Consider the following 128,217-nt stretch of genomic DNA (forward strand, 5'->3'; position numbering starts at 1 on the left):
GGACTGGATATGCATCTATATTTTCTGTCCCTTGAACATGTTAACCCTGACTGGAGAATGTGTAATTTAATTTCTTCAAACTTATGTTATTTCTGTTTAACCTGACTGGAATCTGCTTTTGGTAGGTTATTGCCTGTGTCTGTAACGATCCTTATGTTCATTGATTGCCCTGTCTATCCGATGAACTGTTTATGACAGAACAAGCATTCTAGAAGGTAGACAACATTTGAAGATGTGCAATTAAAGCTTGATTTTATGAGAAAAATGAAATCACTCGCAACATTTTTAACCGAGGTGTCTTTTTGCATATGATTTCACGCCTCACACCTGGGTCGAGAGCAAGGATGTGGTTATGCCGGATGCGTGTTGTCGAATTTTTTTTTTGTTACGTTTGTATGTTACCCTTGGTGCATTCCGGAATATTTTCTTCGGGTGCTCATACACGTAAGTATGGACTGGTATATGCGCAGAATATTGCATATGCTTGGATGGTCATTGTAGTGTTTCATTACAAAAAAAAAACGTTGGCGTTCAGTGTTGGCCTTTGGTCGTTTCATGAGCACATCATTGCGGTTTAAAGTACTTGCTTTTCCGAGAGCCACATTGAGGAACTAACCGAGATATTCTTTAAACTAGTGTTGCTTTCAATGATTGTAGTTCGTTTGAGTAGTCATTATCATCTCTACATATTTTTCTAAGCCATGTCGCCTGTCCTACAAATATCTCTTGCTTACAGTGTCTTTCTTCTTCAGAAACAAAATATTTAAACCCCGGCTAGTGATTACTGCGCTGCCAAGGCGGAGACAAGTCCACTTGTCGAAACATTGGCTCGACTGTGGCTCCCCCCTCTACCCTTGTTCAGTGCTATTTCATGTACTGCTTTAGAAACGTCAAAAGGTGGCTTGTCCTATAAGATTTCCTCAACTATATCCGGAACGCGAAATGTCTTCAAAATGTGAGTCTTCATATTGGAGATCTCAAATACCAAGAAAGCAAGGAAGGTAATTTGGCAATACACATATTCGTTGCTGCTTGTCACGAATGGTAATTATTGACTTGACGTTAAGAACAGGGTGTGTGCATGTGAACAAGGTGTATAGTTACCAGTTACCTTTGGGTTCTTGGAAAGGGCATGGCATTTTAAAAGCACTCAGTAATTCAAAACTCAGAGCAGGTGATCAAAGGAGATTTCTTTATTTCTCTGTATTCAAACAAGCTGGTACCTTAGGGACAATCTTCCAATGGCGTCTTCCAACCGTTTGCGCACTTCTGGATCCAGTTTTGTAAATCCTTTACAAGCATTAGGGCCCATAATGTAATCTCCGTAATATTTGTGGTAACCAGTGGCTTTTATAGCTTCGGCAACCATTTTCTGCATGTCATCTGACACCGTCTTTGGCTTCGAATATAACAGTATAAACTGGTTATGCCATCCTGAAAGAAGAAATACAGAGCACTCATTCGTCATTAGCTTCGAGCTGCAGTGACATTCTTGTTGAACGCTTTCAAATGCAGGCAACCTTACATGCGTGCAACTAAGTAGGCAGGAACAACAGAAAAGGACAAAGGCGACAGCCCTTCTCTTCTTATTCGGGAAACTACATGCGTGCATTCGTATGCGTGTCTAACCGTCTAAAAAAATTACAGGCCTGCGCTTAAGCCTGCTAGAGAGCTGAAACGTGAAAAGGCAACTACAGAACTGTTTTCACTAACTCTACTGTCATTGTCATTCCTACTACCACATCACTATCGCTACTATAATCATTAGAGACTTTTAGTTTAGCACTGCCGCTTACCGCGGCCGTCTACCGCTACCGCGCACCTTCAGCACAGCACGCGCTAATTGGTTCCCGCGTGCGGCGTCCGCCAAAATTTGACAGGAACGTGGCGCCATCTGTCGCCATTGAGGTGATCTGCGCATGCGTACTGACGCTCGCGCGGTAGCGTTAGACGGTAGCGGTAAGCGGTAGCGCTGAACTGAATGTCTCTATTATCATATCAATACACCGTAATTGTCACCGATAGATGCTTACCTGTCATTATCACTAACTGCCTCAACTTTCTCTGCTATCAGCCTCGTGCTAACCTAGGACAATTACGATCGGTTTCTTACGAGCTCGGCGTGCAGTAGCGGTTTATGAGCTCAGATGGGGGTCAGAAAAATAGTGGTACGATTCCCGGTGGAGACGTTCTTGTATTGGTTTCATGGTAAACATGCGCGAAAAGACGAACACAGCAGAGAAGACAACACGACACATGCACTCACTCGCAATCGAATGGCCTATTTGGAAACACAACTATAAGAACACAAAAGAGGGGAAGGTACAAACAAAACAAGATGCCTCAAAACGGGATCATAATCAGGATGTGGAAACATGTCTGCATTGCTGCACGTTTTCTCATGCGTGTGTTTGTGTCGGGAAAGAAGGATGTGAAAAGGTATCCTCTCTGGACTGTTGCAGGTATCGCTGCCACATCCACTACGCTAGGAAAACGCCCAGCGAGCAATGTGATTGCGGCTATGGAGCCCTCGTTCTAAAGGTCTGTAGTCACAGTATTCAGATATGTGGCGCAACAAACACAAACACAAGAGAAGGGACACAGCCACAGCGCCGGGTCGATATGTGAGACATTTCCAAGAAACGTGGTCGCTCTTAGAGTGTCGCGACTCTGTAGGCAACACGATAGCAGTAGCTGAAGTCCTGTTCGAAGCATCTCTCGGTACGTATGCGTGCAAAAGCCCCGGAAGGGGCGGCAGTTTCAGCGCGCTAGGGTGGAATGAGAAAAGGCCCCCGTTAACTTTGCGGTTGTGTTCGTGCTTCCGCATTACCACATCTAGCAGTCTTCAATGTCTCTATCAAACGGTTTTCTGCAAACGAATAAGTTATAATCTTAGCTCTGGCACAGACCATAGTTTGTATTTAACTGATGCAAGCGCACTGAACATACTGTAGAATTAACGGCTTAACGCAATCGTCTCTACGTTGTTTCTTCTACAAGCACCTTCCGTCCAGCAGATTCAAACTAAACGCACGTAAAATGAGCTCACCTAAACTTTTCCCATTTTCATGCGTCCTAGAACCTTCTAGAACCCTGCCTGTAACGATCCCGCCCGGGATTGACAGTATTCCTAAATAAAATAAATAAATAAATTTCGAACTACATTTATGTATATATATATATTGTGTGTGTGTGTCCCCGCTAATTTGGATCAAGATTTAAAAATTTACAGTTAGCCCTAGCAGAGTTAACCTAATCTAATTCAGAACTGTTAGAGTCGCCTATGCTAACCTCCAATATTTTTTCGTTCTCTAAAGTAATTAAATCATCATCAGCCTGACTATACCCTCTGCAGGGTGAAGGCCTCTCCCATATTTCTCCAGTTAACCCGGTTCTGTGCTAGCTGCATCCACTTGACCCCTGCGAACTTCTTAACCTTACCCGCCCACCTAATTTTCTGCCGCCCCCTGCTACGCTTTCCTTCCCTTGGAATCCAGTTTGTTACCCTCAGCGGCCATCGGTTATCTTCTCTTCGCACTACATGTCCTGTCCATGCCCATTTCTTCTTCTTAATTTCCACTAGAATGTCGGTAACTTGAGTTATTTCTCTGACCCACTGTGCACGCTTCCTATCTCTTAATGTTACCCCTACCATTTTTCGTTCCATAGCCCTCTGGGTTGTCCTCAACTTAAGTAGAACTCTCTTGGTTAGCCTCCACGTTTCAGCTCCATAGGTGAGTACAGGTAAGATGCCACTGTTGTATACTTTCCTCTTGAGCGATAGCGGTAAGCTGCTAGTCATAATCTGCGAGTGCTTGCCAAATGCGCTCCATCCCAATCTTATTCTTCTGGTTATTTCCTTTTCATGGTCAGGATCTGCGGTTACTACCTGTCCTAAGTAGACAGATTCGCCTACTACTTCCAGGGCTTCGCTACCAATCGTCAACTACTGGTCCTTCCCGAGGCTGTTGAAAATTACCTTATTCTTCTGCATATTGATTTTCAGGCCTACCTTTCTACTTTTCCTGTCTACGTCACCAATCATTCTTTGCAGTTCATCTCCTGAGTTAGTTAGCAAGGCAATGTCATCAGCAAATCGCAGATTACTGAGGTTTTCTAAATCTACCCTTTTCCCTAACTGCTCTCATTCCAAGTTTATGAATACATCTTCTACGCAAGCCGTAAATAGTACCGGGGAAATCGTGTCTTCTTGCCTAACACCTTTCTTTATGGGAATTTTGTTACTTCCTTTATGCAGAACTATGGTTGCTGTGCAGCCAATCTATAATAATTTCCAGCACATTCACAAACGGCTCGTCTACCCTCTGATTTCGCAATGCCTGCATCACCGCCGAGGTTTCTACTGAGTCAAATGCTTTTTCGTAATACTGAATGATATGTATAAGGGCTGGTTATATTCCGAGCATTTTTCTATCACCTGGTTGACGGTATGGATATGATCGATAGTATAGAGTACCTTTTCCGAAACCCTGCTTGATCCTTTGCTTAATTGTAGTCTAAGGTTGTCCTGATTCTATTAGCGATTACCTTAATAAATACCTTACACGTAACAGAAAGTAAGCTGATTGGTCTGTAATTGTTAAGGTCCTTAGCGTCCCCTTTTTTATGAATGAGGATAATGTTTGCATTCTTCCATGGTTCCGGTACCGTCGATGACACCGGGCACTGCGTATACAGGGTGGCCAGTTTTTTCTAGCACGATATCCCCCCGTCCTTTAACAAATCTATAGTTATCTGATCCTTTACAGCTGCTTTCCCCATTTTCATAGTTTGTATTGCTTTCTTAATCTCGTGCTTCGTCACTGATGGAACATCTGACTGTTCTTCCCTACCGCCAATTTCATTACGGTCCTGACTACTTTGGCTACTGTAGAGATCAGTATAGACCTCCTCAGCTACTTTGACTATCTTGTCCATATTCGTGATGACGTTGCCCGCCTTGTCCCTTACCGCATACATCTGATTTTTGCCTGTGCCCAATTTCTTCATCACCGCTGTAAGGCTTCCCCCGCTCTTTACAATGTTGCGTTTCGCAACCGACAAGTGTGACAGCTGATGCGGTCAACGCGTAGCAACAGGCAAAGCAGCGAGCGTTTCGGCCATTTCGGCGCCGTCCGGTCGACCGCCCAACGCTGTCTCCCACGAACGTGTATCTTCGTGTCCGTGCCACGCGCCGAGTGTGTGTGCAAACGCTGGCCAAGCCCGGCGCTCGAGAAGAATGCGTCGCCCTCGCCCGTCTGCAAGAGGTGGAGGAGATTCGGTTTTAATCGGCGAGAAGTCCGAAGTGACGCTGTTAAGCGAGGTGAACTGCATGCCGACCCAAGTAGCTGTAGGAGATACAGTTCCATCATATGAGTGTGGGGAACTATCAGTAACTGAACCGCCTCTCGAGTCGAAAGCAGAAGCTTGTGTAGAGCGCGACGGAGATGGAAACCAGCTAGGAAATGACAGAATCGCTGATTCCGAAATCAGCTGTGTGGTAGAGCAGGGCACGTCGAAAAACAAAGTGTCTATCAAGAAAACTGCGCAGCCCAAGAGTTGTGATCGGCCAGGGCAAACACACGATGAGTGCGCGTACGCTGCGAAGGCGACAGCGAGTGACCAAAGCAGAGTCAGCATCGTTCATGCCCCGATACCACGCTAGGTTTTATTCACGAAAGCAGCAACCCCAGCGCGAACGCGGATGCGGCACACATGCCCCTCATGCTATCCGAAGCGCCACAGCTGTCGAAGGGGCCTGATCGTGCGCCGGTTAGCGCTGAGCGAGACGACAGACTGAGTGGCTAGCCGCCAGATCAAATTCCTAGCAGGGGGACTGACGTGAGCTGTTGTTTGGATTTGACTGAAAGTATGTCATGCGCTGCTGGTCGCGATGCAGACGCGGCGCCGCACTTTGACCACTTCTACGACACCGGTGCCCTACTAGCTCCGGTTACCGCTAGCTTGTCAGAGATGGCATCAAAAGAAAGCAGAAAGCCGGTATTCAAGTGCTGCCACCGGAAAAAGCGGAAAGGTAGGCGCGAGAAAGATGGCTGCCATCGTAAGGAGAGCAAACTCAAACGATTGCGAAAAGAAAACAGAAAGCCTGTGTTCCATTGCTGCCGTAGAAAAAGCGAAAAGCCAGGCGCGCGAAAGAATGGAGGAAGTTGAAGCTATCGCGAAAGAGAAAGCGACTATCCGAAAGGCACAAATGCGCCCGTGCCGAGAAAATGCATGACTGGTGCGCAAAGCGTAAGGAGAGGGATAGGTTGTTAAGAAAAGCAGATGATTCATGCTCATGTGTTTCTTAGCACAGAAACCGGAAGGTAACGTTGTTCCGTGAAACGGACAGTCGAAGCTTTAGTGAAAAAGGTGATCTCAACGGTAACGCCGATGGCTTAAGTCGGAGCCCCTAACGTGAGAAGAATCCTGTTTTCACTTCTTGATGTTTTTCTTCCTGACATAGGATTTTGAACATATTGTCTTGAATATCTTTGTTGGAAGCGATGTTTTTTTTTTTTTTTGAAAATGCATTTTTCAAATTTGTGGACTCGTTCCAAGTGCTGCTGAGCTACCCCTTAAGGTAAATGGGTCTATAAGAGGGAAATAGCCTGGCATGGCTTAGTGATGTGCCGTGCTTGCTGGCTGAACGGTTGAGCTTTTAGCGTGAATGTGACGTTGTGGGTTGTAAAAAAAAACTCTCCCGAAGACGATTTGCAGAGTTCCTTGGGAACCAGAACATGCCAAGGAAGTCTTCTGGCTGTTTGGGCTCAAGAGAAGCAGAGTCGGACGACCCCGGCTAGCAGCAACATCCCAATCCCTCCGGACAGCGGATGCAGTCCCCTGCCCTTCGGGATCGCCCTTCCCCAGCGGGGCACTCTGCTACGTTTCGCCACCGACAAATGTGACAGCTGATGCGGCCACCGAGTAGCAACAGGCAAAGCAGCAAGCGTTTCGGCGCCGTCCGGTCGACCGCCCAACGCTTCCTCCCGCCGCGAACGTCTCTCTTCGTGTCCGTGTCACGCGCCGAGTGTGTGTGCGTGCGTGTGTGTGCAAACGCTGGCCAAGCCCGGCGCTCGAGGGAGAGTGCGTCACCCTCGCCTGTTCGCAGGAGGTGGAGGAGACTCGGTCGCGCCACCGGCGATTGAGTCATCTCGCCTGATTCAAACTTGCGGGCTCTCCTTTTACCTCTGAACTGAGAAGCCAATAAAAAGCAGCGGCAGACTCCGCTGCAACAGGGACTACTCAAGGCGTCGCAGAGACGATGCTAGACGCCAGCTGTGTGAGAGCGTCAGTATTCTCTCCGGGTCAGCTTCTCTGCCCGTTCCTTCATGATGTTGTATTAAACGTTGTTTTTTTAGAAGATGCCTCGCCTTCGCTGCGACCGTTGATGTCCGCTGAGCCGCGGAGCTGCCATGCCAACGCTACCGATGGGGCCGCGAGCCGTATCTAACTGGCGTCAGCGGTTGGATGAACCAGGCGAGGCCCCGAAATCTAATAACAGCATGCTCAATTTTCTCCATGTCATACGTCCTTATATCGGCCACTTTGCGCTTATTATTTAGCTTTGATATCTCTGTCAATTCTGTCTGGTCTGTTGGATTGGAAGCTTTCATACTCTGGCGTTTCTTAATAAAATATTTCGTCTCCTTAGAGAAATTACCGGTATCCTCTCTAACTATCCTACCGCCTACTTCTACCGCGCACTCAGTAATGATACCTTTGAAATTATTGTTTATTTCTTCTACAGTAATGTCACCAACCTCAGTTTGAGCTGAATATCTATTCTTTAGCGAGATCCTGAACTCTTCGGCCCTTCCCCTCATCGCTAATTCGTTGATGGACTTCTTTCTTACTAATCTGTTGCGTTCCTTCGTCAGATTTAGACTAATTCGGAACCTCACCGTCCTGTGGTCACTGCATTCTACTTTGCCGATTACCTCTACATCTTGCATAATGGTGGGGGTGGAACACAGTATGAAGTCAATTTCATTTTTAGCCTTCCCGTTAGAACTTTTCCTTTTCCATTTCCGGTTCTTCCGTTTGCTGAAGAAGGTATTCATGATTCTTAAGTTGTTGCGCTCTGCAAACTCAACTGGTAACTCCCCCCTGCTATTCATAGAGCCAATGCCATAGTCACTTACTGCCCGGTCTCCTGCCTGCTTTTTCGCTACCTTGGCATTGAAGTCGCCCATTAATACAGCATACTGCTTCTTTATTTTCGCATTCCGGATTCTACATCTTCGTAGAAGCTTTCAACTGCTTGGTCATCATAAGTACATGTAGGTGCATTGGCCTGTACAACCTTCCGTTTATACCGCTTATTAAGCCTTATTACGATGCCTGCCACACTCTCATTAATACTATAGAATTAATCTATATTACCCGCTATAAACTTATTGACAAGGAAACCTATTCCTATAGTTCTCGCCTCTCCGGTAAACCTCGATAACACAGTACATGCCCATCCTTCAGTACAGTATATGCCTCATTCGGCCTCCTAACCTCACTAAGCCCTATGACATCCCATTTCATGCCCTCTAGTTCCTCTAACAGCACTGCTAAACTAGCTTCACTAGCTAGGGTTCTAGCGTTAAACGTTGCCAGGGTCAATTTCCAATGGCGGCCTGTCCAGCGGAGCCAGGAATTCTTAGCACCACCTGCCCAATATCTTCATGGGGTGCTTTGAAACAGTGCTGCTTGATATTTGTCCGTTAAAATTGTTATCGTACAGACGTTTTATTGATGAGATTTTTATAATTTTGCAGCACGGCGAGGAACAACTCCTTCTCTTTATTGCAGATTTCAATAATTTTCATCCATCAATCACTTTTACGCGCTCGTACTCTGCTTTAACTATTAGTTTTCTTGATGTGACTCTTTGCCTTTATAGGCAACATACTGATTGCCAACAGTATATTTACTTTAACAGAAGCCATGTGAAGCATTGCAAAACCAGTATTCCATACAGTCAAGCCGTTCGGTTTAAAAAGATATGTTCCAAACCATCTGGCTTCTATGTTAATTGTGAACCACTTCGACGCGTTCTAACTAAACAAAATTATCCTGCAATGTTAATCGACGATGCGTTAAACGCGCAGACGGACTTGACCGCGAGTCGTTAATTTATTCAACAAACGATCCTGTCTCGAAACAGCAAACTAACTTGGTTTTAACCTACTCGGCCTCTCTTCCTAACGTAATAGGTATTCTAAAGAGAAATCACAACATCCCGATGCAAAGTGACCGCCTAAAAGACACTTTCCGGGAACCGCGCCGTGCTGTATTCAGACGAGATAAAAATTTGCGTGATATTTTGACTTCTTCGATAACCAGTCGTCCCGGTTTATTGACTGTGCACCATGCAATAAATCTCGCTGTAAAATATGTTCCCAAATGAAAGCTTCATCAGTAGCTGCACAGCTTCCAACTACCTTATAATAATTAAAGCCAACTTCACCTGTGACACTGCTAATGTAATTTGCCTGCTTGAATGTTCCGCCTGCCAGCTCCAGTGTATAGGGCAGGCTGCAACGTCTTTTTGATTGCGCGTTAACAATCACAAGGTGCACAGTGCAAGCCTACGCAACCTACCACTGTCCAAGCATGTAAGCATTCAGGGTCCTTCATTTGATCAAATATAGATCACCGCCTTGGAATCTAGGTTTCGATCACACTACGCCCGTGAAGTCAGAGAATCATTTTTAATTAACAAGTTTAAGGCTGTATCCATCATCATCATCATCATCATCATCAGCCTGATTATACCCACTGCAGGGCGAAGGCCTCTCCCATATTTCTCCACTTAACCCGGTTCTGTGCTAGCTGCGTCCACTTGACCCCTGCGAACTTCTTAATCTCATCCGCCCACCTAACTTTCTGCCGCCCCCTGCTACGCTTTCCTTCCCTTGGAATCCAGTTTGTTACCCTCAGCGACCATCGGTTATCCTCTCTTCGCACTACATGTCCTGCCCATGTCCATTTCTTCTTCTTAATTTTAACTTGAGTTATTTCTCTGACCCACTCTGCGCGCTTTCTATCTCTTAATGTTACCCCTACCATTTTTCGTTCCATAGCCCTGTATTGTGAGGTATTAACGAGAGCCTAGGAAAGCTTTGTCCTAGTAACACTATTTCTGATTTCTGCAACTTCAGTAGATCAGCAGGAAAATTACTGATATTTTATTATTCCCTTCTCTCTCTCTCTCTGTCTCTCTTTTTTTTTTGTAAGTGTACGTTTTGTGACCACCTCAGTGTCTGCAGTTTAGCCACGTGCCTTGGTATGCTTACTAATTCGATGAATGGTGATGCACTGTTGCGCACGCGTGGGCTCCGTAGAATTCTCGATAATGTCGCACCCCACGTGTTATTATTTTCTTGTTACTTTACACCAGTTGCAATCTGCATCATGACGCATGCGTGACTGCACTACTGTTCCCGATATTAGTTTTGGGTTCTCATTAAATAGTCACCGTCATCAGAACTGATACTGATAGACCTCGCGTATAAATTTAGGACACTTCCTGCAACATAGTTTCTTCCGACGAAGGCCGGTCCCGCGGCCGAAATGTCAATACATTCTTTTCTTCACCACGTCTGACTTTTTGAACGTATATATAAATATGGATAGCAGTATTTGTAGCTATTGTGTATCAAATCTGAGCTTCGTACTCACCAGGATCAACACGCCAACACTTGTGGAAAAGGGCCCATTCAGAATAGTCTGTTCCCATGAACTTGTAGTAGGCGGGGGGGTACTTCAGAATCTTGTCAGCTAAAAATAGATACGTCACACCAATTAAAAAAAATCAGGCAAACAAGCCGCCAAAAATTACAAGCCTGTACTTACGTTTGCTTAAGACCAGAAATGGCGAAATGGCTAAAGTCACTTTACATGACTGTTTTCATTAAGTGACTGAAGTGTCCTGCCAACCTGAGGTTGACGAGAACTGGTACTTTGGCCAGGCAGTTGCACTATATGTGCTCCTCTTTTATATACAAAAAATTTTGAAGTGCATATTTACACAAGTTTCCAAAAGCCATGGCAAACACTGAATATGGCTGGACAGTCTTCCTGGGAGAGAGACCTACCGATTCCGCAGGGCGCCAAATGAATACCAGGATCCGAGCTAGAACAACCAATTCTTCTTCAGCACCTTCCGTTCATGCCTCGGTTTCCCACCCCTTGGTTTGAAGGCTCCAATCCGTGGGCATGAGCTGCTTGATTGAGACAGGAAACTTTTACCCTCAGCTGTGGCTGGCCGCAGTGGCCAGAAGTGTTTCCACGCTGGTAACAACACAAATAATCAAAGGTTCCAAAACAGGCCGGGGCTATGCCTAGCTTTCCCTAGGACGGCTACCACTTGTGTCTCTGTACCCCACAGCCACCCTGCGCAGTTTCTTGGCGCACCCTTTCCCTATTTTATGGCCACCCATCTCGTGGGGTTCCCGAAGATGCACGTTCTCAGCGCCTTCTCGGCCCTAACCAGACTGGTGATCGTTGAAGATTCCTCACGGCTATTCGACTAGGGCACCTGCCAGAGCCGCTACGTCTCACGGTAGTTTCTCCTTTGCTATACTCCGTTTCATGCATCAGTGCAACACTGCCAAAGCTACAGCTCTTGTTTGCGTTCTCTGCATCCGCGATGAAAAATAGTGCCTGCTCTTGACGAGAGGAAATAATAGTTATTTTGTCTGAAGCTTAATACATCTTACATTTGACATCAACTTCATAAAGATCACCTTTTTTACAGAGAAAGGATCGGATGCGGTGAATTTGTATGCTTTTTATGTCGTTATCGTTCATGTCGCGTTTTCGCTGCCCCACAACTTTGCCAGCTGTGGCACTAGATGGCGCTGGCTGTGCCCTCCACGCTGCGCATCTCTTTTTGAGAAAATGGTTCTTCGGTGCGCATTTTTTCTATAAGATCCGCACTGCGAAGATGTGTAGGCATGCGAAGCAAGTTATTGCAAACGCGTATGCTCGGAATAGAGCCCGTTTCCGCAGGAACCACTCGGCTACAAAACGAGCGCGTAGTGATGCGCCTCCTTTTTTTTTTCTTGCGGACTACTTGCGTAGCTTTCGCTGCGTTGCACCTGATGTATGAAACGGAGTATAGACCTTTTCAATAGGACACCCGGTACGCGACTCCACTGCGGTGGCGATCCGCGGACTATACCGTCGCTCCACGGCGTATTATCGCGTGCTACACCGCTCGCGCCTTTCTTCGAACGCGATAATCCGGAGCGGACAGGCCACTTTAGGTCTATTCAAAGCTTGCTCCCTCATCCCATTCAAGGATTCAGGACGCCCGACCTCCCAACATTGCGTCTGGGATGGCGGGATTTGTCCGTGTCTTTCAGCTGCAGATTTCGCGTTCTTTCGCACGGCTAGTTGAAGCTAGCCTTTACAAACAACATCGGCATTCTCATCCCTACCATCATCATCATCATCATCATCACTAGCGCTACTATCATCAATATCAACTAAATGTATTGTCACTGTCATCGCAATACCATCATTATCACTAGCAGCGTCATTATCATCGCTACTATAGTCAATGCCATTATAACTTCATCGTCTTTGTAATCGCTATACTAGAATCCTCATACTAGAAAAGGAGAATTACTCAGCTGGTATTTGGAAGCATAGTGGATCAATTCATGGCGGAGGCAGCTTTTTTTTATTATTATTCATGCAACCCTCGGACTCACCAACCCGGGGTGGTACACCCAGCGGACGGACACGAACGCCACCATGAGTTTAGAAAAGCTTTCGAATTAAAATTCCTAGCATAGCGAAACCAGCATGGCGAGAGAGCGCGAGATCAGCTGAGCGCTGCAGTTTAACTGCTTTCCACTAGGTTCTGAACTCTCGCCTAAAGAGCATAGACAAAGAGGACTATCATCATCATCATCAGCCTGATTATACCCACTGCAGGGTGAAGGCCTTTCCCATATTTCTCCACTTAACCCGGTTCTGTGCTAGCTGCATCCACTTGACCCCTGCGAACGTCTTAATCTCATCCGCCCACCTAACTTTCTGCCGCCCCCTGCTACGCTTTCCTTCCCTTGGAATCCAGTTTGTTACCCTCAGCGACCATCGGTTATCCTCTCTTCGCACTACATGTCCTGCCCATGTCCATTTCTTCATCTTAATTTCCACTAGAATGTCGTTAACTTGAGTTATTTCTCTGACCCACTCTGCACACTTTCTATCTCTTAATGTTACCCCTACCATTTTTCGTTCCATAGCCATCCGCGTTGTCCTCAACTTAAGTAGAACTCTCTTGGTTAGCCTCCACGTTTCAGCCCCATAGGTGAGTACAGGCAAGATGCAACTGTTGTATACTTTCCTCTTGAGCGATACCGGTAAGCTGCTAGTCATAATCTGCGACTGCTTGCCAAATGCGCTCCCTCCCAATCTTATTCTTCTTGTTATTACTATACTATTACTATACATCTTACTCAAAACATAGGAAGAAATTGTCGCTTTCCGGGAAGAAAATTTCTGGGGATGAGGGTGGGAGTGCGGAGGAAGGAGTAAAATCATGCACCGATCTATAGAGAAAATTTCATTCGCAAAACATCTGGCGAAATATTTTGACTTTCGTTTACCACTCGCTGCCTCACACCGATGATAAAATTTACCGCTGGAAGCGGGGATGTTTGAAAAATATCACCGAGTTCCTGTGGTTTCATACATCAGGCCTGGAAATCTTCGCAGTGCGCATCTTATAGAAAAAATATGCTCCTAAGAGGCAGTCGAGGTCGCTGCATTGCTCCGCGCAGAGGGCACCGCTGGCAGGGTTGCGGAGCAGCGAAAACGCGACACGGACGAAAACGACAAACAAAACATACAAATTCCCCGAATCCGATCTTTTCTCCCTAAAAACAAAGGTGCTTTTTATGGAGTTGATGGTAAATGTAAGATATATATTAAGCTTTCAGACAAACAAACTATTATTTCCTCTCGTCAAGAGCAGGCACTGTTTTTTATCGCAGACGCGGGGAGCGCAAACAAGAGCTCTAGCTTTGCCAGTGTTGCACTTGATGCGTAAAACGGAGTATAGCAGCGCTAAGTCTCAATTTAGGACCCAGTTAATGAATATGATTGTGCAGTGCCTTCCAGTTAATCAGCTGTTCTTGCACCAACTGGTAAAATTGTTTCTCCTATCTAAAAACCAACATATTCTCGGTTAGTTTGACTATGTTAATATCTGGTAGGCAATAGATAATAATCTTTGGTAATGTGCACGAAGGCTAGACATTAGGACAGGAGTAGCAGCCAGCAACTCATTTAAACCTACCTCCAGTTCAGTTAATTTCTTCTCTTATTTCTCTGTTTGTAGCGAACCATTCAGAATTGTGTGCACACAAAGCTAGAATCGATACAAAAAAGCGCTGCAGGTATATGTCCATCAACTATGGTTACCGATCCAGTGTATCTGGTTTAAAATAAGAACATTTCCTCCCTCCTTTAGCTATGTTTGAAACGGAAAAAATGGCGCTAATGAAACAAGAACAAGAAGGAACGTAAGCTAGCAGGACTGGCGCCGTCTGAGGCAACAAACAACCCTGCATTCGTTGCACCACAGCCTGCCACTATTTCCTGCTCTACCCTTTCTGTGCTAGATTTTAGAAACATCTCCAATTTCAGACGGTAACTTTTGCAGGTTTTCCAGTGTTCTCAAAAGAAACTTCTAGGAGGAGGGGAGGAGGAAACAACTTTATTTAACGCATTACATTAAGCGTTAAGAATGTCCTAGGCCAGGGTCACCAAGGCCAACTGATCTTGCAGCTGGTCAGAGGCTAACCAAGCCCGCCACGTTGGGGGAGGAGGATGTGGAAAGTGAGGAGATTGGATGGCGACAGGGCATGAAAAGATGCAATGCTCCAAGTTTGCATAGTGTTCTGGGCAATTTGGGCATGCAGGGGAATGTATGATCCTGTATAGAAAAGATCGGGCAGGAGTAAGCAGTGTATTTAGTTGTATGCGTCTAAAACGTCTACGTTGCGCACATTACGAAAGCCTTCAATGGCGCGTTCTTTGAAACAACCACTAGTTTGCCCTATGTAAACGAGTCAAAGAAATCTGGTACACCGCTCGGGATCAAAATATAGTGAACTTCGTGTGGTATTTAATACCGCAAACTTCTCATTCATTTGGCTTATCTAGGGAGCTAATTTTCGAACGTTTTGAAGGTGCGGGAAGGACAACTTACACCTCGTATTTACTTGTAACTTTTGGGATGCCATGGGAAACGTTATGATTTAAAAGAATAATCTGCAGCGGTTTCTTTCTTGTTACCGGATTTTTTTTCCAAGTTGCTTGACCACTGCAGGAGCATTTCACAAACAGCCACAATCTAGGGGGTTGGGTACCCTGCTTCCTTCAACCTCTGAAGCTGGGCGACAAAAATCGAAGACATCATGTGATGGCAGGATTTACTAAAGCATTCAGCAGAGAATTGGTAAATATCTTTCATTTAACGATCTTTGAATCATCATCATTATCAGCTGGACTATACCCACTATAGGGCGAAGGCCTCTCCCATACTCCTCCAATTAACCCGGTCCTGTGCTAGCTGCATCCACTTGACCCCTGCGAACTTTTTAACCTCGTTCGCCAACCTAAATATCTGCCTCCCCCTGCTACGCTCTGCGTCCCTTGGAATCAAATTTGTTACTCTAAGTGACTAATCGGTTGTCCTATCTACGCACTGCATTGCCAATTGCCCATTGATTTCCACAAGAATGTTATATTTACTCGAGTTATTTCTCTTACCCACCTGCACGCTTCCTATCTCTTAACGTTACACCTGCCATTTTTATTTCCATAGCCCTCTGCGTTGTCCTCAGCTTAACTATAACCCGTTCCCTTGGCCTCCACGTCTCAGCCCCACAGGTGAATACAAGTAAGATGCAACTGTTGTATACTTTCATCTTGTGCGATACCGGTAGGCTGCTAATCATAATCCGCGAATACTTGCCAAATGCGCTCCATTCCAATCTTGCTCTCCTAGTTATTTTCCTTTTATGGTCCATATGGACGGTTACTACCTGTCCTAACTAGCCATATTCGCCTACCCATACCAGTGCTTCGCTACCTATTGTGACTGCTGTTCTTTCCTGAGGCTCTTGAAATTTGCCTTATTCTTGTGCATATTGATTTTTCATATTGGCCTGTAATTTCTGAAGTCCTTAGCATCCCATTGCTTATAAATGAAGACAATGTTAGTGTTCTTCTATGACTCCGGTGCCTTCGACGACATCATACATTGTATATACAGGGTGGCCAATTTTTCTAGCATGATATCCCCCGTCCTTTAACAAATCTTTTGTTACCTGTTCCTCCCCAGCTGCTTTTCCCCTTTTTATAGTTTCTAAAGCTTCCTTAACCTCGTTCTTTGTCAATGGCGGAACATCTGCTACTATGTAGATCAGTATAAAACTCCTCGACTGCACTGACCATCCTGTCCATATTCGTGATGACACTGCCCGCCTTGTCCCTTAGCGAATGCATCTAATTTTTGCTTATGCCCAATATTCTCTTCACTGGTTTAAGTCAGCCTCCTTTCTTTAGCGCATGCTCAATTTTCCCCATGTTATACTTGCTTGTGTCGGCCACTTTACGATTATTGATTGGCTTTGATATCTCTGCCAGTTCTATCCTGTCTGTTTGTTTTGAAGCTTTCAGACTTTGGGATTTCTAAATCAAACATTTCGTTTCCTCAGATAGTTTACCGGTATCCTCTCCATCTACCCTACCCCTTCTTTTACCGCGCACTCAGGAAGATCTCTGAAATTATTTTTCATTGCTTCTAGGCTAATGTAGCCATCCTCGGTTAGAGCTGAATCTCTATTATGTAGTGAGATCCTAACCTCTTCTGCCCTTCCCCTCAACGCTAAACCTTTGATGGAGTTCTTTCTTACTAATCTGTTTCATTCTGTCTTCAGATTTAGAATAATTCAAGACCTTACCATCCTATGTTCACTGCATCGCACATTTCCCATTACCACCACATCCTGCATAATGCCGGGGTTAAAACATAGTATAAGGTCTATTTCATTTTTAGTCTCCCCGTGCAGGGCTTTTCCGTGTCTACTGCCGTTTCTTCCATTTGCTGAAGGAGGTATTCATGATTCTTACGTTACTGCGTCTGCAAACTCCGCTGCTATCCCCGCTGCTATTCCTAGAACAAATTCCATAGTCACCCACTGCCTTATCTCCAGCCTGCTTTTTAGAGCGCAGCTGTTTGGCGTCCGTTCCTGGGTTTCGCGTCGGCGTCGGCCTCGTAACCAGCTCCGCCCCCCTTTCATCCCCCCAGCGCTAGGATCGACCGACTGATACCGCTGGATGCCGCTGACGCCGCTAGAGAGTCAAGATAACGTGACTGCATAGAACACCGTCGCCGCAATGCAGAAAGAGGAGGAGAGGGTCCCCCCCCCCCAGTTGCCGACGCGCCGGTTATTTCACCTAGGCCCCGGCACGTCGACTAATACGTGACCACCTTCCCACGGCTAGACCTGGTTCTTGGCGCTGCGGAAGCGAGGGTATCATATTGTTTGCGTCGGCATCGGCGGCGTTGTCCCTGAAACCAACTCCGCAGCTGGGGTTGACTCACTATCGGCGTCAGCAGCATCAGTCAGTCGCTGCTATCTCTTCCCTCCTCCCTTTATCGCGTTGTTCGCTTGCTGCGCGCGCTTCTGCCCCCATCGTTTGCCGCTGGGTGTACACGCCGCCCCCCTCCCCCCTCTTCCTGCGAGTCTCCGGTTGTCAAAGCGCCGGCTCGAACTTAATTCCTTTCTTCGCTCCTCCTCCAATGCAACCCCTGTGCGGTGGCAATCAGAGAGCCAGATCGGTGGCGGCGGACGGATCTGTATATGTGCACCGCCCGAGCCGAAATTGCCGCTGCCGTTCGCCACTGCAAAATTATCTGCCAGTTCTTTCTGAGCCATGAGCGAGACGACCGGTGGAAGTCCTCCGTCTGCTGCTGCTGCTGCTGCTGCTGCTGCTGCTGCTGCTGCTGCTGCTGCTGCTGCTGCTGCTGCTGCTGCTGCTGCTGCTGCTGCTGCTGCTGCTGCTGCCGCTGCCGCTGCCGCTGCCGCTGCCGCTGCCGCTGCCGCTGCCGCTGCCGCTGCCGCTGCCGCTGCCGCTGCCGCTGCCGCTGCCGCTGCCGCTGCTGCTGCTGCTGCTGCTGCTGCTGCTGCTGCTGCTGCTGCTGCTGCTGCTGCTGCTGCTGCTGCTGCTGCTGCTGCTGCTGCTGCTGCTGCTGCTGCTGCTGCTGCTGCTGCTGCTGCTGCTGCTGCTGCTGCTGCTGCTGCTGCTGCTGCTGCTGCTGCTGCTGCTGCTGCTGCTGCTGCTGCTGCTGCTGCTGCTGCTGCTGCTGCTGCTGCTGCTGCTGCTGCTGCTGCTGCTGCTGCTGCTGCTGCTGCTGCTGCTGCTGCTGCTGCTGCTGCTGCTGCTAAACGAGCTGCCAGAGCAGAGGCCCAGCGCCGTCGCCGCCAGAATCCAGAGCAGTAAGCGAGGCTGAAGCAGAAGCTCATCGCCGCCGTCGAGAAGACCCTGCCGTTCGCACCGCCGAAGCGGAGGCTCATCGCCACCGTCGAGAGCAACCAGGTGTAAGCGAGGCTGAAGCAGAAGCTCATCGCCGCCGCCGAGAAGGGAGTCTTTGTTAAAGGAATACGTGTGAAAAATAAAATAAAATTCTGTGATAGCGCATACATGTGTTGCTCGATTTCTTTGCCTCAATCTATCGAAAAGGCGAAACAGCTTATTTGCTGCGCTCAAATTTCGCATTAGGAAGTAACGTAATCGTCGGTAATTTTTTTGCTACCTTGGCATTGAAGTCACCCATTAGTAAAGTTTATAATGGGCACTATCTAAAGATAAGAAGCTTCTCTAAGACATTTAACTATACACCCAGCATACGTAAATGCATGAGCCAGCACCACGTAAGGAGGACGCAGGAAGATGACGAAGATAAGGGAAGGGTGACTTGATAATTTAAGCTTGCATGGTCTTGCGTAAGATTTTACTCGCGCTGGGACGCGTCGGTGTCACGTAGCGTTTAAACTTACGTATCTGGCGGTCCTCTATCCTGCGTCTTCAGTGAAGCCTTTCGGGGAAGCGTAGTATAGGGTACCAGGTCACCAGGGCATCCCAGGGAACGAGAGCGCACACACCTCAGCCCGAGTATTTCGCCCCGGGCACCCAATACGGATCTCGTGGAACCTCCTACCCGATTGCTAATCTACACTGAAATACTTCAGCACTTAAGATGATCTCGCCGGGTCTACCCTCCACCGGCAATGACACTAGACAAAGGGGAGGAGGTATACCTTCGCAAGCTACAGACCAATTTGCTTATCTACACTGAAATACTTCAGCACTTAAGATAATCTCGCCGGGTCTACCCTCCACCGGCAATGACACTAGACAAAGGGGAGGAGGTACACCTTCGCAAGCTACAGACCAATTTGCTTATCTACACTGAAATACATCAGCACTTAAGATAATCTCGCCGGGTCTACCCTCCACCGGCAATGACACTAGACAAAGGGGAGGAGGTACACCTTCGCAACCTACTGACCAACACTTTTAACAACCCACGAAGACTACTCGCAATAGATCCAAAGTCATTTGACTCACAATGCAAATTCTGAGGGGAGAAGGCAACACTTTTAACAACCCACGAAGACTACATGCATTAGATCCAGAGTCATTTGACTCACAATGCAAATTCTGAGGGGAGAAGGCGGACCTGTACCATATGGTGTGGGCCTGCCAGCGAAATCAGATTGTCCCTATTAACAACCAGCCAACGCAGGAGGAGTGGGAGGCAGCTCTGACCAGCTCGGACGCAAGGGGTCAAAAAGAACTCATCGAAAGAGCGCGGACAGCAGCCTACGCCAATGAGGTTCCGGACTGAGGACTCCAACCGCCGCTACAACCTCCTAAATATTTTCATTAAAATATTTTACCACCACCGTTCCAATAACTAACACCTTTTAATTTTTTAATTGCTCACAGGAAGGAAAAGGCGTGGTGCCGTAAGAGAAGGAAGGAAGGTGGGAGTAAAAGTGTAAAGAGAGAAAAGGGAGCCGTAGTGGAGGGCTACGGAGTAATTTCGACCACCTGGGGATCTTTAACGTGCGCTGATATCGCACAGCACACGGACGCCACGTCGTTTCGCCTCCATCGAAACGCAGCCACCGCGGTGGGGTTCGAACCCTGGAACTTCGGCACACTAGCCGGGTATCTCACCACTGCACCACCCCGGCGGGGCTAACACCTGCATTTTCTGTTTTGCGCACCAACCGTCGATGTGGCAGGGCAAACTCGCCCAGCGAGCACGCACCCGGGCTGGTGGGCCAGTGGACGAGCGCACCTGCGCGTCTGCTAAACCCAGCGTCTGTTCGCGGCTGTAGGCCTACCAAGTCCTAGTACGCGTGTCGGATTTACAGGCCCACCTCGAAGCTGGGTATCCGCATATTTCTCGTTACTTCACGGAGATGATGGTGGAAGAATCTCGGCGCAATTCAATTGAAATCGTTGCGGAATAATGTGTCGAACACGGAGCCGATCTGAGCACATCCGTGCACCTCGGCTATCACAGCGCCTTCCCTCGCCATGCTTAAACCCCAAAACGTTTATTGTGAAAGCAATACTGCTAGCACTTCGAGCCTTTGGCGTGTCGTGGCGCCTCCATACATGACCCCTTTCACGTGACCGTGTGACGTCACACCAGACCGAGAGACAGGGCCCCGGCTCGCGCCATCGGATGGTGGAGGCGAGTCCATACACGGCGCTATGTCGCAGCCGAGAGAGGGCGCTCGCTGTTTGTGACGTCACGCTAGGAGGATAAATTTGGCTGTGACTCGGCTTCTCGCAGTAGTCGGGTCGCCGCCGCCGAACAAGGCGCAGCCAAGGGTATTTCTTTCGCTGTCTTGCAGGCTTAACCAAGCGAAGCCTTCAGCCAACTTTTTTCCCATCCTTTTGTTTCTGCGTTTTGTTGTTTTGCTTTTTCAGTGTTAAATTAGAGTGTGTTTTTTATAAGTGTTGCCGCCTTGTTACTTTCTTGCCTCCAGTCCCTCTCACATCACAGTAGTCATTCTTAAGCAATAGTCGTAAGTCTAGGAACTTCAGTTCGCCATTACCTGGTACATTCCACCAAACGTGAGATCCTGGCTGTGATTGCTGAAAACGAATAGCATTCATTTGACAGCTGGGGATAAATTAGCCTACGGAACGTATTTAAGAATAATCAAGAAATCATGAGCATAACGACAGACATGGGTACTACAGACGAATCGATAAACACACCTCTCTTCTGTACAAAGAAACTTCCTCCAAACGATAAGGCGATGGAGCTCAAGTAAAAATACACGCAAGGCCGCGAAACTATTGTTGCTGATTGCAGCTGTATTTTGGAACTGAACTTCGCTTGTCGTCCTAATTTTTCCTCTAACCGCACTCAGGAATCCTTAATTATGGTCATAAGGATACAATTCTTCAATGCCAATCGAAACTCCAACGTATTCCAGGGAGCGATGTTGACGATTGTTTTATTATTCTGACAGACGTTTCGAAGGCTAATATTTAGCCCCAGCTATCAAACGGACGCTATCCATTTTCACCGATTACAGCCAGGGTCCCACGTTTACTTGAGAGGTGCCAATTAATGGCGAAATGCAAACTGCAGTTCCTAGACTTATGGTTATTGTTTAATAAGAATTACCGAGGACGGGCGTACAGTTCCAGATCTCAGAGAGGCTTGTTACCTTTTGATAGTGCACCTTCAAAGCTCTCTAAGAGAGCAACAATTACCTATTCCCTACAGAATGCTCTAGGAAAGTTCTGACATCACAGGATGTATTTGAGTTTTGGCACTCAGGTTCAGAGGCTGAAGGAAGCAGGGTACCCAGCCCCTTTGATTATGGCTATTTGGGAAATGTCGCTGCGCAAGAACAAGTGACTAAAGAAATATTCAGAAACAAGAAAGATGCCGGTGCAGGTTACTCCTTGCATTCATAAGGTATCTCATGGAATCAAAAAAGTTGCAAGTAAATATAGTTTCAAGTCGTCTTTTGTGCACTTTAAAAACTTTCGGAAACTTGTTCCGTGGTTAGGTCAAGCGAATGAGCAGTATCTGAAATTACACTTATAAAGAAGTTCACTACCAAATTCTTTTGAGCTTCGGACTCGTCTTCATAGGTGGCCATTTCAACGAACGCCCCATTGAACAGTCGCAGAATGTACGCAACAAACATAAAAAGCTTTCTTGCAGACCACTGCAAGACATGCAAAAGTTACCGTTTGAAATTAAACAAGATGATGTTCTTGAAATCTGGCATAGATAAAGTAGAGCGGGATGTAACTGATGCCTATTGTATCAAAAAAGCACGAAGCTCGTGCGTAAGCAAGCCGTCATTTCGATCAGCGACATTGACGTGGCTTTCCTCGAAAGGCTCCTTCAGGTGATGCAACTGCGATTCACACCTGCTCTCATCGCCGTCGTGAATTTTTTAGTCCATACGAGCGTTTCTTTCACTTTGACACCGAAAGTATTTCTCGGAGCTTTTAAAGTTCATTTGCTCCTTTGTTTTTAGTTCCTGTTGGTCATTTTGATTTCCAGTGGGGCTTATTTTGTTGTGCAAAGAGTGTAGTTACATGTGCGCCTTTTTCCTACTTTTTTGTTGGCTATTTCAATTTTCCATTGTCAATTGGTGTGTTTTTGCAGGGAAGCTCAGAAGAGCTAAAGAACATTGTTTCTCGTCTCTTCTTTTGACACGCGTGCTTCTGCTTTGGCGTTAGTACTTTTTGGTTTTTAAAAGTGACGTGTTTGTTGTACAGAGGTATAATTCTGCCAGTCATCTGGTTCGCCTGCAATCTGTATGCTGATTGCGATAGACAATTTTTGTCGTTGAGTGCTCTCCTTTTGTTTGATTTCGGTGATATGGCTGGTTGTGACGTATAAATGCAGGCTGTGGTGCAAAAATTCCGAGAGCACTGTGGAATCTACACTGCAGAAATGCAAGACGCTGAACGTTTCTGGTGCGCACGGTGCATGACGGTTCATTTCATTATTACCAAGTAAACGCACCGTCATTATCACTGCTAATGACATCATTGTAATTGTAACTAATTGCAGCGCCACCCAGTCGGAAAAAACTACAGAAAATTTTCTGATGTTACGACAGAATTTCTGTGCGGTTTTTGACGGGAAACCTGTTGTGACAACAGAGCATTCTGTCGTACCATCAGAAATTTCTGAGGTTACAACAGAAAAGTGCTACAGAACATCAGACAACAAAAATATACTACAGAAACACTACAGAACTGCAGAAGAGTCTGATGGTTGCAACAGAACTACAGGATATTTTGTCGTATTTTTGACAGAGTTCTGTAGTTTTTTCGACTGGGATGCATTGTCACTGTGACTGTCATCATCACAGTAGACAAGAGTTATGATCTGCACATGTCATGAACCCGGGCGTGGCGCAATTGTTTAATACGCTCGGCTGCGGATCCGAGGGATGGAGGTTCGAGTCTCGGTGCAGATGAGATGCTAATTATCAATTATAATCATTATTGAACCATTAAAGATTTGTAAAACTATACTAAAGTACGGAGTTAGGTCGATGACGTCATCAGTTTGATTGACCACTCTTTTTGACTAAATTTTTGAAATTGCCGCCTAAGCGGATGTGACGTCACATTAGCTATACTGTGACGGAAGGGTATGACTGAATCGTTGCCGACAGTAAGTAGCCCTGTTTACATGAACCCGACAGCAGAGGATCGAGTTAGGGGAGATGAGTATAAGGGACTCGACCCTACCGGATTTGGATAAACCTGACCCAATGAGCAAAGAACCGGCTCTGGACGAGCGGCGATTACGGCGTCGCCTCGCGGCGAGGGAAAGAACTAGCAGACGGCGCCAGGTTCCATTTTTTCCCCCGAATCTCAAGCGTTTTTCGTACTGTTCTACTCTCTCACTGCGCCCCGACTCACCCCGACAGCGTTTACATGCTTCCTGCAGCGGGGTCGAGTCCAGTCAACCGAGTCCCTGCGCGGGAGTTGACTGGACTCGACCCGTCATCTTCTCGACCTGACCCGACGGTGTTTACATGAACCCGATAATCGGTTTTTGACCCGATAACTCAACTCAACCCGCTCCGGTCGGGTCCATGTAAACACCGTTAGTATCAGCCATTAAAGGCTTTCGCCTTAATAAACCCAACGTTACTAGATTGCCTGGTAACATTTAGTAATGTGGAATAAACCTTAGTTGATGGTGGTGGTGGTGAAAACTTTTATTGTCCGGAAGAGGCGACACCGGAGCTCCGGCACCGCTCGCAGGCGTCCAGGGAGCCCGATGTCACCCCAAGAGGCAGGGGCTAGTAGACAAAGCGGTTCGCCGCTTCGGTTGCCAGTCGGACAATGTTGGCCTGTGTCGCCGGGTCTTCGCTATGAAGCACGGTCTCCCATGCTTCTGCGTCCTTGAATAAATTGTAGCCCGGGGAGTGGCTGCACTCCCAGAGGATATGTTTTAACGTTCCTATATCACTACAGAATCTGCAGAACTGGTCCTCCGGATTTCCAGTTTGCGTTAGGTATCTCCATCTGGGAGACATGTGGTTCTTGGCTTGCAGGCGGCGCCAGGTGACTGCCTCTGTGGATGTGAGGGACCTATCTGGGGGTGGATATTTCCGCCGTCCTAACTTGTAGTGCTCAATGACTTCTTTGTAGGTCGCGAGCATCTCGACTTTAAAGTTAGGTTGAGGCCGGCGTCCCCCCAGGATAATGAGCGCTCGGGCAAGGGCGTTGGCCGCTTCGTTTCCTGGTATGTTGGTGTGAGCGGGGGCCCAGGTTAGGGTGATCCCTCTGTCTATGCTGTTTTTTGATAATATGTCCAACGCGTATTGCGATATTTTGCATTTGCAGAAATTCCTTATTGCTGATTTGATGTCACTGATGATCACCTTCGCGTTCGTACTAACGCACGCTAGGGCGATCGCCGCTTCCTCCGCTGCCGTGGCGTCTACTCCGCTTGTATATATCTTGCCTTGCTCTATTCCGGACCCGTCGACTACCACCGAGACAGAGTTCCCGTCATCGTCAAAAGCGGCGTCTGTGTAGGCAACCGTCTCGGGTGGCATTCTGCTTAGTTTTGTTACCAAGTGTTTGGCTCTGTGCTGGCGTCTTTCCTGATCGTGTTGTGGGTGCATGTTCTTTGGTATCGGTGAGATCGTGAGGACTTTCCTAATTTTGGACTCAATGTGGAACGTCTGGTGTTTAGTGCCTCTGTTCCCTTGTAGTCCTACCCAGCTTAGAATTTGTTGCCCTGTCTCAGTTAGACTTAGGCGTTCGAGTTGCGCCGTTCTCGTTGCTTCCGCTAACTCTTCCCATGTGTTATGCACCCCCATTCCCTCTAGTGCCAGGGTTGAGGTCGAGATTGGGAGTCCCAGTGTTCGTTTCGTGCATTTCCTTATTATGGCGTCTAACTTGTTTTTGTCTGCTTTTTTGATGTTAAGGAATGGGGTTGAGTAGCAGATCCGACTCAAGATAAAGGCCTGGACCAGCCTCAACTTGTTCTTCTCCTTTAGCCCTCTACCTCTGGCCGAGATTCTTCTAATGATGCCTACTACTTGGTTTGCATGCGCGTCTAGCTTAGCTATAGTCGTGGAATTGTTTCCTGTTTTGCTTATGAGCATGCCCAGAATTCGGATCTCATCTACTTGCACAATTTCTTTCCCGTTCAATTCTATCGAGATTCTGGGAGGAGATGCATTGGCTGTCCTCGTCCGAGGCCTGATGATTAGTAGTTCCGACTTCGTCGGGGAGCAGCTCAGACCCTTATTTTTGGCATGGAGGTCTATGATGTCGGCTGCCCGCTGGAGCCTTTCCTCGATAGACGCATCACTGCCCTCATTTAGCCAAACATTGACGTCGTCTGCGTAGACGCTCGTTTTTAGCCCTTCGATGCTTCCTAATTTGCGCGGGAGGTCTTTCATAACTAGATTAAATAGGAAGGGGGATAAGATGGCCCCTTGTGGGGTGCCCCTGTTTCCTAATTTAATCTCTACCGAGCTGAGGCTCTGCATATGCAGAGTTGCTGTTCTGTCTTTGAGAAATGATTTGACGTAATCAAAGGTCCTCTTCCCTACGCTAATATCTGACAGGCCGTCAAATTTGAGCGCAGCTCATCATTTGTTTCACGTTTTCAATATATTGAGGCAACGATTTCTGGGAAGACTTGTATTTACAATTACATACAACGTTTTTTTTTTATTTTTCACACGTATCCCTTCAAGAAACACTCCACTAACAGTTCTTGGCTGTCATGAAAGAAGCTTTGTGGTCGGAGAAATGAAGAGAGCAATTGAGTTATCGGGAGGTTGCGGGAGGCAGCTCGTGAGTCCATAGGAACGTTGCGCGACGCACAGATAGCAGCAACTTACTGATGTCGCTACCGCTAGCAAGTGAAGCGAGTGAGAGCGGGATGCACGTACCGTGATCCGCTGATAGCGAGCTGCGGCGTTTCGGCAACCGCAGAACACCCTCGCCGCCATGCATGAAGAAGGGGGAGGGCCCTCCTCCTCTTTCTGCATGACGGTGACGGTGTTCTAGGCAGCACCTCTTTCTCTCTATCCACTTTCACTCCCACCTTCCTCCCTTCCCTCACGGCGCGGTTCAGGCGTCCACAGAAACAAGTGTGACAGATACTGCGCCTTTATGTTCCTGTGAACCAATTAATTATTATCTACGCAGCGCCTGCCTCCAGCGACCCTTCCCCCCCCCCTCCTTTCCTCGTGTTCTCCGGTTCGCGCTCATCCCCCCATCCTTCGCCGCTGAGTGTACCCCCCTCCCCCCCCCTCATCCTGCGAGGCTCCGGTAGCCGAAGCGCCGGCTCGAACTGGGGAGCTGAAAGGGGGGCGGAACTGGTTACGAGGCCGACGCCGCCGCGAAACCCAGGAACGGGCGCCAAAGGGCTGCGCTCTAAAAGCCGATCGGCCCCTCCCGAAACACGCCTGAGAGATGGGGGCCGTCATGTGAAAGGCGGCTGGCAAGCCAACTTGTCTTTTAGCAGCCTCATCCGTCAGGTGGACGATGAGAGCCCGCTGCGAAGGCATAAGGTTCTCCAATAGTGCCATGCGCTCCAGTAGGGTCATGATTTTATGTTGTTGTTTTTTCAATAAAACGAATGTCGTGAATAAATTTCGGTGCCACTTTACCATTGTTTCAAAATGAAGCGCAGTGACGAGCAAACATGCGTCCATCGTGTCACGATGCTATTTACGTCTGCCAAGAAATTGATTTGGTTTGGTTTGTGGGGTTTAACGTCCCAAAGCAACTCAAGCTATGAGAGACGCTGTAGTGGAGGACTCCAGAAATGTTCCAGTGATTCTGATGGGCAGGGAAACGATACCCCGCCGGGGTGGCGCAGTGGTTACGACGCTCGACTGCTGTTCCCAAGGACGCGGGATCGAATCCCGGCCTCGGCGGCAGCTTTTCGATGGAGGCGAAAAGCAAGGCGTCCGTGTGCTGTACGGTGTCAGTGCACGTTAAAGAACCCCAGGTGGTCGAAATTTCCGGAGTCCTCCACTACGGCGTCTCTCATAGCCTGAGTTGCTTTGGAACGTTAAACCCCACAAACCAACCAATGCGAAGACGTAGTGTGCTTTTCAGTATCCCTATGGCAATAAACGTAATTATTTACATGGAGGCGAAAAGCAAGGTGCTCTGTCCTGTGCGATTTTGTTGCCCGTTAACAACACCAGGCGGTGGAAATTTCCGGAGCCCTCTACTATAGGCGCCTATTATAGCCTTAGTCGCCTTGGGGCGGTCAGCCCCATTAGCAAGACAAACCATATATGTAATTAGTCATTAAAGAGCCACGCCACGCGTAGACGCTTCGTGAGGATGCACGAACAATGGCGCTGAACTTTTAACGTTCTTGTTAAAGTGTTTGATCCACTCCTGATATATAAGAGAAGTACCTAGACGCGTAAGGGCGTCGTCAGGCACAGATACGAAGGGAAAGATCTGTATCTGCCACTCGTGGTGAGATAAATGCCGTACAACTAAATTAAACAAAACGAAAAAAATTACAGCACTGCAGAATCTACTTTGGAGTAATGCGAAAGCACGAATGCTGGTGTTGGTTGCTTCTGGTTGTTTCTAGTAGCTTAATTCACTTCTTGTTTGCCCATTTAAATGTGCCTTATACGCCTTATACGCATCATCCGACATACCGTAAGGCTGCGCCCCGACTGCTGCGAGGAGTCGAGCCACAGCCCCATTTATCCTCCTAGCGTGACGTCACAAACAGCGGGCGCCCATTCTCGGCTGCGACACAGCTCCGTGTATGGACTCGCCGCCACCGTCCGATGTCGCGAGCTGGGGCCCCGTCTCTCGGTCTGGCGTGACGTCACATGGTCACGTGAAAATGGTGTGACGTCACTGCTGCGGCTCCTGTAAGGACTCACCGCCACCATCCGATGGCGCGAGCTGGGGCCCCGTCTGTCTGTCTGGCGTGACGTCACACGGTCACGTGAAAGGCCAGGTATGGAGGCGCCACGACACGCCAAAGGCTCGAAGTGCTAGCAGTATTGCTTTCGCAATAAAATACGCAAGACCGTGAAAAGATACCATGAAAATTTTCCAACGACTAACACGATCTAGAGCCGAAAGCGAGGAAACAAAACAAATACAAATATCGTAGAGCTAAGAAACAATCAACATAACAAAATTTCTAAAGTTTTTAAAATAAATAAAACCATTACACATTTGAGGCAGCAGTTAAAACAATCCTGGCCACTTGTCTCCATGCATATCATCGATGCGCAAAGGATACATTGATACTGCTAAGCGTTTTTAACGCAGAAGAACGTTAGCTCTTTTTTACAAGGCTTTTGTGCGGATGGATATTAAATTTCTAATTCTACACGTGGATACCTTTCCAGTTATATATAAAGGAGTTGTGGCCAAGTGCTAAATTTTTATTTACAATTACCTGGTTAAAGGTAAATAATTATGGCCAGCAGATATACGATATATTTGTGCTCGCTATAAGCTGTCCTAATATATGTCACGATGCCGCATAAGGAACCATTTTAATTCATAAAAAGCTAATTAGCGGTAAATAGTATCTACATATAATACAGTGCAATTATTGCTAAACATAAGCTCATCAAACGATATCTGATGAAGTTGTCGCGTAAAATTCAAATTTCTATTAAAATAAATAATAACTATAATTAATTAATGCCTACCGTTAGCTCAGTGCACTTATACTGGACATTAGCTACCCATCGATATAGTACACATAAGTTGTGCTAGGCATTAAGATGGGCAAGAAAAAGAATGGTGTACGTATGTGTGTGTGTGTGTGTGCGCGGGTGTGTGTGCGTGCGTGTGTACTTATGTGAGTGCGTGTGTGTGCTGCGTGCGTGTGTGTGTGCGTGTTTGTGTTTGTGTGTGTGTACTTATGTGAGTGCGTGTGTGTGTGTGTGCGCGGGTGTGTGTGCGTGCGTGTGTACTTATGTGAGTGCGTGTGTGTGCTGCGTGCGTGTGTGTGTGCGTGTTTGTGTTTGTGTGTGTGTACTTATGTGAGTGCGTGTGTGTGTGTGTGCGTGCGTGGGTGTGCGTATGTACTCGTGTGAGTGTATGTGTGTGCGTGTGTGTGTGCGAGCGCTCGCGCGCGATTTGTGGGTTCGCATGCATGTATGCATGTCTGAGTGACCATTTTCAAGTATTTTGGCTCCTTTATTCAACAGCGCAAAAAGCGAGGAGGAAACCAAAAGACGACATGACCGGCGCGAAAAAACAGCTCTTCTTTTTCCTTTCTTAGCTTCGTCTTTTCTTCATTTCGTCCCCGTTTTTTTTTTTTCGCTATTGTGTTATGGATCTTAACTAACTTACCGAGCTTTCTGTCCTCGTAAGAATGTTTGGGTACTCACAGATATTGTATCGGACCCGGTCTCGTTCGTATATGGCATTGGAGATCATTGTAGACTGGATACCCGCATCACTGCGCAAATGCAAAGTACATTACGGCCACTCTTGCTAATACAGACCAGTACGTGATAAATTAGAACATTGGTATTATCAGCGAGAGGTAATACATAGGGCCAAAGGCTGGAAAGCAAACTTGAGGACGTCTTAAAAGAGACATTTATAGTGAAGCCAACATTATTATCACGCCACAATTATCATAACCACCAGTTAAAGAATATATATCTCTTCGACTTCCCTGCTATTCAGCCATGCCCAGCGACGGGGCCGCACAATCGCCGCTCTCCACACCGGTTATCATCATCCACCCGCGTAATCCCAGAACCTTCAATGGAGTGGACGGTGCTGATGTGGAGAACTGGCTCGCTATGTACGAGCGCGTGAGCGCACACAACAGTTGGGACCCGACCATGAAGTTGGCTAACGTCATTGCCTGCCTAACGGGCACTGCAAGGGCACGAGGATGAACTAACCAGTTGGGACCTCTGCAAGCGGAAGCTTTCTGACTTGTTTAGTAAGCCAATCGGGCGTCACCTAGCCGCGGAAGAGGAGCTTGCATGCCGAAAAGAATCGTCCACAGAGTCGTATACGTCATACATTCAGGACATTTTGGCCCTCTGCATGAACGTTGACACCGCAATGTCAGAGAGTGATAAAGTTGGTCACGTATTAAAGGGAATAGCAGACGACGCCTTTAATTTACTCATGTACAAGGACTGCGGAACGGTTGACACGATTATAAAAGAATGCCGCCGGTTTGGGCAGGTGAAAAGCCGCCGTATTTCCTCTCAGTTTACGCGGCTGCCGTTCGCGGTTGCGACGTCGTCCTGCGTGGACGCGACCCACCTTGCCCTCCGCCAACATCCTACAGCCTGAGATGACTTGTGCGCCGGGAACTAGAAGCAGCATCTCCCACAGTTTCACAACTCTCGGTACCAGACAGTGACCCTACGGTATCCCTTATACAAGCTGTTGTCCAGCAAGAATTCGCCAGTCTCGGGATCTCACCTATATGCTCCATTAACACCCCAGATGCTCGCCGTGCGTCCCCGGTACTTGGTTCTGGACATGCGTGCTACCATCGCCGTCGCTACGCAGATAAGTGGAAAACACCTGACAGCAGGCCTATATTCTTTAACTGCTCCCGAGTCGGTCACATCTCTCGACACTGCCGAACTCGTCCGCCATCGACTACCGCCGCTACCCGGATTCTGTCCTATCCCGCCGCTCTTCATCGCCCTCTGAACAGCAACTCTCAAGCTCCGACGCCCAGACTCTGCCCATCAACCATTCGTCGTCGCCTACCGCCATCGTTCTCCGTCGCCCCATTCTCGCCGCCCGTCATCTCTTGACCCGTATGCTCGATGTTATCGGAAAACTGACGGCTGCAGCGTCTGGACGTGACAATGCTCTGACGACTCGACCCGAAAACCCTCCAACTGCCCTACTGAAAAAACTGTAAGGGGCAATAACCTCACATTTTCTCACACAATCTCACTCAATTCACATAAGAAATCATGTACAAGTCGCATATAATTGCATAAGTTCTCATAGTTTCTTGTACATTATCATAAATTATGTACGATATTTTATGATAATGATGTGCACCGTATGAGACTCTATGCGATTAAATGAGATTTTATGAGGTTATTGCCCCTTAGAACTTTTGGTTTTTCAGTAGGGTGTCCAGGCCCGACGGAACATGCTTAGCTTCGACATGGACGGGATCCCTGTTACAGCTGTGATCTACATGGGAGCGAACGTCTCCGTTATCAATGCCCGTCTCTACCATCGCCTAAGGAAAGTGCTCACTTCTGCCCCTTAGCTGTTGTCCGTGTCGCCGATGGTGGTACTTCTGTTGTCGTTGGAATATGTACAGCTTGTATGACAATCGCCGGGCTGTCAAGGACTTCCAACTTCCTTAGTCGTCTACGAATGTTCGAAGTTTTGTCGGCTTGTGCTCCGATTTCCAACGTTTCACCAAAATTTTTGCGGTCGTCGCCCGTTCCCTCACCGACATCCTTAAGAGACCCCTTGCTCAAGGAGATGCATTTTCTTCACTGATTCACTTGCTCACCTCACCACCAGTATTGACCCATTTCTACACACCGGCTTCAACTGAAGTTCGCACAGGTGCGAGCGGATACACTATCGGCGCCGTGCTTGCCCAACGTCACCAAGGTCAAGGCCATGTCATTCGCATATGCTATCCGCCTTCTTATCGCCGCCGAGAGCAATTACTTTATTAGACAGCGCGAGTGCCTAGCCCTTGGTTGGGCCGTGTCTAAATTTCGACCCTGCCTGTTTGGCCGACCTTTCTCGGTTGTAACTGACCACCACGCTCTTGGTTGGCTTCTTCACTGAGTACTCCCCAGGCCGACTTGATCGTTGGGCACTGCGCCTCTAAGAGTATTCTTAAACCGTTGTCTACAAATAACGGCGTCTACATCAAGATGCTGACTGTCTGTCTCGTCACCCTGTGGAACCGCCAGGTTCTGCAAACAATGATCTCGACCCTTGCTTGTTCGCTATATCTCATCTGCTTAACATCGCGGACGAGCAGCGGCAAGACTCCTTCTTGCGTCCACTAATCAATTGTCTCACCAGTGACACCTCAGACCCTTCACTTGAACTCTTGGGTCTTCGCGATGACATCCTATACCGCCGCAACCTTCGCCCTGACAGACCTCCGATCCTGCTTGTCCTCCCCCAAAGTCTCTGCTCATCTGTCCTCAGAGAACTACATCACCTGCCCACCGCGGGTCACCTCAGTGCCTCAGAAAAGTACGATCGGGTCCGAAGCCGCTTCTTCTGGCACGGTCGATATAGTAGTCTTCGGCGTTACGTTGCCAGCTGTGACATCTGTCAGTGCAGGAAGCGTCCATCCACTTTGCCTGCCGGCCTTCTGCAGCCTATCGACGTACCCCACGAACCCTTCCACTGTGTAGGACTACACCTCCTCATGCCTTTTCCGACGTCCAGTTCCGGCAACCGCTGGATCGCTGTTGCGACTGACTACGCCAATCGGTACGCTATCATGCATGCACTATCAACCAGTTGCACCACCGCTGTTGCCGATGTCCTGTTACAAAATGTCATCCTTCACCAGGGTGCTCCACGCCTATTGCTGACGGACCACGGCCGCTACTTGTTGTCCCGAGTAGTTGACGACATACTCCAGTCCTGTTCTACGCAGCATAAGCTCACCACAGCGTATGAACTGTAAACAACCTTCCGCCATTTTCGGAGTGCACGAAGGCGATGCCGCACGTACAACTGACGCAGACGGAACACGAAGTGGGAGCAAATATGGCGCGTGCCCTCGCGAAGCTATAGCGAAGCTGGCACCGACTCTTCAAAGGTTGGTTGGTTCACAGGAAGGAAAAGGCGCAGTATCTGTCACACTTGCTCTGTGGACACCTGAACCGCGCGGTAAGGGAAGGGAGGAAGGTGGGAGTGAAAGTAGAAAGAGAGAAAGGGGAGCCGTAGTGGAGGGCTACGGAGTAATTTAGACCACCTGGGGATCTTTAACGTGCGCTGACATTGCACAGCACACGGACGCCACTTCGTTTCGCCTCCATCGAAACGCAGCCGCCGAGGTCGGGTTCGAACCCGGGAACTCCGGCACAGTATTCGGGCGTCTTACCACTGCGCCACCTCGGCGGGTCTTCAAAGGATGTCCTCACCTTCTACGAAATGGCGGAGCGGGAGGGGGGGGAGGGGGAGGTGCGCATTGAGGCACAGAAACCAGGAAGGAGCGCCACGAGCATGGAGTAAGCTACGTCATAAAATGTATAATGGACAGCATCATGAGAAATACCTGTCCCGTGACGCGGCAAGCGGTAGGCGGTAGCTGGTTTCGGTTGCGGTTTCGCACGCTCCGCTCGGGAGGAATTCCATCGTTACGCGACGCCTGCGCTAGAAACCTGAGGCGCGCGCTGAGCACTGACGATGGATGGAACTTCGGACCTTCAGGCGGGCCGATGCCCTCGGAGGTGCCACCGCCACAGTGCACACGTGTATTGCGCAACGTGTGGTTAGGTCCCCTCGACTGTTGCCATATGAAACGCTTGCGGGGCTCGGCGTCCAAAGTCAAGCACAAAAAGGATCCGCTTTGTCCTATCATCTTTCGTGTTCTTGTGCTTCGCGCTACGTCCTATTTGTTCTTGTGCTTCGTCTTTGTGCGCCGAGTCCTGCAAGCATGGAATCAAAAAACTAGCCCAACAACAAAGTGCATGCCATATTAAATGCTTCATTCCGGGATGCTGGAGCTACACAGACACATGGCTCGGTGCTGTTGCTCCAAAGGTTAATATCCTCGAGAAACGAAATATTTGCTTGTCAGGATATTTGCATGTATTCCTCGAGAGGAAAATCGTCTGCTTCATTTATGAAATGCAGACCTGAAATACATGTACTGCATGCAGCGCTCTTTGGAATCCGTAGTCTTCCTGGTGAACTGTGGATGAAAGACCTACCTGCAGTTCTCACCAGTGTGCCTTTAAACACGGAGTACAATGCTAAATTTGTAAATAAAGTAACATGTGTTACGACGAGGCGCGCGACGTTCGGTAGTCCACTCCGGTAGGATTTCCGCTGGGGCATCCACGGTCACTACAGAATACCATGTACTCTGCTACTTTTGAGTCTGCCAAATGTATTGGCTGAATTTGCGACAATCATTGAGAGCAAGAAAGAGATGGTAGTGGCGTCGAAGGAGGTTGGGTTGTGGAGGCTGCGCGCGCTCACTCAGTTTTTATGCGAAGCATATTAACGTAGGTTTCGGGCCTTCGCGCGACGCCCGGCGGTGGACACCATTGACCCTGAAGTGGGGTCACGTGACATGACGTCACGTGATGACGTCACACCGGCTGCAGATGGGGCCTCATATCGCGCCGTCGGTCGCCTCCCGGCGGTGGCCACCATTGACCTTTAAGTGAGATCACATGATGTGACTTCACGTGATGACGTCACACCTGCTGCAGATGGGGCCTCATATCGCGCCGTCGGATGTCGCCCGGCGGAGGCCTCCATGCTTCGGTTCGCGCCGTCGCGCATGACGCGGCGGCGGTGCCACCATCGCTGCATCACGTGATAAGTGACGTCACGCCAGGGATGAAGCGGCGCGCGCCCGCCGTCGCGTCAGTCTCTGTGCCCGCAACCGCGCCAGCGTCTTTGCGCCGGGCGTGTATGCGTAAGTGACGTGCCAACCAAGAGTCATGCATTTACGGACCATAAGAGTGTGTTTGTCGGGCTGCAAAGAATAAAGTACGACGATTAACCTAAAACCACGTCTCCGTTACTTAGCCCCATCCACATTGAGGCAGCTGCTTAACATGCTTCGCATCCACTGGGCTTAACCTTGATAAGCCTCCAATTTTTTTCTTCCTCCATGCCTAGAAGCCACTCTCGCTAAGACAGAGACCACATATGTGCTAGACAGGCTGCCGAGACGTTCGAAAAGCGAGAGCCGCAGAACGCAGCTCGAAGCGGCAGCTGCGCCGACTGCCAACGCTCGCGAAACTTGGTTCAGGGATAGTGAACTACAATTTGTTAATGCGTAAGCATCGTATGGCAATGTAAGCGGGTTTCGCCTGGGCATGACCTTGTCTGTAAAAGAGGAACGATTTGGTGTACCGGAAAAACATTGATACCTTCGGATAGAGTGTCAAGAAAAAGTGTGCAAGTGACAAAATGGTTGATGTGGATTAATTAGTTCAATAATCACAGCCAATTGAGTCGATAAAATGTTGACACAGCCGGGAGGGGTAATATGGACGTCCATTTGCCTGCACAAGTGGGTGGGATTAATGGTTAGAAAGTGTGTAAAAAGGTCATCAACTAACTGCAGTCTGCAAATTCCGAGAGCACTGCAGAATGTTCAGTGCAGAAATGAGAAAGCCCGAGCGTTGCTCCTGCACCCGGTAACATCGCGCGTCCCTTTGTCGAACACTACCAGCGTTCAGTTGAACGAGTCGAAATTCACCGGCGTTATATATATTTGGTTAACAAGAAAGGAAAGCCGCTGTATCTGTCACTCGCGGAACCCCGCTGAAACATCTCACCGACAACAAAGCAACGCTCATGCATACGTATTTCTGTAGTGCAGACTCTGCAGTGATCTCGAAAAATTTCTTTTACAAATACTTTAGCTGTCTAAAGTAGCGCTGCGCAATTCCCAGCCTTACAGATATTAGGCGATTAACAATTGATAAAGTAACACTTGATTGAAAATTGTACTTACGAATATGCGTTCCCAGTGGCAATTTTTCCTTGGTCAGGGTAAAATATTGTAAACGGGCAGTCATAATGGCGGTAGAACTCCCCGACCCAAACTTCATACCATACTCTCGGCAGCTGAAAATAAAAGTCACAGAAATATATCACACCAAACAGGTACGACCGCCTCCCACTTATTCACTTAACTACGCTTTTAGAGTGAAGCTCCCCTTCTCGAATGCGGCGCTAAATGTCAAATAACGGTTGGAAATGACCTCTACGACATGATTCTGGTGTACATCGAGTGTGCGAAGATAGTGCGCCTATCCTTCCAATATAATATTCATTAGAGGTCATCTTTACGTCTGATTTACCCTTTAGCTCCGTGCTCGGAAAAGACATTTAAAGGGGTGGTTTGTTGGAAGGAGTGTCGCAGCATCTATTACACTTTCTCCATAGGAACCTGAGTCGAGCCGTAATGTAAAGGATAAAGGTAGGACTAAAACAAAAAGGAAAGATGTGCCTCATTGGAGGGCTGCGGTGTAATTTTGAACAGCTGAGGATATTTAACATGCATTGACATCGCACAGCCCATGGACGCTTCTCCCTTTCGCCTCCATCGAAACACAGCTGCCGCCAGTCATATTCCAACCCATTCAATAGTCGCGCGTGTTACCACTGAGCCACTGCTGCGGGGCATGTGGTTTTCTCCGTAATTTTGGAATGATTGGTTTGGTTTGGTTTGTGGGGTTTAACGTCCCAAAGCGACTAAGGCTATGAGAGACGCCGTAGTGGAGGACTCCGGAAATTTTGATCACCTGGGGTTCTTTAACGTGCACTGACATCGCACAGCACACGGACGCCACTCCGTTTCGCCTCCATCGAAACGCAACCGCCGAGGTCGGGTTCGAACCCGGGTACTCCGGTACGGTAGTCGGGCGTCTTACCACTGCACCACCAGTTGCACTGTAAGCATTCAGAGCTGATGGTCAAATCATGTTTGGAAATCACCTCAAGCTGGAGGCGTGGACGCCGCCACAGCTGTCTGCTTCGCAGATGATGATGATGAAAACATTTATTCATATTGACTTAGATTAAGCGAAGGCTGGTCGGGTTCCTAGTCCGGGACACCGTTGGTAAAAGCCGCTGCCCGTGCTCTTTCGACAAGGGCTTGTTGTTCCTCGAGGTCCGAGCTAGACAGAGCCGCCTCCCAGCCTTCCCACGTTGGCTGATTTATTATGTCAATACTGGTATTTTGTTGACAAGCCCATACCATATAGTACAAGCTTGCCTTCTGGTCACAAAATTTGCACTGCGCCGAAAAGGATTCGGGCTCATGGCGTGAAGTGTTGCTGGATTATTAAATGACATAGTTTTGAACCTTCGAAGGTGACACTCTTCTGATTTACTAAGACCCTTAGCGTGCTTCCAGAATGTCTGCCTTTCAAAGCGCAAATGCTGTAATATCTCTGAATATGTTGTTAACGGACACGTCCGCCGCAGCGCCGGCAGTCGCTGCAACTAGCGATGGGTCGCTTCGGAGCGAGCCGGATCTTCGGAGCCGCTCCTTTCAAAGAGCCGGTGAGCCATTTGGCTCTGCAAAGTCGGAGCCGGATCCGCCGGAGCCGTCGGATCCGGAGCGGCCGGAGCGGTCGGAGCCGTCGGATCTTTTGGAGAGCTGGTTGCTGGTTCTCCCGTTCAGTGAACCTTTCCGTCACAAGCGGGTGCGACTTCCGCGCCATCTATTAGCGATGCGAGAAAGCAACCTTCTGCCCTTTCTCGCAAGATTCGCAATAATGTCCTGGCCCTCAGCTGTCTTTTGAGCGGAGTGCGCCGCTCTTTTGGAGAGCGAGTTATGTGGTTCTTTTGCTTTTGTTCTATGAATGGAGATCTGCTATATGGCTGGAACGGCGGTTCTTTTGAAAAGTCGGTTCTCTTTCGTTCAGTGAGCCTTGTCTGTCGGAGCCGGTGAGATTTTTCAAAACACAAAGCGAGAAAGCAACTATACCGCCCTTCCTTGTCAGTGTCACAACAAACCCACTGCCTTCGGATCTTCCCGCGGGTACCGCGGGCGCACTGCTGCTGGTACCTGCACCTTTTTTTGTCTTGCAGTTTTGTGGTTTCGTTCCATGCCGACGAGTGGGGACCGGTACTCGTACTCGTCCGCTGTGTAAAGTGATCCGCGGCAATCCCTTTGGCTCTGTCATCATGAGCAGCAGAAGACCCGGCGACCTGGATTTGACGGGATGGCTCGGGGCCATCCTCCCTTGACGCCTTCGAGGCCGGGCGTCAGGGGATCAAGGCCAATTTTGTCGTGCTCCAAGCGTGCTTGGTACGCGGTATTTTTTAGTGTCCGGAGCGGACCCACGCTCCGGAGAGGCGAAAAGCAGAGCGAAGTGGTCCGAATGTTTCGCGTTCTTTCGTAGCACCTTCCTCAGTCGGCTCAACAGGCAGAAACCGCAGCTGCAATCACAACCGCAGGCAGAAACTGATACTAAATGCCACCGCTTGCTATATCACGTGAGGGCCAAGATTTTACTTTTTATTACTATATATATATATATATATATATATATATATTCAAACAGGATGTCACACAACTTTCCCGATTATCTATTTTATTCCAACAGTTTCGGACGGTGGACCGTCCTTCTTCAAGGTAGAATTGAGAATGGAGAATAAGTCCGCACATCACGCCACTGTTTGGAGAGGGAGAAGGAATTCTCGCTCTCCATATTTGGAGAAGCAAACATTACTGAATAGATAGAAAGGGCGTTACCAGCCAATAATCAACTGGAGCTTTTCGCCCTTTCTATCTATTCAGTAATGTTTGCTTCTCCAAAGATGGAGAGCGAGAATTCCTTCTCCCTCTCCAAACAGTGGCGTAATGTGCGGACTTATTCTCCATTCTCAATTCTACCTTGAAGAAGGACGGTCCACCGTCCGAAACTGTTGGAATAAAATAGATAATCGGGAAAGTTGTGCGACATCCTGTTTGAATTTAACTCTGGCCCATTAGTAACAAGCAATCCATATATATATATAAATTGTAGTGAACTACACGAGGATATACGAAGACAAGGATGAAGTAGGCGAGAATACCACGAAGACGAGGATAAGGACGACAAAGTGCCGCTGCGCTGCTCGAGCTCGCTTGTGGAAGGCCTAGACTGGCTGTGCTCTTGTGTGGTTCTTTGTGCAACTTGGAGAGGGCTATTATCCCTGTTAAAGGACAGAAACACCCCCTTTCACTTGGTGGAGGTCAGGATTTCCTGCCGTCCTGGAGCTTCGAAGCCGCACACTCCCGACACAAGCAATGACCGACGCTACCACCCCCAGTCCAACCGGCCCCTCATCCGCTGTGTTTTGCGCTGGAGCTTTGAGCCAGCGTGATCCTCCTATCTTCAGCGGAACCGGCGACCACGACGTGGAAGATTGGCTGTCATCATATGAGCGGGTCAGTACGCACAACAAATGGGACGACGGTCTCAAATTAAATAACGTGATATTTTACCTGACGGACGTTGCCAACCTGTGGTTCCGCAACCACGAGGCCGATATCTCCTCGTGGTCTGCTTTCAAGACTACTTTTTCCGATATCTTCGGTAGGCCTGCAGTGCGCAAGCTGCGCGCTGAGCAACGCTTGCGCCGCCGTGCACAGCTACCCGGCGAAAATTTTACGAGTTATATTGAAGATGTTGTAGATCTGTGCAAGCGCGTGGACGCTTCAATGACAGAACAGGCCAAGATTAGTCATATTTTACAAGGAATCGACGATGACGCGTGCCAGATGCTTCTGGCCAGAAACCCAGCAACCGTGGTCGACGTCATCAATGCATGCCAAAATTTTGAGGAACTACGCAAGCGCCGTCAAATCACTCGTTCTTCGCTCTCACACCAGGAGCCTCTTGCAGCTTTAACAGCTGACGCAGAACAGTCCCCCTTGCTGCAACAAATCAAGCAGTTCATTCGAGAAGAAGTTGCCCGTCAACTGTCCCTCGTTACCCATCGTCCTGACGCTTCCTCTTCTTTGGCGCCAAAGTTGCAGCAAGTCATCCGCGAACAAGTCGCAGAAGCACTTCCTACGCTTCCTGAAGCTCCTGCCGTCGCCCCTTTGACATACGTCGGAGCACCACTACAATATAGCCAACCGTCTGTCCCAGCCCCTTTGACCTACGCGGCAGTGGCTGCGCGGCCTCCGCCTGAGCCGTTACCACCCGTGCAGCCTGTCCTACGCCATGCACCGCTTCCTCAAACGGCTCCACTTCATCCTGCGACTCCGCGCTATTACAACTCGTGGCGTACTTCTGACAATCGCCCAATTTGTTACTACTGTGGTTGCCCTGGACACGTGGCCCGTCGGTGCCGTCGCCGCATGGCTGCGCGTCCCGAGCCTGCGTCTTCGGAGTACTCCCCACCGCTGCTTCGTTCTGCTCCGTCTTCTCCTGCATACGCCGCCGAACAGCGTTCGTACACGACCAATCGTTCTCCTTCTCCACGTCGCAGGTCACTGTCACCAATGCGCCGGCGACCACCCCCTGCTGATGAGGGAAACTAAGCTCCGCGGTTCCTGAGGCAAGAACTGCGTACTCTGCGAAAAGCTCAAGGCCTCATATTTCTCCCACGAACGGTATAATGATTTCTATCGATGGTCTGTCCGTATATGCGCTGGTCGATACGGGTGCTGCAGTGTCAGTGATTCATGAGCAACTCTGCCGACGATTACGAAAAGTTACGACGTCATTTAACGGTTTGTCACTCCGCACTGCCAGTGAAGAGAGAATTGCACCTTTAGCAGCATGTACAGCGCGTGTCGTCATTGAAGGCATTTTGTACAGTGTCGAGTTCATCGTTTTGTCATCTTGTTCCCACGACGTGATCCTCGGATGGGACTTCTTGTTAAACATAACGCCGTGATCGATTGCGCCCGAGCTGAAGTAGAATTTTCTGCACTGTGCGACGCACTGCCCGACGACAACCGTTCAGTGTGTCCTCAAAAGCTCACCATCGCTGAAGATGTCGACGTAGCACCAGAGGCTTGTGCCCTTGTGCCTCTTTTGTGTCCTGCCGTGTCAGACGTTAGTGTTTTATTTACGCCGTCTGCATCCTTCATCCACCGCAAGCACCTGCCGCTGCCATCTGCTGTTCTCGATGTTCACGGTGGCTTCACGAAGCTACTCATCTACAATCCGTCTCCGCACCCGATTACTCTGCTACATGGGGAATCTCCGGGTTCTATTCAACCAGCCCACCTTCTCTCTGACCTGGACGCCTCCGAGACCTACCGCAGCAACTACATTGATGCTCTGCAGCCCGATCCGACGCCTGATTCGTTGCCAGACGACTTCTTCCGAACCGCCATCGATGACGCTCTTCCTTCCACCTACCGGACTCAGCTTGTGGCCCTTCTACAGACATTTCGCTTCGCCTTCGACGCCGCCCACAGACCTCTCGGCCGTACTTCCACAGTCGCGCATCACATTCAGACCGGCTCTAACTCGCCTTTTCGACAGCGCCCCTATCGTGTGTCAGCGGCAGAGCGTCGTGTGATCAATGAGCAAGTTGAGGACATGCTACAACGTGGTGTAATCCGTCCATCACAAAGCCCCTGGTCTTCACCAGTGGTGCTAGTGAAAAAGAAAGATGGCTCGTTTCGCTTTTGTATCGACTACCGGCGCCTCAACAAAATTACCCACAAGGACAATTACCCCCTTCCGCGTATAGACGACGCTCTTGATTGCCTCCAAGGTGCCGAGTACTTTTCATCTCTTGATTTACGTTCAGGTTACTGGCAAGTACCAATGGCCGCCTGTGACAGAGAGAAGACCGCATTTGTGACGCCGGATGGCCTCTATGAATTTAATGTGATGCCCTTCGGTCTGTGCAATGCGCCCGCCACATTCGAAAGGATGATGGATAACATCTTGCGGAAGTTCAAGTGGCACATCTGCCTCTGCTACTTGGACGACATTGTTGTCTTTTCCACCGACTTCGCTACGCACCTAGAGCGCTTGCGGCAAGTTTTGGTTTGCCTTACTGACGCCGGCCTGCAACTGAATCTCAAGAAGTGTCACTTCGGTGCCAGGGAGTTGACTATTTTGGGGCACATCGTCTCTAAGGAAGGTGTTCGCCCTGATCCGGCCAAGCTGCGCGCAGTGGCGGAGTTTCCTAAGCCGGTTTCGCTCAAGCAACTTCGAAGCTTCATAGGTCTATGCTCCTATTTTCGGCGCTTCGTGCAGAATTTTGCTTCAATAATTGCACCCCTGACGAAACTACTCGGAGGAAACAATGACTTAACTGCGTGGTCGGCCGAGTGCGACGAAGCGTTCAACGCATTGCGCCGTCTTTTGACTTCGCCACCAATCCTTCGCCACTACGACCTGACAGCACCTACCGAGGTCCATACTGATGCGAGTGGCGTTGGCCTCGGAGCTGTCTTGGCACAACGGAAAAATGGCTTTCAAGAATACATCGTCGCGTACGCGAGTCGCGTCCTCTCCAAAGCCGAATGCAACTACTCAGTTACGGAAAAGGAGTGTTTGGCAATTGTGTGGGCATTGACGAAATTCCGACCCTACCTTTACGGTCGCCAGTTTGACGTCGTCACGGACCACCACGCGTTATGTTGGCTGTCCTCTCTTAAAGACCCGTCCGGCCGCCTCGCACGATGGGCTCTCCGCCTACAGGAATTTGACATCCGCGTTATATATCGCTCTGGCCGTAAACACATGGACGCCGACGCACTGTCTCGTTCTCCCCTCTCCAACGAACCTGCTTGCTCTACGGCGGCTGATCCCGTCCTCTCCTCTCTAACCATCGCTGACATGCCTGCGGAGCAGCGCAAAGACCCGTGGCTCGCCTCTCTTATCGACGTCGTGTCCACTTCTAACGCTGCTGCACCCTCTCGGGCTTTACGCCGTCAAGCACCACACTTTGCCCTACGAGATGGTCTTCTCTACCGCCGCAATTATATGACTGATGGTCGACGATGGCTTCTCGTCATTCCTCGCCATTTACGACATGAAGTTTGCGCCTCTTTCCATGCCGACCCTCAGTGTGCCCATCCTGGTGTCGTCAAGACGTTTCAAAGAATCTCTCAACGCTACTATTGGCGCGGCATGTACGGTTATATTCGCAAATACGTCCGCTCCTGCATCGCCTGTCAGCGCCGGAAGTCTTCCACACCTCGTGCTTCTGGCCCCTTACAACCACTTCCATGCCCGGCCCGCCCTTTTGACCGCATTGGCGTTGACCTTTACGGGCCACTTCCCTGCACGGTTTCTGGGAACCGGTGGATTATCGTCGGCATCGACCACCTCACCCGGTATGCCGAGACCGCCGCTTTACCCGCCGCTACTGCCCGTGAAGTTGCCCTGTTCTTACTCCATCATTTTGTTCTTCGCCACGGCGCACCGCGAGAGCTGCTAAGTGACCGAGGACGCGTCTTCCTATCCAACGTCGCTGAAGCTCTACTGGCCGAATGTCGCGTCATACATCGGACCACAACGGCCTACCACCCTCAAACTAACGGGCTGACTGAGCGCTTCAATCGTACTCTCGGAAATATGCTGACGATGTACGTTGCCGCCGATCAGACGAACTGGGACGCTGTTCTTCCTTTCGTGACATACGCTTACAACACCGCCACGCAGTCAACTACTGGATTTAGCCCTTTTTTCCTCCTTTATGGGCGTGAGGCGTCGTCCACGATGGACACTATTTTACCATATCGTCCTGACTCCTCCGAGTGTACTCTCCTTTCAGACGTTGCCAAACATGCGGAGGAATGTCGCCAGTTGGCCCGGCGTTTTACATCGGCATCTCAAGGCCGCCAAAAGCATCACCACGACAAAGATGAGACGCCACACGTTTTTCCTGCAGGATCTCTTGTTTGGCTTTGGGTTCCCGGCACCCCACCGGGACTGTCATCAAAATTTCGAACCGAGTATCACGGCCCCTACCGCATTATCCGTCAAACCTCCTCTGTGAATTACATCGTGGAGCCACTCACTACCTCTTCGGACATGCGTCATCGCGGCCGCGAAACTGTGCACGTGAGCCGCCTTAAAACGTACTACGATCCGCTCCTCTTGCCCTCACCATAGGTCGCCAGGATGGCTCCACCTCGCCCCGGGGGAAATTGTAGTGAACTACACGAGGATATACGAAGACAAGGATGAAGTAGGCGAGAATACCACGAAGACGAGGATAAGGACGACAAAGTGCCGCTGCGCTGCTCGAGCTCGCTTGTGGAAGGCCTAGACTGGCTGTGCTCTTGTGTGGTTCTTTGTGCAACTTGGAGAGGGCTATTATCCCTGTTAAAGGACAGAAACACCCCCTTTCAATATATATATATATTGTAGTGTGGTAATCGTCATCGTTTTAGCCACTAACATGCGTCGCGTGCTGGCGTTCTCAAGAACGAAGAAGTTGGTCGTTGTCTTCGTGATCCCCCTGTGTGGGTATGTGCCATCAAATTAGAGGAGAACAACAACAACAACTACGCCTGACGCCCCGCTGCGAGTTCTTCGCGAGCAGCTGGATCCGTCTGCATCGACTGAATAAACACACCCCAACAATTGGTGCAGGTGCTGCTGGGTACGTTCCCGTCCACCCTGGAACTAAAAAGCCCCACATTGCCCTCTGCTTCCAGCATGCGGATGATACTGCCTCGACATCGCCGCCCCTCCCAACCACCGTGCTGTGTTCTGGAGCTCTACGGCAGCGTGATCCGTGCCTCTTAAGTGGCACAGCCGACCAAGATGTCGACGATTGGTTGTCGGCGTATGAGCGCGTCAGTAGTTACAACTGATGGGACGACACTATCAAGCTAAGTAACATAATTTTCTATCTGACTAACGTGGCCAACCTCTGGTTTCGCAACCATGAGGCAGACCTGTCATCTTGGTCTGCATTTAAAAATAATTTTGCGGAAGTGTTCGGCCGCCCTGCGGTTCACAAGCTCCGAGCAGAATAACGCTTGCGTGAGCGCACTCAGCATGTCGAAGAGTCGTTCACCAGTTATATAGAAGACATCATTGATCTGTGCAAGTGTGTCGATCCACTAATGTCCGAAGCGGATAAGATCGAAAACATCACGAAAGGCATCTCTGACGACGCGTGCCAGATGTTATGGGTGAAAAATCCTGCCACGGTCAGTGACCTGATCAAACTTTGCCAGAGCTACGACGTGCTTCTTAAGATGCGCGCTTCTACCCGGAGGTCCGGTGTTAGTGACGACACCATCTCTGCACTATCTCTAGGCGGTTCTACTCCATCAGAGGACAGCCCTTTGATTCAACAAATCAAAACCTTCGTTCGAGAAGAGGTCGCCCGCCAGCTATCACTGGTCCCTCAGTTACAAGATACTGGCCGCCTTGTTCCTGACATGACTCCGTCTTTGGCCCCTACCATGCGGTGTGCCGTGGAAGACTACATCGCTGATGTCCTTCCGCCCTGTTCCGTGCTCCCGCCCAGCCCAGTGCGGCCGACCAGCCCCGTGCCAGCGCAAGTAACGGCACCATTAACGTACGCCCAAGTTGCGGCCAGGCCGCTAATGCCATCAGGACCTCTTTCCTACCAGGCCGCTCCCCCTAACCTTCCTTCGCCTTTGGCTGGGTCTGCATTCAATGTCCCTATTCCAAGGGTACGCCAACGCCCTGCGAACCCTTGGCGCACCGCGGGCAACCGACCAATCCGCTACTCTTGTGGGCTGCCGGGTCATGTCGCACGCCTTTGCCGCCAACACCTTCCACCTTCTCGCCCTAACCTTTGGAACTACTCTTACGATACCGACCAGCCCTCGCCGAGAATTCCGCCCGGTTCTGACTTTGTATCTCGCGACAATCAAACACATACCATTCGCCGATCATCTTCCCCTCGTCGCCGTTCGCCATCTCCGCTACGACGTTCTACCGGCACTGTTGAAGGAAACTAGAACGGGGCAAGAACTGCGCTTGGTTCGAACTCTTCAAGTCATCCGTGTTCTCCCGTTAACGTAATACGAGTGTTTGTCGATGGCGTCGCAATACTCGCTCTTGTCTACACAGGCGCTGCCGTATCCGACATCAGTGAAACTCTTTGCCGTCGTCTTCGCAAGGTTACCATCGCGCTTTCCGACTTTTCGCTTCGCACCGCCTCATCACAGCGCATTCACCCTCAGCGGCGTGCACGACCCGTGTTCTCATCGAAGACGTCTTCTACACCATCGAGTTTATTGTCCTGTCTCACTGCTCACACGACATCATCCTGGGCACGATTTCCTTTCCACTCATCGTGCCGTTATTGACTGCGCCTGCGCGGAAGTTTCCTTTTTACCTCTTTGTGATACCGTCTTGTGTGATGTCCCTACCCGGTCTGCGAAACTCCTTGTCGTCAATGACACAGTCCTCCATTTTCTGCTGCCCTCGTTCCACTCTCCTGTGAGGGCGTTACTACTTCGACTGTCTTCTTCACACCTTCCCACGCCGCTTCACGCCATCCCTGCCTCCTGCTCCCATTTGCTGTTCTCAAGCTCGAAGATGGCCTTAGTGCATCATCATCATCATCACCAGCCTGACTATACCCACTGCAGGGCGAAGGCCTCTCCCATGTGGAGCTTATCATGAGAGGTTGCGGCCAATTACTGCACCAGGGTGGCCAACTCCTGTTCTGGTGAGGGAGTGCGTTGCCGGAGGTGTTCACCGGCATCAGGTGGCACCCCAAACCTGTCTATGCAGTTCCATCAACACGCGGATTTTTTTTTTTTTCATCCGGTGGAGAATCGCGCGGCACCGGGATTTGAACCCCGGTCCTCTTGCATGCGAGGCGTATGTTCTACCGCTACGCAACCGCTGCACCTACTACCCTTAGTGCAATGTACGCCTCAAATCCATTTTCTTGCCCGTCCGTCCTGCTACGTGGCGAGTGTCTCGGTCGTATTGAAGAACTTGATCCTGCGCTTGTAAATACTCTTCCCGTCACGCCTACTTCATTAGACGTTAATAGTCTCAGCTCTTGCGATATAGCGATCACTTCGACACACCATCCGATGTTCTTCAACAAGCTATAGACGCAGATCTTCCTCCCACACAACGCGATCAACTCGCCGCTCTTCTACAGAACTTCACTTCTGCCTTCGACCATCCTCAAACTGCGCTGGGTCGCACATCTGTCGTTAAGCACACAATCGATATTGGTACAAACGCACCTTTACCACCGCGTCCTTATCGCGTGTCGGCCTCTGAGCGCCAAGTCATTGCTGATAACGTAGACGACATGCTTCGCTGGGGCGTCATACAGCCATCTAACAGTCCATGGGCTTCTCCGGTTGTTTTGGTCACCAAGAAAGATGGTTCCATCCGGTTTTGCGTCAATTACCGTAGGCTAAACAAAATCACGCACAAATATGTCTATCCTCTGCCGCGAATCGACGATGCCTTGGACTGTTTACAGGGAGCCGAGTATTTCTCTTTGGATTTGCGCTCCGTCTACTGGCAGGTACCGATGGCTGATCATGACCACTTGAAAACTACCTTTATAACACCGGACGGCGTATACGAGTTCAACGTTATGCCCTTTGGCCTTTGCAATGCCCCAGCTACTTTCGAGCGCCTGATGGACACTGTTTTTCGTGGACTCAAGTGGCAGACCTGTCTTTGTTATCTAGATGACATCGTAGTTTTCTCTACCGACTTTTCTTCTCACCTTCTCCGCCTAAAGCAAGTCCTCACGTGTCTCGCCGACGCTGGGATTCAGTTGAATTTGAAGAAGTGCTACTTTGCCGCTCTAAAACTCACAATTTTAGGCCACGTAGTCTCTAAGGACGGCATTCTTCCCGACCCCACCAAACTTCGCGCAGTTGCAGAGTTCCCGAAGCCAACCTCCCTGTTGCAGCTTCGGAGCTTTATCGGCCTCTGCTCCTACTTTCGACGCTTCATCTTGAACTTCGCCTTTATCATTGCTCCTCTGACCCGGCTCCTTGCCGGCAGCTCGGACCTTTCCGCCTGGACTCCAGCCTGCGATAAAGCCTTCGACACTACGCCGCCTTTTGGTTTCGCCTCCCATTCTACGCCACTTTGATCCAACTGCGCCTACGGAGATCCACACTGATGCCATCGGTATTGGGCTTGGTGCCGTCCTTACACAACGTAAGCCTGGTTACAGCGAGCATGTTGTGGCATACGCCAGCCCAATATTGACGAAAGCAGAGTCCAATTATTCAGTCACAGGAAGGGAATGTTTAGCCATTAATTGGGCCATCGGAAAATTTCGTCCCTATGTGTATGGCCGACCGTTTTATGTTATGACCGATCACCACGCGTTGTGCTGGCTGGCCTCTCTGAAAGACCCATCCGGTCGCCTTGCTCGCTGGGCTCTCGGTCTCCCGGAGTATGACATCCATGTCATTTATCGGTCAGGTCTGAAGCATACGGACGCGGATGCTCTTTCCCGCTCGCCATTGTCTAGCGATACCTCGTCTGAGCACGCCTGTGCTTACGATTTGTCGACTCTTGCCACTATCGACATGGCTACCGAGCAGCGGAATGACCCCTGGATCAATGCACTGTTGGATTTTCTCTCAAGTCCTGCTCCCGGTGATTCATCCAAAGCACTCGTCCGGCAAGCCCACCACTTCTCAATTCGTGAAGGTCTTCTCTATCGTCACAATTATTTGCTTGATGGACGGAAGTGGCTTCCAGTCATCCCGCATCATCTCCGTGCCGACATTTGTGCTGCGTACCATGGTGACCCACAATGTGCTCACGGTGGCGTATTGAAAACCTACACGCGCCTGCGTCTGGGATTTTACTGGCATGGAATGTACCGCTTTGTACGACATTTCGTGCGCGCTTGCGAATCTTGTCAACGCCGACAAACTCCTCAGAAGCCCCCGTTTCATTGCAGCCGTTACCCTGTCCTGCTCGTCCGTTTGACCGCGTTGGCATAGATCTCTATGGCCATCTTCCTACTACTCCCGCTGGAAGCCGGTGGATTATCGTGGCAGTAGACCATCTTACCCGCTACACTGAAACATCACCGTTACCCTCTGCCTCTGCAAGAGACGTTGCTTTGTTCCTTCTCAACAACTTGATTCTACGCCACGGGATTCCGAAGGAAAAGCTCAGTGACCACGGACGCGTTTTCTTGCCCGACGCTCTTGAGGCACTACTGAAAGAATGCTGCATCATTCATCGCACCGCTACTTCTTACCACCCTCAGACGAATGGCCTGACAGAACGTTTCAACCGTACTCTGAGTGACATGCTGGCCATGTACGTCAACGACGCTCACTCCAACTGGGACAAGGTTCTTCCCTTCGTAACCCACTCGTACAACACTGCAACACAGACCACCACTGGATTCTCTCCCTTCTTCCTTCTTTATGGGCGCGAGCCAACCTGCACAATGGACGCGCTTTTTCCCTACCGCCCTGATGTTTCTGAATCGACGCCACTCTCGGACGCCGCCCAGTACGCAGAAGAATGCCGTCAGCTTCCTCGTTCGCTTACAAATGAAAACCAGTGGCAACAAAAACACCACCGTGACACTGGCGACGCGCCTTCATATGCGCCAGTACGCAAAAACTCTAGGTCTACAATGCGCCCCAGAAACGTCGGAACTGATCATACTCAAGAACCCGAGCCAATCTCTAGCTCAAAACATCTCAGTCAGCATCGATAGACACGAAATCCCCAAGCCATCCGAAATTAAAATGCTTTGCCAGTACATACCACAAGGCCGCCGAAACACCATGACTGTCAAAAACCTCGCAACAACGCAGCAGATAACCAGGATGCTCAGCCGCATTTGCAAAAAGCACCACGGCATAAAAGAAAGGGACAAAATTCGCCTTGTATAAGCTTTTGTTGTCTCACGAATAATGTACAGGAATGTTTACATCCACCTCATCTCATCAGAAATCGAAAAGCGGGAGTCGCTAATACGGGCGGCCTATAAAATGGTACTGGGCCTCCGAAGACCACATCAACATCACGCCTCATGTCTCTCGGCAGCTATATTACACTTCAAGAAATCTGGGAGGCGCAAAGACTGTCACAGCTCAAGCGCCTGGCCATCACTTGAAGAGGCCAGACCCTTCTGAGCAAGATACATCTGAAGGTACCCTACACATTGAACCAAAGAACGGAACTTCCTCTATCTATCCGCAAGAACATCTATAGTCCATCAAATATCCAAAAACTTTCGTCCGGCATTCAACGCGGAGCGAAGAAACGCCAGAGCAGAGAGCCTCCGCAAGAAATGGGATGGCCAACCGGACACGCTCTATGTGGATGCAGCCGGTCCAATCCAAAGGCGGATGACCATCGCCATAATGAACCCCGAGGGCAAATTAATCAGCTGCGCATCAGGCCGCATGTCCAACCCCACTCACGCAGAGGAGGCAGCCTTTGCACTAGCGCTAGCTACCAACCCAAACGCGAATGTACTCACAGGCTCCCAGAATTCGTGCAGGAATATTACCAGCGGACTAATCCATCAATCATGTCTGAAACTATTAGCAAAACACCCTCCTAATCAGGCCTCAATCCTATGGTTTCTGGGACACACGGAACACACGGGAGAGTGACGCCGCCCATCAGCACGCTCGAGCTCTCTTACGTCGGGATTCCCCTTTAGCCGACGAGGAAACAGAGCATATTACACAGCCCATAATCACCTTTGCTGAATGCCTGCAGGCCTACAGGCAGGCTAGACAGACATACCCCACACCTCACAAAACTCTAGACAAGGCGGAATAGCACACCCTTCGCAGGATACAAACAGACATTCTCGTTACACCATTTATACTCCACCATTGGTACCTCTCACTTTACACACCAGAGTGCCCACACTGTGGAGAAATAGGTATGACTTTTCACATGGTGTGGGCATACCAATTAAATCGCTTTATCGATGAACTTCCTAATCGCGATTTGGAGCAGTGGGAGGCACAGCGAGGACCTCGACCAACAACGAGTACTGGTTCGCAGGGCCCACGCTGCGGCGCAGGATGCTGGGCTGGCGGAAAAGATGGACCACCCACAAATCCGAGAATTCCCATGCACTCAATAAAGTTTTTAATCAATCATTCAACAGAAGGAGCGGCGCCGCCACAGCTGTGCCCTTCACACTCACCGGGGGGGGGGGGGGGAGAGAGGGTGCGTTGCGAGCTGCCAAGTGCGGACGTGCGTCACGTCGGCTCTGAGAAACTTCATGGTTTCAATCGGCCACGTTTTCTGCAGCGTCTGGAAGTTAGCTGGACAAAATTTCTAAAATCATCCGGCACCCGTGGATACTATCCCTAACCAGGTGGGCCAATTTTTGGCACTTTGCGGGGCTTTTCTTGTGCATCACATGCGACGGCCGAGCTAGGCCCTTTAGGCCTAGCCAACAGTCCGGCCGGGTGTAAGCCAACTCATCGACGCAAATAGCGACTGCAAGGGGCTACGACCCGGAATTCATGCAAATTTTCTAAAATTATCTTGTACCCGTGGATACTATCCTTGGAGGCGGGAGGGTGCGCTGCGAGCTGCCAAGTGCGGACGTGCGTCACGTCGGCGCTGAGAAAATTCATGGTGCAGCGTCTGGAAGTTAGCTGGGCAAGATTTCTAAAATCCTCTGGCACCCGTGGATACTATTCCTAACCAGGTGGGCCAATTTTTGGCACTTTGCGGGGCTTTTCTTGTGCATCACATGCGAGGGCCGAGCTAGGCCCTTTAGGCCTAGCCAAGAGTCCGGCCGGGTGTAAGCCAACTCATCGACGCAAATAGCGACTGCACGGGGCTACGACCCGGAATTCATGCAAGTTTTCTAAAATCATCTGGTACCCGTGGATACTATCCTTAAATAGGTGGGCCAATTTTTGGCAATTTGCGGGGCTTTTCTTGTGCATCACATGCGACGGCCGAGCAAGGCCCTTTAGGCCTAGCCAAAAGTCCGGCCGGGTGTAAGCCAACTCATCGACGCAAATAGCGACTGCAAGGGGCTACGACCCGGAATTCATGCAAGTTTTCTAAAATCATCTTGTACCCGTGGATACTATCCTTGGAGGGGGGAGGGTGCGCTGCGAGCTGCCAAGTGCGGACGTGCGTCATGTCGGCGCTGAGAAAATTCATGGTGCAGCGTCTGGAAGTTAGCTGGGCAAGATTTCTAAAATCCTCTGGCACCCGTGGATACTATTCCTAACCAGGTGGGCCAATTTTTGGCACTTTGCGGGACTTTTCTTGTGCATCACATGCGACGGCCGAGCTAGGCCCTTTAGGCCTAGCCAAGAGTCCGGCCGGGTGTAAGCCAACTCATCGACGCAAATAGCGACTGCAAGGGGCTACGACCCGGAATTCATGCAAGATTTCTAAAATCATCTGGTACCCGTGGATACTATCCTTAACCAGGTGGGCCAATTTTTGGCACTTTGCGGGGCTTTTCTTGTGCATCACATGCGACGGCCGAGCTAGGCCTTTTAGGCCTAGCCAAGAGTCCCGCCGGGTGTAAGCCAACTCATCGAGGCAAATGGCGACGGCAAGGGGCGACGACCCGGAATCCATGCAAGTCGTGAAAATCCAGTCTGCGAAGAAAAAAAGGCCGTTTTTGAAGATTTCACCGAATACAACATCAAGAAGTTGGAGAAAAAGATAGAAGCCACGAACCGTGAGTTGCTGAGCCGTGTCGGCGGGAACGCTGGCAGCTGTCCTGCCGCGTCCGTGCAGCGGCAACCGGCGTCGCCACCTCGTTAGCAATGGAAGCCAGCGGTCGTTCCAAAGTTTGGGAGAGAAGACTCCGCGATTATACTCAAGCCTAGAGACACGCTCAAATTAGAAGACTACAAAGGAAGCAACAAAATCGGAGAAGCCGTCTACGCAGCAACAGGGATTCCTCAAGCTGCGAAGGAGCTATCCATCTGGCCTGCCTGGGATCAAATCATTGTAATAATAGGCGTCCAGAATCCTCTTTACATAAGGCAAGTTCTCGCTATAGAAAGCTTGATCATTGACAGCAAGAAATGTGCGGTTAAACCTCATCTCAAACCATCCTGAAGACTGTTGCCGTGGAGTTATCCTGGTGAATCCCCGTGTTACAAAGATACTTCCGAAGCCATTCACTCGCCCGAGGTCAAAGTTGTCGGCGTGCGCAAACTAGGCAAGTCCAACGCAGCAGTGCTTACGTTCGAGGGACGCACAGTGCCTTTCCACATGTTCTACTGTGGCGAAGCCATTCCGGTGCGTCTCTACCGGAAATATACCCCGGCCTGCTCCCGATGCGGCGTCGTTGGACACAGGGCAGACGTTTGCCCGAATCCAGAAACAAACCACTGCCATGCTGCGGTAATACCAACCCAGAAGATGGACATGAATGCAACCCTCAGTGCCTAATCTGCGGAGAGTGCCACCTCACGGGCTCCAAGGAGGGTGTCAGAAAATACGGTCTGGCGCCCTCAACCTCACGTAACCCACCCCCTTCCCCTCTAGGCCTCAGGTCATCCTCATGAATAAAGGTTTATGAATGAATGAATGAATCTTAACCGCAACGCTACCGGCGGTGCTGCTAGAGGAGGGCGCAAGTTCAATCGGGACAACAGCGGCAACCAACTCAAGAATACTCCCCCACCTACAGGAGCGAAAGGAGGAGAAGGCAAGCATCCAGCAGCCATGAACAGAAACAGCCAGGGGACGCCGGCTCTTCTGCCGCCGTAGCCAATGCCACCGCAAATGACAAGGTGAGCTGGGCTAGAGTCGCTATTTTCTCCCCTCCCTCGTTGGCTGATCAAATACTTAGGGCCGAACATTTGAGATTAAAACCGGAATTGCAAAAGTTAAATGAAGCGCTGAACGCCATGAGCAGCCAGTGTAGCAAACCCATAGCGACTGTCACCCCTCCTTTGGAAGAGGACATGGAAGAGGAATGTCCGAACCTTTCCTCCTCGCCAGCGCTAAATAAGGCGAACGACAACACATTTGGTTTTCTAACTGAGCAGGAGGTTAGAGAAATCGTTAGAGAGGAAAATGAACTAGAGCGAGACTGGAGCAGAAATTCGAAGAGAGGTTGGCTCAAATTGAGCAAGGCTTAGAACAGAAGATCGAAGCGCGGACAGTTCAGATCGGACAAAATCTGGAACAAAAGATCAAGCGTAAATTGGAAGAGAAATTTGGGGAAATGAAATTAAATATAGACTATACATTCAGGAGGCAATCACAAAGAGTATTCAAGCCTCGGTTGAACCAATTCTCTGCAAGCTCCAGTCGTACGAAATCAAAACTGGCAGGAGGTTGCAGGAAATGGCGGAAGGCCCTCGAGCAAAAATGATTAAAATATCCGGGGAAAAAGAGCAGCAAAAGCATAATAGAGGGAGAACCTCAAGAGGGGGACGGCCACAAAGCCCCGTCCACATATAGTACTCATTCAACATGGCTAAACGCGACAAACAAAAATTGAAAATCATGCAATGGAATTGCAGGGGATTTAAGAGAAAAAGGGAAACGCTACAACAATACATAGAAGCATTAGACATAGGTAACGCCAGAAACAATTGCTTTGAAAGATGTAGGTACAGAAGCCAAACTCAGGTCATATAGTACCCACCAAACGAATCCGTCCACCTGCATTCTCGTGCACAAAGAGTGCACCGCTGTGACAATATATTTGGAGCTAAGAGAAGAAATTGATCATACATTTATTTAAATCCTAGAAAACAAACGGTCCAGCAAAAGTGCGTTTATTGTAAACATTTATAGCAGGCTGCAACAACGCCAAGCCACTTTTGACGAAATCTTCCTCAAGGCGATGCGTATAGCCAGCGGATCGCCTTTAGTCGTGGTTGGGGACCTTAACGCGCACAGATACCAATGGGGATACCATAAGGAGGACGCAAAAAGCAGGAAATTAGCCGCGGCCATAGCCGACGCGACACTAACCACTCTTCCGGACCCGCTGTAGCATACTAGAATAAGAAATAGCGTCTCCCGAGACACGTGCCCGGACCTTTCGCTAGTCCAGAACGCTAAAAATTACGAATGGCACAATACAGAAGAAACTCTCGGGAGCGATCACTGCATCCTAAAAATCGAATTAGATTCAAACAAAATTCGCAAAAAGAGGGGAGCAGCTTGCGTCATCGATTGGACAAAGCTCAGGGAAGTGGCAACCCCAGCACTCGGTGCGGACGCATCAAAAAATGAGGATTGGGCCAAAGCGCTAATTCAGACCAAGAACCGTTTCACGCGCAAACTCCACACCACTGAAAACACCCCGGAAGTAGACAGCCACCTCCTACACTTGTGGGAAGCCGGGAGAGAGAGAGAGAGAGCAGAACTTTTTATTTATTCCAGCGGATGAAGAGGCTCCGGCCCTCCGTCGCTTGGGATGGATGGCGGGTGCCCCGCCTCAGACGCAGGCCGGCAGACGTTGTTGGCCGGCGGCGTCCCAGGCCAGCTGGATGGCGGCCAGCTGGAGCCCAGGGTCCGAGCAGCGCAGCATGGTCTCCCAGAGTTGCGGCGTCAGATTTAGACCCCTCCCGGGAGAAAAGGGGCAGTCCCAGAGGATGTGTTCGAGGGTCCCTCTCGAGTCACAGTTTGCACAGAATTCAGATCTTTCTCCTGGAAGTATACGGCTCACCAGGAGCGGGTGCGGAAATGTCCCAGTCTGAAGGCGACGCCAGGCGACGGCCTGCCTGAAATTTAGGGTAGGGGCTGGCGCAGCAGCCACCCGTCTACTGAGTCTATAATGCTGCAGAATTTCTGTGTAAGATTTGGCACACTCTATGCTCCCCGCTCCAAGCCCCCCCTCTCTGCCGTCGGCTCGGTGGTAGAGCCCTCGAGCCATGGCATGGGCGGATTCGTTGCCGGGAACGCCAGTGTGCGATGGAGTCCAAATCAGCTGTATAGTTAGCGAGATTGGTGATTGCTGTAATATTCGAATTGCCTGGGGAGCAATCAACCCACGACTGTAATTTCGTATGGCAGTTTTGCTGTCGCAGATCACGAAACGCGCCTTTGTCTGGGCGCAGGCTAGAGCTACAGCCACTTCCTCAGCTGCCTCAGGAGATCTAGTTTTCAGGCTGACCGCGGTGATCGGTCTACCCGACCCATTCGATACCGCTGCAGCCTTAAAGGGGCTTGCCCCTCCGGCAGCATCTACAAAGGCTACTTACTCCGGTGGCAAGCGGCTAAATTTCTTACTGAGCATTTGAGCTCTTTTTTCCCGACGCTCCGTATGGTGTTCGGGATGCATATTTTTTGGCAGCGGAGGTATCCATAGCCTGTCCCGTACAGCCATATCTATTTCAGATTTTGTCTGAGCGCCTCCTCAAGATTCGATGCCCAGTTTTTCTAGAATGGATCTGCCTGCGGCGGTTAGGCGGAGCCGTTCTACCTGTGAAGTGCGCACCGCTTCCGCGATTTCATCCCATGTGTTATGGATGCCCAGTTGCAGGAGGCTAGCGGTGGAAGTACAGCGCGGGAGTCCAAGGGCTCTTTTAATACTTGCGCGGATGAGGCTTTCTAATTTCTGTCGTTCTGCTGCCTTAAGGGGTAAGTATGGCGTAGAATAGCTGATTCGACTAATGATAAATGCCTGGATTACGCGCAGAAGATTTTTTTCCTTTAGTCCTCTGCCTTTACTCGAAACTCGGCGGATGAGGCTAACTGTTTGAGATACATGCCGCTCAAGCGTCTTAATAGTTTCTCCGTTGTAGCCGTTATCTTGGAGAAGGAGACCTAATATACGGATCTGCGTTACCTGGGGAACTTGATGTCCTTGTACCGAAATCTGTATATCCACTTTACGCTCTTTCCGCAGGCACCGTGGATTGTAAATTAAGAATTCTGATTTTTCCGGCGAGCATGTAAGTCCACGTTCTGCTACAAACCGCACGATCGTGTCCACCGCCTCTTGTAGCGTGTGTTCAATTACGGCATCGCTACCCCGGCTGATCCATAGTGTAATGTCGTCAGCATAAATACTAAAATTTAAATGAGGGTAACATCGTAGTTGTTCTGGTAATTTTTCCATTGCTACGTTGAAGAGGAGAGGCGAGAGTACCGCGCCCTGAGGAGTACCCTTACTGACCAGAGGGAAAAGTGACGATGTGCTATCGCGGAATTTAAAGCGGGCACTATGCCCACTCAAAACGTTTTTGATATAGTTATACGTTTTTGTCCCTACATTCAATGCTGACAGGCCGTCCATGACTCCCTGGTGTGAGATATTATCAAATGCCTTCTTTAGATCGAGGCCAAGGATGGCCTTAGCATCTTTACTCTTGGACCGGATAATGTCATGTTCCAACTGGACCATGAGGTCCTGAGTCGAGAGATGAGAGCGGAAGCCTATCATTTCCCGCGGGAAAAGGTCGTGTCTATCAATATATTTGATGAGCCTGGTTAGGATAACATGCTCTAGTAGCTTTCCCAAGCATGATGTTAGGGATATTGGCCGTAGAGATTATCCTGGGAACCAGTTCTAGGGCCAGTATCTTCCTCCTCAATATTTACAGCTGACCGAGGCAGCGCAAGGCCAGATTCAGGACTTTGCTCCGAAAAGCAGAGCAAGTCAGCGGGGAACATCAGTTAGTGATTATAGGAGATTTCAATGCAAGACACCCTGCGTGGGGATACTGTACACCTTGCCCTAAAGGGAGGCAGTTGTGGGAGGATATACAAGACCTAGGGTGCACTATACATACAGATCCTACCTGTCCGACACGAATTGGGAACAGTGTTAGCGTCGATACATCCCCCGACCTCACACTATCTAGGCGCACCCTCAGTCCCCAGTGGAACAACACGGACATGAACTTCGGTAGCGATCACTACATAATCGCGCTTAAACTTGGGGGTGGCCCCGGCCCCAAACGTCGTGCAAAGCCGGCGATAGTGGAATGGGACAAATTTCGGGACAACAGGACAGGGCACAATGAAGGAAAAATAACCGACCTCGACACGTGGGTTGCACAACTAAAGTCCGACGTCAAGGCAGCAACTAAATATCTCGATGACGCTAACGCTCCGGATTTAGTGGATAGTCGTCTTTTCCACATGTGGGAGGCAAAGGAACGAAGGGAAAGGAGACTTAGGAGGCAGCGGTGGAATCGTAACCTAAGGCGCAAGATAGCTCGGCATAATAAGGCCATTGAAGATTACGCGTTCAAGCTATGCGAGCAAAACTGGGGGGATCGATGCGAACACATGGAGAATAATATGAGCATGCCTAAGACCTGGGGACTTCTTCGTCACCTTCTGGACCCTGAGAGCTCGAAAGCTCAATTAGGCACTAACCTCATGAAGATTAGACACTCCTTTCCAGGAGATGACGAGAAGTTCTTTCGACAGTTGCAAGACTTATATGTTAGCGATACAAGGAGGATGCCCCTTCCTGGGAAGCCGGGAGATCTCTTACTAAGAGATGAAAAAAAAAAACAGAAACACAACCGTAAGCTTAAAATTAGAATTGCCCAGATAACCATGGAGGCGGAAACATACGCGTGGTCTCTAGCAAAAACCAACTGGCTATCCAGATGCGATTCCCTCCGAGGCACCCTCAGCACTAAAAGTACATGGAGCCTACTCAGGTGCCTAATTGAACCTAATAAATCAAAAAGCGAACAGAACAGGAACTTGAAAAGGGCACTTAATGACTTCAAAGGCACGGACGAACAGTTTCCGACAAACTAAAAGACAGATACTTATGTACGACCGTAGACGAAGATGAGGAATATAGAACATACACTGGAGATAAAAACCCAATTTAGATGCATAATTCATCATCGCAGAAATTAAAACTGCTATAATGAGTATGAGGTGAGGAACGACACCGGGAGACGACCAGATAACTGTCGGTCTTCTAGCCAACCTCATTGATCAAACTCTACAAGATTTTACGACCTACATTAATGATTGTTGGGGCTCGGGAGTGCTACCAAATGAATGGAAAACATCCATAGTGACGTTCATCCCCAAACCCGGCAAAAAGAAACACAGACAATTTAAGACCAATCTCTCTCACGTCCTGCGCCGGTAACCTCATGGAGACGGTAGTGAGGCAAACACTGTCCGATTATATGGAACAGCACGATCTGCTGCCGCCCTCTATGTTCGGCTTCCGACCACATTTATCAGCGCAGGATGTACTGCTCCAAATCAATAGGGAAGTCATTGATCCCCCTTTCGGGAGTTCAGGAGACCGGGCTATTTCGGCCCTGGATCTGAAGGGGGCCTTTGACAACGTTAAAAACAGTAGAATTCTGAGAAATGTAAACACCACCAATTGCGGCGAGAAAACATTTAGCTACATAAAAACTTCTTAGAAAATCGGAAATCTTATATCAGATTGGGCAATGAAAAATTAGGACCCATCGATATGGGAACCCGAGGAACCCCTCAAGGAGCTGCTTTCTCTCCGCTGCTCTTTAACGTTGCCTTCATAGGCCTCCCAGAGAGGCTTAATGCTGTGGATGGCGTACGCCACGCCATCTATGCGGACATTACCATCTGGTCGTCCAGGGGCAAACTAGGGCAGATGGAGGAGGCCCTCCAAGAGGCCGCCTCGGTAGTAGAAAACTACGCTCGGGTACCTGGTCTAGAGTGCGCTCCGAATAAATCGAAACTTTTGCACATTGCAAAGCATAAAGACCCAGAACAATACATACACATTTGCGTAAACGGCATTCCGATACCAGAGGTGAGCACACTTCGGGTATTGGGATTGCAAATTGATAACCGGGGTAACCATGCCACTAAAGTCCACCTGCGAACAGATTAGTCGGATGATTGGCAGGATATCCAGCAAGCACGGTGGACTTCTTGAAAAAGAATCGTTCGTCGTTAGACGTGTGGTGTACGTGGCGCCCTACCTCAAGCTGAGGAAGAGCGACCGTGGCACGCTCGACTCGATGATTCGGGCGGCGGTAAAAAAGGCTCTAGGACTCCCGGCCAGAGCGTCTACAGAGCGCCTGCTCCAACTTGGGATCCATAATACAATAGGGGAGCTGATTTAGGCCCACAGAAGAAGCCAAATTGCTAGGCTGTCGGTGACCAGCACCGGCAGGCAAGTCCTCCAAGACCTCAATCTAGGGCTTCTCCCCACCACAGAAAACAGAGTGGACATCCCGGAAGTGTGGAAAAATACTCTGACGGTTAAGCCGCTCCCCCAAAACATGAATTGGGAGTATAATCGGGGGAGGCGTCAAGCCAGGGCAAGATGGATACAAAATAAATATGGCAGTAAGACAGGCACATATTACGTGGATGCAGTGGGTCCCATCGAGGATGGCATCTCCACTATTCCTGTTGTGCACGAAGGAAAGCAGGTGAACGGACTCTGAGTAAAAACTCACGACACGCTAATGTTGGAGGAAGTGGCGATTGCACTGGCCGCCACTCACTGCGCCGCAGCCTACATAATGTCGGACTCGCAAGGCCTGCCGAAATTACATGCGGGGTAGGATAGCGCCACTCGCCCGCAGATATTATTGGCACATACGAAAAAATCAGATTCGCCTACTAGTAAAAAACAGGTTATATAGTTGCCCGGTCAGCAGGGGGTGGAGGGGAACAAGACCGCTCACACGGCTGCCCGAGCGCCCCCCCCCCCCCCCCCCCCGGGGTTCCGCTCAATCCTCCGGTTCTACCGAGGCAACCATACCAATCCCGCTCATAACTTATGCGGACATTAAAATTATTTACGCCTCTGCAGGCGAGCACTCCCGGGACCCGCCAAAGGTCTCGACAGATCTGAGTGCCACCTTAGACGGCTCCAAACCGGGTGTTTTCTAAATCGCGCCATACTAAAACACATGGACCCGACATTCACGGGTAGGTGCAAATTCCGCGGGTGGTATGTCGACTTATACCACATGGTGTGGGCCTGCCAGCAAAATACAAAAATAAACGGTATAAAACAGCCAACTAGGGAGGGCTGGGAGGCGGCCCTGTCCAGCTCGAACCTGGAGGCCTAGCGTGTCCTGGTCCAGAGAGCTCGGGCCGCGGCGGCGGCCAATGGCGTCCCAGAATAGGGTCTGCCACTCAGCTCCACAACGAAACGCACCTCCCTTTCCAAATCATATCATCATAAATAAACGTTTTCTCCTCCTCCTCCACTCACCGGCGTAGCGCCGACCGTCGCTCCAACCGCTCGCTCTTGCCGGTTGTGTCACGTAGGCCCGGTGTAAACGTACCACCCGCCGCGGCGGATAGCGCTCAGATTGTGTTTGCCCGCTAGTACATGCACCGAATATCCGGAATTATAGGCAGTTCAGTCTTGGCGAGCCAAATGAAGCTGGGCAGAGGCTAGTAGAGTTTTGTCAAGAAAACAACCTGACCATAGCGAATACTCATTTTCAACAGCACAAGAGGCGCCTGTACACATGGACTTCACCGGACGGTCTGTACAGGAATCAGATCGATTATATTCTTTGCCGGCAGAGATGGAGAAGCCCTATACAAGCAGTAAAAACAAGGCCTGGGGCCGATTGTGGCGCCGATCATCAGCTTCTTGTTGCCAAAATTAGGCTTCGATTGAGGAAAACGCAGAAAACTAGAAGGCCTTACAGGTATGATCTGGATCAAATTCCATTAGAATATGCTGTGGAAGTGATGAATCGATTTCAAGAATTAGATCTAGAAGACAGAGAGCCCGAAGAGATGTGGACTGATGTTCGTGATATAATACAAGAAGTTGCTACTAAGGTAGTTGCAAAGGAAAAGAAATGCAAGAAAGCAAACTGGTTATCTGAAGAGACTTTGCAAATAGCAGAGGAAAGGAGGATGGCCAAAGTTATGGGGGAAAGAGAAAGATACAAGGTTCTCAATGCGGATTTTCAGAAAATAGCAAGGAGAGATAAGAATGCCTTCCTGAACATACAGTGCCAAGCAGTTGAGGACAACAGCCAATTAAGGAACACAAGAGCTCTGTATAAGACAATCAAAGATATCAAAGGAAGCTTCTGTGCTAAGCTGGGCATGATAAAGGACAAACGAGGCAAGGACCTCACTGAAGCCTCAGAGATAAAGAAGAGGTGGCAGGAGTACACAGAACTGTACAAGAAGGACCCGAATGTGCAAACCCAACATAAGACGGTTGTGATTACTGATCTCAAGCTTGGCATCCTGAAGAGTGAAGTTGAATGGGCCTTAGCCAGCCTTGTTAAGAACAAAGCTAGCGGAATTGATGGCATTCCAGCTGAGTTGCTTCAAAACCTCAACCATGACGGTGTTAAAATTCTGCATACATTATGTCAGAAGATTTGGACAACCCTGCAGTGGCAACAGGATTGGAGGAGGTCAGTTTACATCCCCATTCCAAAGATAAGCAGTGCCAAAGATTGTTCCAACTACCGCACGATCGCGCTTATTTCGCATGCTAGCAAGGTGATGTTGCAAATCCTCCAAGGAAGGCTGCAGCAGTATGTGGATCGGGAGCTTCCGGACGTGCAAGCTGGGTTTCGCAAGAGCAGAGGAAATAGAGACCAAATTGCCAACCTTCGCGGGATCATGGAAAAAGCAAGAGAGTTCCAGGAACCCATCTACTTCTGCTATATTGATTATGCGAAAGCGTTTGACTGCGTAGAACACAGTAGATTGTGGCAAGCTCTCCAAGAGATGGGAGTTCCAATTCACCTCATCTGTCTCCTAAGAAACCTGTATGAAGGACAAGAGGCCACAGTCAGAACTGGGCATGGTCTTACTGATTGGTTTTCGATTGAGAAAGGAGTGAGGCAAGGCTGCATACTGTCGCCTTGCCTGTTTAACCTATATGCAGAGTGCTTAATGAGGAAGGCCGGTCTGAACGAGTCTTCAGCTGGAGTGAAGATTGGTGGAAAACGTATCAACAACCTTAGATATGCGGATGATACCACTTTAATGGCAGAAAGTGAAGTGGAACTCAAGAGACTTCTGATGCGCGTACAAGAAGAGAGTGAGAAGTTTGGGCTTAAACTGAACATTAAAAAGACGAAGATCATGGCGTCTTGCCCTATCAAGTCCTGGAGCATCAATGGACAAGAAGTGGAAGCTGTGACAGATTTTCTGTTCTTGGGCGCCATGATTACCTCGGAAGGAGACTGCAGCCATGAAATTAGGAGACGCCTGCTTCTGGGAAAGAGAGCAATGGTTAGCCTTGACCGCCTAGTAAAGAGCAGAGACATTAGTCTGCCAACCAAGATCCGTATAACCCGTGCTATGGTCTTTCCAGTTGTGATGTATGGATGCGAGAGTTGGACTGTGAAAAAGGCTGACCGCCGAAGAATTGACGCGTTTGAATTGTGGTGCTGGCGAAGACTCTTGAGAGTTCCTGGACTGCCAGAAGTTCAAATCAGTCGATATTGTCGACCATAAACCCTGACTGCTCATTGGAGGGTCAAATTCTAAAGTTAAAGCTCAGCTACTTTGGTCATCTGATGAGAAGAGAGGAGTCACTGGAGAAAGGTTTGATGTTGGGAAAGGTTGAGGGTCGCCGGAGAAGGGGTAGGCAGGGAACGCGATGGTTAGATGGCATCCTCGAGGCACTGCAGATGAAGTTATGTGATGTTAGGAAGATAGTGAGATCGGAAAGCGTGGCGTGACGTGGTCCATAGGGTCACGAAGAGTCGGACACGACTGAACGACTGAACTGAACTGAACATGCACCGAACGAAGCGGCAGGGGGCGCTGCGTCGCTGTTTCCATTCGCTTGCGGAGTGTCCCACGCGACTAAGCCGCGTTCACAGCTTTCGGTGCCGTTTCAGCCTCTGTCTGTCGATGTTTTGTGCAGCCAAAGGGCATCAAAAGCCCCGCCGGGGTGGCACAGTCGTTACGGCGCTCGACTACTGTTTCCAATGACGCGGGATTGAATCCCGGCCTCGGCGGCCGCTTTTCCTTGGAGGCGAAAAGCAAGGCGCCACTGTGCTGTGCGATGTCAGTGCACGTTAAAGAACCCCAGGTGGTCGAAATTTCCGGAATCATCTCCTACGGCGTCTCCCATAGCCTGAGTCCCTTTGGGACGTTAAATCCCACAAACCAAACCAAACCAGAGGGCATCAAAAGGTGTGCGTAGCTAGAAAGGTACGAGATGAACCATGGGGGCGCGTGGACTTCGCTTTTCCCAAAGCGCTGCCACCAACAGAAGATGATGTTGTGCGACTGTAAGAAGAAAGAAAAGAAAATGCACGGGCCTGCATGCAGCTACTGGCTCTGTAGCTGAGCCACCTTCGCTGCCTCGTGTGAACAGGGGAGAAAATAGAGAAAGGAAAAGAAGGCGAAGAGAGAAAGAGGCGCGTCGGCAGTCGCGTGTATACAGCCAGTAGCGTTTGGCCCACCTACAGATGTTTGTTGTTCAGTCTTGCACCAAACTGTAAATAACGTGTAAAGTCGCTTTCTGACCAACTCCAGAGCCTTGATAACCGAACCAGGAACGCGACAATGCTTTAGAGGCTTGCAATACCCAATGGTGGCTTAGGGTAACAAACTGGATTCGAAGATAAGGAAAGCGTAGCAGGGGGCGGCAGAAAGTTAGGTGGGCGGATAAGCGTAAGAAAATCACAAGGGTCAAGTGGATGCAGCTAGCACAAATCCGGGTTAATTGGAGAAACATGGAGAGGCCTTCGCCCTGCAGTGTGTATAGTCAGGCTGATGATGATGATGATGATGATGACGATGGCAGGTTATTGTTTTTTAATTACCCCAATTGTTCCTTCATCTTAGTCAATGACGCAAGGCGCGGTGACATGTTTCAATGGGAACACGTTCACGACCGACAAATATCGGGAGCTCTGTAATATTACCAATTGAGCGAAACTTCCTGTAGGGCACATGTATCAAAATGAGGTGGTTTTGATCGGGTAAAATTAAGTTGTATGCAGATAGTGGCGGCGCCCGTGGGAACCAAAACAGTGTGATTAAGCTGCGAACTTTAAGATTGTTTGTGCATATAATACCACCTGGCAAGGAAACCTGAAATGCAGTAGCTGCAAGTATTACTCCTAATAGAGATAATTAAGATATATATATATATATATATATATATATATATATATATATATATATATATATATATATATATATATATATTTCTTGACAAGGACCGGACCCTGGCCGAGACGTCGGAATAAAGTTTATTGTTTTTCTACCGTGTGCCATCTCCATTACGTTTATGCCCTACCGGACCCTTTCGAGCTTCAAGCCCGAAAGGGTCCACACACACACACACACACACACACACACACACACACACACACACACACACACACACACACACACACACACACACACACACACACACACACACACACACACACACACACACACACACACACACACACACACACACACACACACACACACACACACACACACACACACACACACACACACACACACACACACACACACACACACACACACACACACACACACACACACACACACACACACACACACACACACACACACACACACACACACACACACACACACACACACACACACACACACACACACACACACACACACACACACACACACACACACACACACACACACACACACACACACACACACACACACACACACACACACACACACACACACACACACACACACACACACACACACACACACACACACACACACACACACACACACACACACACACACACACACACACACACACACACACACACACACACACACACACACACACACACACACACACACACACACACACACACACACACACACACACACACACACACACACACACACACACACACACACACACACACACACACACACACACACACACACACACACACACGCACACGCACACGCACACGCACACACACACACACACACGCACACACACACACACAGTCCTTTCCGTTTCACCTCCATCGACATACAGTCGCCGGCGGTCGGGTTTGCGAAGACAGGTTCACCGGTACGCAGGTCGTAACGCAAGCAGTGATTTCAGATCCCAATAACAGCATTATAGGGATAACGTTTGTTGGCAGCTTTTTGATGGCTCAAGGTACTCTTAAGAACCCCAAAAAATGCTTACTAAAACTGGTCAGTTTTTGAATCAGAGAAATCAAAATAATCAGTCCTCGTTCTTGTCTGTTTCGATTTATCATATTTTCCGCTCTCAAACCGTTTTATAAAAGCCTGAGTGAGCCTGTAAAGTGCAACAAAAACATTTTATGCGACCTGTGCTTTGTAATAATAGCATCGCCCCAAGGTGTATCTGGGGAATTTGAAAACAATAACAGCAGAAGAAATGGGAGAACATAATCAAGTACTCAAGAGGGTGAACGCTGATGGCTCTGACGCTTGTCCATACCGCCTCATTTCGGGCTTTCTCTGCAGGCAGGGAAAGTTCTACTCATTAAACCTCTACGATGATGAAAACTTTGACCAGAAGTCATGTTAACGTGAAATTGGTCAGCGTACTGAAGCTTTTCCTAAAACATTGTTAACACGAAAACATTATTAGGTTACGTTGGCGTCATAATTATGCGCAAAATTTGTCGCCAGCATTGTTCCCCTGTTGACGTCACGACAGAGTGAAGTCATCAGTTAATGTCAGGATGCGAGATGTGGGCCATGGTATGAAAAAGAGTTATGAACAACGAGTCGTGAATTATTATCCTGTGACATGAAACTGTCGATTTATGTAATTTGTGAGCCATGAGGCAAAAAGTGCTAGCCCATGTCATGTGGGTAAGTCGATGTAGAAAGGCATCGACCCAGATCCACCAACCTCGCGCCAAGCTAATGGCTTGTAGTTGTGACTGTAGGAAGAAGGAAAATAAAACGCACGGGCCTGCTACTGGCTCTGTAGCTGAGCCACCTCCGCTGCCTCGTGCAGACAGAAGAGAAAATAGAGGAGAAAGAAAAGGAACAGGGAGAGAAAGACGCGCGCCGCAACAACAACAACAACAACAGCCATCGTGTACCACCGAAGCGGTGGCGGGTGCAATGACGGCCTACAACAGACAAAAATTCGGCAGCAGGCCAGCCCCCGCCGCAAGCGGCGGTTATCTGTTCCAGCTCCATCAGGGGAGTACCAGGACAACAAGCTGGCTTTCTCCCAATGCCGTTTCTGCTGTGATCTCTAAGTTCTTCATTTTCCTTTGTGTTCGTAAACAATTTTACCTTCCCGCTCTCAATCGCTCTCTCTCTCTCTCTCTCTCTCACACACACACACACACACACGCAAACACACACACTCTCTCTCTCTCTCTCTGTCAGTTCAGTTCAGTCGTTCAGTCGTGGCCGACTCTTCGTGACCCCATAGACCATGTCACGCCACGCTTTCCGGTCTCTCACTATCTTCCTAACATCACATAACTTCATCTGCAGCGCCTCGAGGATGCCATCTAACCAACGCGTTTGCTGCCTACCCCTTTTCCGGCAACCCTCAACCTTTCCCAACATCAAATCTTTCTCCAGCGACTCCTCTCTTCTCATCAGATGACCAAAGTATCGGAGCTTTAACTTTAGAATTTGACCCTCCAATGAGCAGTCAGGATTTATGGTCGACAATATCGACTGATTGATCTTCTGGCAGTCCAAGGAACTTTCAAGAGTCTCCGCCAGAACCACAATTCAAACGCGGCAATTCTTCGGCAGCCAGCCTTCTTCACAGCCCAACTCTCGCATCCATACATCACAACTGGAAAGACCATAGCACGAGTTATACGGATCTTAGTTGACAGACTAATGTCTCTGCTTTTCACTAGGCGGTCAAGGCTAACCATGGTTCTCTTTCCCAGAAGCAGGCGTCTCCTAATTTCATGGCTGCAGTCTCCTTCCGGGGTAATCTTTGAGCCCAAGAAGAGAAAATCTGTCGCGGCTTCCACTTCTTGTCCCTTGATGCTCCAGGACTTGATAGGGCAAGACGCCATGATCTTTGTCTTTTTAATGTTCAGTTTAAGCCCAAACTTCTCACTCTCTTCTTGTACGCGCATCAGAAGTCTCTTGAGTTCCACTTCACTTTCTGCCATTAAAGTGGTGTCATCCGCATACCTAAGGCTGTTGATACAATTTTTGTCACTGTTATGTAAACTGCATAAAACAATTTGCAGGGTGCGAGGAAACCTCTGTAATCATTACGAAAAAACACCGACAAAAAAAATTTCAGAAGGACGTGGCTTCGATCCTGGCTGCAGAGGCCGCTTCTCGCTAGAGGCGAAAAGGAAGGAGCAGTGTTTGTTTTCAGCAAACGCTAAAGTACTCCAGGTGGTCTAAATTTCCGCAACCCTCCATTAAGCCATTCCGGCTGAGCAGTCAATTTGAAACATTAAACAATGCAGTCGAAGGCAAACCTTTTTCCAGTCGACATCGTATGGTGACTTGAATTCCACGCATTTCTCCTGTGGCACTTCATCGAAATCGTCTTCTGACTTAACGTATAACGCTAGTAGCAGCACAATTAGTGAGCTACGGACAACAGAAGATGGCCAACTTGACGCCATTGTCTGGCTTTCCGCTCCTGAAAAAGTAAATATTTTACACGCAGCCCTTGAAATATGAGGTGTAGGTAATGAATATGCAGAGATATCGATTGCTATTGATATTGGACGAAAGATGTCCCCCCCCCCCCCCACCACCCTATGTTTTAGTGAGAAAAATTAAGTTTAAATTTTCTTCTCTCACTCTAATACAAATATATTCCGTGACCGACCCTATAAAACTTATATTAGGCATTGTATGCTTTTAGAAGGCTACACTCAATAAACTACTCGGAAATAACATGGTTTGCTTCCGAAAGCAGTCGCGTTGGGAAGGGAAAGGCAAGGCTGACAGCTGCGGGTTCTTTAACCTTTTTTTCAGCTTTAAAATTTCTTCCGGTGCGTTACTGTCGGTGGAAAACTGTAATCCATCAATATGGGTACCCATTAAGCCACACTGAAGTGGTAGGCTCAGACGTTATTCAATGCTCACTGATAGATGTTCGTGCAGAGGAGGTTTATTATTTTACCTTCATGCAACACAGCCGCTAAGGTAAAGTTGGCTAAGTAGGCGAAAGTCGAAGCAACTGAGCCATCGCTGCTCATACACAATCAGAGTTTGGTCAACTAGTTTTTCATACTGTGACAAAGCGCACTGCTTGTTATGAGGTGACTGTAGTAAAACCATTAGTAATATTTTTGTACCTACGGCATATCGACTATGCAGTACTTCTAATCCCACTACCCTAACTACGCGTTTTGTTTTGATGATGCATTCGGCGCTGGTACAAGGATCGCGATGCCAAAAATCGTGACTCCCCTACTGAAAAACCAAAAGTTCTACGGGCCAATAACCTCATTAAATCTGATGTAATCGCATAGATTCTCATACGGTGCACATCATTATCTTAAAATATCGTACATAATTTATGATAATGTACAAGGAACTATGACACCTTATGCAATTATATGCGACTTGTATGTGATTTCTTATGCGAGTTGAGTGAGATTGTGCGAGAAAATGTGAGGTTATTGCCTCATACAATTTTTCAGTAGGGCACTGAAAAACCAAAAGTTCTACGTGGCAATAACCTCAGAAAATCTCATCTAATCGCGTAGCCTCTCATACGGTTCACAACATTATCATATAATATCGTACATAATTTATGATAATGTACTAGAATCTATGAGACCTTATGCAATTATATGCGAGTTGTAAGTGATTTCTTATGTGAATTGAGTGAGATTGTGTGAGAAAAATGTGAGGCTATTGCCCCATAAAATTTTTTCAGTTATGCATCACAGTCCTACGAAGGAAATATGTAACTGAGAGTAGGAAACTGGTTTGGTTACGAATATACTTGTGAGAAGTTATTCCAGCTCACTAAAACACACACGAACAATGGTAGAGAAGACAGACAAACGCCGGTACTAGAAAGTATATGACTTAGCGTGGAAAGCTGGGCTGCTATTTCGCTTTACGCCACTGAGAAGATTCCTAGCATGAATGATCGAGTTTAAAAAAGCTCAGTAGTTGTTTACTCCATTCTATTAAATATGAAACAAAAATTATGTGGTTTTCTGCGCAGGATCCTACTGAAAAACCAAAAATTCTACGGGGCAATAACTTCACAATATCTCATCTAATCGCATAGACTCTCATACGATGCACATCATTATCATAAAATATCGTACCTAGTTTATGACAATGTACAAGAAACTATAAGACCTTATGCAACTATATGCGACTTGTATGGGATTTCTTACGTGAACTGAGTACGATTGTGTGAGAAAATGTGAGGTTATTGCATCATACAATTTTTTTCAGTAGGGATGAATTATGAAGAAGAAACTAAACTTAAAATCTCTAAGCACGCGGCTGTACTGGTTAGTTCTCCAGTACCTGCAGCTTAGTGAATGGCTTTCTTACATTTGCATGCAGCCACCATGAATATGAGTACCTTTAGGCTTCACTCATCAAGGACCTAAAGCTTATTATATTAACGATATCCGCTAGTTTCATTAATTCTCCTTCTGTATAGCAACTAGCTGAGTCCAAGTGTGAAAGTTAAAAGCAAAACTAAGAAGACCCCCTTACCAGCAAAGCTGCTTGTTGAATGCAGGGCTCCACTCTTACGAAAGTGCATATAATGGAAGCTAACAGAACGTTTTTTTTTGTTTTTTTTTTTGTTTTTTTGAAGTCCTAACCAACTGTCTGGCAATCTCTTTCAGTGTCTAGCATTTAAAAAATTTTTCTTTCCGAGTCATGTCATTGTGAAGCTCCGCTGACACCATACTTTTATTCTCGTAAAACGCCTTGGTAGCCGCCGTCAACAGATTCACTTCTAAAAAATTGAGATGAAGACAAAAAATCAATGCAATATCGCTGCTGCAAACCTGCAGCGAGTGCCGAGAAAAGAGAAGGAAATTGTCACTGATGTCGTTCAGGAGGTTGCCTGTCTTTTCCAAGCCGAGCGTCCTTCTGGTCCAGACCTCACACCCTATTGTAGCTTCCTTTTCTTCGCCGGTAAAAAACGACAATTTCGATTGCATTTCTTTATTTTTCTAAATTTTCTACTGAACGAGGCGAGTTATTTGTAGTAATGCTGTGAACATTAAATACGTATAAAAAACAAAGCAGAAATGTAGGCCTAAGGGGTAAAAAGTGAAAGCCAATGGTTGCTGGTGCACACGGTGCATCACGTTTGCTCAGCCATTTTTTTTTAAGCTACACCAGCTACACCAGTGCAGCAAAAATCCATTATAAGTATAGAAGGTTTCCTACACTGGTGCAGCTGGTGTAGGTTAAACAAATGGCCCTATTATTATTACAGATCAAAAGCACCGTCAATATCATTGGTAACGTCATCACCGCCATTATCGCTAACTGCTGCGTCATTGTCATCGCTACAATCATTCTCACGGTAGACAAGCAGAACTTTGATGTGCGATTGCGATCCCGGTGGCACAGTTTTCTTTTTTATTTCTTGCACTCAAGATATACAATAGAGTTGATAAGAACACTCGGCTGGGGATCCAAGGGATGGAGGATCGATTACCAACTGATGGATGGCATCCAAGGGAGAGAGGCTCGATTACCGGTTAAGACAGGATTTATTTATCTATTTTTAACTATTTTCCTCTAGGCAGACTAGCCGATGACGTCACCAGGTGATGACGTAAACATCTGATGGAATATCGCGAAGAAGTCGACACATCTCGTGGCCAGACATGGCAGTAATTGAATTACAGTAATGAAATTACTGTAATTTAAATACTCTTTGCGGTAATTTGTAACGTAATGAATTACTTTTTCGGCTTGGTAATTTAGTAATGTAGTGAATTACTTTTTGATAGTAATTTCGCAGCAAAGTAATTAATTCCTCTCGAAATTACTTTTACTAAAGTGCACCATCACTTCTTCAATAGGCAACAAAGTAGAGCACGCGAAAGCAGGAACGACGTGCTGCAGTCCGAAGCCAGCGTAACGGATTGGCAAAAGGTGACCGAATTGAGCAGAACTATAATCAACTAGAATACTCTGGAGAACAAGTTGTTTTGTTTAATAACTTTACTTAGTTTTTGCATTTATGGAAACTAGAAAGTAATTTCAAAGTAATTGAATTCCTCAGTCGAAGTAATTGTAATGTAATTTCATTACTTTTGGCGAGCAGTAATGAGTAATGCAATTTATTTACTTTTCTGCGATTTTCAGCGAAGTAATTAGTAATGTAATTTAATTCCTTTTCAAAAGTAATTTCGCCATGTATGCTCGTGACCAAACGAACAGGGTCATGGCCGCAAGTACGTGCCATTAACGCTTTCGCCTTAGTAATAAGAGGAGTGAGGTAATGTTAGACATCATTCGAGAATAACAGCAGCTTAGAATACACTACGAGGCATGCGTAGTGGTAGGGTAATACGTGTACTTAACAGGTCTCAGTAAAAACGTCTACGGAAAAAAAAAAGTCCCCGGAATAAATGTCCCGGGAAAAAATATCCCTTTCTTTCGAAGTAGGAAAAAATGTCCCCGAACGGGAGCTGAAGTCCTGCATTTCCCCGTTGCGAGTTGCAATTAGGACTGATGTATGTTAAATTTATTACAGCGGTTTCATTTGTCGGCTTGGAGGTGACTGCAAACATCTAATTGAGGCGGGCATTCATATAAAAAAGAGAAAAATGATAGCAACGGTAATATGGTGACAGCGCCTGATCTTCGCTTTTTTGCGGAGAAAAGGCGAGCCGACCACCGGCTTTACCAGACCAAAAGCTTGGAAAGGTGCTTTAGGGTGGGCAAGGTGCGCGACCGGTTAATCCTCGCCCTGCTTACACCCTTATCACCATTCTACATTATCATCAGAGGAACGCTTAAATCTCGTCATCAGAATGTCTGGGAGGTAATTCTAGTTACCTCTTTTGTTTTGGGCGGTTTCCCGAGACTACCACGCGCCGCTCCTCTTGTACCGGTCTCAGTGGGCAATATTACCAAGCTGATAGGCCTGTCTCAATGATTACTTAACGAGCTGCAGAGCTAAGAACCACGCAACGTGTAAACAGCCAGATGGATATTTCATCATGCTTTCACGCAGTTCTTGTAAACATCTCGGGCGCCCAAAGGACACAGGTTCCAAATGATGATTACATTTAACTGAAAGCAGAAAAAATGGCATAAAATGTGTACTTTTTTTCATGTCAGTTCCCGAAGAAATCATTTTTAGTTCCAGTTTTTGACTTGGGGACGTTTTTTCCTAGTTGCTGCTTCATCAGGGGCCATTTCCTCCGGGGACGGTATTTCCGGTGCCATATCTTCCGGGGACCATTTTTCCAGGGACGTTCTTATCTACACCCGCACTTAACGCAGGTAGAAACCGCAGATCCGGAACACTACAGGGAAGTAACTAGGAGAATTGTGTCGGGAGAAAGTGCATTTGGCAAGTATTCGCAAGTCATGAGTAGCAGCTTATCTATATTTCTCAAAAGGAAAGTATATAAGTGTTATATTTAACCTGTACTCCTATATGCAGTATAAATATGGACGCTAACGAAAATGGTTCTACTTCAGATGAGGGAAACACAGAGAGCTATGGAGCGCAAATGTAGGTGTAATGTTAAGAGATAGGAAACATGTAATGTGGGTAAGAGAAATGACTAGAGGAACTCAAGAAGGAATGGACATGTCCAGGGCACATAGCGCGAAGAGAGGAAACCCGATAGTCGCTTAAGGTAACAAATTGTATTCGAAGGGAAGAAATGTGTACCAGGGGACGGAGAATGTTAGGTCGGCGGATGACGTTAAGAAGCTTGCGGGGTCAACTGGGTGCAGGTAGAGTGGGTTAATTAGAGGAATAAGGAAGAGGCATTTGCCCTGCAGTTGGTATCGCTGATGATGATGTTTACATACTGCACCTAAGAAACATTCAATACCCTCGTTTTTTTTATTTTATGGAATGTTTCTTATCCCTACTAAACAATTGTATGAGGCAATAACCTCACATTTTCTCACACAATCTCACTGAATGCAGATAAGAAATCACATACAAGTCGCATATAATTCCATAAGGTCTCATAGTTTCTTGTACATTATCATAAATTATGTACAATATTTTATTATAATGATGTGCGCCGTATGAGAGTCTATGCGATTAGATGAGATTTTATGAGGTTTTTGCCCCTTCGAACTTTTGGGTTTTCAGTAGGGATGACCTATAAATTTTGCATACTCATGAGTGACGGGTAAAATTCGATCCAACACGGCCCCAAAATAAATATGATCCGTTGTGAGGGAAAATCCCACATTTATCATTATAAAACGACATTCACTAGGCATTAGAACATCACATATTGCCGTCGTTATCTGCTGAAGCTCGGCATACTACCTCTTTCCTTTATTTCACTTTCCTAGACCGACAGCGCATATGCCAATTAGAGCGCTAAGTGTGCAGATGCTCATGCGCCTATATGGAGCATGCAGCGACCACGGGGAGGCGATGAAAAAATGAAGCGTAAAATGAAACGCTTTGCAGGAGAAGTGTTATAAATTTTATGCCGGTTCTTGCGAAGGTACATCACGAATTTAAACTTCAAGACAGCTCTTTAATAATTAAACAAAAAATACGTCTACCGTGTTAAAGAGAAGGCATTATATCTATTGTCTTTGGGACAAGAAATTCGAGCAATCAACACAGAAACGTGCATATTGCAATCAAATAAATAAGAATTGGCTGGGTCCCGCGTAGATGACAGGATTTAGAGCTTCCTTCAGTGAGCTATCTGGGGTGTCTGCCAATATAATCAAAGTAGTGGTGCTTGGTATAGATAAAGACGCTGTCATGAGGGATGCAGGGGAATTTTGCGAACTGGGCAATGGAGACACTCCACCAAATACAGTACCACTTTAAGAACTTTAGAAGATAGAATCAAAATATATTTGGCGGACATCATGTTGCAGGCATAAAGAATGATTTTCAAGAGCTTTCCTGTCAATGTCACCTTATCTTAAATACATTATACGACTGCTATTGTCGGAGACAGCATACCTCATCCCCGATGAAAATTCCCTCAGGCGTAAGCAACATTTAAATAAACTAGTAGATTGTCCGCATTAAGCAAGTTTGTGGGCACTGTTGAAGGAATATATCGAGTGGATAAATCACCACACATACACATTGCGAGGAATGCTGTTCTCGTAGAACGAGTGAATGTTTTTATTGGTCAAGCGTTGAACTGCCCTCCTTCACTTAGCGCAAAACTTCCAGCAGTGGATTTATTACGAAGGTACAAAGGCAGGTGCCTATATTGACCAATTTCATTTTTTTCGTCTTGGTGACCAGTCGTATGAACAGAAATAAGCTAAACAAAGATGGTGATCATTGCCACTGATAAATCATGAAATCAGCCAGTGCTCTATATATAAAGCAATAGAGTGGAGGTTTCTCCGCTGAAAAAAAAATATTATCGAAAAGATGTTTCATAGGGCACGTTAAGAATGCTAAAATAATTTGCTATTTTATGCTCCGAACAAGTATTCACTTCGCCATTTCACGTTTTTACCTTGTAGGCAATCTTTCAAATGCATTACTTAGAGAACATAAAGTACTTTGTTTTGGTATGCATTCGTGCATATTCATTCTCTGCGTTGACAGTCCCGAGGTCAGGAACTGCTGCCTTGTTTGCAATACAGCGGAGCCCCGTCTTTTTATCTGCACTGCTCAAGTGGAAGCGCGAATGGTAACAGATTGACGCCTTTAGTATGTCAAGATAGAGCTTACTTCTGGATATATATATATATATGAAAATATCTAGCGCCTTTGCTACAAGGACTCTTATTTATTCACATACGCAGAAATTAAACAAAAATTTGCCACAAAAAGAGATGCTATTCTTACATCTAGCTTGCGTTCGGCATAACGAGAAAGGATCATTACTATGCTGAAATTCAGGCCTTTACAGGGCAGAGGCGTGGGATTGTCATTCATCCAGTATTTCTTCTTGTTGCCATCCGGCCTTAATAAGCCCGTTGCCATTTTGTTGAAGGTAATTGACAACCTTCGTTAATGAGCGCGAAACGATATGTTAGCAAAACGTAGAAGAAATGACAAGCTGCTGAGCATGGATAGGGAGGGCACGTAATAACTAAAAGGGTGGTTGATGCTGCTTGATTTTGTTTGTTTTGCAACAAATGGTGCACGCCACATCCAGGAATCGGCCTTGAATTGTGAGACAGTGAGAGCAATTGAGCTGTGTGCGCTGGTTCTCACTTACAGTTGCCATCTTTTAACGAACAGTTGTAACGAAAATCATCACTACTGCCGTATTCTGCACGGTACATATAAAATTGAATTATTCAGTGTACTCGCAGAGAATTCTGCTCCGAGAAATGCATCTTCAGATAACCAGGAATTCAGAAAAATGACGTTCCGTGCGCGTGCATAGCACGTCGACGTTTGCACGAGGTCCGAAGCAGAGGAAATTTTGACTTTTGCACAGCTAGCCTGCCAAGGCGTTTCGTGAATGATGGCGGACACGTTAAAGATCAAAGACCCATCAATAAAGAACAGCAAACAGGCCAGGAACACTGCAACCCATTCGGTACTAAGCTTGGCAGAAACAATGTCACTGGAAAAAGAGCTTTTTCGTCGCCGACAGCCAAGTGGGTCGGAGGGGTATTTTAATCAAGAGTGACATCGAGGAGACGTATATCAGCACATCCGTGGCCCGAGGACAGGCATCGTACAAGAAGCATCCCTCTGAAGTGATAACCAACACCAGGAAAAGTGGTGATTCCGTCACACCAGTTGCGCAGCAGAGACCATGGCCGGCTGCACGAGCTTGAAACGCTGACTGCTCCGGCATGGCCACTAGTGCTGCTCGGAATTCGCGCGCAGGCCGAAAGAGCTAGAAGTTTAACTTGGTTTCGCTCTCTCTATATATATCTCTCTGCCAGTGTTATGTAATATGTACAGTGCGTAACCCCATTTCAGGAGTACGAGGAAAAATTTGTAATCAATATGGTGAAACACAGAGTGAAAACTTTTGTTGACATCACTATACAGAGCTAATCTCTACAACTGCTGAAAGCTGAAACTAGTTTATGTTCAGCTTTCTTTTTGGAGCAACAATGCACGGCTCTGTATAGCTGGAGCTCCAATACCTCGATCGCACACTGCTCCTGTCAGTATACCCTCCGCATTGGCTTGTTGGCTAGTGAAATCGGCGGCTGAAACCAAGGTCGTGGATTCTACCCTGGCCGCGGCTGCCGTTTCTTGATTCAATCCAAAAGGAAAGCGCACGTGCACTATCTGTTCTCAGTACACGCTAAAGCACTCCAGGTAGTCTAAATTTTGTGAATCCCGCAGCCCTCCACTAGGGCTTCGCTGATAGCCGAAGCAATCAAATGCAAGCCTTTTATAGCCGAAACAATCTCGTTTCTTGACATTCAGGCAATTTCAGATTGGGCTCGGCTGGACGTGTGACACTAGTATCAGCTCTAGGGTGCTACGCACAACAGAAGATGGACAATTTGACGACATGAACTAATTTTTCGTTCTTGAAAAATTAAATATCCACCACTACATTTTCGAGTGCTATATATATCGTTCTAAAGATGACTCTTTTCTTAATGAGATAAATTGAATTTTCAAATCTTTCTCTCACTCTAATTCGCAAAATACTCTGTGATTGTCCCATTAAAGTCATGGAAGTTTCTGCCTTTAGAAGGCTCAGGTCAATAAACTACTTGGAGACAAAATGGCTTTGCTTCGTCACTTGAAGGCGATAAAGGCAAAGCCCACCGTTATGCGTTGTTTTACTTTTTTCGCGCTTTAAGACGTTTTTATCGCAAGATGCGTCCATTCCAGTGAAAGGAAGCTATCTATCAAAATGTGTTATTGTATATGTGTGTGTGTCTCTTGTACAAATAGCCGCGCGTCGACTATGAGACAACTTAGGTCGTGGGCTCGGACGTTCTTTAAGATCCACTGATAAGTGTGGGTGCAGAGAAAATTTTATTTCGCCTTCATAAAGTACTCTTCCCTCAGTAATTTAGCCTAAGTAGCTAACTAGGCGAACGTCAAACCAGCTGAGCAATCCCGGCTTATAGTAGACTCTTAATCTGGTTGCGCATACGTTCCGGTTATAAGCAGAAGTTTTAGAAAGGTTTCACTTATATCTTTAAAAGTTCCGCTTATAACTGGAACCTTTCTGGAACCAAATTAAGAGTGTACGTTTCCATACTCTGACAAAGCGTAGGTTTTGCCATGCAATCCCTGTACTAAAAGCATTACCGATATTAACTGTATTTCGGACCATGTAGTCCCCTTACTTCCTCTTACCAGGCTACGCTTTTTGTTGCCTTCAAGCATATAGCGCTCGAAAAGTATCGCGATGCCAAAAAACCTGACTAGGAAAACAACTTAGGCTTACAACACTGCCCACTTGCATAGGTCCAACCAATTGGTCTGAATTCCCGAAGTTTTCTTGCTCTTTCTTTGTGCTCGTGTACTTTCGCTTTAATTAAATTATAGACTTTTTTTAAGACGCCACACATAGTTCTCGTTTATCGATTTTCCAGTCGGGGGGTGGGGAGGCGGACTTGCTTGCTGGACGTTCAGTTAGCAATATGACCCCAAAAGATCGAAGCACAAGCTTAGTTTAGAATGTACATCAAAACCGCTGCCTACACATGCCTTTTTAATTCTTCCATGTAAACCAAGCCTCGAAATATGAACGAATTCTTATTCTTTGGACAACCGCCACCAAGGGCTCTGTGTCACTGCATTCAAAATTACCACGCGAATATCAAGATTTCAGTCCATTCATTTGAATACGTACTGCAGTCGGAAATACATCGTGAGGGCGAGGCAAATAATTATTGCGAACCATTTGGGCTCGAGCAGATGCAATCGGCCACTAGAACAAACAATGTTGGTGCACGTCTCAGCACTCCGTTCTTTTCACAGAATTGCAAGTTTAAAATGATAGTTTAAGAGTAAATAATTAGTAATTGGTAGTTGATTGGCATATGGTCATATAAAGCAAGCATTCGCGCATACTGTGCTGGTGCTCTGTGATTGGTCGAGACCTCTATGACGTCATACTGACGTCATTCCGACATCATCCCACCTCGGCCAATCAGAGCCGCCGCAAGAGCGGGACACATTTTGTCCACGACAGCATGAGCCATTAAAGGCCTTCGCCTTAAAAACAAAATCCCAGCTTAAAGTAGTGGTTAGCCCGCTTTGCTGGGATTCGAAGGTATACGATGATTGGACAACCTCGCGGTGACATGAATTTCATCTTTAAGTGTCAGGGCGAAAGTCATTTATGGTCAAACTTTCTGGCCACACAGAGCACGAGGTGAAAAATGCTTCAGCATTAATAAGGTTTAGCTCCTACAGCAACAAAATACAGTCGGCAGCTTTTTTTTTTTTAAATCCATTGCCAGAGCAGCGACTTCCGACGCTCAACCGGAAGATGAAGGAGAGGAGAAAGTATGCGAGGGTAATTGTTGGAGTAAGCACCATTTCTTAGGCTTTTGTGATTAGCTCAAGTCAACCCTTGGCTATTATCGGTTGTTATGCATAAGAGTCCTAAGAAAAAAATATATCACTTAGCGTAGAAACCTGGGCTAGTTGGTAACGAATATAATTGTGAGACATTATTCCAGCTCACTACAACACACACGGACGAAGTTTAAGGAGAAAGACAAACTCCGGTACTAGAAAATGTATCCCTTAGCGTAAAAAGCTGGGCTGCTATTTCGTTTCGTGTCACTGAGTAGATTCCTAGCATGAATGATCACATTTAAAAACGCTCGGTAGTCGTTTACTCCATTCGATTAAAAAATAAATACCAGAATTCACACTTTCCCCTCACAACACATCAGTGGAACCGTTTGCCTCAATTTATTGTTGAATGCACCTATGAAAATATGTTTGCTGAACTGTTATTGCAGAACATGAAATCCCTCTCCTGCTTGGGCAGCGCTGCTGCCTGCAGTATTTGTAAATGAAATAAAAATAAATGAAGTAAATAATTTGGTTTTCTGCAGAGCATGACTTATGAAAACAAGAAGAAACTAAATTTAACACCTCTTAGCGCGCGTCTGTACTGGTTAGTTCTCTAGTAACAGCCAAGTCAATAGCTTTCTTACACCTGCATGCAGCCACAATAAGTATCACTATCATTAGGCTGAACCCACCAGTGACATAAAGCTGTTTATATCACCAAATATCCGCTTTTCTCATTACTTCTGTATACCAACTATTCAATCCAAATGTGAGAGCCAAAAGCAAAATTAAGAGCGCCCTCTTACCAGCAAGGCTGTCCGTTGGATGAAGGTCTCCACTCTGATGAAACTGCATATAATGGAATCTCACGAAAACGTTTTTTTTTTATATCTTACCAAGTGTCTGGTAATAACTTTCAGGGAGTCAAGTTAAAAAATATTTCTTTCCACGTCATCTCATTTCTCAACTGATATCGTACTTTTATTCTCGTAGCTCTGATCCAGACCTCACACCCCATTGTAGTTTCTTCGTCTTCTCCGCTCGAAAACGACAATTTCAATTTTATTTGTTTTGTAAGAGTACGTTCAGTCTGAGGTCGGTGTTCTGGTCGAACGTTTAACTAGTGCGTCAGTCTCTTGCGCCTTCTTCTTTGTCTGCCGTCTTCTTCGTAGCACGCGCCTTTTCGGCATACGCTTGTCGTCTTTGTCGCCGTCGACAGTCACCGAGCATTGGTGTGGCACTATACAATTATCCACAGGAGAAAAAGGAGGCATCCTGCCGACTCATGGCATCGACACAACAGGCGGGTCATAACAGGGCTTGAGGCGGTCAACGTGCACTGTTTCACGCCCGCGGCGACGCATATCCGGTGTCGGCGCAAGTGGTTCTATAACGTAGTTCACCGGAGAGGTCTGGCAAATAGCCCGATATGGGCCATGATATTTGGAAGCAAGTTTGGTAGAGAGGCCGGAGGGGGTGGTAGGAACCCAAAGCCACACGAGGGAGTCGGTACTGTATGAAGGAGCTGGACAAGACGGTGCGCGAAGGAACTGCTGGTGACCTTGGTTCTAAGTTGTAAATGATCGGGCGAACTGGCGGCATTCTTCTGCATATGCTGCCGCTTGAGAGACGGTGGTCGATTCGGAGGTGTTAGGGCGATAAGGGAGTACCGTGTCCATAGTTGAGGTGGGTTCACGGCCATATAGAAGGAAAAAGGGGGAGAAGCCGGTCGTGCTTTTTATGGCAGTATTATATGCGTATGTGACGAAAGGGAGAATCCGGTCCCAGTGTGAGTGGTAGGACGCGATGTATATGGACAGCATGTCAATCAAGGTGCGGTTAAAACGTTCCGTCATGACATTTGTCTGCGGATGGTAGGCCGAGGTAGAACGGTAGACAATGCGGCACTGCTGAAGAAGGGCTTCAATGGTCTCGGAAAGAAAAAAACGGCCATGGTCACTGAGCAATTCTTTAGGTGAACCGTGGCGCAGAACGAGATGATGCAGGACGAAAGACGCAACGTCCTGCGCCGACATAGAAGGTAAAGATGATGTTTCGGCGTAGCGGGTTAGAGACGTACATGGTGCTGTAGCCACCACAGAAGGTCAAAAGGGCGAAAGGTGGGACAGCAATGCCGACGATTAGCGGCGTGAGTTGGAGTGAAAAGCAAAGTCGAATCGGAAAAGCAGGCGCAGTAAACGGGCACGAGGACGGTAGAGCAGGTGGCGATGTTAGCATCTTCGGCCACGGTTATCTTATCGACGTGGAGCGGTGCGTCGGACGAGGTGGCAGGTGAAAGCGGAGACAATTCGGTACTGGCTCGGGCACAATCAATAATCGCATGATGACTGGTGAGAAAGTCGCAAGCCAGAATCAGTTCGTGAGAGCAGTGAGACAGCACAAGAAATTCGGCGACGTACAAAACACCCTGAATAACAATTCGAGCTGTGCACGCCGCAAGAGGTTGAATGCGATGCGAGCTAGCAGTTCGGAGAAAAAATTTCGAAACAGGCGTCGTAACTTTACGGAGTCGGCGGCAACGGTGTGCACTTATAAATGGCACAGCGGCGCCAGTGTCCACAAGTGCGAGAACTGCGACGCCATCAACAAACACTTCGATAACGTTGGCCAGAGAAGACAGAGGACTTGCACAAGTAGAAGAAAACGCAGTTCCTGCCTCCGGAACTGCAGCTGTTAGATTTCCTCCGGGCCAGCAGGAGAGCGACGGCGCAGCGGCGAGAGGAGTGGGAGGAGCGGTCAGGATAAAATGAGTCCGTAGAGATGCCAGCAGCGACAGGGGGAGGGGATGGGTCATAGTTTGAACTGTAGTTGGAACTGTACAGGTGGGGGCCATTTCGGTACGACTGCGCGCGCTGGCGACAAAGCCGGGCGACGTGGCCAGGAACGCCACATGAATAGCAGAGTGGGCGGTTGTCGGAGGTCCGCCATGGATTGTTGACCCGACGTCGAGGCGGCAGATAAGGGCGGGGCGGAGGTGGTGGTGGTGGCAACGGCGCAGCATACGCGACAGGGCACAGTGGTGGTCTGGTGGTGACAGCGGCATACGTTAGCGGGGCTGTCACAGGCGTAAATTGAGAGCTTGGCGGTAAAACTTCTGCAACTTGCTCCTGGATGGTGCGTCGAAGTGCAGGATCTAGCGATGGGGTGGTTGCAGCAGAAGCAGGGAGGAGCGACAGTTGGCGAGCCACTTTCTCCCGTATAAAAGCCTTGATCTCGGAAAGGAGGGAAGGCGGTTCAGATGCGAGGCCGCATGCTGTCGGAGGCGGGAATAACCGATCGTTCATGACAGAACGTCGAGTAGAAGCTTGTTGCCTCTTGAGGACGTCATAACTTTCACAAAGCTGAACCACTTCGACGACGGTTTGCGGGTTTTTTTGGCTGTCAACATATGAAACGCATCGTCGCAGATTTCCTTCAGGATTTTGGTGATTTTGTCAGCTTCGGACATAGAAGGATTAACACGTTTACAAAGATCCATAACGTCCTCTATGTAGCTGGTGAATGTTTCGTCAGGAAGCTGAGCGCGGGCTTCGAGGCGCTGTTCGGCGCGAAGTTTGCGCATGGCGGGGAGCCCGAACACCTTGGAAAAGTTCGTTTTAAAGGCCGACCAGGTGGGCAGGTCGGGTTCGTGGTTGCGAAACCATAAATTTTCCACATCTGTCAGGTAGAAGAGGACGTTAGCTAACTTGGTGGTATCGTTCCACTTGTTGTATGCGCTTACGCTTTCATATGAGGACAGCCAATCATCTACATCTTGGTCATCTGCGCCACTGAAGAAGCTGGAATCACGCTGGAGAAGCCCACCAGAGCACAGGATGGTAGGCGGAGCGGTAGGAGCAGTCGAGGTGTAGCGGTCTGGCTTGTTGCCTCAGGCATGGCGGATGGCGCAGCGAGTGTACGACTGCGAAGCTCCAGCGTGAGAGGAGGGAAAGAAGAGCAATCTCCACCAAATGTTAGAGTACGTTCAGTCTGAGGTCGGTGTTCTGGTCGAACGTTTAACTAGCGCGTCAGTCTCTTGCGTCTTCTTCTTTGTCTGCCGTCTTCTTCGTAGCACGCGCCTTTTCGACATACGCTTGTCGTCTTTGTCACCGTCGACAGTCACCGAGCATTGGTGTGACACTACAGTTTTTGTTTAATTTTCTAGTGGACAATGCGAGTTATTTGCAAAATGCCGGAAAAGCAGAAAGGTTGGGCTAAAGGTTAATATCCAGAGTAGTGATGTAAAGTTAGACATCCTCCAAAATAAAATGCAGTTTACAATTGACAAAGAGGCATTGGTAGTGGTAGGGGAACATGTCTATTCAGAACAGGTAGAAACCTCCGATCCGAAACATAAGAAAGTAGCTACGAGAATGGCATCGGGATGAAGCGTATTTGGCAATTATTCGAAGGTCATGATTAGCTTATTACCTGTATCCCTCAAACGTAAAGCATAAAACAGTTGTACTTTACCTGTACTCGCATAGGAGGCAGAAACATGGGCGCTAACGAAAAGGGTTCGACTTCTGTTGGGGGCAACACAGAGCGCTAACGAACAGTAAGTAATAGGTGTCACGTTAAGAGATAGGAAGCATGCAGAGTGCGTAAGAGAAATAGCTCAAGTTATTAGCATACTAGTCGAAATCAGGAAGAAACAGACATCACTAGGGCACGCAGTGCGAAGAGACGATAACCAATGGTCGTTAAGAGTAAAAAATTTGATTCCAAGGCCGGCAAGAGTAGCATTGAGCGGACAAACACGGAAGAGAACTTTGCACTGCAGTTGGTCTGGCTGATGATGATAATATAAAAAAGGTAGATGCACATGTCATAGGGTACCTCGGAAGTATTTAATACCATCGTTTTCTCAGTGCTTTTGGAACGTTTCTTATGGCATACAAATCCTGCATACTCATAAGCGACTGGTAAACAGGTGCGATCCAACGCGGCATCAAAATAAAAAACGTCAGCTTTGAGTAAAAACCCCCAATCATGATTATAAAATGGCAATCATTAGACATTGGTAAACATCATATATATATCCTCGTTGTCTGCTAAATCGTGAGCAGTCTCTCTATTTCCCTTTCCCAGACCGACACCGCATTGCCATTTAGAGAGCTAGGTGTACTGCACGCTGCATGAGCTGCATGCCTCCGCTTGAAGCACTTGCCTGTATCTATCGTTTTACTTGATCATCCAGTTTAACCTCCCGAGACGAAGGCCAGCCTGACTCAAGCTGCTTTGATGACTTGGGAACTCTGGTTTGCAGGATGCACGCCGTTGACACCAAGAGTATTCCCGTAGGCCATCAATACTATAGGAAAGAATCATCTGCCATGCGTAGCAGGTCCTTCATGGTCCGCACCATTTCTTTGACTTCTCCATTCAACTGCCGCCAACGTTCCTGAATCTGCGCGCCAGTGCAGAAGTAGAGAAGTCAACCGGTGCGAATTGAACACCACTATCACTTCAGACCACTCTTGGGATGCTGTGACATGCAAAAGCACTCTTGGGGCCCATTATGACTGCGAGCCCTCTAGCAGTGCGCAGTCTGATTACTTCAAAGAAGCGTGACCTTTTCTCAACCAACAACACATGATCTTTATTCTTAGAATGTAAAATGCCGGCTGCCACCTCTTTCCAGCGAAGATCTGGAGTGTCAGAAGGCATCATCGGTTCTACACGTTCAGTGCGGGTTTCTGCGCAATTGGCACACTTGGAGACTAGCGTATTTATGTGGCGGTTGTCTTCATTATCATCATCATCAGCCGAACTTTGCTCACTACCGGACGGTCTATCCCTCTTCCTGCAATTAATTCGGTCCTCAGCTAGCTGCATCCCCCTGCGAACGTTTAACTTCATCCGCCCGTCTAACTTTCTGCCATCCCTTACTAAGCTTTCCTTCCCTCGGAATCATATTTGTTGCCCTAATCGACCATCGGTTATCCTTTGTTCACACTACATGCCCTGCCTATGCCCATTTCTTCGTGATTCTCGCTAGAGTGTCATTCAGTTCAGTTCAGTTCAGTCGTTCAGTCGTGTCCGACTCTTCGTGCCCCTATGGACCATATGACGCCACGCTTTCCGGTCTCTCACTATCTTTCTAACATCACATAACTTCATCTGCAGCGCCTCGAGGATGCCATCTAAAGACTGGCCATAGGGTTTTCTTGGCAGGAAATACTGAAGTGGGTTGCCATTACCTTCTCCAGTGAATCACATTTTGTCAGAACTCTCTGCCGTGACCTGTCTATCTTGGGTGGCCCTACACAGCAGAGCTCACGACTTCATCGAGTTTCGCAAGCCCCTCCGCCACGACAAGGCAGTGATCCATGAAGGGGAGAGTGTCATTAGGTCGAGTTATTTCTCTGACCGACTCTGCACGCCTCCTATATGTTAACATCGTGCCTACCACTGTTCATGCCATAGCTGGCTGCATTGTCCTCAAGTAAAGTAGAACCCTTTTCGTTGCCCTCTAAGTGAATGCAGGTAAGATGCAAGTGTGATATACTTTCCTCTGTTTATATAAACTGGCGGTTCGCAGTGGCTAGCGGAGGCAGCTATGCATTTCGGCTCGGGCGATGAGGGCTACAGAGCGTTGCATCGAGAACTACCACCGTTCAGTTCCACTCATCAAAGTTCACCGTCATTCTAGGTGGAATCCACTTTTATGCCGGGAGCATGTAATGCCGGCAGACGCTTTCCTAATCTACTCGGTCAGTCTTCCGCGGCGGCGCGCGCATGCGCAGTGCAGAACCTGGTTACGAGGAACAACGCCGACGCGGACGCCGTGAAACGCAGGAGCGGGCGCTCAAAGAGCTGCGCTCTAAAAGAAAAACATTACAGGGGCTCAATGCTGCTGAACCGAATGTGGAGCGAAAGATTTGGCTGTGGACGACGTGAACCCAACCAGCGTTCTTCACCGGCATTCTATGCAGAACCTACTTTCTTGTCATATGCATTGCATGTGCATGTCGTCAGAGGGTTCCTAGTTTCACTCGGTCAGTCCTCCTCAGCGGTGCATGCGTGCGCAGTGCGGAAACTACCCTCCTCCTCCTCTCTGCAGCGAGCACCACATATCTGGCTAGTCACAGGGTGAAAAAAGTAACAAAACTGGCGAGAGTGAGCGATTGGAACGCAGGTCTACGCTGCAGCGGACGTGACTGCGAAGCACCATATTTTTATACCGTGCGTACAACTGGGGCAGCAGCGCGCATACCATTAGAGGTAATTTTCAAGTGTGATTTGACTTTCACCTTTGCATGCGCTAAGTGGAGCTTCCCTCCAAAATTTCTGTACATTGGCCATCACATCTCTGCTTGATGATGATGATTCCCTCCGTCGTAATGGCACATTCCTAAGGCGCACGGGAGATTCCGACACGTTCGACAAGAGCTTCTTCCTTCCATCTTTCTAATTATTTTGTTTTAAAAAGAGCCCATTTTTTGTGGTGTCTTTTTCTTCTAATTAGTTTCGCCGTTTGCTTCCTATGGCGCTTGCCCCATCCGTTTAATTTCATTTTTTTCTGTTGTAGCCTCTGGTTTTGTGCGAGCTTCCACGTTTATTTCATTCTTTTGGGTTTTTTTTTTTTCAGTGTTTAGCTAAAGTGCGGCTGGTTTTGCTTCCCTCGTTCTATCTTCGTCAGTTTCTAAAGACCTGGCAGCAAGAAAATTTTTGCGGGTACATAAAGGATTACAAAAGGTATTCAGGCAACTCTTCGAGAAGAATTTGCGTCTTCTTTATAGCACTGCTTTTAAGAAAAACTCTCCTTTAGGGTGGCAGAAAAAGCCCTGCAGTGCTTCGTGCAGCACCAATAAAAATTATCTTGAGTGCGCGCGCATGATAGGTGCACGTGTGCACGCGTAAGGACGAAGAAGAAGAAATTTCGGTTTCATCATCGCTAGGCTGCCGCTGCGTTCGTCCAAGAATGGCAGACACGCCGCGGGTCAAGAACTCATCATTGAAGAGCAGGAAAGAGGCCAAAACCACTGCAACTCCCACAGGGTTCAACTTGGGAGATGAAACGCCTGTGGAAGGACAGCGATCCCGTCACCGACGGAGGCCGGAGCGGAGGCGATCCTCCAGGAACAGTGAAATTCAGGAGACGGACATCAGCACACGCGGTGCCAGGGGACAAACGTCGGACTCGCATAATCATCTTGAAGCGACGACAGACCCGAAGAGAGGTGATGGCCCCGTCACGCCAGCCGCGCTGCAGCCATCACGGCTACATCTGGCGGCCCCAGGCATCGGAACGTCCGGTATCTCCACTAGGTCTCGCCACAGCAAGGCAGAGCAAGTGCATGCCCCTCACCTCGGCGAGCGCTCACTTGTGGTGACTACCGGAGCAAAGAACCATGCCGGTTCACTCTCGCCAGTAGAGAAGCAGGCACCACATTCACATCTGGGGACTCCGGGTACTGGGTCGTCCGACTTCCTCACTACAAGCCGCCACTGCAAAGAACGCAAGTCGAGCGCCTCTAATCCTACGAAGGGCTCAGACGCGATGACGGCAAGCGCAAAGAGTCATGAAGGCTCAGTCTCACCAGTAGCGAGGCAGACACCACGACCGCGTGCAGAGGCGCAGGACACTGACACATCTGGCATCCGCACTGGGGCTCAGCACGATAAAGTACAGATGTTGCACTCCACTGGTTCCGCCGAGAGCTCAGCCGCAGGGACCACAAGCCCCGGGCCATGCAGTAGTTATGGGTCGCCACATCCTATACAGACATCACAGCTGAATTTGGACTCGCCAGGCACTCGTATAACCAGCTTGCAGCCTGGGTCTTCCGACGGCAACGTAGGAGCATCAGACTCCGCCCTTTCAGGTAAGGCTGCAGTCACGCGTAATGCAAATCCCAGCAAAGAGACCGGCTCCGTATCTCAAGATCCAGAGCTGCTGGGTGCTGATACGTAAGGAGATGTGGGGTGAAGTGGTTAGAAACCTTGTAGAAATGAGGCGACACCAGCTTGAGTGATACCAGGAGATTTGGAGAGTTATGGTAGAGACCGCTCCTGTAGTGGGTATAGTCAGGCTATAGTCAGGCTGATGACGGCGGAGGTGCTGCCAGTCATTAGATATCACCCTTGTAGAGTTAACGATAAATTTCAGCACCACATCCGCTAGATTTGCCCTCCCCGCTACAGCTGGCAGATCCTGTCTGGCTTGGTCGGCAAAGAACGCCTGGTCGGAGTATTGTGCCGGACGCCGAGTTGTTACGTTTCAGCGCAATTTCTCACTCCCATTATTTAGTTACATTAGTTACAATGTAAATATTTACAAGCACTCAACCCTCTTGAGCCTTCGCCCAACCCCCGCATCAATGCGAAAGTAGCGAACGAATTTAGCAACCGGAGGTGTGTGCTCAGGGCAGATACTTCTCAGTTTCGAACTCGCTCTGACAATACTGATGGTAAGACAAGTCTTGAGACATCTCAGCTACTGACAACGCATGATTCGACATATATATTAACATACTGGTGACATTAAAAGGCTTATTGAGATTCTGGGTTCAAGGCACTCTAGGAGCTGGCAACAGCGATAGCTGGCTCGTGTTAGTCTGTGGACTGCACACGATAGAGCTTTTTTTTAGAAGCACCTTGGGTCTTGTCACTACGTTACACTAATTTCAGCTCCACTTGAAGACATATCCGGATAATATAGGAAGGAAAATATAAAACCTCGGTATATAAGTGTTTCATATTAGAGCTCATCAAAGGCAACAACGAAGGGTCGTATCAAATGCTACGCGGTGCATGCGGCGTTTTCTCTCTTTGGTATGCATTCACAGCAGCGCAAGGTGGCGAAGGAGTAGTTTTCGTTCATGGTGTATTCTAACGCAGCAACATTCTTTTAGGGGGCACTTTGCGATGAGGCGAAAGCCATCGTTTCAAACGCCGCCGATTCCTAATTTACTGCGTCTACTTTTGCTTCTGTGTGCTGTGGAGAGCGGCGTTCGAGGAAGCGCCAAATGAAAGGCGCTGAACGTACAGTCGTGAGCAGCCTTGTCTAGAGCGCGCCGACAGTGCTCCGCGGAGCAAATCAACGCCATCTAACGTTAGGCTCTGGGTTTGAGTTATGCGTCCCATGCGCATGCGCGGCCAAAATAAAGCAGTGCCAGGTCGTGGGTTCCCGGCCTCATTTTCATTCAGTGATCACCAGCGGCGGCGTAGCGGTAGAACATCCGCCTCGCATGCAAGAGGACCGGGGTTCAAATCCCGGTGCCGCGCAATTCTCCACCGGACAAAAAAAAGCAAAAAAAAAAGCAGCGTGTCGATGGAATGGCATAAACAGGTTTGGGGTGCGACCTGATGCCGGTGAACACCTCCGGCAACGCACTCCCTCACCAGAACAGGAGTTGGCCACCCTGGTGCAGTAATTGGCCACAGCCTCCTATGATAAGCTCCATAAAACCCCGGCCCTCAGTCACCAGCGGCTGCTGAACAACTGACCACGGCGGCGGTCAGACCTGTGACGCAGCAGGGGGTGCTAAGAAAGCCTGGCTCCGCTGGACAGGCCGCCATTGGAAACTGACCCTGGCAACGTTTAATGCTAGAACCCTTGCTAGTGAAGCTAGTTTAGCAGTGCTGTTAGAGGAACTAGCGGGCATGAAATGGGATGTCATGGGGCTTAGTGAGGTTAGGAGGCCGAATGAGGCATATACTGTGCTGAAGGATGGGCATGTACTGTGTTATCGAGGTTCACCAGAGAGGTGACAACTAGGGGTAGGTTTCCTTGTCAATAAGTATATAGCGGGTAATATAGATGAATTCTATAGTATTAATGAGAGGGTTGCAGGCATCGTAATTAGGCTTAATAAGCGGTATAAACTGAAGGTTGTACAGGCCTATGCACCTACATGTAGTTATGATGACCAGGCAGTTGAAAGCTTCTATCAAGATGTATAATCGGCAATGCGAAAAGTAAAGACGCAGTATACTGTAATAATGGGCGACTTCAATGCCAAGGTAGGAAAAAAAACAGGCAGGAGACAAGGGAATAGGTGACTATGGCATTGGTTCTAGGAATAGCAGGGGGGAGTTACTAGTTGAGTTTGCTGAGCGCAATAACTTACGAATCATGGATACCTTCTTCAGCAAACGGAAGAACCGGAAATGGACATGGAAAAGTCCTAACGGAAAGACTAAAAATGAAATCGACTTCATAATGTGTTCAACCCCCGCCATTGTGCAGGATGTAGAGGTAATCGGGAAAGTGCGATGCAGTGACCACAGGCAGGTGAGGTCCCGAATTAGCCTAAGTCTGAAGAAGGAGCGCAACAGATTAGTAAGAAAGAAACCCGTCAACGAATTAGCGGTGAGGGAGAGGGTAGAAGAGTTCAGGATCTCGCTACAGAATAGGTATTCAGCTCTAAATGAGGATGGCGACATTACCCTAGAGGCAAGGAACAAGAACTTCAGAGATATCATTACTGAGTGCGCGGTAGAAGTAGGCGGTAGGATAGTTAGAGAGGATACCGGTAAGCTGTCTAAGGAGACGAAAGATTTGATTAAGAAACGCTAGAGTATGAAAGCTTCCAATCCAACAGACCAAATCGAATTGGCCGAGATATCAAATCTAATAAATAAGCGCAAGGTGGCCGATATAAGGAAGTATAACATGGAGAAAATTGAGCATACTGTAAAGAAGGGGGGAAGCCTTAAAGCGGTAAAGAAGAAATTGGGCATAGGCAAAAACCAGATGTATGCGATAAGGGACAAGGCGGGCAACGTCATCACCAATATGGACAGGATAGTCAAAGTAGCCGAGGAGTTCTATACAGATCTCTACAGTAGCCAAAGCAGTCAGGACCGTAATGAGATTGGCGGTAGGGAAAAGCAGTCAGACGTTCCACCAGTGACGAAGGACGAGGTCAAGAAAGCACTAGAAACTATGAAAAGGGGGAAATCAGCAGAAGAGGATCAGATAACTACAGATTTGCTGAAGGACGGGGGGGATATCGTGCTAGAAAAACTGGCCACCCTGTATACGCAGTGCCTGGTGTCATCGATGATACCGGAACCATGGAAGAATGCAAACATTATCCTCATTCATAAGAAAGGGGACTCTAAGGACTTTAAAAATTACAGACCAATCAGCTTACTGTCTGTTACGTATAAGGTATTTACTAAGGTAATCGCTAATAGAATCACGACAATCTTAGACTGCAATCATGCAAAGGATCAAGCAGGGTTTCGGAAACGGTACTCTACTATCAATCATATCCATACCATCAATCAGGTGATAGAAAAATGCTCGGAATATAACCAGCCCTTATACATAGCATTCATTGATTACGAAAAAGCATTTGACTCAGTTGAAACCTCGGCGGTGATGGAGGCGTTGCGAAATCAGGGGGTAGACGAGCCGTACTTGAAAGTGCTGGAAGATATATATAGTAGCTGCGCAGCAACCATAGTTCTGCATAAAGAAAGTAACAAAATTCCGATAAAGAAAGGTGTTAGGCAAGGAGACACAATCTCCCCAGTACTATTCACAGCTTGTTTAGAGGAAGTATTCAGAGACTTGGAATGGGAGCAGTTAGGGATAAGGGTAGATGGAGAATACCTCAGTAATCTGCGATTTGCTGATGACATTGCCTTGCTAAGCAACTCGGGAGATGAACTACAAATAATTATTGATGACCTAGACAGAAAAAGTAGAAAGGTAGGCTTGAAAATCAATATGCAAAAGACTAAGGTAATGTTCAACAGCCTCGGGAAGGAACAGCAGTTTACATTAGGTAGCGAAATACTGGAAGTAGTAGGCGAATATGTCTACTTAAGACAGGTAGTAACCGCAGATCCGGACCATGAAAAGGAAATAACAAGAAGAATAAGATTGGGATGGAGCGCATTTGGCAAGCACTCGCAGATTCTGACTAGCAGCTTACCGGTATCGCTCAAGAGGAAAGTATACAACACTTGCATCTTGCCTGTACTAACCTATCGGGCTGAAACATGGAGGCTAACCAAGAGAGCTCTACTTAAGTTGAGGACAACCCAGAGGGCTATGGAACGAAAAATGGTACGGGTAACATTAAGAGATAGGAAACGGGCAGAGTGGGTCAGAGAAATAACCCAAGTTACCTACATTCTAGTGGAAATTAAGAAGAAGAAATGGACATGGGCAGGACATGTAGTGCGAAGAGAGGATAACCGATGGTCGCTGATGGTAACAAACTGGATTCCAAGGGAAGGAAAGCGTAGCAGGGGGCGGCAGAAAGTTAGGTGGGCGGATGAGATTAAGAAGTTCGCAGGGGTCAAGAGGATGCAGCTAGCACAGAACCGGGTTAAGTGGAGAAATATGGGAGAGGCCTTCGCCCTGCAGTGGGTATAATCAGGCTGATGATGATGATGATGATGATGATGATGATGATTGCGCTTCATGCCGCCAGGTACGCGCTTAATGTATGTAACAGCGGCCTGCAAACCAACGCGTTTCGTGCAAATCACGAAGCGGCTAGGCAAGTGCAATGTGATATCGGGTGATCGCTCGGTTCAAAAGCAATTGCGAGCGAGTGATAGCGGATGATCGCGCGTTTCAAACACCATAGCAAAAAGTGCAAGAATCGGTACTAGTTGGTTGTTTGGTGTCTGTTTTTGTCCTGTTCGTATAAGGTTGCGACCACGCGCCATGAGTTGCAGGCGTCTCGCTTGATGGCGTGTTTTTGGGCCGGGTTATAAGCTATAAGGGACACAGCATTTGGCATCTTTGCAGATATAGGAACTTGAATTCCTCCACAATAGAGTACAGGGGCGATGAGTGGTGCGTATGCAGGAACGCGCATTAATTCGCTATCAGTCGTGCTTGCTTGCATGGTCGTCTCGTTGCACTCGAGAAACACTGCGTCATCGCGACGCTCTAGCGACCGTCACAACCTCACAAATTAGGGTGCCTCGATGCGGAGAGCAGGCGCGAATCGAGGCACCCTATCACAAATGCAGGCAATGCGACCCTAGCGGCAAGAAAGGTACTCGCAAGGCAGGGCTGGATCAGGAAGTGATGAGCAAGCATCCTTCTGGTTTGCCGCACATGCGCATAGGACGCATAGCTCAAACCCAGAGCCTAACGCTAGATGTCGCTGACTTGCTCCGCAGAGCCCCGTCGGCGCGCTCTAGACAAGGCTGCTCACGACTGTACACCTGGATCGAAAGCCGGGTGGTCTCAGCCTCGTATATGTGTGGATGGATGGATGGATGGATGGATGAATGGATGACAACTTTTATTGTCCACATTAAATAGAGGCCCCTTGCTCCCCACCCCGGCATGCAGGCATAGGGGATGGGGCTGGAGCCTCTGCGACTAAAGGCTAACAAAGATTTTGTCTCTTCGCGGCCTGAAGTGTTTGAAGGAAATGATCCTCATCCTCGGCTATTTCGACCTGCTTTATCTTGCATCGTTGGCCCCTCGGTCTCCCTTCCGGTTGCTGACACCCGCGCGCAAAGTGGTTTCGACCACCACTCTTGTTGCAGCGTTTGCCTTGTACAGGGAACCTCGCTTTTTCATGTGCCTTGAAACGGCACTTTTGTTTTTACAGCATCAATGCTGGTCTCATATGCTGTACTCACTTCAGCCTCCCTGATTTCGTTAAAGCGGTCCTTCGCTTGGTCTCTGGCTCGGCATATTTCTACGGTTTTTGCGTATGACGGATTCTCAGGCTGAAGTTTCTGCTGCAAGTCATTGTCCCTAATTCCTAGTATCATTCGGCTGCGCAGCAGTCTGTCCTCAAGCTCTCCAAATTCGCACAGGCGAGCAAAGTGCCTAATTTCTATAAGCCAGTCATTGGAAGTTCACCCTCGCGCTGATCTCGGGAGCCAAAACGAAACTCGTTGAACGTTAAATTCATTGTTGGTTTGTAGTGGGCCTCAAATTTTTCTACCAGCATATCGAGGTCTTGCTTTATAGAACACCCGCTTTGCTTCTTCACCAATTGTCATAAGCAATGTTTCTGCCTGTACTTCTTTTGACTGGTTTCTTAGTCCGGTCGCCGTAGAAAACAGAGTAAACTCACGTTTCCAGGTGATCCAATTCTGGTAAACGTCGCCCGTACGTTCCAGTGGCTTTAGCGGTGGAAGAAGCGTCGGCGCCATAGTCCTTGTTCTGCCCTGTTCTAGGGATCCCGTTGGACGAGGGGGCGGGTGCGAACAGCGGTGAATGTGGCTGGCGAGCCACGTCGGCCCCCCACTTCCGACACCATTTGAACGACCGGGAGGCAGTGAACCAAGTGTGTTTATTACCAGACAAGGGGCTACCTTTATAAAGGCTGATACAATCGGAGCATGCGCACTCACTACCACAAGCGCATGCGTCAACATGACAATGCGCCAGCTTACAGTGATGGCTCCTCTGGTAGCCCCCGGTGGGGATGCCACGTATAGGCCGAGCATGAGTAAGATCGGTCTCCAAGGGTGAGGGAGGCCAGCGTCTTGAGTGTATCGAGTGTTGGAATGTGTGCCGTTGCCACGGTGAAAGCTGTTGGTCGTGTGAATGTGCTGTCAGAAGTCATCCAGTAGCATGATTTCGCGCTCGGTCTGCTGTGGGTGCCATGTAGGCCGCGAAGGGTAGGATCGGTCTCAAACAATGAGGGAATAAGCCAGCGTCTTGAGTGTCTCGACGGTTGCGATGTGTGTCGTTGCCACGGTGAAAGTGTTGTTGGTAGGGTGAATGCACAGGCAGAAGTCATTCAGTAGCATTATTTCGTACTCGGTCTGCTCTGCCTTCCATATTCAAGATGTTGGGATATCCGGAAGTCGCGGTTCACCTCTTGGGCGAATGAGTATTTGAACAACATCGCGTGAGAGTGGTAGCAGCTGCTTGCTGCGTTGCACTGTCATACAGACCTCCTTAGTCGCAAGTGGTAGGCGGGCCGGTGTCCTGTCCACTTCCGGTTATGGAAGCATCGCGTGGAACTCATGTCGAGCGTTCAGGTTGCGTGCGTCGCTGGTAGCGTTGCCAGAGCGGTGAGCTAGATTTCTTTTTGTGGCTGGTCTTGAGGCATAGGCTTTATATATGACTGGCGTCCAGTCGCCTGACTCAAGCTCTTCTGAGGTTGCGGTCAGACCATCAACCATTACTCCCATGGTAACGGCAGTGTCAGCGAGGGATTGGGGTTCGGATTAGGCTTCAGACGCTTGGCGGGTGAGCGTCTCAGTCCCATAATCGCTTAAAGGGGCGAATCTGGCCCTGAATGGAAGGCTCCCCCTTATTCCCTTAGCGCTTACGTCACTCCTCGAGCAGATTAGTGGCCGTTGGAGAATGAATGAATAACTGAAGCCTTTATTTGAATGAAGGCATGGCTCTCAGCCACTGTGTGAGTAATTAGAGGGTTAGGAGGGATGGGAGTATTGCGTCGTCTTCACGGTTCTTCAAGCTGTTGCAAGTTGCTTGCCATGCCGCCAGTCGTGCGCTGTAAGTCGACCTCTGTCACACTATTCGAAGCAGGTCTCTCTTACTGCCGTATGTATCAATTGAATGTTTTATTGCGGTGTTTGACAGAATCTGATCTGCTAGGGCCGACATGTGGTCGTGTGGAGTATGGGTAATTTTATTTCTTCCTCGTTAAAACGATGCGCATTGCCGAGAAAGGGTAGGAACAGCACATACCAATAGCAGGAGCTGTCGTTGCAGGCGTAGCATGGACGCCTAGATCAGACGCTGGGCGTGGTCGGCTTCATATAGGCATTAATCGGAATCTCGCGGTATCCGCGGTATCTCGCAAAGTGTCACCCTCCTCGCGGACGGAAGCTCATGTGCCTATAAAGGCTTTCGTCTTAATGTTAAGGGGACACTTAAGCCCCGCCCTAAAGGGCATGATGCGATAACGTTTCCATAAATACTTATGCGCACACAAAAAAACTGTCTTATTATATTTTTTTCTCATTACCTCCCAGGCGATGACGTCACCGCCAAGCTCGGGACACTGCTTCCAGTAACTTGATTGAAAACCCTAGTATTTATGTTGTGTTCATTGGGACAAAATATATTCTGAATAAAAGTTGATTTCATTTGACACGTCCCAGTGTGCGTTCAGTAGAAATTGCTTGCGATAATCTGCGTTACCACTTAGCTTTTATCACATTTACTCGGCCTCTCGCGCCGCTTAACCCTCATCGCCTTTAGGAGCCAAACATTCTTTTTTGGCTTCTCGGCTTCAGACTCGGCCGACCCAGTCGCGGAGTACCAGACGTAGCATTACGACACAGGTTCAACATAAGGCAGATAAAAGACACGTGTCTTTCAATTACCTCACGCTACTCTTGTGCAGTGCTGCGGCACCGTACCAGTACAGAGGCACCGCAAATGCCTGCACTTAACGCAGATGCGTACACACATCGAAACTCCCCCTCTCCCTCTTGGATTATGGACCACCCAACCTGGTTGTTGCTTTTTTGGCTGTTTGTTGTTGTTGTATTCTTTTTGTCGCGCGGATTCTCTTTTCTGTGGCATTCGTCCTTTGAGTGCTCGCGTGGCGGCGAAATGCTCCTCTGCGTCTTTTTGTTTCTTTCCTTTTTGCGCCCCTCTCGTTAGTTTTCCTTTTCACTTCCACTTTCCTTGCACTCCATCCGCTGTCATTGTTAGCAAAACTTTTAAAAAGATACCCGACAGCACGGTAAAGGCATTCTTGAGAAAGTTCGCGCTACGATCCAAACGTCGATATGTTTTAAGTTTTTCAGTGTGACTCTGAGGCTATAGTACTATTAATCAGTTGTCTTGAAAACTTTGTGTGTGTGTGTGTGTGTGTGTGTGTGTGTGTGTGTGTGTGTGTGTGTGTGTGTGTGTGTGTGTGTGTGTGTGTGTGTGTGTGTGTGTGTGTGTGTGTGTGTGTGTGTGTGTGTGTGTGTGTGTGTGTGTGTGTGTGTGTGTGTGTGTGTGTGTGTGTGTGTGTGTGTGTGTGTGTGTGTGTGTGTGTGTGTGTGTGTGTGTGTGTGTGTGTGTGTGTGTGTGTGTGTGTGTGTGTGTGTGTGTGTGTGTGTGTGTGTGTGTGTGTGTGTGTGTGTGTGTGTGTGCGCGTGTGCGTGCTTGCGTGCGTGCGTGCGTGTGTGTGTGTGTGTGTGTGTGTGTGCGTGTGTGTGCGTGGGCGCGCGTGCGTGCGTGCGTGCGTGCGCCTGTTTTACTTCCTAAACTATCGGTTTCGAAACTAACTCGCAGCTGCACTTAATATCGGGCCGTTACACGTAGCAAGGCAAGGCGTAATTTTTTTCAAAAATAACCAAAAAGCTGAAATTTAGCACAGCCTTGTTCACCGCTGGGCTCACGCACATGCATCGATCTCCTCAGTTGCAGAGCCACCTGTTCGGACAAGGCCATCGACGCCCGAACCAGTCTATCCGGTCACCACGGAAGAAGGGCGGATCCTAGACCCTCATAACGAGGCGGTTCCAGATGCTGTTTCCTCCCCAGCTGTCCTGTCGTCACACCATGAGGGTACCTACCCGTCACCAGGCGCTGTCAAGGCCTTTCAAGAAACCCAGGCGCATAGGGTGAGGTCAGCGCTTCACTAAATAACATCACCCAAACAATTGAATCATCCCCGCTATGACCCGTGCCGATATATTACTATATATTCGGGTAATTTTCTCATGCCTTTTCAGCAGAGTATTCTTGAGCACAGTCTTCGGTACAGCATTGACTAAAGTATCGTCTCGCAGCAAATAGCTAATAAGTGTTCCTAATGGTTAAACAGTAGTTAAATTACTTTTACTTTTCCAGACTGGAAATCTAGTCATCAGCTGTGCTTTTATACAAAGGGCACCGTACGATTCTGATACAAATAAAGGTCGTTGCTAATTCAAAAATCCTCACATCAAATCGCCAAAGCCGCCTTGGTTGATGCGCTTTGTGTATTACGCGGGGTGATGGACATAGTATTTCATTCAACCGCTCGATCATGCCTATATCCAGCGGCTAACTGATGTGAGGGTGGACGCCGATGTTGGTTTCATCAAGATTTTTTCGGTGATAATAATCTTTATCTCTACAGCGGACTCTACGACCCCAAATGGCTAATTTGGAGACCTTCTTGGTGGTCTAGTAACGATAAAAAGGCAACCCACCGATGAAATCTTCCGCCTCGCACCCGTGGCGTTTACAGCTTGGGGTCTTCGAGGCGATTTCTTGTTGTCCCTCTTCCATGGCGAATGGGAATTACGCAGTGTCGCATTAAATTGCTGGGGCAAGACCGCAAAATCTGTGTAAGCTCTGACGCACTATTCTATCTGGCAGGTCTCACTTTCCGTGCACTCAAACATTGTTCAATTAATATTACGAATTTTGTTATTGATGTGCTTCCAGGGTACAAAAGCTGTAATCGAATTTTGCCTTTCTAAATTCATGGCACGGACTGCATTAAAGTCTTAGCAAAATGAACTGCTGTAGAGGGGCGGACGCGCCGATACGAGATATTTAGGTGATGTCGCTAGAAAGATTCTGTTGAAAGACGGACACGTCGAGCAGCAATCGGAACAATTAGCCGAAAACTTCGAGCACTTAATGCTAAATATATGTCGGTCTTCTTGTATTTTACATTAAAAAAATGTAAACGTTTAAGGAATATGTCTGAAATCGCCATATATGCAGACTTTGAATTTCCAGAGTAACTTAAAGAAAGTGTTTAAGCGCAGTAGCCAATGCATGGGTCAATAATATAGCATTTCCAGCTTTTTTTAGCGGCAAGATTTTGAGAAATTGTAAGGAGGCCGTCTTCGAGAGGCATTTCTTGTTGGTTAAAATGAGACAGCTAGATACTATGACTTATAGATGTTATTTATTTCAAATCCGTCAGTCATGACTGTACCAAAAAGTTCATGCTTGAGGACAGTTTCGGTCTGTCACCGCTTTTTCGTGCTAATTGTTATCACAGATGGATTATTTATACTTTTACTTCATTTGCAATATAAATAACAAGCCTTATTTTGGAAATAGCTTAGTTCCCAAAATACCAAATCTTGACCTGAGCTCCCCTTTAGAACGAGAGGAAGAAAATGTATACTCGGTATGAAAGAGAACTCTACTCTTGCTCAGTTTTTATTCATATTGTGCTTGCCTTAGAATATAAGCTGATTGTGAGAATCCGTCAGAGCTTACATTAAGAGCCTGCTTCCAAGCCAGCGCTGTTCTTTTAGCAAAAAATGTTGCAAACATCACTCCTTACGCTGTGAACCGGTAGAAGTCTGTTTAGAAATCTACCGAATAACCAGTCTGAACTAAAGCATTCATTGGGCACCTGCAGTTGGACTACCCCACATTGTCGACGTCTCCCACTTCAGAGTCGAAGCCTTCAACAGTGTTACCCTGGCGCAAGAAATCTGTGCGATGTGAGTATCTTCTACCTTTTTACGTAATCGCCTACAGAGATCTTTTCTGGAATACTGGGAACAGCCAGAACAATTATACATTTTAGGCGTCTTAATGAAAAGGGATAAGGAAATAACATTTGCATATGTTTGAGAGAAATGGCATATACCTGATTCCACCAGTTTCACTATAAAATATTAGCGTTTACCACAATTACAGTTTCGTTTTTTCCAGCGAAAGTGTAGGTTCCTACGCGTCATAACCTGGCGAGAAAAGCTTCTTGCACGTATGCACAGTAATAGGACATAACCTTCAATGTAGCAACTTCAATTCGTTATATACTCTCAGTTGATCCCACTGCTTCATATAAATACCACCTAGAAGGCAAAACTTACTGAACCCACCATTAAGGCCATAATTGCTTGCCGGGCTCCATCTATTCCCCGACTGAGGCCTCTTGTCTTGCAGTGCGCCAGTCGCGCCGATCTTGTCCACAGTCATTTTCGTTTTCTGAAACATTTCTTCATCTCTCACTATTATTCGGGAGAAGCTCTCTCTTACTTGAAACCCAATCTGTGCAGGATTGCCAAACCAGCGCGCAAGCAAAAGGGTACATTGAATAACGTTTCTAGGGATCTTCGAATTAAAAACATAATCCTCTTCTTGAATCAAAACGCTACCAGAACAAAACATAAATCCTTTCAATCGTGGCTTATCGGCGTAGCAAGCGGGCAGCAAGCCGAGGTGAACAAATAAATCCGCACTTCTCCGATATCAATTTGAGTGTGCAAAATTCCATTCAAAATGAATGTACTCTACGAGGGCCGTCATGCTTTCGGTCGAATATGAATATGTCTGGCTTATTTACACTAGGTAACGTTTCACGGACGTCTCCGTCTGTCACGGTAGCTGCCTCACGTTGTCAGCGAATCTCCTGCCGCTCAGTAAGTCTCACGCTCTCTCATACGATGCAGTCGGTGGAACAACCCTCCTCGAGTTCGTCCCTCTCACCAGTATTTCCGAGAAGATAACACATGCACGGGTAATATACGCCATCCTCGGAGCCATCGCGGCCCTGACCTGTGCCGGTGTTGTGTTCATGGTATGGACCACGAATCCAAATCACCGTCAGAGCGAGTGCGGCAGCGTAGAGTGCCAGAATGCCCAAGCCTATCTGGACCACTTCCTGGACAAGACTGTAGATCCCTGCCGCGACTTCTCCCGGCACGTCTGTCACCGCTGGATTGTGCAGAACGTGGACGGCGCCACGATGGTTGAGAAAGCGGCGCGAGATCTCATAGGGTCGCTCCACATCTCGCTCCTGGAGAGAGAAACACGTCATGCTGCCAGTAAGCCCGATTGTGCTCATCGAATAAGTGAAACGATATAGGCGTCGCCTCGAGTCAAATCAAACTGCAATGTTTTATTCGGGGAATCGCAGATATACTGTGATTTTCGGCAATCTAGCTTGCAGTGTTTTTCGCTCGAACGCTCAGGATAAAGCACATGCCCCATTTCTAAGTCTAGTTTGCATTTACGAACGGCATTTGTATACAGGCTTGTTTTTTGGTCCCGCTTGTAGAATGTACCGTGCTTGATCTTCATTGCAGTGTGCAGGCTGTATGAACGCCTTATTTTACCATACGTTCCTGCGTCTTACTATTTCTTCTAGTCGTTCTTTCTCAAATCGGGATGCATTCTTTCGTTAATGTCGCCCATACCGCGACGATGCACATGTGCAACTCCCCAGGTAGCGCAGAATGTGGGGCCCCAGTAGGTCCAATGTAGGCAAGTAGTGCTGGGGCAACCATCATAAAACCGGCATCGGTCCCCGATGGGGCGAAAGTGTGCAAGCCCCATTTGGGCTTGCCCCTGTTCCTCCTGCATGGGTCCCATGCATTGCTCGGGCTAATGCAGAGCACATTCCTACATCCAGGCCACAAGGGTCCCTTGTCGGATACTTGACGGCAATTCAACCTAAATGTGAGCTCTTTATGGGAAAGCCCTCATAGATCCGAAATGAGGCCTCCCCCATTAAATGTTTGGGGACCAACATCGGCTGTAGTGGGGCAAAAAAACGGACATACCCACATGCTGCCCCAGTCGGCCCCTTGTAGTTTACTTGAGGGCAAGTGAAATATGATTAAGAGGTTTGAGCAAGCTCTCGTGAAGCCGAAATGAGGCAGCCTTAGCTAAACCGCTTTAGCTCCTACATAGGCTGTAATGGGGCTGGAAGGCGGGCGTGCCCGTATTGTACCAAAATCGGTCCCTTGTGGGGATTTTGAAGGCACGTGCAACAGCAGGTGGGCTCTAGGTTCAAAAACAATACCCAGCCCAATTGGAGCTGCCCACACAAAATTGCTTTATATCCCACATGGGCCGTAATGGGACTAGAAGGCGGGAGGGCCCGCATGGTACCAAAATCGGTTCCTTGTGGGGAATTTTGAGGCACGTGCAACAGCAAGTGGGCTTTAGGTTCAAAAGCAACACCCAGCCCAAATGGGGCTGCCCACACAAAACCGCTGTAGGTCCCACATCGGGCGTAGTGGGGCTACAAGGCATGCGTGAAATTGTGTAATCATTCTTTTCAACCTTTATTTGTATTAGATGTTGCCCTAAATTACTATTATATATGATTTGTATAACAGTTGTTGCCATGTTTAGTCGGTTAGAGATATTACATGGCTTTAGTTCTCGCGCTCATGCAAATTGCACTAAAAATACTAAAACATACTGATTGCTAACTGTTGCTACTTATGTGGTTGCTGTGGACAGCCTGCAACTCTCAGCACAATATTACTGCTCAGAACACACATCCCCATAGCCTGAACAAGATGTACATGAAGTCGTTTAGGCTAGATTAATGTTATGAATTATTGTAAAATTTAAAATTGCGGCTGTTTAGAAAGTGCAGACATGTATAAAATAAATACTTAATTTTGTGCATAAATATTGATTGAGAAAACTTAGTCTAGGGCTTCCCATCAAACTTCTGCGTCGGACCCCTATGAGAATAACGTGTTCAAGCTCAAGTGCGGCTTGCGCTACAGAACCCGCATCGTTCCTATGTCATTATCTGAGGGGCTAACCGAAATACAAAAAAAAAATGTTCATCCAGAGCTGCTTCCCGAATCTGTCCAAAATAGGACCATCGGGGGGAGTAGGCGGGATGTGCCCTTTTGGCAATGCGGGAAAATTGTGGGCAGCCCCGCAAGGGCTGCCTGCATCGGTCCCTAGTGGGGCCTATCGGGGCTTTGTCGACAGCCCCCTTCAGGCCTACGTCGGCCCCTCTTACACCACCCATATTGAGCCCACCAGGCTGTCCAGCATATCCTACATCAGACACACCGGGGCCCACCCTTCAAAGCCCACTTTGTGCTACCTGGGTCCTATAAGAGAAACGACGCCTTCGAGACAATTTAGTCCGGAGCATCGTTGCATTGTAATGTATTTGTTTTCTTATATTATTGATGCTTTTCCCTTTTTTGCATAGAGTGTGTCACCTTGATGGAAATGTATTTATCGCCCTTTATAGTCCAAAAGTAATTACCTAAGGTTTTTGTGGAGTCTCTAAACTCAAACTTCTAGGTTAGGTGAAAGGGCTGCGAAATCTAGACATTATTATATAAAAGCGGTCAGTTATCAGTAAAAGCACTTACAAATCATCGAGTCGATTTTTTTTTTCAATTAGAAAAAACTTTCTTATGTTGGAAAACGTGCATCCTGAAACTTATTCACGTGAAAAACGGCAGTGACGAAAATGTTCGGCCTTAACATAAGCCACAATTCTTTCCCTTTTTTTTTATTTCCGTATTTTTAGCTTGGGAAGCCGAGCGCCCCCTGGCCAGCTTCTATGACAGTTGCAGGCAGTTCGTGGCCTCCACACACAACGTCCGTAGACGGCGATTCATAACCGCAAACCGAGGGGACATCGACATTCTGCAGCTTACCAGCACACCTGCCGCTCTTCAGCAGGTCGTCCTTCTGTCCCTGCAGCGTGGAATCTCCACGGTTCTCAGCTTCAAAGTCGTGTTGCACGGTGAAGGAGGCCTGGCCCTCTACGTGTCTAGAGGCAAGACGTTAACCGATAAGCTAGGTGATGCTTCAGACAGTTCCACACTAATTAATTACATCAGAGAGGCACTCCTTCTGATAAGTAAGATCAGAGGCAGCGTAAGGAAGTCAGTGATTAGGACCACTGTACGCGATCTATTGGCATTTGACAGCGAAACCTCTTCGGCCGAAGAAGGCTTGCCGATCGCAAAGACGCTTAACGCGTCGGAATTCGCCGTGTTTATGCAAGAAACAAACCCTCGGGATTGGCTCACGTTCGTGAATTCGATCCTGCGTGGAAATCTCACGCTATACGAATACTCACCCGTGATGATCCCTCGACTTGATCTAGTTGAAGCAGCTGTCAAGTACCTTGCGAAGAATTTCAAAATTGGGCTTATGTATATTTTGTTGCACATAATAGCAGAAGTTGGCCGATTTTATTACAGAAGCACATTTTCTAACAAGGCAGAGGTGTTATGTCTCACGGCAAGCCAAGAAGTGATGGGGCCCAGTTGGCGTACCTTTTTCTCAAGTCTCACAAGGTCGCTCTTACCGACCCGGTCCCGTGTGAGGAATATTTTCTACAGCCTCCGACGGCTGTCGTCACAGCACTTTGTAGAATATGGAATGGATGAGGCGGATAAGAAGAATGCGCTTGCGGCTCTAAGAGGCATCACCCTGCTGGTAGACTACGATCCCTTGCCTCCTGAGTCAACCCAGCTAGATAGCTTCGCTATAGATCACCTTAATCCCGCCGATAGTTTTCCTCTCAATTATACGTCTCTCAAGGCTCTTGAGGCAGAGAGACGTCTCCAAGAGCCGCCTTCCCTGACAGAGGTCCTCATCGACGAATCATTTTTGACGCCCAAGACCACATATTCACGCCTGCTGAATGCCATTCTGCTTCCACCTGCAGTGCGACAACCTCCTCTGATGTATTCGACAAGTGTCCCTCTCGAGTTCGACATGGGCACAGTTGGCGTACTCTTAGCCAAGGAGCTCTTTCAAGCGAGTCTGCCGTCTGCCAGGAGCGGGAATACATGGTACAAAGAGAACGTCGAGAGGTTTGTCGAGTGCGTGCAACGCGCCCTAATGAGAAACGCTAGTATGTCTTTTCAACAAGGACTCGAACTGTTCTCCTGGGCTCGCGCCGTTAAAGTTGCACATACCGTCGTAATGCTCATGTATAGCTCCAATAAGGAAAATGACGACTTCGGGAAAGTTTGGTCTGCAGCTCAGCAGACTTTCTTCCGTAGATTCTGCCTCATGGCCTGTAGCGCCGCCTCCACGGGTTTCGACTCCCGGATACGATGCCTCGTGCCACTCCTCAACATGATAGAGTTTGAAAGCGCCTTCGAATGTGGCTCCTCCCAAGAAGCAAGCCTGAAACACTGTGCCATCTTTTTAGGTTATCTGTGATGCAGTATTGTGCAAAACCTAACCCCCTCCTTCACAAAATGTTGACGTTGCCCGTGTAACACCTTGTATTTTTGTGGACGTCCGTGTGTGTAGCTCGCGGTTTGAATGGACGAACAAGAACGTTATAATCGCTTCTATGTCATCTCGGTCCTCATACCTCTTCTCTGCATTCACTGTGTTTGCGTTGTGCTATTTCACTATTGACATTAGTTTGGTCAGGATCGTTCTTGGTGGTTTATTATTTTTTGCCTAATATGATTAGCCTATAAATAACGTCGTCTCTGAGCCGAGCTCTAGCACATGACGGTCTTCTGTTGCGAAAAGGATCGTTTTGTCGGCTGTCTGTATGAATATTTTCATATTATGGTGTTCAGGCCTTAAGTTGGAACTTGGACATTCGTGTTACTTTTATTTTGATTTATTTTGATGCTTTACTTTTCTTGAAATTTTATATATCTTTTTTTGTACACCCTGAGAAAAGAATGTGCAAAGCTGCATATTAAACCTAGTAACCGAACTCTAACACCTGGTCGAATATTTTTGTAATGTAACAATTTTACTTTATTTACAGTTGCCTGCCTTCACTTGGTTGGAGCTCCAAATCTTGTGCGTCACTACTTTTCTGAATTATAACATTTAAAATGACGCCATTAAACTACGTGTTGTGCTGGCAGACCACAGAAGACACTAGTTAATGAATGTGGAGCTACGCCGAGCATGGGTTTGTAGCTCAAAATACAACTTCACATCATGTCCCTCTGTTTACCATTGCTTCCTAATTATGATTGCGTGGTCTACGCATCATAACAAGCGCATGTGTTGTCTGAAAGCAAAGCGTGCGCTATTAGTTACAAAAGAGATTTGATTGACCGGAGGATGAACTTCACCAGCCAGCTGAGTCAGCTTGAGAGTCCCTACACGCACGAGCCGCTTCATTCTCGTCTTCTCCTTCCTCTATTCACACTTCCCCCTATGCAGCCGATCATGATGAAGGTTCAGCATTTATTAGGCCCGACATCGGTGTTGAAAGCAGGCACCAGACGGGGTGGTTCCCCCGATGCGGGACCCACATGTTCCCAGTAACTCCTGGCCCGTCAGTTCGAGCTTAATCGATAGGGCGGGGCTAAGTAAGGTCTCCCATCGCTCAAGGTGTTGGGGATTGGGGGATTGGCGGGAAACCAAGGAGAGGGGGGGGGGGGGGGGGAGTCGACTTCTGTGCATGCTGTCAAAACGTACGGCAGGGTGCCCTTTTCCCTTTTGCAAAAAGAACAGAGCATATCGTGTTCAGCAGGGTATATGCGGTTCATCAGTATGGGATGCGCAAGCGATCCCGCCTGCGCTCGACGCAGGATCGTCTGTTGTCGCCTGGTGACTTTGGGGTGCGGTTCTGGCAGTCTGCACCTTTCCTCTCAGTACATCCGGGTAATGTCCCGAAAGCTTGTAACCGGGTGCGGTAGCTCTTCCGGTTTGTGCTCGACCCGGATGGACATTTTTCGGGCATGGCAGTCAGCGATGGTGTTGCCTGCTACCTGCGAGTGAGCCAGGACCTACACGAGCTCTATGGCTCTTCCTGGAGGCTTGCACTTAAAATGAATCGGGCCGCTGAGGTTACCCCCTGCGGAAGCTTCCGTAGGCTGTCTTTGAGTCGACAACCACGGTGTCCACGCTCGGCTGTGCGAGTGCTAAAGCCACGGCCACTTCAGGAACTCCGGGTTCTGTTGTCTTCATGCACACGCTGACGATCAGCCTTTCTTTTGATGTAAACGCCAACGCTGCACGGTCAGTGTGTTTTCGGAGCCAGGCGCCGCGTAGGACCCTGGGGTTCTCTTCCAGCTTTCGAGTTATGGCTTTGGCCTGCGCGGTGCGCCTCTCGTCGTCCTTTCCCGGCGTCATGTTCCGGGGAAGAGGTTTGGTCTGAATGATCGTCCTCCAGTCTTCCAGAAGGGCCGCCTTAATTGGTACTGCCTGGATCTGCCATCCTATCTTGTGCAGGTCGGCTCGTCTGTGTTCCGTATGACTGAGCTGGATTCTATGATTAGAGAGGTGGGCTTCTATAAGCTCTTCCACCGTGTTGTGGGCGCCCATGTCTAGCAGTCGGCGTGGACGAGTATATGGGCATGCCCAGTACTTGCTTCGTTGCCTTACGAATCATCACGTTTAGGAAGCCCGCTGGGCGTCTTAAACATCGTCGCGTGATCGTTAGGGCATTAAACGAACAAGCGAACCATGTGCGCGACTTCACTTTGCGAAGAACGTTTACCTCTTTGATGAGGCGCGCGAAGCGAAAATTCAGCTTGCTCAGTTGGGCAAGGAAGAAAAACGGTGGATCGTAGTGGGCAGCAGCTTGTGTGACAGGCCCCGTTTCCTGATAAGCCGCCACAGCAAGACCAAATCTTCAGACTTGTAAGTAAAGTGACGGTAGTGGGCATCGTACCGTTCTTTTGAGCGATACTGAGAGGCTAAGATGGAAAGCTGGCATGCCGGTGGGCTTCTTCGGCAAAGCAGATTGTCTCGGCTACCGACGGATCTTCAACACTACTGGCAGAAAACGAGAGGATGTTGTCTAAGGTATATCGTGAATGGCAAGCGTAGAACACGAAGATTGGCTAACACCGGTGGTCTCATGACGGGTTGTACTAAAAGCGTAAGTAATATATGCTGTCCTAGTTCTTGCGATTTGCATCGACGTACATGGACAGCATGTTAGTGATCGTACGGTTGGTGCTTTGTTACGCAGTTGGTTTCGGGATAAGGCTATGAAAGACGAAATTGACAAGCACAAACTGAGCGTCTCCTCCGCGACATTGGCTGTAAACTGGCGACCACGGTCGCTTAGAAGTCCTGGTTGTCCTGGCCGGAGAACTATCACCCGTAGCATAAAGCAGGAGACTTGATGCACGTTGACTGAGGATATGGCTGCCGTCTCGCAATATCGAGTAGGGTTCCGCGCAAATAATGATCCAGCGGTTTGCGTTATGGTATAGCGGAAGCGGGCCAAGGAGATCACCGCCCACTTGCTCAATTGTGTGCAGCTGGCGGCGTACCACTCACTATAGTTTGCATTTTTAGCCAATAGAAGCGCTCCTGGCTGCAGTGGAGTGTTCTTACTGCTCCAAGATGCCCAGAACTAGGCTCGTTGTGGATGATGTGTACAATAGGATAGTGTAGGCTCTTCGGAAAAAACACGATGAAGCGAGGGCCCGTAGAGGAGCACTTCTTCTTGCAGAGCAGGTGATCACGCACACACAACGTGCATCTGACCGAACTTTAGCCGCTGCCAAGATAGGTTCTAAAGTGGGATTCCTTTGCTGTTCTTCAATAAACGTGCGGATGTCAGAAAAAAAAACGGTGACATCGACGCGGCGCAGCTATCAAAATCATCGGCGTGAGACTCCGCAGTAGGAAGGGGCAGGTGCGAAACTCAGTCTGGATTAGTTTTCTATGCGACTGCAAATACTCTTATAGTTGCAGCGCCCATCGTACAAGGCGGTCACGCGGGTCCCTGAGCTTACCTAACCAGCATAGTATAGGGTGGTCCGTGACAACGGTAAACGGGCGTCCATAGAGATACGAGCGAAGGCGCTGTGTAGCTAAAACGACAGCGTGGCAATCTTGCTGTGTTACTGTATAATTCCACTCAGGCTTACTAAGCGAGTGACACGCGTATACTAGGACGTGCTCCTTGCTGTCGCAGCGCTAGACAAGAACCGTGCCAACTCCAACACCGGTTGCGTCGGTATGCACTTCTGTAGGCGCTGAAGGATTGAACTGGCAGCGCACAGGTTGCTACGTGAGAAGAAATTTCAGGTGGCGGAAGGCTGAGTCGCATTCAAACGTCCACTCGAAAGCAGCATCTTTATGAAGGAGGCTTGTCAGGAAGCGAGGGGGGGGGGGGGTGCATTGTCATAAAATCGGTGAATAAAACAAACGAAAGTACGAACACAAACCCAGGAAACTCCGTCGTTCTTTGGAAGACTGGAGTGGCTTGAAAGAGGCGACCGCTGCTTTCCTCTCAGGACCAGGTTTGACGCCGTCTTTATATCAAGATGTCTGAGAAATAGCGCTTGGCGTGCTCTTTAACGGCACTTCAAGTTCAGCACAAAGAGAGCTGCGCATACAATCCAGCACAGTATCAGTATACGCCTGAGTACAGCCTTTAGCCAGAATTATACCGGAGCTCCCCTTGTATTGTGTGCACGCCGCCAGCTGTCAATTGTCAGATCAGTGCGAGGCAAGACAATAAGGAAACAAATTGCACAACGCTCATGCTTCGCAGTGCATAATTTTCATCTCTGCTGAACCAAGCGTGCAGTGTCGCTTTATGTAGACTATAACTCACTCCACTCTTTTATCTCTGTCGTTACCTTATACTGCACACTGCGCTGTCAATGACGCAGGCAGCTTGTGCCACGTGTATCATGGGTTATGTTTCGTAATTGATGGAAACTAATTAACGAGCTTCATTATTTGCACTGTATTTAGAAGACATTTGTGCCAAATTTTGTCAACTACAGCGAAGAGTTTGTTTACGCAAATAACTGTTTTTATATTTTAGACTCAATATTTTAAGAAATTTCTGAAAGCGGTCGCCTTACCAGTGAATATCTATCGTGAAACATCATAAAGCCATACCACCGGAAGAGTTCTCGAAGATGTATCGCTGCCAGGCATTTTACGTATTCCTTAAAAGGTAGATAGCTTTTTCTACAGGCTGCTTCTTATTGTCTCAGTATACGCAGTTGATCCTTACCCTAGAAGATCTTTTTCTAAATTCATTCATGTAATCTTCATTTCTCGCTCGTTCTGTGTTGTTTGGTAAATAAAATCTACTATTTCGGCAATGAACAATTTTAATCTAAAAATGGGAAAAGATGTCGAATTCTCTAAAGCCTACACTGACAGTCTGCGCTCTAAAAAGGCACAATGCAAACAATTACAGCAGTTACTTCGCTTCTGAACTATGAGCATTTAACCTCCTAAGTAGCCATCATCATTGCCGGTTAGGCAGCAGCAATTCCTTCTAATCACACGTAAACATTTGAATAAGCCGACTTTTATATAAGACTTACTGAAGTTTTTGCCTACGTTGTTATAACGCTGAGAATCTCAATGAAATAATTCTGCTCTGTGTATTGGCATTCTTTAGCGGTTAATTTTTTTTTTTTTTAAATCCGGTAATTTGTTTGCAAAGCGAACGTTTGGTCTCGAAGTCGAGCGCACCTCAAAACTTGCCAGATTGTTTGCTTTTTGGCTGAAGAAAAGTTCGACAGTAGTAACACTTGTATGTAATTAATACGAACTGTCTCCTATTGAGCTGTTTTTAGTTTTTCGCACATAACATCTGTCCAGGACCATATTCCTGTACTGCACTTCTTTCTCTGACTTTTCTTACGATTGCCCTTCAATGACCAATTGGGCTTAGTTGCTATAGCCTTACATCCCAGCATATAAGCATACTATATTGAATAGCGCTAGTTTGATTTCGGACCTTAAGACACTTTGGTGTTACCTTTGCATATATAGTATATCAGGCACACTGTGAAGCCTCTGGAAAGACAGTACTGGCGCAGATCTGGACGGCAGACAACAATATGGCATGAAACACCTGTGTTATATTACACTTTTTCTACGCACACAGATTAGATATGCGCCTTTTCAAGCCAAGTACGTTAGCTAGAACACAGGGTTCTATATCCGCGCTTCTGTCTCATCCGATTATTTGACTGAATATTCATCTGGAAAAGTAAAATAAGAGACGTAATATAATACTGTTAGATAAATATCCGACGCGTATGATAGGCCCTCATGCATGTAATGAGATACTTCTTCGGAAGGAATGTATTTCTAATTTGTTGGTCAAATATTTGTGTATCGAACTTTGTCTTCTCCGTAAAGCATCTGCCTCGGCAGTTACCATCTTAGGCTGATTAATTCTTATGTAATTATATAATTAGTAATTCTTATGCTTGTGTTTCACTACCACGAGGTCCTATCATCGTTTTAGCTGTCCTTATTGGTCATTTTGCTGTATCTTTGCAACTCATGCTTCAGCCACTTGAAATGCAAAACCTTCTCACCTTCTCCTCTGCCCTTCGTCACTAGCGGACTCCACCGTCTTCGCTAGCTAAAGGAGAAGAAGTATCCATTGCAAACCCTACAGGACGGAAGATGGCACAATAGCACCTACTAGCTCGAAAGCCTTTCTTGGCTCATAGACTCCAGTAGTGTCCGCAGGAAATGTCCACAGGAAATGTTCAGAGCAAATGTCCGCAGGAAATGTCCGCACCAGCTTAATGAAAAAGATATGTCTCCACCCGGAATCGAACTATTATTCATCAGCTCCTCAGCAGCGCCCGTAAGCCAGTACTCGACGCTTGTCTTGTGAGTGATCGATCGTAACTCCCCTTGCGTGAGGATGATAGTGGCGATAACATTGACGAGGCAGTTAGTGATAATGACAAATAATGATAGTAGCTATGATATCGACGCTGCAGTTAGTGAAAAGGTTTTGTAATTGCGGAACAGTGTCACGTTATATACCTGGCCTTATTAAGGGAAATATTTATATATATATGATGCCGCATCAATCCGAACTGCATAAGGACAGAGGCTTCGTCAGGCACCAATTGTCTTTAGGTTCTGTTCCTGCATCAGGCATTGTATTTGTCTGCTGTCAAAAAGTGAAATAAATAATGATAATGATGGCAGTAGCGATGACAATGAGAGTGCATTAAGTGATGATGATAGTGGCGACAGGGGTGACGATGACGACAGTAGTGATAACAATGACGACGCAGTTAGTGGAAACCATCTTGTTAGGTGGCTGTCGCCATTTGGGCTTTTAATCAGTAGAGCGCCGCGACTGGTGCTAAAGCGACGAGATTACACGATGCCCGCTGACGCGGGCGACACATGTGCGTCATGCTCCCAGCACGTGGTCGACATCGCACATCCCGCATGTGCTTCATGTGCTCGGGTTTTTCGCTCCGCTCTAGTGCTGACGATGGCACTAGGCGCTCCCCTCCCTAACAACTGGAGGATCGACATAGCAACTGGAAGAATACTTATACTTGGAAGGACGAAAGAAGAGCATTGAACACACCAGACTGGCTACGACGACGCTACTTGTAGGCCTGCAATGCACGCGCAAAATAAAGAATGCCGGCAAGGATAGAAAAGGTAACAATGAGCTCGAGAGTGATGGCCTCTTAGACGACAGCGTCGTCCTACATGAATCTTTCTCAATAGAATGTCTCCAACTGCTGCTAAAATTATCAGAAACATTTACTTTCCACGCTTGATATATCGTTTTAAAGGTTCAATGTTCCTCCATTCGTTTTATACATTTTTGCGACACTGATGAATTTTTCTTATGCAATTTCGTATACCAGCTGATTAGCGTGTGGAGGAAGCACAGCGCTTCAATGTTCACTTCATAATCATTACTGTGTTGTCCAGCCGGATATTCTTTTAAACACGCGGTAGTCACTGGTTGTCATGTCCGCACCATATTGCGTGCATGTATGGTGATGCTTCGTCAGATCTATTGCAGAAAATGAAGGCTTTATGGGCGACGTGGGAGCGAGCTTGCCGTAGAGACGTCTGACACCCTTGCTCATTATGATGTGTCACGATAGCGGCTTTTTCATGCTGGTAAGCACGCTTAAGCTGCTTGGGCGTGCTTGGGGTAAGCTTGGGTGGGCTGGACGTACTCCGATCGCGAATTGGCTGTCTGAGATCCTTCAGGGTCTCGAAATTTCTGTTAGCAATCATGATTGCGTCCGCAAAGAAAGCATCGATATAACCAAAGTTGCGATTTCAGACTACAGAAGGGATGGATGGAATTGGAAGGTTGTGGAAGGTACGTAACCCGAATGTCTACACAAGACGAGCAAAGGCAAAATGCGGGCTCCTGTCTCGAATTTCGTCTGCTGTATGCAGACGATAAGGACCAATTTTCGGATTCATTTCCTGTGGGTAACAAAACCTCCGTATTGTCTTTGTCCGCCTGAGGCAAAGCAGACATCATGTGAGTGAAGAGGATCCTCGTTGCGTATGCTGCGAAATTTCAAATGAACACAATCTGCCAGTATCCATTGCAAACCCTACAGGACGGAAGATGGCACAATAGCACCTACTAGCTCGAAAGCCTTTCTTGGCTCATAGACTCCAGTAGTGTCCGCAGGAAATGTCCACAGGAATATCCGTCCCAGAACACTGTTATCATGACTGGTGGCAGATTGTGTTCATTTGAAATTTCGCAGCATACGCAACGAGGATCCTCTTCACTCACATGATGTCTGCTTTGCCTCAGGCGGACAAAGACAATACGGAGGTTTTGTTACCCACAGGAAATGAATCCGAAAATTGGTCCTTATCGTCTGCATACAGCAGACGAAATTCGAGACAGGAGCCCGCATTTTGCCTTTGCTCGTCTTGTGTAGACATTCGGGTTACGTACCTTCCACAACCTTCCAATTCCATCCATCCCTTCTGTAGTCTGAAATCGCAACTTTGGTTATATCGATGCTTTCTTTTGATGAAATATTTGTTTAGGCGTTTATCAAGTCTAAATGTATTATCAAGTTTATCAAGTTTATATTTATTAAAGTGTTTATCAAGTCACAACCCCTTAAATGTGTCTAAAATGTGTGTTTCTAATTTTTCAAGCTCGCTTTCAAACTTATAGGCTTTTTTTCTTGTATAAGTGTAATAACGAAATCACCTCATTCTTTGATCTGACATGAGCAGGTTCTTCAGTTTAGAACAAGATTTGGTATATGCGGTTAATGTATAAACCCTCCGCCGAACTAAGTGAATTAGCTGCGTATTCAAGCTTGCCCTTCCTACATTAGAGTACATGAGCAGGAAGTAAGGTACGTTTAAAAATGACTGCCAATATATTTGGCTACGTTAATGCGACTTCATGCGCTAGCATATCCCATGCATGCCTCGTCGATGTGCCTCGTCGATGTCAATGGGTGATAGACGCAAGACGCTAGCGTAAGATGTACTTAGAGCATGGGGTGACGGTGAACCGTGATCGATGAAATGGGGACTCATTTTCAGATAAAAATGCATATTGCAGCTGGTATACTATCAGGGAGTGACAAAGGTAGTTGTTAAATGGCATTATTGGAGAAAGAAAGTGCGGCTAAATATGGTATCAAATATTGGTTGGTATGAGTAAAACTGTGAGATAGTTTTCTCATTGAGTACAGGTGCAAGTTTTATTGGAGTAAAATATTTGAATTAAATAAATTATACACCATGTTTGACGCTTTAAAATTATTTTGCTTTATTTGTTTTTCAGATCACTAAGCCAATGAAACCAGCCCCTCATATGAAATGCTAGCAGACACTGTAAAAAGACACAAACCAAAAGAAGTATCACAATGATCTGATTCGAAATACGCAGCTTATAGTAAATTGAAGAGAAATTTTCGAACTAAATTACGGTGTTTCTCTCGTTTATATTATGCGGGTTTTATCCAGCGACAATGGCTGAACGCCTAAGCCGCACTGTTGCTGTTGCATCTCTCGTCGTGCCAGTTCCAGTGTAATTCCTTTGTTCCGATCTTCAACGCAGCACTACTTCCACCATTCATATTATTGTGGCAATCGTAAAGGTCTCGACATCGGGGTAATATTTATTATTACACTTTTATTAAAGTTGTTAAATTTATAAAACACATATTCATACACCACTGTCTAAAACTAAAATTAACATTTGCTCGTAACCATATTTAAATAAAGTGACCATGTCGGGCGCATTTCATACTGCGGTGTTATTCCATCGTTACACCTGGCTAAAGGGGAAGGCCCTTTCAAAGGCTGTGTAGGCATCTGGCTTGCATATGTAGTAATTTTGTGCACACATAGATATATGATATTTGTGTATCTTATGCAATTCGTTGCAGATTTTATGTGCTTTCAAGCGGATAATGTGCTTTTGAATTTAGTTTTCTATGAACTAACGGTTTTCTTTGGCGCAAAATTTGCGTACGTTTGTCTAATGGCATTTAGATAGATATGTGACATTTTTGCACTTTATACAACTCGTTCCAGCTTTCACGTGTTAAGGAGCCTCCTTTGAATTTAGATTTATAAAAAAAAAATAAGAAATTCCTTAACTATAAAGTTTGCGTTCGTTTGCCCAATGACATTAAGGCGAATTCCAAACAAAACTGATTCGCCGTAGTAATAAGACATCGCATAGTGAGGCGCCTTCAGCGTCTTCTGACACAGTTCAGTGATATATGCGGCTGTTAAAAGGGGCGCCGTGACATTTGCACACGAAGAAATCGCGAAGCGCATACACTTCCCTAGTGAAAAACCAAGTTCTACAGGGCAATAACCTTATAAAATCTCATGTAATCGCATAGACTCTCATACGGTGCACATCATTATCATAAAATATCGTACATAATTTATGATAATATACAAGAAACTATGAGACCTTATGTAATTATATGCCACTTGTATGTGATTTCTTATGTGAATTGAGTGAGATTGTGTGAGAAAATGTGAGGTTATTGCTGCATACAAATTTTTCAGTGGGGTTACGATGAGGCAACAAAGAAATGTCACCATTTTTTACTACACTGAAATCCAAAAGCTACAGCCACTGACGTATGAATTCATACATGTATCAGCCTTTCGTGAGTCACAAGTAAAGCACTGAATAAGAAAAATAACTATGTGACCCCCCACCGCAGAAGTGGAATCGCACAGCACGACACTAGTTCTCGCAAACACGCAGATAACGACAGTGCCTACTTGTTCCTAAGCTCTCAGAACAGGGGAAGCAGACTGGGGGTGAAATTTGTGAACCACGCCGCTTCCCTATAGCGTTGCAGCGGAACTAAGATTACTATAGTGAAGGACAGCCTCGCGAGACTGTCTCAATTGCCTCGCTTTGTGATCTCAGTATTGCGAGTGCCGATGTCCTCTTTCGCAGGAACATTTCTGGCAATCACATTTCATGTATAATCCCATTATCACGCAGCTGATACACAGCAATCAATGATTTCATGCGCAGGCTGGATTCCTCTTAGCTGCATTTTACGATGTCCACAATTTGAGGTCACAATTCTTGCTCTTTTTTCGTTGTCGTTCTACTGTCGCCCTTCGGAAAGACACTTTTTGCTGAAATAAACTTAAACCATTCTTCCCACTGCCGCAGTGCTTCGGTGGTTTGGGTGCTAGAGAGTTGTACCCAAAGATGCGGGATCGAATCCCGGCCGCGGCCGCCGCTTTCAGATGGAGGAAAAAAGTGTAAGAACCCTGGGTGGTAGACATTTCAGGAAAGACTCCACTATAGCGCCTCTGATATCCGGAGTCACTTTGAGACGTTAAACCCCATAAACCAAACCAAACGTAAAAAGAAACAAAGCGCTGTTTGGAGCTCCTCCTAACTGCAGATTGCTTAAAGCCTGGAGCTCGCATTATGCGAATCAGCCTTGGAGATTGGTCACTTATTACGCTATCATTTCGCTCCCCACTCTAGAGTGATGGATATGCGGAGGTAACTAGCCATTATTAAAAATATGTAAGAGAAGTGTTCCCATCAGCAAAGCATAATCAGCGGCAGTATGCAGCTGAATGCAGTGACGATTTGTTTACTAATAATAAACATAAACGATATCTTTTAAGAACCCTCTTTATTCAGGAGTTGAAACTATTACAAAGCAATATGTCGTCACGTGGGAGTGATAAAGCAGTAGGCACTAGAGAAGGCATTCGTAATAGCCCTGAAATCAACTCCTTATTGGACTATCGCCCGCAAAAGAACTAAGCAATTGGCTGCGGCGATAGCATCAAGCGTGCTGGGCGTTCATTGATCCACTAATGCCCGTTGATCCACTAATGCTCAATTTAGAGTCGGCACAGAAATATCTACATAAACCAGCCAAGAGATGCTGGAAAACTGTGGAACATTACAGCAACACTTGTACTTGCCGGCGACCATTGAAGCCTCATCTTGTGCATATCGCGCTACAAATAAAGTGATAAAGGAGCGTTTTACGATACCGATCATGAACAAAGAGTACAAAATCAGCCCGTGCGCCACAATCACAATGAAAAGGCCACATGCCGGCGCCTGTTGAAAGACAACAAATATTTCAATGTCTCGCGGCATTACCCCCCCCCCCCCTTTAAAAAGGCATCGCCTCGATGCTTCCAAAATAAACAAAGAAGGGTAAACAAAAACATTAGGAATAAAATATCTAAGGCCTTTAGCGTGCGTAAGAGGGCTTCAGGCGCACAACCTGCACTATTTTTGGGCGCGCCTGGTGCCGCTGTGACGTGGTCACTCCGCCGGGGATACCTTCGTAGTCAATTTGCCCGATGCGTCGAAGAACTCTATGAGGGCCGAAGTACCGCCGCAAAAGCTTTTCACTCAGTTCGTGACTGCGTGTTGGCAACCAAACCCACGCTTGGTCTCTTGGCTTGTACTCTGCATGCCTCGTGTCGGCGCAAGTTACATCCCCGGGCGTTGGTGCGTTGCTAGTCTTCAATGCACAGCTGGGCGACTCGTCAGGCTTCCTCTGTACGCTGCAAGTAGGCGGCAAGGTCGACGTTGTCTTCTTCTGTCACGTGCGGCAACATCGCATCGAGCCTTGTCGTGGCCTTTCTCCCGTACGCAAGCCTGAACGGGGTCACTCTGGTTGTGTCTTGGACGGTTGTGTTAATAAGTGAAGATAATGTACCTCACGATGGTGTTTCAGGTCGTGTGTTTGACGTTGACGTTGTACATCGTCGGAGAAAGAACGCTAGCAGACGACGGAAAAGGATGAGGCGGGCATAAACATGCGCTCACTAACAGCTTAATTTTGGAAGCCAGCCGAAACGCGCTTTATGTCCAGACAAAGACCAAAAGTGCGCATGAGTGCAGTTATCAGAGGTCAAACCGCAGCAAGCATCCAAGAAAAGGCATTTCTCATTGAACACAATCATGACGCTGCGAAACGTAGTGTATGAAGCGGGGCAGATGCAAAGAAACAGAGACCGAGGGCGCAAACGTATGCCAGATAAAACGGTATCGATGAGAGACAACAATTAGCACGGCTAAAAGCGAAAATGGAAGTACGAGACCATTAAATAACAAACAACGTAGCACAGGCATAAATTCAAACTAAAAAGCAGGGCGGTAAGCGTCAGCGCAGTTAAAAGTGCTAAAGTAGAAAAAAGTATGGAATACGTGAACAAACGACTAAAAGACGCCGAATAAAAACCCTAACATCTATTCAGACAAAACCTGGAAAAGCTGGTAAAATGACACTAATAAAAAGGCCATGGTTGGCATATGCGTAACAATCAGAAAAAAAAAACGGTTTAAAACCTAACCAAACACCAAGGGATTTGAGGCCTCGAAACAAAAAAGTGGTCCACCACCATGCCACTAGGTTTCCCAAAACCTGAAACGAATAGGAACAAAGGGCAAGAGTTCAAGCTTTTTTTTCTGCTCCTCACCGTATTTCTAGACTTCTAGTCAACGAATCGGGTAACGTCCCAGAATGCACAACCAGGCATCGAGATCCATTTCTCACGTGATCATCGGGCGTCGTGTATTCAACCCCTTATACCCTGCGGTAAGATGTATATCGGTCGGACGGGCCGTTGCATAAGTAAAAGGCTATTAGAGCTTCAAAAAAAAAAAGTCGAGCACTGCAGAATCTGCATTGGAGTAATGCTAAAGCACGGATGCTGCTGATGGTTGCTTCTGGTTGCTTCTAGTTGCTTAATTCACTTCTTGTTTACCCATTTTAGTCTTTGGCACTTTCAAATTGCGCGCCAATCCCTTCATATGCCCTTTTTCGGCTCTACTACGGTGTGCGTGACGTCACATCCTTGACGTCACCCTAAATGACTGACTTGATTATTTTAGTCTTTGGTACTTTCAAATTGCGCGCCAATCCCTTCCTATGCCCTTTTTTTTTTAATCGACATCAAGTTGCATGACGTCACGTCCTTGATCTTACCTTAATTGACTGATTGAAATAACTATTTAGTATTTGATACATCTTGACGCTACCCTAATTGACTAGCATAATTTATATTTTAGTATTCGATAGATTCAAATGTGTCGCCAAGCCATTGGCTAATGCTGATAAGACCATTTTCACATTTACTTTTACATTTTTTGCCTCTAAATAAATACCTAATTCCTTATTGGCCTAATTATTTTTTTCGGACACAACATTACGTCACCCTCTATCGACTGACACCACCCATTAACCTCTACCACTCCTCAACTACTCACAACTGCTGCAAACGTTATTTTGCAGACACGTTCTGCGGACGCTGTCTGCGGACAGAAATCTGTGAACACAGCGAATTAATGCTTTCTAATTAATAATGCTGAAGGAAAAAAGTCTGGTTGTTTGGAGATTCACTGTCCAGACTGCAGTCCCTGCCGGCGCCTCTCCCCGAAGTTCAAGGAAACAGAACTTTTGACAAAGAACCGCAGTCAGCCGACCTGTGAACTCATAGAAGCCGCCGCTTTCAAACAGCAAAAAGCTGAGTGCGTTAACATACTTTCACTTGCATTGTTAGGAAAAGATATTTCATTCCTTTCCGCCTAAATTTGTTTTGCGCATTTTTTGTAGTCTTCGGGTTTATTTCGCCTTTATTTCTCCAGTCTCGCCTGTCCCAATTCAGTCGAACTAATCTGTCTTTGCTCCACAGTTTTATTGTCATCATGTATCATGAATCCATGGTTCATTTTTAGCCCGTTCTATCTTTTTCTGACTGCTACGCATATGACAACCATGACCCTTTTGTCAGTGTCATTTTGCCAGTCTTTCCCGGTTCTGTCTGAGTAGATTTTAATGTTTTTATTCGGCGTCTTTTAGTCGTTTGTTCACGTATTACATACCTTTTTTTATGTTTCTGCGCTTTTAACTCCGCTGACTTTTACCGCCTTGCTTTTTAGTCTGATTTTATGCCTGCGCTACGTCGCTTTTGTAATTTAATTGTCTCGTACTTTCTTTGTCGCTTTTAGCCGTGTTAACCGTTGTCTCCCATCGATATCGTTTTATCTGGGCTTCGTTTCTTTGCACTGGGTCTCTGTTTCTTCGCATCTGCCCCGCACCACACACTCGGTTTCACAGCGTCATGTGTTCAATAAAAATGCCTTTCCACGTATGCTTGCTGCAGTTTGACCTGTGATAACTGCACTCATGCGCACTTTTTGTCTTTTTCTGTATATAAGGCGTGGATCGGCTGTCTTCCAAACTAAAGTTGTTAGTGAGCGCATGTTTGTGCCCGTCAAATCCTTGTCCGCTGTCTGCTAGCGTTCTTTCTCTGACAATGATTAACCTACTCGCCCAGCAACATACCTTGTGACGTAGTACATGGCAGTTATGTCCGCAATCGTTTCGTTAAGGCGCAGCGCAGCGTAAGCCCATTGGTCTGGGGATGGTACGCTGTTTTACGTCGGTGGCTTGTATGACTGTAGTTCGAGATGGATTGAGTGAGGTCTGTCGTAAATGATGTTCCCTTGTCCGTGATCCGCACTCCGGGGTCGCCGTGTGGCAAGAAAATGCGTTCGACGAAGAACTTGGCGACTAATGGGCGGTGCCATTAGACAGGTATTGCACTTCGGCATAGCGGGTGAGGCACTTAGTGGCCACGACAATCCACTTGTTACCCGCACATGAAGTTGGAAAAGAGCCGAGGCGATCCATCCCAATTTGCAGAAATTGCCTATTAGGGGGTGGTAATACTTATCCAGGATTCCATGCAACGTTCGCGAAAAAACGAGGTGCCCTGCAGTCGGCTTATCGTGCAGCCCTTGTAGAATTTCCTGCCGCATGCCTTTTAATCATAGCGAGATGCTGTGCTCTCCTTTTTGTTGTAATATTCTCCTCAGGAAGACGTCATTGCTTAACGCGAACGACGACAAATGACGCCCGAACACAGCAGGAGGGGACGCGGTCTTGCCTTCATTGTTCTCGACAAGGTTTTTCAACACAGGTCCTGAGCGCAGCTGTTGTGCGAAACTAATGGCGCTTACCGGTCCCAAGAAGACATCATCGTCTTCTTTCGGGGGAGCGTCGACGGGGGCTCGGGATAAGCAGTCTGCGTCGGAATGCTTGCGGCCAGACTTGTAGACCACAGTGATATCGATTTCTCTGGCTCGTATTCCGAGTTTGCGTAGTTATCGAAGTGTCGCCATCTCACATGACCTCGAGTCATCTGATTGGTGAAAACGACGGAACGTGATTTTGCCATCTTCCGGTTCCGTAGTGGCAACATCATGTTCCGGTGTTTCCACCAATCACATGACTCGAGGTCACGTGAGATAGCAACACTTCGATAACGACGCAAACTCGGAATACGGACCCTGTGTCGTGCGCAATAAATTTCTCTTATCCGCCACTGTTCTTAAAAAGAACGGCGCCTAGGCCCGCACTACTTGCGTCAGTGTGAATTTCAGTCTCGGCGTTGTTGTTTTTTTACCCTCGAATGCAGACTGCTAGCGCGCTCCTAATCTACACACCAGACGCCATCTGTCAGATGTGCGCGGCCCAGGGAATGCGGGTCGAGCGAGCGCCTCGCGTATTATACGTGTTCGTGAGCAAGCGTTCTTCATTATGTCGTTCACCCGCTCTACCGTCTATGGATGTAGGTGCGTGCTGCGCATCGTTTTCCCTCTTCTAGGTTGGAATAGATTGCAAAAGTTTTGTCGCTCAAGCAGATCTAAGGAGAGACGTACTAGATGGCCGCTAGTCCATGGCTGGCGGCGACCTCATTAGCCCGCTGAATAGCCCGTAGTTGGATCTTCGAGTCTGAGCTGACCAGCACGGCTTCCCAGTGCTCTGGAGAAGGGGGCTGTATTAATTTCGCCGCAGGCCGATCTTTTACGCCGTTCCAGAGAATTTGGTCGTATGTCGCTTGTTCGTCGCATTTATTGCAATTTGGGTTGTACTGGCCTGGGTACATGAAGGCAAGCACCGCCAGATTTAGGGAGGAGCGTGTTTGCAGTCGGCAGCAGGTAACTTCCTGCGCCTTCGTTAAGGATTTGTGAGGAGGGGATATATGAGCGCCTATCCAGCCTGAAGTGGAGGGTAATATCATGAAAAAAATTAACTCGTCCCTCATGAAATTCTGGTAGGCGCTCACTGCCCGGTCGACGAAACCTCGGGCTTGCGTGTGAGCCGCCTCGTTCCCTGGATTAGGCGAGTGGTCCGGGAGTCAGATTCTTTCGATTTTTCTAATTGGAACTGATATATCTTGGATGATGCGGAGGGAGGTAGATGTGATGCGGCCCCTCGCAAAATTGCGAATGGCTGTTTTTTATACACTGAATATAATATCAGCGGACGTGTTTGCATAGCTAGTGCTATGACCGCTTCCTCCGCTGTCTCGGAGGAGGTGGTTGCGATCGATGTGGCCGCCAACGGAGAACCGTTGCCATTCACCGCGACCAGTGTGAACGCTTGTCTCTGGGTATGGCAATATTCCGCCGCGTCCACGTACGCTGCATTGACGTTTCGGCCGTACTCGGCATGTAGGGCGCGAGCCCTCGTCATGCGTCGACCTTCCTGGTGCGCGGGGTGCAAATTCTTGAACAAGGGTTTAATGAATAGAGCTATCCTAATGTGTGTAGGTAACTGTGTTTTCGCGTCCTTCTCTGGAAGGTGCTAGTACATGTGTAGCTCGTATAGGATGGCCCTTCCTGCGAGTACTATAGCAGTTTGATGCAGACTATTCCCTCATTAAGCAGATGCCCATAGGAACCCATGCATTTGGAGTCATCGTAACTATCACTATCACTTACTAGTTAATAGTTGTTTAAGTAACACTAACCAGACATTAACTAGTACTCAGAAAGTGCAAGGCATGGTTAGCTATCACTAACCACGTTTCGAGCCATCCATAGCCGCCACATGGTGACGTCATCGGCCGTTACGTCATGACCGGATGTGACGCCATCATGACGTCACATCCGGTCATGTCTAATAAATGGAAGTGATAATTACATCACGTCCGGTCATGAAGTCTTGACTAGTGATGACGCCACTAGCAGATCACGAATATACGAGGCTGATCCCGCCGGGCGTTCGATCCAGGCATCCGCGCGGCACCTTTTATTTGGCGCTTCCTCGAACATCGCTTCACAGAGCATATATAGAAATAGACGCAGTACAGCAGGAATCAGCGACGTTTAAAATTGCTTGACAGCAAAGAAAAGGCGCAGTATCTGTCACAATTCTAGTCAATCACAAACGGTCTTGCAGTCAATGTCTAAGCAGCGCGGCGAGGAAGGCTTCCGCGTTGAAGCACTTAGGTGAGCCAAAGTGCCCCCTGAATTTTTTTAAGGCAAACGCCTTTAATTGCTCATACTGTCGTGGACATAGTGTGTCCCGCTTTTGCGGCGGCTGTCGCGTGGCGTTCCTTGGCGCGTGTTCAAGTCTGGGATTGAAGAGGGCAGGAACGCTAGACAAGATGAGAGGCTTTCGCCTTTTACTACTTTAGTCGATGAAGTCCCTCGTAATTTTTCGTTATGCTATTCAAGCGGCGGCAATCAGCGCAGAAGCGAAGTGTTCCGTCTTTTTTCTTCACCAGGACGACGGGAGCCGCCCATGGGCTATTCGATGGCTGGATGACGTAGTCGCGAAGCATTTCATCTACTTGCTCGCGGATTGGCTTGGCGTTCTCACGGCGATATACGATAGAAATTTTGACGAGCTTGGGCGTGTTCGTATGTTATAATGCTGTGCTTTGCAAACGGAGTGTTGCACCTTTCACGCCGAAGAAAAGAACTCGCCGTAGCTTTCAAGAAGAGCGCAAATCTTGTCTCATCCGCGGTAGTGATGGGCTAATGTCGAACTTGTGCTGATCTCCTCAGGTGTGTGAATCATGTGCGGGCTGGTCAGGGAGGGCGAAGACTCATCTGGTGTCTAATAGCGCGTCGAGGATTGTGACTGCCGTGCCCTTCATAAAATGTCGGTATTCTTTGGTAACGTTCGTCACCAGTACCTGAGTTTGTCTTCCTCGGATATGGGCGGTACCTCTTGCGATGCCGAGCCGTCGTTCTAAAACAAAACTGGGTGTTTCGTTCGCTGACGCCTTCGGCGGTTTCAGTGTCTGTGCTGCCCACGCAGGCGACGACGCTTGATCGGGCCGGCAGTTAAGTCTCCGTCGAAAACGGTGAGGGATATGTGATGCCTCGATTTCGTTGTAATATGTATGGCGTTGTCTGTCTAGAGTTTGATGAGCTTTGAGCGAAGGTCGATGGCCGCCCGATGTTCGCTGATAAACTCCATTCCGAGAATAACTTCTCGCGAGCAGTTCTGCATTACAACGAAGCTCGTAGAATAAGTACGCACCTCCATTCCCTGTCACTCTTGCGGTGCATCGACCGGACGGCGTAATAAAGTTGTCATCAACGGTGCGGGTTAGCGGGCGTCCCAAGTGATCGTCACTTTCTTTATATGGGCGACGAACGCCCCACTGATGACAGAGTTGTTGGATCCGATGTCAACTAATATGGTAACCGTACGACCGTCTTCAGTAACTTCTACGTCACTTGTTTGTGTCCTCGTATTGCTTGTTGGCTTCGGTGTTCGATCTGGGCTTCGTCATATGCCGAAGTCGTGGCTGGGTCAAGCCATTGCGAGGTCGCTGGGCAGCGTTGTTGCTATGAAATCTGGGCGCATGATCGTCGTGGACGTATTTATACGGATCGTTGGAGTAAAAGTAGAGTCGTCGTCAATCGTCTTCGGAAGCGGAAGATCTTCGCGTTGCACCATGAAAAAACCTCAGCTCCAAAAGTTTTCTCTCTTTAGTTTCCCCTGCGAGGGCTAGGGGACCTTCCTTGCACGTAGCTATGTCCCGGAAACGCCAAGCGGGATCTGAACGGCGATGGGTAGCGTGACAGACGACTTGGCGACGCGTGCTCTTCCCGCCTCAGGAAGCCGTCGATTTCCTGTGGTCGCTAGTCAGGACGGGATCGTGGGGCGTCGATGGCAAAACCATGCAGGCCGATGCTTCGGCACGCACAGGTAGGAAGATGTGACCAGCCTCACCTCAATGGAAGCAGAGTGGTCGGTTGTTGGAAGTCCTCAAGGAGCCACAATTCCTGAGACTTAAAAGCCGTTCGTAGGCTTGGAGGGCGGTGCCCAACAGGCAGCTTTTGCGAACAGGACGATGGTGGCGAGGGCTTGGTGTCCCTCGTCGTGGAACCGAGCTACGTAGAGCGTTGGCGTAGCTCACGGCTGGTCGTTGCTCAATAGCGGCCGCTTGGTTGGAGTTGTACCAAGTGCCTGCTGTACATCTTCGCAGACGATGTGAGTAAGCGTCGCTACTTGGGCGGTTGAGGCTATCGTAGCAGCAGGCGAAGTTTTTCTCGGGTGACGTTTTGGATGATATCTCGTAGGTTGTCGTTGCCCAGAGACGTTTCATAACGTGGATTGGTAAGACGGGAGCTAAGCGATTGTACGGCCGGTCTCGGGTGTCAAGGATGAACGAACTCGACAGTGCTTTTGGGTGGTTCTTGACAAGGCCGGCAAAAGTGTCTGACGCCTCGCATCAAAAGCTGCACCTTTCTTTGTTCGGGCGTGTAGGGTCCACGCAACGGAAAAGGCGTTTCATTCCTTCTACGTAGGTGAAGACTGGCTCATTGGAGAGCTGTACTCTAGACTGAAGAAGTAGTTCAGCTCTCTCCTTCCTCACGAAGATGGCAAATACCTTGAATGGTTCCTTCTTGAATTCCTCCTATGTCTTTTGCGAGGACACGTGGTTTTAATTCCACGTTCGGGCAGCCCCATCCAGCACGAAAAACACTTTCCGAAGCTTCAAGGCGTCGTCCCAACTATTAAATGTGGCAACCCGTTAGTATTGATCCAGCCAGTCCTTCGGATCTTCTTCCTGGACACCACAGAAAATCGGTGGCTGTTGAGGCTGCTAGAAGATCAGTGGAACAGGCGATCAGTTTTGGGCCATGGTGGTTGTTGAGATGTCTTTTCTAGGTAGAGTGCAGTCTGGCAGTACCTCATGTTCAGGCGGTAGCCCTTGGAGTAGCAGGCTGTTCCGGTGACCTGTAGGCTGGTCCCCCGATGGGACAGGAACAAGGCTGCTGTGGCGGCTTGTAGGGGATGTTCGGATCAGAGCTGAGAGGGCAGTACCTACACCAAATGCCACGAGGTAGTTACAAGGCTACACGTACAAGAGAAGGCAGGCGTTATATCACTGAAACCAATTCATTATTGGGCTGACCGCGCTAAGCAATCGGCGGCGGCGATAGCATCAAGCATGGTCAGCGGTCATCGATCTCGATCTACGAATACCCGTTGCAGTTGGCTGGGTTCAATTAAAACTCAATTCAGACACATCAAATTAAGCCAGCATACTGGAAAAGTCCGGAAAAGTAAGAAAACAGTTGTTTTCCTGCGGTCACTCCAGACTAATTTCGCCGCTACAAAAAAAAGGAGAAAATTCACGTCTCACGATAATGAGCATAAACAGAAAAAAAAAGAGTAAAAAAATCGGTCCGTGCGCCACAATCACAGTGCCAAGGCCACAAGGCGGCGGCTGTTGATAAGCAACAAACAAATGTTAGAATGGTTCGCAGCAATATCTAACGCAGTCGCACCTAACCACACCTCAAAAAGGTGGTTAGCGCTCTCTCTGGTCGCAGAATTTGGATTTTGCGGGTCCAAACTTTCTTGCGGTGCTACGAAGAGCTGGATGACATCTTTGGAAATCTAAACAATGATATTGGCATTATTATTGTAAGCCGCAATCGTCTCCCTGAAAGAAGTAACCAAATTGCATTAGTCAGTGTCAACCAGATAACAACTTAATCGCCTACTAAATTATATGCTCCAGCTCAAGTCTAATATGCACCGCCACTGATATCACTCCTTCGTAGAAACTTTTTCCTATATTTAAAAGTCTATTAATAAAAATTGCTAACAGATAGGCGAAAATCTCTCTGTGCGGATATTAGGGAACTGGCCAATGTAATAGGTTCTGAATTACTGCCACCGTGCAGACAAGTACTGAAATGTTCTGTTCGTTCAGACTTAAAATAAACGTATTTAACAGATATTATTGGATGTCCTATTATGATGAGCGTAAAAAACCTACCCCATAATGCTGCAACCAATGAACTTAGGCATGTGATATCTGCTGGCAGTGATCTTGCTGCGCGAAAACATCTCTGGCTGGGAAAAGCATGTAGCGTGTGAAGGTTCGAAACACGGGAGCTAGAAACGGTGAATAAAATACCATTGGAGGCCAGCCTAGTGAGCAGGAATCAACCGAGTACCGTGATATAATAAAAAAGAAACTCTTCTCATCGGAAACGGGAAGTTTATAAACTAAAAATCAGAAACAAAAATGCAAATACAGGCGTTGCCATCACTCGCTTATTTAAATTACATTGTCAAAAGCAAATATTGTGACGTCAACGGCGCCTCTTACGGTTTAAGGGGACGCTCTTGGCAAAGCCTTTGAGGTATTGAGACAATGAAGCCCCCATAACAATATATTGCATGCAACGTTGTGTTCTGTTCTATACATCCCCGACGGTATGAGTGCATCAACTTCCGGTCGTCACCTCCAGGCTAGTCTGCAGTAGTAACATGAAGCAATCACTGGATGAAACTTTAAAAGTAGAAACGGAAACGCCGGGGTTTTATTGCGCCAACGCACTTTCAAACATAGTCGTCTTGAGTATGCGCAGAACGGGAGATCGGGCCCTGCGAATGTCTTGTATGAACCCTTGAAACACTGAAGCCAATCTTCAGACGCAACAGTATGACGTCACGCATCAGGTGAGAGAT

The 128,217-nt window shown here is 47.9% G+C and overlaps 1 protein-coding gene, 1 long non-coding RNA gene and 1 pseudogene across 2 annotated transcripts; all 3 read right to left on the reverse strand.

Annotated features, from left to right (window-relative positions):
- Positions 1-1,177: 1,177 nt before the first annotated feature.
- Positions 1,178-68,668, reverse strand: LOC146173699 (uncharacterized). Its single transcript, XM_084584536.1, has 5 exons — positions 68,513-68,668; positions 36,269-36,381; positions 29,970-30,040; positions 10,675-10,773; positions 1,178-1,434 (listed from the first exon to the last, which is right to left on the reverse strand). The coding sequence occupies exons 1-5, from the start codon at positions 68,660-68,662 to the stop codon at positions 1,208-1,210; spliced, it is 660 nt and encodes a 219-aa protein (XP_084440662.1). The 5' UTR covers positions 68,663-68,668; the 3' UTR covers positions 1,178-1,207.
- Positions 68,669-100,659: 31,991 nt separating this feature from the next.
- On the reverse strand, positions 100,660-109,568 carry LOC146173700 (uncharacterized). Its single transcript, XR_014701773.1, has 3 exons — positions 109,366-109,568; positions 103,894-104,009; positions 100,660-101,264 (listed from the first exon to the last, which is right to left on the reverse strand). It is a non-coding gene; the product is annotated as an uncharacterized LOC146173700 (long non-coding RNA).
- Positions 106,265-109,306, reverse strand: LOC146173701 (uncharacterized; annotated as a pseudogene).
- Positions 109,569-128,217: the final 18,649 nt, after the last annotated feature.

The sequence above is a fragment of the Amblyomma maculatum genome, chromosome 11, assembly GCF_055883805.1.
Source record: "Amblyomma maculatum isolate TAMU_Amacu chromosome 11, ASM5588380v1, whole genome shotgun sequence".
Taxonomy (NCBI): domain Eukaryota; kingdom Metazoa; phylum Arthropoda; class Arachnida; order Ixodida; family Ixodidae; genus Amblyomma; species Amblyomma maculatum.

Coding starts and splice junctions, on each gene's coding strand:
- LOC146173699 (XM_084584536.1), bottom strand. CDS start 68,662: ATGGCGTCAAGTTGGCCATCTTCTGTTGTCCGTAGCTCACTAATTGTG. Junction 10,774..29,969: donor CCGGGTCCGATACAATATCT/GTGAGTACCCAA, acceptor ATCTATTTTTAG/CTGACAAGATTCTGAAGTAC. Junction 1,435..10,674: donor GTGTTGGCGTGTTGATCCTG/GTGAGTACGAAG, acceptor TTCTTCTTTCAG/GATGGCATAACCAGTTTATA.